General features: G+C 42.0%; 1 protein-coding gene across 7 annotated transcripts; it reads left to right on the forward strand.

Annotated features, from left to right (window-relative positions):
• Positions 1-14256: 14256 nt before the first annotated feature.
• Positions 14257-108324, forward strand: hao2 (hydroxyacid oxidase 2 (long chain)). 7 transcript variants are annotated; one of them, XM_073045401.1, is made up of 9 exons: positions 81371-81415; positions 88973-89056; positions 90986-91138; positions 95894-96045; positions 102265-102548; positions 103296-103514; positions 105204-105362; positions 106765-106834; positions 107756-108324. In XM_073045401.1, exons 3-9 carry the CDS (start codon positions 91008-91010, stop codon positions 107809-107811), a joined length of 1071 nt encoding a protein of 356 aa, XP_072901502.1. In that variant the 5' UTR covers positions 81371-81415; positions 88973-89056; positions 90986-91007; the 3' UTR covers positions 107812-108324. The 7 variants fall into 7 exon arrangements, 6 of the variants coding, with proteins under 6 accessions (XP_072901503.1, XP_072901506.1, XP_072901507.1 ...); XM_073045402.1 differs by lacking the exons at positions 81371-81415; positions 88973-89056 and adding an exon at positions 14257-14349; XR_012098903.1 differs by lacking the exons at positions 81371-81415; positions 88973-89056; positions 107756-108324 and adding exons at positions 14279-14349; positions 36565-36774 and having other exon boundaries at positions 105208-105362.
• The last annotated feature ends 11230 nt before the right edge of the window (positions 108325-119554 follow it).

Raw genomic sequence — 119554 nt, forward strand, 5'->3', positions numbered from 1 at the left:
CTGATGTTTTGGGCCGAGTCCCTTCATCAGGACTGGGGAGGACGGAGAAAGATGCTAGAATAAAAGGATGGGAAAGGGGAAGCTAGAAGATGATAGGCAAAGCCAGGTGGGTGGGACAGGGGGAGATAAACTACAAACTGAGAGGAGATAGGTGGAAAAGGTAAAGTGCTGGAGAAGAGAGAATCTGAGAGAAGAGGAGAGTGGACCAAGGGAGTGGAAGTAGGAGGGGAACTTGGCTTGTACTCCTTCCCATTCCCTGATGCACCATCAATAACTCACGCTGAGACTTAGGAAGCGAGATATCGGCTTTTATTGACTGGAAGAATAAACAGCACTACATCCTGGGGAAAATGAGGGAGAGCAGCAGCCCACAGTCGCCTTTATACAGGGGTCTGTGGGAGGAGCCACAGGAGCAGTCAGCAGGGTCTGTGGGAGGAGCCACAGGAGCAGTCAGACAGGTATATCTAGTTCACCACATTCCCCTAGCTTCTTCCCCCTTCCTTTCCAGTCCTCATGAAGCAAAAATGTCAACTGTTTCTTCATTTCCATAGATGCAGCCTGACCTGCTGAGTTCCTCCAGCATTTAGTGTGTGTGTTGCTCTGGATCACATTGTCAGATTTACCTCACAGGATGGTGGAGATGACAACAGACATAGAGGAATGCTTCAGGCTCTCACACCAGTTATTTAGACGGTAATGAAGATGTCCTACTGCTGATTAAATCACAGCAGAAGTGGAAATCAGTGGCAGTGAGCATCTGTGGCAGATTTCTTATAGCTTGTACTTGTTAACTAACTAGCTTTTGTAGCCCCTCTGTCTATAAGGGGCATGATCTCTTAGAATCTGCAGAACTACTCTGTGCAGGTTGTCCCTATCCTGCTCCTTGTTGCCTTCATCTCAGTGGAGGTGTTGAAATACACTGAGTAACCTTAACGCTTTCTGCCTTTACAGGCTCAACCTCATCAAGGTGTGGCTGGTGGGAGGGGTATGTGGTACATGCTAATGATACATGTGGAGAGAGTATGGCGTAACGACGTGTGCATCAGAGTGTCACTGTAAGAGAGCAGTATTCACACTGGTGCGCATCTCACCTTAACGTATTGTGGTGAACTAGATATACCTGTCTGACTGCTCCTGTGGCTCCGACCCCGACCGTATGCGCCCCCTGTTAGAACTCCCTCTTCCCACCACTCTCAAGGCCCTCCGGCGGTGCCTGGGTTTTTTTTCCTATTACGCCCAATGGGTCCCCCATTACGCAGACAAGGCCCGCCCCCTGGTCAGGTCTACCACTTTTCCCCTCTCTGCCGAGGCCCGCGTGGCCTTCAGCTGCATTAAAGGGGACATTGCCAAAGCAACGATGCATGCGGTAGACGAGACCATTCCCTTCCAAGTAGAGAGTGACGCCTCTGACGTCGCGCTGGCTGCTACCCTCAATCAGGAAGGCAGACCAGTGGCGTTTTTTTCTCGTACCCTTCAAGGCTCTGAACTTTGGCACTCCGCGGTGGAGAAAGAAGCCCAGGCCATAGTGGAAGCTATTAGGCACTGGAGGCACTATCTCGCCGGCAAAAGGTTCACCTTGCTGACCGACCAGTGCTCGGTTGCGTTCATGTTCAGCAACCAACAGCGGGGCAAAATCAAAAAGGATAAAATTTTGCGATGGAGAATAGAACTCTCCACCTACAACTATGATATCCTGTACCGGCCTGGAAGGCTCAATGAGCCCTCTGATGCCCTATCCCGGGGAACGTGTGCTAGTGCACAGCTCGACCAGCTGTATGCCCTTCATGCCCATCTTTGCCATCCGGGGGTCACCCGATTTTACCATTTCATTAAAGCCTGGAACCTGCCGTACTCCCTGGAGGACATCAGGACGATGACCAGGGACTGCCAGATCTGCGCTGAGTGCAAACCGCACTTCTACCGTCCTGACACTGCGCAGCTTGTCAAGGCCACCCGCCCTTTTGAGCGACTGAGTGTTGACTTTAAGGGCCCCCTTCCCTCCACCGACCGCAATGTCTATTTTCTCAGTATTATTGACGAGTACTCGCGATTCCCCTTTGCCATTCCCTGCCCCGACACTACTACCACGTCCGTCATAAAAGCCCTGCGCCAGCTCTTCACTCTGTTCGGATATCCCTGCTATGTCCACAGTGATAGAGGGTCCTCCTTTATGAGTGACGAGTTGCGCCGGTTCCTGCTAGCTAGGGGCATTGCTACTAGTCGAACCACGAGTTATAATCCCCGGGGGAATGGCCAGGTGGAGAGGGAGAATGCCACAGTGTGGAAGGCCACGCTTTTAGCCCTTAAGTCAAAAGGGTTGCCGGTCTCCCGACGGCAGGAGGTCCTCCCTGAGGCACTCCACTCTATCCGCTCCCTGTTGTGTACGTCCACTAATGCCACCCCTCACGAACGCCTATTCTCTTTTCCCAGGAAGTCTGTCACTGGGACCACCCTACCAGTTTGGCTGACGTCCCCGGGGCCAGTGCTGCTACGTAAACATGAGAGGAGTAATAAGTACTCCCCGCTGGTCGAGAGGGTTCACCTCCTGCATGCTAATCCCCAGTATGCCTACGTGGTCTTGCCTGATGGGCGGGAGGACACGGTCTCTGTCCGCAACCTGGCGCCCGCCGGAGCAGCAGACCACTACCCCGAACATTCCACGGTAACTATGAACCCTGTACCCGAGGTGACACCGCACGCACCGTGCCACACCCAGACTCCTCACGACGCTCATGTACCGGGCATCTTGTACGCGTCTATTCCGGGGACCTCGCACACATGCGAGGGATCCCTGACACCTCCAGTTGGGACAGAACCAACCCACTCTCCGCCTCCGGTGCAAACACCACCTCCGGCACCTGTGCAATTGCAGCCGGAGCTACGTAGATTGCAGCGAACGATTCGACCACCCGATAGACTTAACCTGTAAATATACTTGAGGACTTTTTTTTAAACAAACGGTGGGGTGAATGTGGTGAACTAGATATACCTTTCTGACTGCTCCTGTGGCTCCTCCCACAGACCCTGCTGACTGCTCCTGTGGCTCCTCCCACAGGCCCCTGTATAAAGGCGACTGTGGGCTGCTGCTCTCCCTCATTTTCCCCAGGATGTAGTGTTGTTTATTCTTCCAGTCAATAAAAGCCGATATCTCGCTTCCTAAGTCTCAGCGTGAGTTATTGATGGTGCATCACGTATACTCTTGGATTGTGAAGTAGGATTGCTCCATGCTGTAAGGGTCCTCACTCCTGGAGGAGATCACTCTAGCCACTTCATGATAGGTTCTCCTGTGCCCCGGCAACTCTTCTGACCCACACTCTGCATGCAAGACCTCCTTCCTGGGACATATTTCACATTAGGACCTCTACATCTCTTCCACCCAGTTAGGGGGTTCTCCTGTTCTTTCCGGCACCATTTTCCCCCTCAATGACGATCATAAATGTACTGTTGCTGTCTGGTAAACGTGGGCAATGTGCCTTTAAGGGCAGCCGCCACTCTGTGAGTACTGTGCAGTGAAGTTTCTGCAGCTGCATTCAATTGTGCATAGCTTTTTTGGGAACTGCACAGGTTCAGTACTTTCTGGATGCTTAGCATATACCTCTTATGAACTTTTCAATTTTTTTAAAAAACAGAAAACCCCAAAGTGGCCTTAATGGTAAATGCAATGATGTTTTAGGGCACTAAAAATGGATCAAATCCAAACCCAAGGCAAAAGTCGATTCACATACTGCACACCAAATCCTATTTAATGATAATTCTTTCTTCTCTCATTCCATTGAAGCAATTGGTTCCAGGAACAGATTCATAATAAATGACTCCCGCTGTTAGTTTCTGAGCACACATTCAGGAACTTGCTTAATCTATGCTCTGAATAATGACTTTTTCATATCTGTGGTAATTATATCAGCAATGCTGGAGTTTCAACATGAAAACAGAACTGTGACATGTTTCATTTTCTTTGGATCTGAGCTTTATCCGGTTGTAGGAGGGACAGCTGATGATGATGCCTGTCAGATGAAAGGTTGGCGGCCTCAGAAATTCATTGCTGGATGAAACTAGTTATCATAATGAGTAAGTTAAACATGTGTTTAGTCTGAATTCACAAATATGATCAACACATCTGCAGGAGGTTAAGATTTAATTAAGCAGTAATGGGCATGTGTCTAACTAAATTGAAGACAGGCTCTTCTCAATAAAGGACAGAATATACTCATTTTTGTTTACTACAGTGACACCTGAGAGAAAATTAAATTTCTCCTGAGTTTAGATCAGATTTCTTCAATGACTCTCAGTAATGTGAGGTCATAGTTAATTTGCCCATAGACTTACATGGATTATGGTTATTACCTATTTCTCAATAGAACTTCTGATCAGATGGCATTTTGACATCTCAAACTGACAGGTATCAATTTAAATACAAGGTTATTCACAGCTGCAGAGTATATGGAAGCCAATTTGCACAAAGGATGATCCCACACACAGCAATGAGAATATGTCAAGCTAATTGAAGAATAAGTATTGGGCAAGACAGCAGGAATTTTTTTTTAACGTTACAGAGCGTTATCTTTTACCTACAGTTCAAGGAGAAGACAGAACCTGAGTAAACTCTGCTCCTTTTACAGTGTAGAATTCCCACAGCAGAGCCCTAGGTTGTCAGTCAGCAGTTCAGTACACAAGTCTCTAATAAGTAAATTAACCAACTGTCTAACTCAGAAGAAAGAACTGAGAAATGGCTGACAAAGATAACATTTTAATAATCAAACTCTACATTTACTGATTGAGGTTTTTAAAATACCCTAACAGGTGGTTTTCAAAGTTACTGGAATTTTCTAACCAAAAGTTTTTGTCTTGTGCTAACTGCTGGATTTTTATTTGTTATTAAGGCACAGACTGAATGTTTCTCAGTCTGGTGCTCTCTTCACTGCCAATGCCATTTCTCAAGATATCATGCAGTTTCTGGATTTTTTTCCCCTTTATATATTAGGTGACATAACAAGGTGCAGCTGCAGACAGCTCACAAATTTGGCCTCAGTGGTTGGTGGGAGCAGTAAAAGGTCTGATAAAATTGCACTGAGATATCAAGCAGCAAGTTGGACTAAACAATTACATGTGCTAAATAGCAAGGAGCATGCACTGAAATTTGAAATCTTCCTGCCTGTGCAGTTGCAAGTACTTAAAACGCTTCCTTCACTGTGCATATGATGCCACCTCCAGTTACCTAAATGCCACTGTGAGGACTTAAATACTGTACATAAAAGCTTCAAAGAGTTGGCACCTGTCCTTGCCTTTCTCCACACACCATACTGAATGCTCAGAACTCTTGCCATCTTTTCCATACACCATGGCTATACATACAGTTCTTCAGATCTTGTATTATGTGTTGTAAGTTACTAAATATATATTAAAAAGTATCAAAGCTCTAAAATACATATACTTTGTAAGAACAGTTCAATTTGATTTCCAGCAGGTACAATTAGTATTTACATAACTTAAAAGATATGGTCAGAACAGAAGTATACTCAAAAGATATGGTCACAACAGAGGTATAATCTGGACTGACTTAACATAAGTATTCTGACGTTCACAGTCAGTCTTAAGAAAAATCAAAAATCTCTACATCTGAAATTATTAAAATTCAAAAAAAACCCACAGAAGCTGGAAATCTGAAAATTATTGTGCTTCCATTTCACTGGGATAAATAATTCACAGGATCATTGCATTTATTTGCATTGATTGAGTTTATAGTGAACAAAATAATTAAATAACTGAATTAAATGTCCATTTTTGACTTCAAATACAGATGTTGTTACTTATCCACAAATTATCAGAAAATTCAAAACAAAAATTTCTATAAGTTTCATTCCAGTTATCCATAATATTATCACACATTTTAAGATAAAGCAGCATAAGATTAAATATAAACAGGGGTTCACAATTATGAATTACTCCTCCTTTTCTACTGCCCTACTGCAAATGGTGGGGGCATTTTGAAATCAATAACCTGGTAGCATAAATATCATTTTCTAGTTTACTTACTGGTGGATGGGATTCCTGCCACCAGTGCTTGTCAGACAATTAACACACTTCATGAATAATTCCATTCCATACCATACCTTGATATTCCAATGATAAACAGATGGGCAAATTTCCTCACTAATTATACTCAAATCTAATTTCAACTTTAAAATACAACCACAGAAACTACTGACTAAACAACTTCCCCAGTAGCAGGGCAGACTGTGAAATTATTCAGAATTTTTTTTTCCAATTAGTTAACTGTTATGTGATGTTCAACTGTGCACCCCCCAGCAACACCCTAAACCCTGTCATAACATCTGATGCTATTTTTTATGATAATACATCATCCCCTTCATCCTGGAACATTATGGCCCTTCCTCATATATTTGCAGCCTTCAATCACGCTCAAAATTCCTTATTTTTTCCATTGCACCTCCAAAATCTTTGTTCCTTATGGAAATCCTCCATTTCATTCACTCTGTTTTTTCTGCTCTTGATCTTATACGATTTGCCTGTCTGCTTTCAATTTTCCTGCCATTATTACTTAACCTCCACTTTCCCTGTTCTTTTTGCTGTCTCTAAATTTCTATTCCATCCACTATACTGTGCTCCACTTAAGCATTTAAACAGTGGAACAGTTAGCATTCCACATAGACTGTACAATTTGAAATTGTTAATATTCGGTTGAAAGGACGGAACATTAAAGCTGTATTACAATTAAATTATTTTAGAATACTTAGTAGAATATATAAAATCAAAACTAGAATACAGACAAATATGCAAGAGCGTCATGACTGCACTCATTTGTTCATCTTGACTATTTCATTCCATTGTACTTACTGTCTTGCTAACTTTTATATTGTCAATACCACCTGTCTGAGTGCAGTGTTTTAATATCAAATAATACCATAATTTATTTTGATTATTTTAGGAATTTATTTTGAGTCAATACATCTAATTGAATTTTATTACCATTATCTTACTTCCATGTATTCATTTGCTTTGTTAACTGTGGAGCTGTGTGCCTATCTGCATCCCTATGTGACGACGTGCATCTGGCTGAATTTGCTATGTCTATCCATAGAAAATTCATACCAATAGGACCCATGACAAATCATATTATTGCATTGTACAGATGGCATTAATTCTTACAAAATTCAAAAAATGTAGACAACCATTTTGTGTTTTATAGCTTAGCTTTTCTGCATTTCAATTCAGTAGTGGTACCATATAAAGGCAAAGTTCTTTTGTTTTATTTTACATAATGCAAGGAGACTGGAAATTTTAAAAGAACGTTCCACATTTACAAGAAAGCGTGTCCTATTACATAGAAGCAGGAAAAGATTTGTCAATCACATCAACAGAATAAATCCAAATGTCAAAATGCCAATCGCTTATTGCAACCAAATGCTGAATATGAAATTGGAACAATGGCAGAAATTAAAGTGATTGGCACCTCTACCAATGTAAAGCGAAAGAGAAGAGAAATGTTACTAAGTGGGAATGCCTGAAATGTGGATTTTACGGTGATCTACTCCAACAGGTACCAAAGTGAAGCCACCATCATTGTTCAGTAACGACTCAATGAAGATGTTAGACTCATTGCCCTGATAGCAAATTGGTCAAATCCCATTGCAGCATGACTGTTAACTCCAAGTACAACCATAAGGCACCAATTTCATTTTTGGACTGGCAGAAATTTTTAAAAGGTGAAGTCAAGGCTCCTTTAATGAAACCCTCTGTTTTGATGCTTCACAACTGTGTCACAACTAAGGTGCTTCTGGGGATTGTGGTACAAGATTCAAGTTTAGCATTGCTGCACAGGGGCACTGATATGCTGAATTAAAGCAACATTTGCCAGTCAAGTCATACAATACATTTTACGTACTTTGTAAATCTAGTGTTTTTATACTCTCAATTTAATTTTCTTAAGAGATTGCCACAGCAAACTGTTGTCAGAATGCAGATAAAGATGTGTTTTATATATATTCATAATTAATAAATGGTGCAACAGACATGGATTACATCAGCAACAGAACAATAAAAGAGATCAAATAACAAAATTCATTGTGTAATGTCAGGGAGCACTCAATGTGTCAGAACAACAAGTAAACTGCTCTTAAATACTATTTCAGTATAACCATTCCAAGTTCATTTATTTGACCTTTGGCAGATATTTCTCTGCTGCAGAGACATAAAATGACAAGAAACATAAAGTGGTTACATAAACTGAAATTGCCTTCTGAAAGAATATAAATAAATTATAGTCCATGAACCAAATGTATGGTTGGAACAATGGTTTAAAACAGGGTAAGGAATTTAAACTAGGTATTACTAAAATTATTTGTGTACAGAACATTGCACCTGGGGTGGGTTAAGCAGTGAGTCAGAGAGGTCTGAACTTTGTGAAGCGTGCAGCACAAAAACAGGGGCACGACAGGAGACAGATTGCCGCAGGGCATACTTGACCCTGGGTTTTGCAGAAGAGGACAGAAATCCTGATTTCAGGGGCCCAATCTTCAAAAGAAAGCACATTACAAACTTTGGACGCTAACATCTGCTCCACCCTAGAAAGGGGCAACAGTACATAAGTAAGGGCACCATTCCAAATACAGCAGCCTCTCAGCATTACTCAGAGGCAGAAATTTCCATATGCTTCATTTCTAAATAGTAGTGCAACACATTCACCCGGCAGGGTGAGCTGCCTCAATGACTATCGGCCAGAGGCACTCATATCGACTGTGGTGAAGTGCTTTGAGAGGTTGGTCATAGTAGAATCAACTCCTGCCAAAGCAAGGTCCTGGACTCACTGCATTTGCCTATTGCCGCAATAGGTCTACAGTGGATGCAATCTCACTGGCTCTCTACCTGACCTTGGCTCACCTGGACAAAAGCAATCAGGGTGCTGATTATTGACTATATCTCAGCGTTTAAATCCATCAAACCCTCAGTTCTAATCAACAAGCTCCAAGATCTGTGCCTCTGTAGCTCCCCCTGCAGCAGGATCCTTGACATCCTTGCTGGGAAATCACAATCTGTGTGGGTCAGAAATAACATTTCCTCCTCACTGACAACACTGACACACCTCAAAGGTGCACGCTTAGCTGACTGTTCTCCTCCCTCTACACCTACAATTACATTGCTAGCCACAGCTGAAAACATCACCTAGAAATTTGCCAATGACACAACTGTTGTTGCCAGAATTTCAGGTGGTGATGAGGAGCCGTACAGGAGTGAGACAGATCAGCTGGTTGAGTGCAACAACCTTGCACTCATAGTCAGTAAGACCAAGGAATTGATTGTGGACTTCAGGAGGGGGAAGTCAATATAACACACACCAGTCCTCATTGAGGAATCAGAAGTGGCAACAGTGAACAGCTTCAAGATCCTGTATGACAACGTCTCTGAGGATCTATCCTGGGCCCAACATATCAATACAGTTACAAAGAGGGCACGACAGTGGCTTTATTTCATTTGGAGTCTGAATGCAATCGGTATGTTACCAAAGGCACCCACAAGTTTCTACAGCTGCATCGTGGAGAGCATTCTAACTGGTTGCATCACTGTCTGGTATGGAGGGTGTGCTGCCTTTATGGCAGTTATTTAGTTTATAATATTTTCGCTTAGTAATTTGTTAGCATTTTTTTAGTTAAAGTTCGGATTGTTTAAATCAATTTATTTGTCTGTAATACATCGCGGCTGCGATGACGTCACATCCGGGTTCGTCGCGTCTTGTGGGAAATTACCGGTTTGAGATATACGCAAGGGTAGGGGTCACTCACATGTGTCACCATAACGCCGGCTAGGGTTTCTCTATGCACCAAAGACACAGTGAAAGCAACGCTGTAAGTCATTAGATAATTGATATGTTGAGTTAAAATGTTAACGCCGATTCTGTTAAAAGTAACGACGGTCGGTAAGGTTTATGTTTTCGTCAGTTAAAGAGTCGGGATAGTTTGTATTGAAGTGTATCTAAAGCAGTCAATGGAGCAGCTAGATTCTGACTGTATGCTGCACTTTAATGTAATGTAGTTATTGTAGTTTTACCTTTGCAAGTATTCACAATGTAAATGTGATATTTAGAAGGAAACAAACACTGTACCAATCTTGTATTGTTTTATCAACAGTTTTCACCATACGTTAATGTGAAGAGTGAACAGTAAATGGTTAATCTTACTGCGGCCTTGTTTGCATTGATTCTGGTTTATCTTGACGTTTACCTTGGCGTTACGTCACACCCGAGCGAGAACGTTACAGAGGGGCTACCACACAGGATTGGATAAAGATGCAGCAGGTTGTAAACTCAGACAGCTCCATCATCCTCCCCAGCATCCAGGACACCTTCAAAAGGTGATGCCTCAAAAAGGTGGCATCCATCATTAATGACCCCCATCACTCAGGACATCCCCTCTTGTCCTTGTTACCATCGCGGAAGAGGACAGGAGCCTGAAGACACACACTCAATGCATCTGGATCAGCTTCTTTCCCCCTGCCAACAGATTTCTGAATGGACAATGAACCCACGAACACCACCTCAGTATTTTTCCTCTCCTCTTGCACTACTTAATTAATATAATTTTGTATATACAATTCTTATTGTAATGTATAGCTTTTATTATTATATATTGCAAAGCACTGCTGGCGCAAAACAACACATTTCATGACATGTCGGTAATATTAAACCCGATTCCAATTCTGATCCACCTAACGGAGGTTCAGGTGCATCAACCCTCCCCAAAGGGGCAGACTGAAACCTTCGCACAATGCAAACTCCTCAATCAGCTCACGTCTTTTATGCACACTGTGAAAGGGAAAGTAACATTTGGAGGGTGATGTCTCGAAATCCTTCAAGAGGGTAAACCCTGGTAAGGCATCAGGGCTTGGTGGTGTTTAGGCAGGGTATAAAATTAACTGACGTACTGGCTGGAGTTTTAAAGGCCATCTTCACCCTCTCACTGCTGCAGTCAGGTGCTTACACCTGCTCAAAATGGCAACAATATGACCAGTGTCCAAGAAGAGCAGGGTGAACTGCCTCGCCAACTATCTCCCCATAGAAGTCAAGTCTGCTGTGATGAAATGTTTGGAGAGGTTGGTCATGGCTACAATTAATTCCTGCCTGAGCAAGAGCATGGACTCGCTGCAATTTGTCTGCTGCTACAAGAGATTACAGAAAACACAATCTCTCTGGCTCTCCACTCATCTTTGGATCACCTAGGCAACAGCCATACAAACACCAGGCTGCTGGTTGTTGACTCCAGCTCAGCAGCCAATGCCATCAGAACTAATCTAAGACATCAAAACCTGGGACTCTATCTCCCTTTGCAATCGGATCCTCATCTTCCTTATTAGGAGACCCCAGTGAGCTCAGGTCAGAAATAACATCTCCTCCTGGCTGGCAATCAACACAGACACACCTCAAGAATGTGTGCTTAACCCACTGCTGTGACCTCTCTGCACCTGTGGCTGGGTGGCTAAGCTCAAATCCCATCTTTAAGTTCACTGATGCCATTGGCAGAATTTCAGATGGCGAGGAGGTGGTGTACAGGAGTGAGATAGATCCGCTGATTAAATGCTGTTGCTAATTCTCACTCTCAACGTCAATAAGACCAAGGAATTGATTGTGGACTTCAGGGAGAGGAAGCCAGAAGAATGTGTACCAGACCTTATTGAAAAGCCAGGAGCGGAAAGAGTGTGCATCTTCAAGTTCCTGGGCATCAACATCTTCGATCAAGAAAGTCAGTAAAAGCATAAGCATTCCCGTACTGAAGATAAAGTACCTACATTTAGTGAACATGTTGCAGTAACTATTTCAGTATTTAATGTGTATTTGTACAATCAGTCTTGGAACAGGTTGACTTTTGTTTTGTAGTTGCAGTAATTCAGTGTTGCTGACTTTCGCCCAGTGCGGAATACTCCCAGAACTTTCCGGGTTTCCACAGCGGGTACTGTGTGGGGGCAGGGGAGGTCCTGCAGTCGATTCCCGATCTCCCACCCAGTTGCTGCTGCCTCTCTTTCAGAGCTTTGACCTATCGCCAGCCTCCCGCTTTCAGCCGATAAAGAACCGGTAACACACTGTAAATGGGGCTAGCTCGGTTAGACAACTTGTCAGCATGCAGGTGTTGGGCCGAAGACCCTGTTTCCATCCTGTATAGCTTTATGATTCTGGTTTGCGGCTGGGCCGAAGCTGTAGGATGAACAGGACAGGGTTTTCTATGAATCCAAACCAAATGAAGCTTGAATGGCAGAAGGGTGAGTCACAAGAGCAGCACTGCTGTACGGAGGGTGCTGAAGCTCAGCAAGTCTGACCATCTCCATAAGGGACTTATCACCTTTCAGTGTAGTTGATGTAGCATGACAGATAAATAGTTAACGAACGGCAACAGTGTAGGTAATACATCAGAGGTTTTGAAAAAGCAGGAGAATACATAATAAATGGAGAATAATGAGATCTGGGAAAAGCAGTGCAACCTTTGAGTGTATTTCTACAGACCCTGAAAAACAGTAGAGTAGGTGAATATGATGCTGGGAAAGGCCATTGCCATTATTACCAAAGCTATTAAAAAGGAAGAACAGTGAGAATTGTATACAATGCTTGTTAGGCCACAACTTCAGTATTGTGCACCGTATTAAAATGGTTTCTATGATTCTTAGTGTTCATAGATGGTGCCTATTTCCATATGTTTGTTTACAGGGTCAACAGAAGATAACCGCACTTTTTAAAATTCTCGTGCCTGCCTCGTAGTTGCCTGCTCCGGAACCTCCGAGGTGTCCCAGTTGAAGAGTATCCTTCTCGGTCTTCATGTTCCGAGATCAGTGAAAATAGATCATGTCTTTGTACTGCAGGTTTGTGTTCCTGTAAACGAGTTGAGAGTTTATGTCCTATCTGGTCCATGTAGTTCTTGTTGCAGTCTCCACAGGTGATCCAGTACACCACAATGCTTTTGCCAGTTGTCTTTAATGGTACTGTGGTTCTTGAAACAAGCTTCCTTAAAGTCATTGTTGGCTTCTGAGTGGTTGTTGAATATTCTGGAGCAACACAGAAAGAGGGGGAGCTCAGCAAGTCTATGGAGGGAAATGGACAATCAACAGAGCAAAGTAGTCTGAATAGACTAGTGTTGTTTTTATATGGAACAACAGCGCCTGAAAGGAAACTCTGAGGTTTATAAAATGATAAGTGGCCCAGAAAGAGGAAATAAGAAGTAACGTTTTCCCTTAGCTGAGTGCTAAAATCTGGGCACAGAAACTTAAGGTTAATGGCAGAAGTAATGGGGTAAGATGAGAATTTCTTACCACAAAGGTGATCTGAAATTCACTGCCTGAAAAGGTAGCAGAAGCAGAAACCCTTGGTAAGTTAATGTCTGGTTTTGTATTGGAGCACTGAGCGACCGACACAATGAAAGAAGCCCTGAACCCCACCAGAGACGGAGGACCTTCATTGCTGCCCTAAACGCCAGCAGCATAGCGGGCAGTGAGAAAATAAGTTTATTTATTTATTGAATACAGCGTGGAATAGGCTCTTCCAGCCCTTCGAGCTGCTCAACCAACAATCCCAATTTAACCCCAGTCTAATCACAGGAAAATTTACAATAACCAATTAACCTACCACCCAGTAGGCCTTTGGACTGTGAGAGGAAACCAGAGCACTTGGAGGAAAGTAATGCCGTCACGGGGAGACCATTAAGACTCCTTGCAAAGGCAGGAATTGAACTCAGCTGGCTGGTACTGTAAAACGGTGTGCTAGCCACTGTGGTACGGTGTCACACTGACTACATCTCGACCCGCAGACTCACTCTCAAAGACTCTGCAAATCACCTTCTTGGGAATGTTTTTTTTTTATTTGCACAATGTCATTTTTTGCACATTGGTTTTGTTTTGTCAGAATTTGCCTATGTAGTTTTCATAAAATCAGTATTATTTATTTTGCTGTAAGTTCCCGCAAGAAAATGAATCTCAAGGTGGTATATGATACCACCTATCATACGAACTTTGATAATATTTTTACTCTGATTTTGCCGATTTTACTGAGGTGCTCCGCCCTTTCCTACAACTTTTCTATTTCTAACACACAGCAACCGTTTTACCCTTGTTCAAATAAAAAGAATTTCCATTTTTCTCAAGCAACGCCGTAGTGTGTAAAAACCGTCGATCTGAGCTTCCAGCGCAACATTTACTGGCGTTTCGGGCATTTTTGCCCCATTTTCCTGGCGAAACGCAGGCCGTCTCCTGGTGACACCCACCCAACACAGCTCAGCCCTCAGCGACGGGGAGGGCCAGACCGGACACCACGTGTGATTCCACCTGAAGGTTATAAGGAAGCGGACGGGGTACACTAAGGTCGGTAAAAGCATTGTTGTACTGAAGAAAAATACCTACATTTAGTGAGCACCCTGCAGTATTTATTTGAGTATTTAGTGTGTATCTGTACGAACGCTTGCACATTATGTACAATCAGACTCGGAACAGGTTGACTTTGGTTTCGTAGTTGCAGTGATTGAGTGTGGCCCAGTGCGGGACACTCCCGGGTTACTGCCGCGGGGGACATCCCGCAGCCGATTTCCGATCTCCTGCCCGGATGGTGCTGTCTATCTTCCAGTGCTTTGCTGGTCTTCCGATTTCTACCGATCGAGAGTTGATACCGCATTGTAAATGAGACTCAACTTGTCGGCATGCAAGTGTTGGGTCCTGTGTAGATTTATGACTCTGGTTTGTGGCTGGACCGAAACTGTGGGATAATATGACGAGATAATAGTTAATGGTCGGCAGACTGTAGGAAAAGGGAAAACACAAGAAAAAAATCGTGGATATATTGATCATAAAAAACTTACAGTGAGAACAAACAAAATGCCATATATAGCCTCTGTCACAACCACAGAGTGAGTGTGGTGTGGGGTGTGGAAAAGAGACACCCATATATTACATGGAGTGTGCAGGTTATGGATAGCCCTTTTAGACCTTGTCCTGAGGGATCTGATAGTGTGAAGGGGTGATGTTTGAGGTTAGGTCCATGTCATTATCTGTTTTTTATTCCCCCCCCCCCACACTGTATTCCAGTGTCAGGAAAGATGTTTCCAATTTCAAATCAATGCAAATAATACTGAGGTACTCAGCAGGTGAGGTGGTGTCAGTCCAGTGACACCACCAGTGGTAACATGGGTGATCCCAGGAGAGTCCAGGAATTAGAACAATTCGGGCCAATATAAACGTGAGCACCCCGTAGAAACAACACTCATTTGCTCACTGATGATGTCACTTGGACTAGAGATGAAATGTTTGTGAGCTACCCTCCAGGCTCTGCGAACAGCCATACAGACAAGCAGCCAGCCCGAGCTACCAATCTTCCATTTCATTTCAGTCCAGGATAGTGTTAGAGTTGGCAACCTTTAATTACAGTGTAGTACCACAAAACATGGTTATGAAAGGAAAGTCTGGTGTTTTATTATCTGAGATCTGCAACGTTATTGATTGCAGTGTGTTGCTTTTCTCATCTATGCTAGATTTCCTTTGGCTCTGTGACCCTCCCCATGCTGTTCAACTGGAGTTGTTCACATCTTCACATCCTTAAGTGCATCAGTTATATTTCTCTTTGTAATTACCTTTGGATCCCTGCCATTAATTCATAGATTTTTGTTTTTCTGTGATTCATTTCTAGTTTGTGGAAACAGCCAGCTAAATGTTAATTCCTTCATTACTATTTGTTGCTTTGTGGCCCGAGAACAAATTATGATACCTTGAGATTGACTGTGGGTGCATTTTATTTTACTTTTTCCATTTATTCTTTAAAACCAACTAAAACATTTTATCAAAAAAATATAAAACATTTTATTTTAAACAAAGGGGCTTCCCTTCTTCCACCATCAACTCTGCTCTCAAACACATCTCTCCCATTTCCCGCACATCTGCCCTCACCCCATCCGCCCGCCACCCCACTCGGGATAGGGTTCCCCTTGTCCTCACCTACCACCCCACCAGCCTCCAGGTCCAACGTATAATTCTCCGTAACTTCCGCCACCTCCAACAGCAGGGTAGCCTCCAACCTGATGGCATGAACATTGACTTCTCTAACTTCTGTTAATGCCCCTCCTCCCCTTCTTACCCCATCCCTGACATAGTTAGTTGTTAGGTTTTTTTTTCTCTCTCTCTCTGCCCATCACTCTGCCTGTTCTCCATCTCCCTCTGGTGCTCCCCCCCTCTCCTTTTCTTTCTCCCATGGCCTCCCGTCCCATGATCCTTTCCCTTCTCCAGCTCTGTATCACCTTCGCCAATCACCTTTCCAGCTCTTAGCTTCATCCCACCCCCTCTGGTCTACTCCTATCATTTCACATTTCCCCCTCCCCCCACTACTTTCAAATCTCTTAGTAACTTTCCTTTCGGTTAGTCCTGACGAAGGGTCTCAGCCTGAAACGTCAACAGTGCTTCTCCTTATAGATGCTGCCTGGCCTGCTGTGTTCCACCAGCATTTTGTGTGTGTTGTTAAAACATTTTATCAGCAAGTCTCTGGACCATAAGACTACCGATCATAAGATATAGGAGCAGAAGTTGGCCTATCAGGGCTGGTTTGCCATTTCATCATGGCTGATCCAATTTTCCTTCTCAGCTCCAATCTCCTGCCTATCCCCCTGCCCCCCCTGTACCCCTGTATCCCTTCATACCCTGACCAGTCAAGAATCTTTCAACTTCTGCCTTAAATATACTTAGACTTGACCTCCACAGCTGTCTATGGTGAGGAAATGCACAGAATCACCATCCTCTGGCTAAAGAAACTCTTCCTCATCTCCATTCTAAAGGGACACCCTTCTATTCTGAGGCTGTGTCCTCTGGTCTTAGACTCTCCCACTATAGGAAACATCCTGTCCACATCTGTTCTATCAAGGTCTTTCACCATTTGCTAGGTTTTAATGAGTTCACCCATCTTTCTTCTGAATTCCAGTGAATACAAGCCCAGCCATGAAACACTCTTCATTTTGACAAGCTGTTTAATCCTGGAATCATTTTTGTGAAACTCTTTTGAACCTCCTCCAGTTTCAAACCATCCTTTCTAAAATAAAAGGCCCAAAACTGATCATAATACTCCAATTGAGGCCTCACCAGGTCTTTATAAAGTCTAAACATTACATCCTTGATTTTAAATTCTAGTCCTCTTGAAATGAATACTAACATTTCATTTGCCTTCCTCACCACAGACTCAGCCTGCAAATTAACCTTTAGGGAATCCTGCACAAGGACTCTCAGGTCCTTTGTGCCTCAGTTTTTTAATATTTTCTCTCCATTTAGAAAATAGTCAATCCTTTCATTCCTTCTACCAAATTGCATGACCATACACTTCCCGACACTATATTCCATCTGCCGTTTCTTTGCCCATTCTCCTAATCTGTCTCAGTCTTTCCTCAAAACTATCTGCCCTTCAATCCATATTCATATCATCTACAAACTTTGCAACAAAGCCATTTATTCCATCATCCAAATCATTGACATATAACATTTGTCATTGAATGTAAGGAAAGACAAGCCAATGATTGGGTACAACTGCAGACAGAGCATAGGGTTATGTTGTACCACAGAGGCAAAATTCACAAAGGCAAAGAATGCAGGACTGAAGATGCATGTAGCATCTGGAATAAGGTGGAAAAGCTCGTGGCACAATTAAACACTCATCAATCGAATGTTGTGGGCATCACTTGAATCGTGGCTGAAAGAAACACGTAGTTGGGAGTTTAACGTCAAAGGACAAATGTATCGAAAGTACAGGCAGAAAGGCTCTATTGGTAAGAAATGGAATTACATCTTTAGGTAGAGGTGACATTGGGTTGGAGAATGTCAAATCTTTGTGGGTGGAGTTAAAAAACTGCAAGGTTAAAAAAACCTATTATGGAAATCATCTACAGGCCTCCAAATAGTAGCCAAGATATGGGGTTGAGTTTGCAAAGCGAGCTGGAAATGGCATGTAATAAGAATAATGACACAATTCTAATGGGGGACTTCAACATGCAAGGGGATTGGGAAAAATCAGGTTGGTGTCGGATTGCAAGAGAGGGAATTTGTTGAATGCCAATGAGATGGCTTTTTAGAGCAGCTTGTGCTTGAGCCTACTTGGGGAAAGCCTATCTTCGATTGGGTCTTGTGTACTAACCTCAATTTTATTAGTCAGCTTAATGTAAAGGAACCCTTAGGAGGCAGTGATCATAATATGATTGAATTCGTACTGTAGTTTGAGAGGGAGAAGCATAAGTTGCATATATCAGTATTGCAATGGAATGGAGGGAATTACAGAGGCATGAGAGAGCTTGCCCGGGTGGATTGGAGGAGGATACTGGCAGAGATGACGACAGAACAGAGGTGGCTGAAGTTTCTGGGAATAGTTCACAAGCCACAGAATAGGTATATCCCACAGAGGAAGAAGTTCTCAAATGGCAGGGTAGGCATCCATGGTTGATGAGGGAAGTTAAGGACTGCACAAAAACCAAAGAAAGGGTATAAATGATAGCAGAAGTGACTGGGAAGTTGGATGATTGGGAATCTTTTGAAATCCAAAGAAAGGCTACTAGAAAAGCCAGAAAGAAGGGAAAAGATGAAATTATGAGGGCAGACTAGCCAATAATATAAAGCAGGATACCATTTTCTTCAGTTATTTAAAGAATAAAAGGGAGGTGAGAGTTGATATTGAACCACTGAAAAATACGCCAGTGAGGTAGTAATGGGGGACAAAGAAGTGGAAAATGAACTTAATGTGAATTTTGCTTCAGACTTTACTGGAAGACACTAGCTGTATGCCGGAGGTCTGTGAATATCAGAGAGACATTGTTATTACAAAGGAAAAAGTGCTAGGCAAACTCAAAAGGTCTTAAGGTGGATAAGTCACCTGGACCAGATGGACTACATCCCAGATTCCTGAAAGAGGTTGCTGAAGTGTTAATGGATGCATTGGTCATGATCTTTCAAGAATCTCTTGACTCTGACATGGTCCCAGAGAACTGGAAAATTGCAAATGTCACTCCACTCTTTAAGAAGGGAGGAAGACAAAAGGGAGGAAATTATAGGCCAGTTAGCTGAAACTCAGTGGTTGGTGAAGAGTTGGAATCCATTATTAAGGATGAAGTTTCAGGGTATATGGAGAAACATGGTAAAATAAAGTCAGCATGGTTTCTGTAAAGGGAAATCTTGCCTGACAAAACTGTAGGAACTCTTCGAGGAAATAAGAAGCAGAGTGGACAAAGGAGAGGCAGTGGATGTCATTTACTTAATTTTCAGAAGACATTTGATAAGGTGTCTCATATAAGGCTGTTTAATAGGATAAAATCCTATGGTTTTACAAGAAATATACTGGCATGGATAGAGGGCTGACAGGCATGAGGCAGTGAGTGGGAATAAAGGGGGCCTTTTCTGGTTGACTGCCAGTGATTAGTGGTGATCCTCAGGGGTCAGTATTGGGACTGCTAATTTTCACATTGTCAATGATTTAGATACTGGAATTGATAGCTTTGTGGCAAAGTTTGTGGATGATACAAAGATAGATGGAGGGGTAGGTAGTGCTGAGGAAGCAATGTGATTGTAGCAGGACTTAGACCAATTGGAAGAATGGGCAAAAATATGGCAGATGGAATATAGTGCTGGACAATGTATGATGATGCATTTTGGTAATAGGAACAATAGTACAGACTATTATCTAAATGGGGAAAAAATTGAAACATAAGATGTGCAAGACTCCCAGAAAGTTAATTCACAAGTTGAATCTGTGGTAAAGAATGCAAATGCAATGTTGGCGTTTATTTCAGATGGATTAAAATATAAAAGCAAGGAGATAATACTGAGACTTTATAAGACACTAGTCAGGCCGCACTTGGAGTATTGTCAATGGTTTTGGGCCCCTTATCTCAGAAAGGATGTGTTGTCATTGGAGAGAGTCCGGAGCAGGTTCACGAGAATGATTCCGGGAATGAAGGAGTTAACGTATGAGGAGCATTTGGCAGCTTTGGGCCTGTACTCACTGGAATTTAGAAGAATGAGTGGGGATCTCATTGAAACCTACCAAATGTTGAAAGGACTAGATTTGGTGGACATGGAGAGGATATTCCCTCTGGTGGGGGTATCCAGAACTAGAGGGCACAGCCTCAGAATTGAGGGGCGACCTTTTAGAACAGAAGTAAGCAGGAATTTTTTTAGCCAACGAGTAGTGAATCTGTGGAATGGTCTGCCACAGACTGTGGTGGAGGCCCAAGTCCATGAGTATATTTAAAGAGAAGTTGATAGATTCATAATTGGTCGGGGCATCAAGAGATATGGTGAGAGGGCAGGTGTATGGGGTTGAATGGGATCCAGGATCAGCTGAATGGCCTAATTCTGCTCCTATACTTTATGGTATTATACTGTAAAAAGAATCAGTCCCAACACAGACCCCTGTGGAACACCACTAGTCACTGGCAGTCAACCAGACTTTTCCCACTCTTTGCCTCCTGTCAATCAGTCACTGCTTTATCCATTCTAGTGTAATGCCTGGTTAAGATTTTTACTGCTGTGCTATAGGTATTTCATTTTAGCAGTTCTGTAAAAGCAGTGTGTTCTCCTTTTAGAATGTTTTGGTTTTGGCTAAAAGATAAGGGGCTATGATATTCAACTTAGGAACGTTCTGTCAGCCAATCAGGATAACGGAATCGGGAGAAATTTCGAGAGAGCAGGGCAGAGAGGGATTTGTGATGGACAGTGTGGTTCATGGGATTTTATCTTTGGCGGGAGCTATGGAGAGGACGGGTGAAGATTGCTGAGAATGCTGTGGGAAAGAGTATCCCTGATGCTTGAAGTGCTTTGTGCAGATGAATGGCTTCACGGAGCAGGGCCAGTGCTCCCGAGAGAGAGCCCATTGGTTCAAGATGAATTTCAAATGAAGTTTAGAATGTGGTGTGTGCTTTCACGCGGATCATGGGTCCAGCGTGTGAGTAAAAAGGACAACCTCAAGTTGACCTTCAACTTTATGTGCACATTTGTACTGGGTTAACTGTAATGGGCCCTTTTATTTTTTATTTCCTTTCTTTTTCCTGCATAAAGCTGAAATTTGTAAAATACATTCTTTAACATTTTATTCAGTGTACGATCTGTTATATCATGCCCACTGACAATTGTGTGAGTAGTATTTACACAGCATTAACTCAAATCGAGCCATCTTGACTTTCCTGTCTGGTTGAACCCAAATCATACTGACCCTTGACATATATTGTTTATGAGAGGTGGCCTTCTCATCGTTGAGTCACTTGGCTGTTAGCAGAGCTGGCTAATGAGCCAAGTTTGCATAAGAGCTCAGTGAGGGGAGGGGAGGTGCACTAGAATCTTTCCTGTAACACCATGGGCTCACAGCTTGAAAAGCAACCTCATGTGTAGCACCTTGTCAAAGGTCTTCTGAAAGTGCATGCCATCAACTGATTCTCCTTTGTCTATTCCGCTTGTTAGTTCTTCAAATAATTCCAACAGATTTGTCAGGCAAGATTTTCCCTTGGCGAAACCATGCTTACTATGGCCTATTTTATCATGTGCCTCCAAGTACCCTGTGACCTCATCCTTAATAATCGACCAACATCTTCCCAGCCACTGTCAGACTAACTGGCCTATAGTTTCCTTTCTTCTGCCTCTCTCCCATCTTGAAGAGTGGAGTAACATTTGCAGTTTTCCAGTCATCCAGAACTATTCCAGAGTCTAGTGATTCTTGAAAGATCATTACTAATGCCTCCACGATCTGTTCAGCCACCTCTTTCAGAACCTTGGGGTGTACATCATCTGATCCGGATACTTATCTACTTTCAGGTCTTTCAGTTTCCCAAGAAGCTTCACTCTAGTTATGGTAACTGCACACACTTCATGACCTCTGACACCTGGAATTTCCACCATTTTATTTGTGTCTTCCACAATGAAGACTGATGCAAAATACATATTCAGTCCATCTGTCATTTCCTTGTCCCCCATCACTACATCCACCATTACTACCTCTCGAGCCAATGGTCCAATATTCACTCTCGTCTCTCTTTTGCACTTTATGTATCTGAACAAACTTTTATAATCCTCTTTAATATTATTGTTAGCTTACTTTTGTATCCCATCTTTATCTTAATGACTTTTTTAACTGTCTTCTGTTGATTCTTAAAAGTTTTCCAATCCTCTAACTTCACACTAATTTTTACTCTATGCTCTCTCTTTGGCTTTTATGTTGATTTTGACTTGTTAACCACAGCTGTGTCATCTTTACTTTAGAATACTTATTCCTCTTTGGGATGTATATTTCCTTGGGCCATCAGTTAATCAGGGCAGCCACTTACTTGGGACAATTGAGAAAATAGCCAGGATTCCTTTCGTTTTTGGGACATGATGATGGTTAATTGGGACAGGGCACTGTTGCCGGACAGGTTCTAATTAGCATCAGTCGCATGTGTTTGTGTGGCTGTTAGATACTACACCATGCTTCAAGTAAAACAGTTTCTAAACAGTGTCAGTTGTGTGTGTTTGTGTTCAAAAAGCAGCAATTTTTGTCACTGATAATTGGAGAGAAATAAGCAGTTAAACAATTTAAAACTGTTTAGCTCACTACATTTTCAAGCATTCAGGCGTGGTGATACCCAGAAATGGCTAAAAGTGAAATTGAAACATTTTCATTACTTCAACAAGTTAAAAACTACAAAAACATTGATGGTATCAACAATCATCTTGAATGTTACAATGTAAGTGTGAGGTTTGCTCCTCTCTGTACTGAACTTCTACGACCCTCAACATAGGTGCCTCTCAGGGCTGTGTCCTAAGCCCCCTCCTTTACTCTCCGTATACCCATGACTGTGTCACCACCCACAGCTCCAATCTGCTAATTTCTGACAACACTACACTGATTGGCCTAATCTCAAATAATAATGAGGCAGCCTACAGAGAAGAAGTCATCACATTACACAGTGGTGTCAAGAAAATAACTTCTCCATCAATGTCACAAAAACAAAGGAACTGTTTGTGGACTACAGGAGGAAAGGAGACAGGCTAACCTCTATTGACATCAATGGATCTGGGGTTGGGGGGGTGAACAGCTTTAAGTTCCTCGGCATCCACAATCACTGAGGATCTCACGTGGTCTGTACACACCGGCTGTGTGGTGAAAAAGGCACAACAGTGCCTCTTTCACCTCAGACAGTTGAAGAAGTTTGGTATGGCCCCCCAAATCCCAAGAACTTTCTACAGGGGCACAATTGATTACATCCTGACTGGCTGCATCACTGCCTGGTATGGGAACTGTACTGCCCTTAATCGCAGGACTCAGAGATTTGAACTTACCACTGTTCAGGACATTTACAAGGACAGGTATGTAAAAAGGGCCCGAAGGATCATTGGAGACCCGAGTCACCCCAACCACAAACTGTTCCAGCTGCTACCATCCAGGAAACGGTACTGCAGCATAAAAGCCAGGACCAGCAGGCTCCCGGACAGCTTCTTCCACCAGGCCATCAGACTGATTAATTCATGCTGATACAATTGTATTTCTATGATATATTGACTGACTGTCCTGTTGTACATACTATTTATTATAAATTACTATAAGTTGCATTTTGCACATTTGGACGGAGACATAATGTAAAGATTTTTACTCCTCACGTATATGAAGGATGTCTTACGAATGATGAACAACTCTGATGGGCAGAAGGGTACAAAATCGCCAATGCCCCCCCCCCCCCCCTTTTAGAGAATCGCAAATCGCTACTATTTCGACGCTGTTATCAAGGAAGTAAGAGAGACAAAAGGGACTCTGCCAGGGCAGTTGTTATTGATATCAGCTCATGAAAGTTAATGAGAGAGAGAGAGACAGCTCAGAGATACACAAAGTGGAATGTCTCCTACCAACAAAAGAGAGCGGAACCACTGATTACTGCTGTTGTCTTTTGGAGAAGGATTGTGTACTTGGTACTGTTCTATTCATTGAAACCCCTCAGGGGGCAACCAGAGTGGGCTGGTTTGATGGGTTACATCACCTTAACCTGATTGACACCTGAGACCCCGTGAGTGGGGATAAAAGTGAGGTCTGAGGTAACACCCCTCAGACGCACCAGGAGAAACGCTAGTGAGCATCAGAACCCCCACGAGACAGGGTGGGAGACCGGAGACCGAATGAAGGGTTGGTAAATTTTAACTGACAGTGTTTTGTAGTGAGACCGGTGGGGGGCTTGTGTGTGTGTCTACCCTTGCCTGGGTGATGAGTCCACCACAGAAGAATGGTCTAGCTAAAGGACGGAGGGGTCATAAGTGAATGGCCACAACAACAATGCATCGATGGATCAAAATCGTAAAGGAAAGTTGGCAAGTCAATAGCTGTTACTGTTCTCTCTCTCTCTCTCTCTCTCTCTCTCTCTCTCTCTCCCTCTCCCTCTCCCTCTCCCTCTCCCTCTCCCTCTCCCTCTCCCTCTCCCTCTCCCTCTCCCTCTCCCTCTCCCTCTCCCTCTCCCTCTCCCTCTCCCTCTCCCTCTCTCTCTCTCTCCCTCACAATTGCAACACAGCGACCAACAACTACTGCAGCCTGCATGAACTGAACTGAACTTTATATTTCCATCTGACAATTCATTATCCCCTAGACAATGATAGAGCTTATTTCTTATTGATTATTATTATACCCACACTTTTAGGTTTAGTATTGATGACGTCTATTATCTGTATCTTTGCATTGATATTATTTTTGTGTATTTTTACTAATAAAACAGTTGAAAACAGTATCACCAGACTCCAACGGATACTTCTATCTTTGCTGGTAAGACACCCAGTTACGGGGTTCGTAACAGATGTAAGTAATAAAAAGTCAATTCAATTCAATTCAGCTCACTGCTTCACAAGGTTTACTCATCTCTGTGAGGTTGTCACTTGCAACCAATCAGGAATCACTTCCTGAACGTCAGTTCTGAATGCTATCTGCTTACTTTTATTGTTTGCACAATTCTTTTTCACTGCATATTAAGTGTTCACCAGTCTTCTTTTGTTTTAATAGGTTGGATTGAGATTCTTTGTTTTGTGGCTGACTGTAAGGAGATGAATCTCAAGTTTGTATAAAGTGTAACACACTGTAAGGTTTCACTGCTAATGTAATGGCTTCTCTGTAATGTTCCACTGCTGAGGTAATGGTTTCTCTGTAGCAGCAATGTTTGGGTTATGACTAGAGATAACGGGGCATGTTAGCCACTGAGCAGGATGTTGTTCTTTCTTGTGTGACTGGGAGCCGGGAATTTGCGGTCATTTGCCGGTTGAGAATGAGATGAGGAGAGAAGACGCGAATGGAGAGTTAGTAGACCTCGGATGGAGTGGACTTGGAGCGAGGGTCCGGAGGGAAGGTCAGCGATGATTGGAGGAGGTCGGTGGTGGACGAACAGCCTTATCAGTGAGCTCCAACATTGCACAATAGACTGTTTCATGAGAATGAGCCCTTGTACTTTTTTTTGTTTTCTTTACGTTTTCTTTGTTTTCTTTATAATTAAGAATTATAAAGCTCAATCGTTTAATCACGTATTGTGTACTGTTTGTTATTTTGTGGTACTGATTTGTAACAGAGGACACATCTTGCAGCATGCACCCAAATGAGATTTCTTAAGTTTGGCCATGCCAGGGGCTGTGGGGGGGGGGGGGGGGCTAACATCCCCTAGATTAAGTCGTTAGCTGAAACGAGAGTTACAATTTCATGGCTATGTTTGGGATTGATTCCGTTGGATGCTGTGTGATTACCCTGAGTGGGGTAGATATTCATACTCCGGATGAATTGTTAATTCACCTGTTAAGTACTGTTAAAGTTGAGATTGTGGTCGGAAGTTTGATAAAATGGCTAGCGCAGCTCTCGTTCTAATGCAGACCAGCGCTGACGTAGCAGCAGCTGAGGGAGGTGATTTCAAAGACAGGGTTTTATTATTTCTAGAAGTGAGGGGAAGGAGTGGTCGAATTTGGACTGTCTAGTCCACGTTCCCCCAGGGGAGAGTGAGAATTCTGAGTTAGTATCCGCCCTTGCTGGCGAATAAATGGAAAAATCATGCTCAATGTTCCAGCTATGGTAGGCTCCACCAATTCTTTGGAATTACGCCCACCCCCAAAGGGGAAAAAGGAGTACAAGGCTTGGGCGGAATGGACCTCTCAGTTGTTAGATGAGTGGCAGTGCTCTGTTGATTGGTTGAAAGTTTGAATGGGCGGGCCACTGACATTGTGAAAACCATCAGATTAAATCGTCCCGTAGCAACAGCTGTCAATTACGTGCAAGCACTGGACAATGCTTTTGGCCCGACAGGATGCCCAATGGAGCTCATGGTGGGGTTTCAGAACGTGTGTCAGGAGAGCGGGGAGAAGTTTTCTGGTTCTATTATTCGGCTAGAGAGGCAGCTACATTGCATGTAGCTCAGAGGATTCATTCAGGCGGCCGAGGTGGGTCAGTTGAGAATGGACCAGATAGCCAGGGGCGCCCAGTCCCAGGACCAGATTGTGTGGGGTCTCCAAGAGTCTCATAAGATGCGCCCCTCTCCGTCTTTTGTTGACCTGATCAAAGAGGTACAGGAAGAGGAGAATGCATTGGAGGCATGGGTAGTGGTCCCTGCAGTGAAGTGACCATGGATAGCCTACCCCGGGGAGCGGTAGAGGAGATTGTGGCAGAGCTGAGAACAGAGATATGTTGGCTGTTATCAGTGGGTGTGACCCCCCCCCCCCCAAGATGGAGCTGATGGGGGGGGGCGTGGATTCCCCGAGGGGACAAACAATGCGGGGGGCTGCTGGCAGCGGGTGTCATGCCAGAAGGAGAGTGAGCCCCTGGGTACCTCAGCAGGGAGAGTCGTTGGGAAAACCTAGAGGAGACCCAGTGAAGGAACGGCCTGGTGTCTCTGGGGGAGCACGTTCCCAGCAGTGTTCCAAGGAACCCCCGAAAGCGAAAGGCCCAATTCCTGAAGGCTTAGTGGGACCACGCTCTAGTGTGTCACTACGGATAGAGGGTATTTATGCTAAAGCCGTACTCGACACCAGGTGGCAGGACACGCTACTGTACCGTTCGTTTTACAACCGGTATCTGAAGCATTTACTCTTGACCCCATTCAGAGCACTGGAGATCTGGGGGCTTTGTGCTAGTGATTATCCACAGGACAGTTATTTGTCAGTGAAGTTGGAGTTCTCAGGTGCTGACGTGGGAACGTCTGAGGTTCTTGAATCATTGGTGCTAGTTGGTCCAGACCCTGTTGAGATGGGCAGCTTTTCAATTCTGGTGGGGACCAATACCCCTCTTGTGAAGAGACTCATGGGGGCTGGCGAGAGCTTTCTGGGAACATTGTCCATGCATCTGGTGGTTTGAGCTGCTTTTGAGGAAGTGTGTGGCTGCATTAGGCCAGATACCGAATTTAGACTGGGTGAGGTTCACCCAATCGAAACCAATGGTGGTACGACCCGGGGAAGTAGCGAGAGTGATGGGGAACCCCAAATTTCCCAGAGTGCCTGAGGGCAAGGCCCTCTTAGTGGATGCTTCAGAAGACCACGAGGGGGAGTTGGGATTTCCTGCTGGGGTACTGGTGAGGCCCAAATTGCCGAAGCCCTCAGTTGTACAGGTGAGCAGGATGGCAGTGATTGTCAGTAACACTACAAAGAGGGAGGTCACTTTCAAGCAGGGGATGCCCCTGGAGCATTTGTTCCCGGTGATGATAATGTCTAGTGCCCTCGTGAGGCACGCCGGGGAGAAACTATTGGAAAAAGGGGGAAAGTTGACCGCTGAGTCTTTCAGCTTCAGGGACTCCCCAGTTCCTGTGGGTTGGAAGAGGAGATTGGTAGCGAAGATGTTGAAGCTGGAAGGTGTCTTTTCCACTGATGAGTTTGATGTGGTTGTTCCAAGAGCACTCATCACACTATCCAGGTGACGGAGGATACCCTGTTCAGAGAAAGGTCACGGCGACTGGCCTCTGCAGAGGTGGAGGATGTTCGGCAGCATTTGTGTAAGTTGAAGGAAGCTGGGATCATCACCGAGTCCCGAAGCCCCTATGCGTCCCCAATAGTAGTGGCCCAGAAGAAGAATGGGAAGGTACAGATATGTGTGCACTGTAGGACTCTAAGCAGGCACACCATCCCTGACCAGTATACTGTCCCGAGGACTGAAGACACATAGACCTTCCTGAGTGGTGTGAAGTGGTTTAGTGTGCTGGATTTGAGAAGTGGGTATTACCAGATCCCCATGAGTCAGGCTGACAAAGAGAAGACTGCATTTATATGCCCCCTGGAATTCTTCGAGTTCGAAAGGATGCTCCAGGGCATATCGGGAGCCCCTCCACCCTTCCAACGAGTCATGGAGAAGACAGTGGGGTAAATTAACTTGCTTGAGGTATTGGTGTATCTGTATGACCTCATAGTATTTGGATCCACCTTGGAAGAACATGAAGCGAGGCTGCTGAAGGTGCTGGGCTGCCTGAAAGCTAAAGGGTTAAAACTTTCCCTGGACAAGTGCCAGTTCTGCAAGACGTCTGTCAGCTATGTTGGGCACATAGTCTCACGGGATGGGGGTAGCTACAAATCCGGCTAAAGTAGAGGCGGTCACCACTTGGTCAAGGCCCCAGACTGTGAGCGCTCGCTCTGCGCTTGCTCCTCGGGTTCTGTGGTTACCATTGGAGGTTCGTAAAAGGCTACACGAATATGAGTCACCCATTGAATCAGCTTCTGTGTTGTTACCCTCCCTGGGGGAAGAAAGGGAGGGGGGGGAGAAAAGACAGGAAGGTGGAGAGTATCTGAGCCCGTCGGAGCCCTTTGGACTGAGGTGGGATGCAAAATGTGAAGAGGCCTTTCAGTCGCTGAAGGAACTACTGACCCAGGCACCGGTGCTGGCTTTTGCAGACCCCCAATTGCCGTACGTACTGCACATGAATACCAGTCAAGAGGGTTTAGGGGGCATCCTGTATCAGGATCAGAGCACCAGGTTCAGACCCATTGCGTTTGTCAGCCGGAGTCTGCTGCCCTTTGAGGAAAAACTATCCCACGCACATATTGGAATTTCTGGCATTGAAGTGGGCAGTGGTGGATAAGCTGAGTGACAATCACTACGGGGCCAAGTTTGAAGTGAGGACGGACAACAACCCACTTACTTATATCCAGACCTCGGCGAAACTGGATGCCACAGACCATCGGTGGTTGGCAGCGTTGTCTGCCTATGATTTCAACTTGAAGTACCGGCCGGGAAGCCGGAACATTGACGTGGATACTTTGTCCTGACGGGCGCATGAGGGACTGGATGGGAACAAGGAGTGGGAGAGCGTTCCTGCCCCTGGGGTGAAGGTCATGTGTCAGTTCACCATCATCGTGAAGGCAGAGGGAAAGGAGGGGCTGGATCGAGCAGTGGATCAACTGGGGGCTTCTGATGACGCCATTCCCCATTAACCTGACTGCTCTGAAGACAAATCAGCTGCCGGAATTGAGTTCTGGGGAAGTGGCAGCTGCTCAGCGAGATGATCCAGGCATCGGTACCATTTGGGCAGCGGTCAAAAAGGAAGACATGGCTCAGACGGAGAAGACGAAACATGTGTCGGTGCCTCCATTACTGCGAGAATGGCCTCAGTTGGAGTTGACGAACCAGATCCTATACCGGGTCACTTCATCCCTGGACCGACCCCGGCATTGCCAGCTGGTTCTGCCCGAGAAGTATCGGAGGATGGCGTTGAAGTCATTTCATAATGATTCTGGACATTTGGGGGTGGAAGAGGCCTATGGATTGCTCAGAGACCAGTTTTACTGGCCCCGGATGAAATCAGAGGTCGAAGGATACTGCAAGTCGTGCATTTGATGCAAATGGTAGAAGACACTGCTGACGTGGGCAGCTCCCTTGTCCCACTTGGACCTGGTGCGTACGGATTTCCTGTCAATAGAACCCGATGCCAGCAACACGGCGAATGTCTTAGTCATCACGGACCACTGCACCAGGTATGCTCAGGCTCTTCCTACCAAGGACCAGAGGGCAACTATGGTGGCAAAAGTATTATGGGAGAAGTATTTTGTTTATTATGGCCTTCCCAGGCGGATACATAGTGATCAGGGACGGGATTTCGAGAGCAGACTCATCTTTTTTTAAAATATATTTTTTATTAAATTTTTAAGAGAATTACATAAGATGAATAGAATAATAGAGTAATGAAAATTAATATCAGCCCTCCCCCCTCCCCTTAACCCTTCCCCCCTTAACATCCCTATCTAAAAAAAAGAAAGAAAAAAGAAAAAAAAAGAGAAAGAAAGAAAGAAAGAAGGAAAGATTGCCTGGATATCAGAAGATCCCCACATGCTCCATGGAGTTCAAAATAGCTTTAGTATATATCTATCTTTATTTTTTCCCCCAAATAGCTAATAATTTTATCTTCGAAGGACCTATATGTTTAATCCTATCTTTTGTAAATAAAGGTGCCAAATTTTCAAAAATATATCATATTCTTTTCTTAAATTATAAGTAATTTTTTCAAGTGGAATGCAGCTAAATATTTCATTATTCCAACAGTCCATAGTTAAGTATGAATCTGATTTCCAAGTAACTGCAATAGCTTTTTTGGCTACTGCCAATGCAATTTTTATAAATTTTTTCTGATATTTATTCAACTTAGGTTTCGGTATTATCCTTTCAATATTGCCTAATAAAAATAATATTGGGTTATGTGGAAGTTGTAGTCCAATAATTTGTTCCAGTAAAAGTCTTAAATTTATCCAAAAAGGTTGAATTTTTAAAACAAGACCAAGTAGAGTGTAAAAAAGTACCAATTTCTTGATTACATTGAAAACATTGGTCAGATAAATTTGGGTTTAATCTATTTATTTTTTGTGGTGTAATATATAATTGATGTAAAAAATTGTATTGTACTAATCTAAGTCAGACATTTATTGTATTTGTCATACTGTCAAGGCATAGTCTTGACCAACTTGTTTCATCAATTTTAATATTCAAATCAGTTTCCCATTTTTGTCTTGACTAATGAATTCCTTGTTTAATTGTCTGTTTTTGAATCAAATTATACATACAAGAAGTAAATTTTTTAATTTTTCCTTTTTGAATTAAAATTTCTATTTCATTAGGCTTTGGCATTAACATTGTTAGACCCAGTTTATCTCTTAAATAAGCCCTTAATTGAAAGTAACAGGTGTTACGAAAACCCCGTAACCAGGTAACTTACCAGCAAAGATGGATGGATCAGCTGAGTCGGATGCTACTATTTTCAAACGTTTTATTCAAAAAGGGGCACAAACGTATGGTTAATACAAAACATTCAGATCATATACATCGTCAAAACTCAATCTAAAACACAGGTGTAATAATAATCATTCAAAACACAAGCTCGATCGTCGTCTAGGGGTAATGTAGATTTTATATCGTTCGCTGGATATCTAAAAGTCTTTTAGATCACGGCAGTTTCACTTAGTTGCTGGCGGAAGTGTCGCGTTGGTGCACTTTTGTTAGAAAGACAGAGAACATGAAGCATTTACCCGACAGGTTTTCCAACCTGTAGGAGGTAGTCGGAAGTCTCGTTGGGGGAATGGACTCTCATCTGTGGCTTCCCCTGTAGCTAGGCCGTCTTCCGTGGTGAAGTCGCCAATCCCAGGCAAGGGAAGGACGCACACGAACCCCACCACCGGCTGTAGCTATTAAAACGCTGTCGCAGGATTTCTAGCGTTTCTCCTTCGTGTGTTTCCTTGGTGCATCTGGGTGCGTCTGAGGGTCCTCCCCTCAGACATTCCTTTATACTTCTTCACGGGATCGCAGGTGTCAATCAAGTTGCAGGTAATGCGATCTCTCTCTCAACCAGCCCACTTTGCCCGAGGGCTTTTCAGGTGGTCTCCATGAGACAATAGTCAAAGTCACCTTTATTCTGCTTCTTGAGAGAACGTGGTCTTCCGCACGTCTCTCTCTCTTGGGTCAGTTGACCCCCCTTAACTAGAGTTCTTGCGATTTTCATAAAGGAGGGGGCCAACGGCATAACACAGGAAAGAGTGTTTTTGATATTTTATATTTATTCTTTAGTTGATCAAACGACATCAATATACCTCCTTCAAAACAGTCACCTATATATCTAATCCCTTTTTGAAACCAGTTATATAAAAGTTGGTTATCCATTGTAAAAGGAATGAGTCTATTTTGAATTAGGGTTCTCTTTGCTAATAAAGATTTCTTTAACTCATCATCAACATTTATCTTATTCCATAAATCAATCAAATGTTTTAATATAAGAGATTCTTTCTTTTCCCGTATCCATTTTGATTCCCATTTATATATAAAATCTTCTGGTATATTTTCTCCTATCTTATCTAACTCTATTCTAATCCATGCCGGTTTATCTTCATCAAAAAAAGATGCAATAAATCTAAGTTGGTTTGCTTTATAATAATTCTTAAAATTTGGGAGTTGTAACCCTCCTAGGTCAAATTTACATGTCAATTTTTCCAACGATATTCTTGACATCTTACCTTTCCAAAGAAACTTCCTCACACATTTATTCAACTCTTGAAAAAACTTCTGCGGCAGTTGTATTGGTAATGTTTGGAATAAATATTGTAATCTGGGAAATATATTCATTTTTACAGCATTAACTCTACCTATTAATGTTATTGGTAACATCATCCATTTATCAAGATCCTCTTGAATTTTTTTCAATAATGGCAAATAATTTAATTTATATAAATTCTTTATATCATTATCGACTCTTATACCTAAATATTTTATACCATTTATCAGTCATCTTAATTGAGTTACTAATCGACATTGACTATAATCTCCTTTAGTAAGGGGTAAAATTTCACTTTTATCCCAGTTTACTTTATACCCTGATATTTTCCCATATTCTTACAATTTAAAAGATAGTTTATGCAACAAATGCAATGGGTTTGTTAGATAAATCAGAACATCATCAGCAAATAAATTAATCTTATATTCCTCCTGGTTAACTCTGAAGCCCATAATATCTGAATCGGTTCTAATTAATTCAGCTAATGGTTCTATCGCCAATACAGTTAGGGCAGGTAATAATGGACAGCCTTGTCTAGTTGACCTTGTTAATTGGAATGATGTTGAAATTTGACCATTTGTCACTACTTCAGCTTTGGGACTAGTATTTAAGGTTTTAATCCAGTTTATAAAAGATTTTCCTAACCCATATTTTTCCAGTACCTTAAATAAAAAGTCCCATTCCAATCTATCAAATGCTTTTTCTGCATCCAAAGCAACTGCCACACTCATTTCCTCCTTCTTTTGTGCCAAATGAATTATGCTAAGTGACCGAGTTACATTATCCGCCGATTGTCTATTTTTAATAAAGCCTGTTTGATCCATATGTATTAATTTTGGTAAATATTTAGATAATCTATTAGATAAAATTTTTGCTATTATTTTATAATCCGTATTCAACAAAGAGATAGGCCTATATGATGTTGGTTTTAAAGTATCTCAATCTTTTTTTGGCAATACTATTAAGATCACTGCCGAAAAAGATTGTGGAAGTTTATGTGTTCTTTCTGCTTGATATATTAACTCCATAAAGGGAGGGATTAATAAATCTTTAATTTTTTTATAAAATTCAGGCGGAAAGCCGTCTTCTCCTGGAGATTTATTACTCTGGAGTGATCCTAAAGCTTCTTCAACCTCTTTTAATGTAAAGGGCATATCTAATCCTTTCTGTTCTTCCGAATTCAATTTTGGAAGAGTTATTTGTGATAAAAAAATTTCTATCTCAGCAACCTCATTTTGTGATTCCAATTGATATAATTCAGAATAAAAATTTTTAAAGGTTTCATTAATTTCTAAAGGTTTATAAGTAATTTTATTTGCATTTGTTCTAATTGCATTTATTGTTTTGGAAGCCTGTTCTGTTTTCAACTGCCAAGCAAGAATCTTGTGTGATCTTTCAGCTAATTCATAATATCTCTGTTTAGTTCTCATAATTGCTTTTTCTGTTCGGTATGTCTGGAGCATATTATATTGTAACTTCTTATTGACAAGTTGTCTTTGTTTTTCTTCAGTCATATATCTTTGAGATTCTTTTTCTAATTTTGTAATCTCTTTTTCTAATTGATCTATTTCTACCATATATTCCTTCTTAATTTTAGAAGTAAAACATTATCTGCCCCCTCAAATATGCCTTCATCGCTTCCCATAATATAAATTTATCTTCAACTGAATGTGAGTTTGTATCCAAAAAAAAATTGGATCTGTTTTTCCATAAAATCACAAAAGTCTTGACGTTTTAATAAAATTGAATTAAATCTCCATCTGTAAATCAATTCCTCCTTATCCATCATTATCATTATCAAGGGGGAATGATCTGACAGTATTCTCGTTTTATATTCTACACTTTTCACTCTATCCTGAGTATTCATTGATAATAGGAAAAAATCAATCCTTGAATAAGTTTTATGTCTATTTGAATAAAATGAATAATCTCTTTCTCTTGGATTAATTCTTCTCCATATATCAATCAAATTTAAGTCTTTCATCAATGATAAACTTAGCTTTATTACTTTTGATTTTGTAACAGCCTTAGTTGACCTATCTAAAACTGGGTTTAAACAAAAGTTAAAATCTCCACCTATTAATATTTTATCATGTGCGTCAGCCAAATTCAAAAAAGCTTCTTGTATGAATTTTGCATCATTTTCATTTGGTGCATAAATATTCATGTCCATAATTCCGAAAAGATTTGACAATGTATAATCACATATCTCTCCGCAGAATCAATTAGTACATTTTATATTTTAATTGGTAAGGTTTTATTAACCAAAATTGCAACTCCCCTCGCCTTTGAATTAAATGAAGCTGCAATAACACTTCCAACCCAATCTCTCTTTAATTTCTGATGTTCTATCTCTGTTAAATGTGTTTCCTGCAAAAAAAGCTATATCTACTTTCATTTTCTTAATATATGTTAAAACTCTTTTTCTGTTCACCAGTCCATTAAGCCCATTAACATTAAAACTTAAAAAATTGAATAAATTAGTCATTTCATAATACCTTGGGGAATCTCTTTAAAATTCTCCATGTTGCTATGTGTCTCTCCCCCCCCCCTCCCCATCATCCAGGCAAAAAAAGAAAAACAGAAGAACGATAGATAGTAAAGAAAAAGATAACAAAATACCCCCTACTAATGTTGTGATCAGAAGCTCCTCCAGCTCCCCTGTAACAAACAAAAATATATAAGTGAAGAAAAAAAATAATATTTCTACTTCCAGTTAATATTCTTCAATTTTTTAAATCTTTCTCCCCTTCTATCATATACTTAAAGTATATTTGTATATTCTTCTACTCTTAAATATACATCAAATCTGATCCCTATCTCAGTCTTCATCTTTAATCCATTTCACTTCCATAATTCTTTACCACGTCTCGCAAATATTAGGAAATTATTGTACAAACTCCTCCGCTTTCTGATGATCAGTAAAAAATCTTCTTTCTTCATCATCCAAAAAGATTATCAGTGTTGCTGGGTAGCCCAGTATAAATTTATAACCCTTTTCCCATAAGATTTTTTTCATTGGGTTAAGTTCCTTCCTGCTCTTCAAAAGGTTGTAACTTATATCAGGATAGAAAAGAACACTTTTCTCTTCTATCAGCCATGGCCCATTTCTCTTTCTGGCACCTTGAGCAGCTGCCTTCAAGATCTTTTCTTTATCTTGATATCTTAAGCATTTTATCAAGATTGATCGTGGATTTTGATTTTGTTGGGGCTTTGGTCTTAAAGCTCTATGAGTCCTTTCGATTTCAATTAACTGACTTTCCTCTTCCATTTCCAAGATTTCCAGGATCCATTTTTGAAAGAATTTTATTGGATCTTCTCCCTCTATACCTTCTTTAAGACCAACAATCTTAATATTGTTTCGTCTGCTAAAATTTTCAAGCACATCTACTTTTTCCAACAACCGTTTTCTTTCTGATGTCTAGGCAAGGATATTATCTTCCATCTTGTCCACTCTTTCAGTGGTGTCTCCGGTTTTTTCTTCCAACTTTTTAACTTAATTATCCATTTTCTTTTGTTTTTCCACCACCTTATCAAGCGTAATCTTCATATTTTTAATGTCTGTTTTTATTACTTTTAATACTTTTAATTCATGCATTATTTGTATCAGGGCTTTTCTTATGTCTCCTGAAAATCTTCCACCTTTAATTTCTTCCTGTTCTTCTTCTCCTTCATCTATTTCCTCATCTGTGTTTTCCAGAGAGTCTGATTCTACTTCTGGTTCACTTTCACTTTCAGTTGCAGCTGGAACTTGTAGTTTTGTTTGCACCTGTTTGCACATACCCGTTTCTTCACGCATGTGCAGTTCCTGCTGTTTCTTCGTAGAGACCGTTGATGCTGCCGCAGTTTCCTGTTCTGCATCGTCGGAGGCGACATGTACTTCGCTGGGAAGAGATCCAACTTGAGTACGAGGTTCCATCATAATGGTCGGGCCTCTTCCTTTGCCAACTTGCGCTGTCTTCAACGTAGTAGTTCTCTTCTGTTTCTGTTTAGGAGACATATCTAAAGATAGTCCTGAGTTGTTTATAAGTAGTTTTTAGAAAGTATTTATTAACTCTTCTTCACTCAAACTTTATTTTACTAGTTTTTACGGGAGAGCTGGATTTCCACGTCACGATCCTACGTCATCACGTGATGTCCCCGAGAGCAGACTCATCTATGAGTTACTGGGCATGCTTGGAGATGAGAAGTCAAGGACCACGCCCTATCACTCGCAGGACGATCCCCAGCCTGAGAGGTTTAATTGGACCTTGCTAGACATGCTTGGGACACTGGAGATCAGCAAGAAGAGCAGGTGGAGTCAACATATTGGGCATCTGGTTCACAGTTACAACTCTACATGAAATGAAGCTACTGGGTACTCGCCATATTATTTGATGTTTGTGCATGAGGCGAAGTTGCCCATTGACCTTTGTTTTGGGACTGACGAGGGTGACTTACCCCTGAAGACTTATCTGATGTTTGTGTCTGATATGAGAAGGGAGCTGAAAAGTGCTCATGAATTAGCTTGGGTCGCGGCTGTCAGGCAGAATCAAGGAAATAAGAGGAGGTAAAATCAAAAAGTGGGGTTCTCCCAACTCCTGCTAGGAGACCAAGTCCTGATAAGGAATTTGGGGCTACCTGGAAAGCATAAGTTGGCTGACCGCTGGGCGGCCACACCCTATGTAGTGGAGAGTCAGATTTGAAAACTACCAGTTTTCCGGGTGAAACCAGAGGATGGGAATGGGCCTGTCAAGATTCTCCATCTGAACCACCTGCTGCCCCCGGGACAAGAGGTGCAGGTAGCCCCAGAGCCCAACTTGGAGCCTACACCTAGTAAGAGGACTCTGCGGAAATGTGGGGCAACTGCAGGGCCTTCAGCCAGAGAGGTTATGCCGACCCCCACCCCTGAGAGGGGTACTGATTCGTAGGATGAGGACCTGGATGTGTGCTATATGCTGCCTTTCGCTAACTCCCTATTGATTGAGGAAGAGACTCCTGGCCCTTCTCCCGCTGAGTCAGGTGAAATTGGGGGGGTGGGGGGGGAGGCTATCTGTGGATAGTCTGGGTTGCAACAGGACCCTGCTGGGGATGAAGTGGGGCTTGGCCATGGGTGAGATGGGTCCGAGGTGCAGGTGGGCATGAATGATAGGTCAGGGAGGCCTCACCAGGTAGACCAGAAGTATCCCCAGTAGCGTCTGAGCCCGAAGAGTTAGGTGAGGAGGTACGGAGGTCTCAAAGAATTAGGAGACCACCAGATAGTTGGCCTATGTAGTGTCTGGGGAACAGGGTGTGATCTCTACTGCTCTGGGGAGCTATGCCACTGCCTTTTGCATCTGGATTAGTCTTTGTGTTTTGCAGGAAGGGTTGGCAAATTACCTCAACGTCATGAGGACATGACTAAATTTGGTGGGGGGAGAGTGCAACACGCTGTAAGGTTTCACTGCTAATGTAATGGCTTATCTGTAATGTTCCACTGCTGAGGTAATGGTTTCCCTGTAGCAGTGATGTTTGGGTTATGACTAGAGATAACGGGACATGTTAGCCAATGAGCGGGATGTTGTTCTTTCTTGTGTGTCTGTGAGCCGGGAATTCATGGCCTTTTGCCAGGGAGAGATGAGGAGAGAAGACGCAAATGGAGAGAATTGGTAGACCACCAAAAGGAGTGGACTTGGAGCGAGGGTCCCAAGGTCAGCAACGATCGGAGGAGGCTGCTGGTGGACGAATGGCCTTATCAGTGAGCTCCAACATTGCGCATTACACCGTTTCATGAGAATGGGCCCTTGGTCTTATTTTTGTTTACTAACCCTATAGTCAAATTAAGAATTATAAAACTCAATCATTTAATTGCATATTGTGTACTGTTTGTTATTTCATGGTACTGATTTGTAACAGGGGAACACATCATGCAGCATCCACCCAGACAAGATTTCTCAAGTTTGGCCGGGCCAGGGGGCTATCATCCCCTATATTAAGATGCTAGCTGAAGCGAGAGTTACAATAGTATATATATTTTGATAATAAATGTACTTTGAATTTTGAAAAGAAGATTTGGAGGATATAATCATCGACAGCATCATAAGTGTATGTTGGTTTTGTTCACTTATAGTTAAAAAAATGCCACATTAATGAATTCCTCCATTGATAAATATTAGGAATGAATACACAGTTCATTGTACTGTAGAAGTATTGGTAGTGTTCTAATCTGTTCTGTCTTTTATTTAAGTACTGTACATCATTTGTTACTCCGGTTGTCTTTTTTTGTACCTTTTTAACTATTTCCATGAAATGTTGGCTAATTGGAGCAGCTGCTTAATTGGGCCAAAACCAACTGGCTCTGATATGGCCCAATTCACTGAAATCTGTTGAAATCTGTTAAAATACGAGATTTTATTTTGACTTAAGTTTATCTTTCCTCAGTTCTCCACGATCCTTTCGAATTAGAGATTGTATATAAGTGAAATGGTATAAATCTCTTATCTCACAGGCAGTCCAGGTAGTCCAGCTCAGTATGACTGCTCCTCATTGTGCTGTGTGTAATGTACTATTGCAGTCACAATCTTACCTCAGAACTATGATGCCTTAAAATAGAAGACTGCATATTTTAGCTAGATTAGTTCAGGATTAGTTTACTCACATTATCAATATGGTTTGATCAATATTCATTAAAAAGATCATTTCTTCAATAAGTTCAGCGGCCAGATTGTCAATGTCCTGTGCTGCATTGTTGTAATAAATATTTAGCAATTATTACCAATTGAGAGCCATCAGAGACTGTATTTATCCAATTAAGCTCATTGAAATTATTATGCTACTAACTGATTTGTGCAGTGTCAAGATGTGATTTCCTTAAAGCATTTTCCAAAGCAATATTTGGAACAGCAATCCCTTGAAAAAAAGACTTTATAAGATCAGTAATGTCTTAATGATTCAGTTTAGATTTATGTATCACACAAAGGTGAAATATTGTCTCAAAGCAGTTAATGAAGATAAAAAGATACAAAACTCAGATCTGGGAAAAATTTTAAAAAGCTACTAAGCAGCTCAAATGATTGAGTACTGGATCTTAATGAATAGTTAGATGTCCTCAGGCTGAAAGAAAAGTATACTAAAGTAAGGTATTGGAATTTTTAAAATGTCACAGCAAGTTACTCAGTCATTAAGAAGCTGAGTCAAAATTACAAAAGGCAGAATTCTACCCTGCTCACCCACAGATCATGCAAATCCCACGCTATTAAATATTCTGGCTTGGCCAGTTTCTTTGGTTCTTTACTGGAGTTGCCCATCAGTAATGTGACCAGATTTTAATGTTTGTCTCTTCAAAGGCTTTGAGAAGGTTATGATGAGGCAGTTATTTGATCCATTGGAGTCATGTGGTAAACGTACCTCCCAATTGTTTTGGTATTTTGACCCTGTCTGATGAAGAAATTTCAATGAAGGAGACCTGGAGTGGGTAGTGTTGAGGTTTACATGTACTATTTGCACTTGCTCTTCTTCCTGATTGAAGTTGCAGGTTTATTGATGCTTCAAGTTGTTGCAGTGTTACTTATTGAAAGCATACACTGCTGCCGAGGTACCGAAGAATATTTATCTTGGATAATGTTGAGCTTCCTGAGTATTGTCGGAATTGCATTCATTCAAGCAAGCAGAGCGTGTCGTGCTTAAAGTACGTGCTTTGAAAGTGGTGGAAGGACTTTGTAAATCAGAAAGTTAAATACTCAGCATTGCCCTGAGTCATCTCTGAAGTAGTTATATTTGCACGTTTGGTCACTTGAAGTTTCTGCTCAATGGTGTTCCTTAGAATAAAGATATAGACAGAATTTAGGAATAAAAATGCCGGTGATTATCTAAGTGCATTTTTTCTGCCACTGCAACACTCTGTTGTGATATATAGGCCAGACTAGACGAAGGTGGCATAATTTCCTTCTCTAAAGGGAACTAATGTGCCAGATTTTCACAACAATTCAGTTCTGTGATTACCATTACATTATCACATCGTGATCACGTTAACTTTTCACTCCAGATTTTAATTAATTGAATTCAATTTCACCACCTAATCTGGTGATACTTGCCACACTTCTGCCGGTAATTACCCTAGGCCTTTAGATTGCCAGGACAGCAGCATCACTATTATGCTACTTTATCCCGTGCAACGGCATAAAGAGCCATTGAAGAAGTCAACAGCTTAGACTGCTTTTATTCTGCAATAGAGTTATATTACATCACGTGGAAAAACTAAATGCAGGAAATTATTTATGTGGAACATTTTCGTTTAAAAGAAAACAGTTTTGTAACCAAATAAATGTCCTGCTGCTAATTTCAGAAAATGTTTATGACTAACAGCATTGGAAAAGCAAGACGTTTTTAATCTTTAAGTGGGAATTCAATCTGACTCCAATAATTTTACGAACAACCTGCCAATAAATTTTCTGTGCACCACATCACATCTCAGATCCATGCTCCTGATTGCACGTGACAGCTTGTTAAACCTTAAATGCCAATTACACACTTTCCTTGCTGAGTGTGGATTTTTCTCCAAATAATGATGAATCGAGGAATTAGTAATCGCTTGCCTCGAGTCCCGTTCCTTACTGAATTATAAACAGGCAGGTAAACTGGATGTCCATCCCTGATAACTGCATTAGCCGTCAAAAAGATTCTGCTTAACCTAATAAATCTGTCAACACATCTTTATACCTGGTAGCATAGCTACTCTGATCAGTTAGCCAAGAGCATGTGCTACTCCTCTACAAAGGGAACTGTTTCTCAACAACAAAAAAGTAATATTTTTGCAAGTTGTAAAAAGTATTCATTTTTCCTCATTTGTCCAAAATAAGATCATGTAGATTTTTAATGTATATGCATACATTTTTCATAAATTGTGGGGAAAAAAGATGTCATTTAATCATGGACACTTAATGTTCTTTCTGCCAGGCTAAACTCCTTTGAACTGGGTAATCAAAACTGCCTGTATAATATAAAACATCTTTTGAACATAGAAACTGTGTAAATTCTGGCTTAAACAGATACAAACAGTTCACTTTCACTAATCATCACTTGTTTGCAGCTAAACACAAATGTTGGGCTGCCTTCATGCAGAGTAGATAACACCGCAGACAGAGAAAGGGACTACTTTTTTGCCACTAGTGCTTTGATGCCTTTTTAAAAATACTTTCATCATTGAATATGAGTGATGCTAATCCCTTCAGGAGAATGGGTTAAACTGCCTTCTTGAACCATGTGGTAAAGTTACTTCCACAGTGTGTTAGGGAGGAAGTTCCGGGATTATGTAACAATTCATCCATTATCTCCACTGTATGATCTTTAAGGATTTTGGAGATTGTGTTCTTGTTTTGCCTGCTGCCGAAGTCTTGTAACTAGTTCCGCTGCTCTGATGCAAATGGGTTGCTGAGCAGCAGCAGTTGGATGTTTTAGGGTTTTAGGTAGTATATCCTGAAACCACTGTGTATGGAGTGGGGGTTGGGGAGGGGATGCGGAGGGGGTGCTGGATACATAATGGCTGCTTTGTTCTACACCATGTTGAGCTTCTCGAGGATCACTTGAGCTACAGTCATCCAGGCTCTTGGGAGTGTATTTCATTACGTTCTCAACTTGTGCAGTGCAGATGGGAGAAATGATTTAGGGAACCAATGAAGGTGAGGGCTAGACCCTAATAGATGAGTTCCAACACATGTAGAGAAGCCAATACTGAAGTAAGATATTGAAATTGTTCAAATTGTCACAGCAAGGTGGGGCGGAGCTACGATGGCACTTAACGGCGACTCCTTTGAGCTCATCTGTGGAAACAGCTTAATTTCTGCCTTCGATATCTCCTTTTTCCCTTTTCTGGGTGGACGGGGTTCTGTCGGAGACCCTGAAGTCTTTGGTTCTTCGCAGTGGTGGGACCCACTCCCAGGCGCTCATGACCGAAATCCGAAAGACGCGGCCTAGAAGACTTATGGGGTTCTGAGGCTTTGCAGCCCTGTGGATGAGCTGACTCTATGCTGCTGACTGAAGCATTGCGGGAGAAAATGGAACATCGGGGATAGCGGATCAGCTGTCAGGGGCTCTGTGCTCGGTGAATCAATCAATCAATCTCCCTCTCCCTCTCCCTCTCCCCCTCTCTCTCATTGGTGAGGGAGAGATTGTTGCTGATTCTCAAGTCAGAGAATTCTTGGGGGGGGGGGCGGGAAGCGGCGTAGCAGTCTTTATCTTCGCAAGTCAGCAAATTGTTTTGATAATGTCTCCCCTCTCCCTGAGTGACACCTCTCTCCCCCTTTATTAGGGAGAGAGAGAGAGAGCCTATGGTATGTCAAATTTGTTGGGTGAATAATTATTTTTTGTTGTACTGCAGATCATTGTCATTCTTGGGGGCTTTGCTCTTGCTTGTTTGGTGGGTGGAGGGTGCTGAATCTATTGGCTGAATTAAGTGTGGTGGGGAGGGTTGTTGCTATGCTGCTGCTTGTGCATAGGGAGGGGGGAGTGGAGGGGCTTTGGGGTTCTAACGTTTTTACTGTCACTCATTCTTTGAGGCACTCTTCTGTTATCGTGGATGTCTGCGAAGAGCAAGAATTTTAGGATTTATATTGTATACATTTCTCTGATATTAAATAGAACTATTGAAACTATTGAACAAAGTATCAAAAATATAAAATCTATTGAGCTCATTGGCAGATCATGCGAAATCCACTCCATTGTACCATACCTCAAACATTCTGATTTAATCGTTTAGTTTCATTCTTTGCAGGAGTTAAACAACACTGACTTGCACTGGATTTAACACCGAGCCCCCAAGGGCCTAATGAAGGTGTAGTGAGATGCCATTTTGAACTATTAGAGATATGTGGTGGTAAGCAATGTTGTTCGGTGGGAAATTTCATGATTTTGACCTAATGATAAAGGCAACGTTGAATTCCCAACCTCTTCGAAAGTTCTTATGGATATAAGAACATGGTGTATGAAATACAAAAGCCCATTTGATTATTGGGGAGGAACTTCTGTCAATCTTCCTATTTCTGGCCTTGTGAATGATTCATTAAAGGTTAACTTGAGTCAGTGGTAAGAAAGGCAAATGCATTGGTAGCGTTCATTTTGAGAGGATTAGAATATAAGAGCAATGACGTAAGCTGAGGCTTTATGAGGCATTGGTCAGACTGGATTTGGAGTATTGGGAGCCGCTTTGGGTGGCTTATCTGAAAGAATGTGCTGGCATTGGAGAAGGTCCAGAGGAGCTTCACAAGAATGATCCTGGGAATGAAAGGTTTAATGTGTTAGGAAGAATTGCTGGCTCTGGGCCTGTACTCAATGGAGTTTAGAAGAGTGTGGGGGATCTCATTGAAACCTATCAAATATTGAAAGGCCTAGGAGAGGCAGTCTCCTCTCAGTGGAGAGCATGGAACGAGAGGGCATAGCCTCAGAATACAATGACATCCCATCAGAACAGAGATGGGGAGGAATTTGTTCAGCCAGAGGGTGGTGAATCTGTGGAATTCATTGCCACAAATGGTTAGGGAGGCCCAGTTATTGGATTCTGGTTAATTGGGGCAGATCAGGACCAGTACATTTTGACCTCATTTTGAACACAAACACATGGAACTGAATCTATTTAAAAACAGTTTGCTTAAATCATGGTGGTCTGTCTAACAAGAGTGCATGACTGATGCTAGTTAGAAACTGTTTGGCAACTATGTCCTGCCACAATTAAGCATCACAATGTACAAAATAAGCAAAGGGAATCCAGGCGATTTTCTTGATTAGGTTTTTGTTCTTTAAGGGTTGCCCCAAATATGTGGCTGCATATTTGACAATGGCCCAATTAACTGGAATCAACTGTATTTAAAGCAAAGCTTTATATGTTCTTGATTAGTAAGAGCATCAAATGTTATGGGGAGAAGGCAGGAGAATGGGGTTGAGAGTGATAGTAAATGTCGTGATGGAATGGCAGAGCAGACTTGATGGGCTGAGTGGTCCATTTCTGCTCCTGTCTCTTATGGTCTTATGTTCTGCCTTGACAGTCAGTTTCTCGAACTTGCGGTAATAAGTCCCCTCCATTCCTTCCCTTCTTTTCTAATCCCACTGGCCACTATCACTCTGTCTCTTTCACCTCCTCCATCACCGTCTGCCAATCAACTACATTTTGCTCCTACCAGTTCCCATCCACAACTCCTTCCCTGTATTCCACGTCCACCATCCTCTCCAATCAAATTTCATCTCTTTTAGCCCTTTTGTCATTTCAACCTATCACCTCCCAGCTTCTTAAATCATCCCCACTTCACCTGGATTCACCCACCAGTTCTTGTTCTGCCCCTCCCCCCTACCCTTTCGTACTGGCTGTCTCCCTTGTTCCTTCCAGTCTTGATGAAGCTTCTTGACTAATTGTCATCCCTTCATTTCCTTCTGTCAGTGTGTTGCTGTGTTTTGAATTAGCTTAGTCTCCACAGCCCACCCCTGGAGTGGAGAATTCTAAAGTCTTATCACCCTCTGCATTAAAATATTTCTCCATTACCTGCTGGCCTACACCTTATTTCTGAGATTGGGACCTGTGATTTCTGACTCCTCAGTCAGGGCAAACATCCTCTCTCTCATCCAGCCTTTCAGCCCCTGAACAAATTTTGAAAGTCTCAAAGTGACTCTGTCATTCTGATATCTAGAGATTACTCTTTCAGTCTGCTCAATTTTTAACATCTTTAGAACAAGTTTAGTGAATCTTTGCTATATTCCCTCCATGACAAGAACGTGTTTTAGATAAGGAGTCCAGAGCTATGCACAGCATTCTAGAGGAAGTCTCGTCAAGGCCTTGTACAAAGGCAGGAAGACTCCTTTACTCAAAATTATAGGAATTTACACCGAATTATAGGAAAGATGTCAACAAAATAGAGAGAGTACAGAGAAGATTTACTAGAATGTTACCTGGGTTTCAGCACCTAAGTTACAGAGAAAGGTTGAACAAGTTAGGTCTTTATTCTTTGGAGTGTAGAAGGTTGAGGGGGGACTTGATAGAGGTATTTAAAATTATGAGGGGGGATAGATAGAGTTGACGTGGATAGGCTTTTTCCATTGAGAGTAGGGGAGATTCAAACAAGAGGACATGAGTTGAGAGTTAGGGGACAAAAGTTCAGGGGTAACACGAGGGAGAATTTCTTTGCTCAGAGAGTGGTAGCTGTGTGGAATGAGCTTCCAGTAGAAGTGGCAAAGGCAGGCTCGATATTGTCATTTAAAGTAAAATTGGATAGGTATATGGACAGGAAAGGAATGGAGGGTTATGGGCTGAGTGCAGGTCGGTGGGACTAGGTGAGAGTAAGCATTCAGCATGGACTAGAAGGGCCGAGATGGCCTGTTTCCGTGCTGTAATTGTTATATTGTTATATGGTTAGAATATTTAATTATAAAGACCAATTTACCAGTTGCCTTCCTAAACACTTGGTACATTTACATTGCCAGTTTCAGTGACCTGAATACAGCTCAGAATGGACATCAAAATTTCTTCACACTTCTCGTTATGTTCTGTTTCTCACTCACCCAATTTAGTCACATCCTCTCAAAACCTCTTCGCGCTCTCTTTCTCACCTACAATCCCACCTACCTTTATGTTATCAGCAAGTTTAAGAATATGGTATTTTGTGTTCTTAGTTATGGATGGAGGTGATACAGTTCCTCATCATCAAGGCCCATTTTCTAGATCTGAAAAGCCACCTCACAGATTTCAGTGAAGAAATTCCAACACCAACTCTAATGCATCAGCTCAGCTTTTGACGGCTAGTTGACCCATCTATAGCCACTTCAGCATGAGTCAAAATTCCTTCATGCCCAGGCCAAATTCTCCAGCACTGGGGCCCCAGTTACATGCAGTAGCTACATTTGACAGCATCTGCTGTTTGCATTATGGAAATTAAACTCCCTGAAGCTGATAAATCAAAATGTAAAAAATTCCACTGGCAAATTACTTTCTTTAAGGATAAGTGGTAAATTTAATGAATGATGAATACAATACCTTTTTTTTTGCTAGACTGATGTTTTAAAAGCAGCAAAAAATATGGAAATTAATATAATTTACACTTCAACATGATTTTTGAATTGATCTCAAAGCCCTGATTCATAATATTTAATTAATGGAGAGATTATGAGGTTGAGAATATTTGATGATAATTACTGCTCTTTCAAAAAGTCAATATTGGTTTAGGTGCCCATTCTATAATGTTTCCTCAACACATGATTAATGAAGCTGGTTTTATATTATTGTCATATATGGTTATTATAATCATAATTATAAAAACTTCACTTTAGCAATGTCTACATCACATCAGTCATGAATGTAGTTTGATATCATAATATACCTCATTCAAATATTCCTGGTAGATATTAGTGATTGAAGTCACTGGAGAGACACTGAAGCTGGTGATAAAGAAATCTTTATTCATCACAGAAAGCAGGCATTCTCGTGGAGACACTCTCCATAAAGGCTCACAAATTCAAAAGTACATCACATGTTTATACCCTTAAGATCAAAGGTATCAGCTGGTGATCCAATACTTCAATAGTTACAATGACATCATTCACTTAAATATTTTGGGTTGAAAATGCTTCTTTTGAATTACATATCTACAGAGGGAGACACCTCTGAATGTTCATACACCTTTGTCACAAATAAATTCACACAAATACTCTTAAAAGCTTCTGAGGGCAGAGAGCCCGATGCCCAAAATTAATGTTGTCAGGGCTGTCTCTGAGTATACTTTTATCCAAAGTACACAAAATACTAATCATTGCCTATACCTGTGACCATATTTGATATGCTAAGTGACAGGCTGTATCACTGTCTGGTATGGGTGGGGAGGGGTGGAGGCTACAGAAAGTTGTTAAATTAGTCAGCTTCATCTTGGGTACTAGCCTCCTTAGTATCCAATACACCTTCAAGGAGCGGTGCCTCAGAAAGGCGGTGTCCGTTAGTAAGGACCCCCATCACCCAGGCCATGCTCTCTATTCATTGTTACCATTGGGAAGGAGGTACAGAAGCCTGCGATTCAGGAACAGCTTCTTCCCCTCTGCCATCGGATTCCTAAACAGACATTGAAACCATGAACACCACCTCATTATTTTGTATTATTTCTGCTTTAGCACTATTTTTAATATAACTATTGAATGTACATATATATACTTACTGTAATTGACATACTTTTTTCTATATTTATCTTGTATTGCATTGTACTGCTGTCACTAAGTTAACTAATTTCATGACACACGCCGGTGATAATAAACCTGATGATTCTGATTCTGACATGAGTCTGGTCTGCCAGTTTGAACTCAAGTCCCAATAGTGCGAAGAACTTAGTCCATGTTGCCTGGTTTGATGTAGGCCAACTAACACAACCCAATTGTCTTAGTGTTTGCCATGCATATGCATGTATCTCATGGTCACCATTTTGCAAACCATATCTCTTAGTTTGTGGGCTAGCCTGCTTATTTGCAAACGTGTGCTTTGAACTTCAATTTACTACTTGTAATTTACAATAAGAACTGAACTCTGGCTCTTGCTTGAAATTCATATTTGCTAGATTCACATAACTCTAGAATACTCCCTAACAGTTAGCACTGAAAATTGCTTAAGTTTATTCATGTGTCAGTTGCTTTGTTTGAACTCATTAACCCCCTGGAATCATTCAAATGGAGGGCATCACTGAGCCAAATTTGGCACCCAGGATAATGAATGACTGGTGTGAAGCCAAGAGATATGAATATGGCTCAACTAGTTTGCCAGACTAATTTCAAGGTTGATTTTCTTTATTAGTAGAAAGCTCTGTACTACTTAGGTCAATCTCCATTAATATTCATATGTACTAATTTATGTTGATAAACAAGAGTTCATATGAGATGTGGAATGAAGACTGGGGAAGTAAAACAATTCCTCAAATAGACAGCAACACCAGAACTTCATCGCCATTTGACATTGGTTAAAATGGTGTTCAGTTACAGCCAGGGAAACAGGATATCTAGAATGCAAGTAGATGGTAGCTAATGAGCTATCACCTGAAACGATCAGATTTTAAGTTTATGAAATAATAGGTTCTACAAACTTGATGAGGAAAAATGCAAAATAATAATTGATGAGAATTCTTGTGGGATAAATTTAAGTTACATTAAAAAGAGGAAATAAAGAGAGGGGAACGATGAGTAGGTTGTGTGTGTGGAGAAAAAAAGCGGTATATAAAGTTAAAAATTTTTAAATCTACCTCAAGTATTCAACATCAGAAGGAATGGAATACTGTAAATACTATACTTGTCATTATTGTTCATTTTCAGAAAGATTATTGTGTTGTGTGCTGTTATATTCCCATTCTAAACATGTACAGTGGGCTTTGTAGATAACGTATACAGAAATGTAACACTTTTAAGATTTTCAATGCATTGTTACAGCAGGTAATTAGAAGTTAACGAAGGGGCAGCTCAACTCAAGCTGCAGATTTTACCTATTGCCTATTAACTTCACAATTGCTTCTGGTTTCTTGTGGTAACATTGATGCAAAATTTCTATTAATTGCTTTCTGAAAGGAACTCGATTCTCTTTAGGAATACATATACAGGTGTCCCCTCTGTTACAAAGGCAGAGCATTCCTATTAAACCTTAAGCCGAAATGGTGTAAAGTGAAGAACCATTAATTTATATGGGAAAAATTTTCGTAAAAGCAAAAATCCTCTTTGTAATGCGAAAGCAGGTTACTAATGTAGGTCTTTTGTAAAAGCGGATTGGCGTAAAGTGAACATTCGTAAAGCGGGGGGCACCTGTATTGTACAATAGTTATTTTATATTAATTATGTATGTAGGTCTCTTTTGAGCAGTAATTGAATCAGAATCAGGTTTACTATCACTGGCATATGTTGTGAAATTTGTTATTTTGTGTCAGCAGTGCATTGCAATACAAAATGCAGAAAAGTCAATGTGTCCATGTGAGAAAATATCTTATTCTCCAACCAAAATTATCCCACTGCAACAATATAATTCTGTTTTATATTGTTATAAACCAATTAATATTTCCTTATTTCCTTAACCAATTAATTTTTCCTTATGATCTTTTGTGTACTATGTTGTTCATTTAATGTCAACTATGTTATATTAATTGCGATTTGATGCTATACATCAGTAACTCCCTAGGAACTTGTTTAAGGATGTCTAATTGTATCTACCTATCAACCCTTACAGCTGAAGAAAGAGGGTTCACATCCCATCCGCCCACACAGGACACAAACCCTGGATCTGAAAAGAGTGTGTGTTAGTCTTATTGCCAGCCAGTTCTTCACAGTTCCAATAACAGTACAGATGCTTCCAAACACATTGTACATAATTGTAAAGGAAGTGCAAGGGGGTAAAATTGGAGATGTGATGCAGACTGAACTTCAGTGAGTGTTTGTGAACTACCTATAACTTAATTACAGTTTGAATTATTGAAAAGATATAGAGAGGCCACCTGTTGTTTGCCAAGCATGAGGAGTTTTCAGAAAGAGACAAAATCATAGTTAATGCAAATCAAAAGAAAAGGCCATATACTGTATGCTTTTAACTAGCAGACTTTCAGGAGGCAGTTTCCCAACATATTCCTAGTAGAGAATAATGATATATTTATGTAACACTCTCTACGTAAAGCTTTCTGTATTTTAGAACATGTGTGAGAACGAACTACCTAGAATTATTAGGACTTTGTGTCTTCAATTAAAATTTGATTTTTTGAGATTTCTTTTGGGTGTTTTAAATGGTTTGTCAATTTGACTTTAATTTTATATATTTAGTTCAATTGGAGGCAGCTTTTTTTTCTTTTAATTCTGAAAGAATTTTTAAGGCTAATTAAACCCAGCAGCATGAGGTACAGATCTGGGGCCGCACCTCATAGTCCTAGTATAAACTTCTCATTACTGACATGAATTAGACTGAAAACTAACTTCAGGCAACACTGGCAGAACTGAAGCCTAATGAATTGAGGATATTAGGTGATATTTCACAGGTGCAACCTGTTCTGCTGATTATATGTGTCCCAAAAGAAAAACAGTATCTACAAGGATAACATTATAGAATATTTTAAGTTCTGAAAAATTCAATTTCAGGAACACCTGGAGGAATTCAATAGAATGATGAGATCTCCCATCTGCTAAACAATTATTTCCCAAAATGTATTGAATCCTCCATATATAAGGAATAAATAAACTTCTGTACCTTTTGGGGATTTTTATTATCTCTAGTCCATGAACCTAGGAGATGTTTTTGTTAAGTTGGGACATAAAAGTGTTGTGAAAACCATCTCTGCACACTCTTGTATTTTAGATTTTATGGCTTTGTAGTAATAGATTTTTTTTGAAATCCCAAGGGAACTATATAAATGAATTAAGAACAGATCAGGTTATTGTTTCCATCTGGCAGCATGATCCAAGTAAGCAAGGAGTGTTTAGCAGTGTGTATTTGGTGATGTAGAGCTTTGCCTGAGTATCAACATCTCAAATAGAAACAGAAAGTTTTGAGAGTACTTAGCAGATCAGGTAACATCTAAGAAACATGAACTTTTGTTAGAGGAGTTTTATGTTGCAGAATATGGTGGTGACAAGAATAGAAGGGAAAGGCTGTGATGACCAGGTGAAGTTCAAGTGTGTTGCCACCACCAGATCTCTATGGACCACTTTCAGCATCTCAGTGCTGTGGTCCGTACTTGTATGTCTTCCATTATTAACAATATCTACTCACCTTCTCACATCACATACCCATGCAAATGCAAGAGATACCATACTTTTCCTTTGATCTTCTCCTTTTTCTTGTCCAGGTGAAGCAATGATTCACTTCTATTTCCATCCATTTAGTTCATTGCATATGATGCTCATGATATAGTCTTCCCCACAGGGGAGTAAACCAAACAGAGAACTTACTTAGTGATTTTTATACATGACCTGGATGAAGAAGTCAAAGCGTGGGTTAGTATGTTTGCTGATGACACAAAGGTTGGGTGTGTTGTGGATAGTGTGGAGGGCTGTCAGAGGTTACAGTGGAACATTGATAAGATGCAGAACTGGGCTGAGAAGTGGCAGATGGAGTTCAACCCAAATAAATGTGAAGTGGTTCATTTTCGTAGGTCAAATTTGAGGACAGAATACAATATTAATGGTAAGACTCGTGGCAGTGTGGAGGATCTGACAGATCTTGGGGTCTGTGTCCACAGGACACTCAAAGCTACTGTGAAGGTTGACAGTGTTGTTAAGAAGGCATATGGTGTGTTGGCATTCATCAACAGTGGGACTGAGTTCAAGAGCCACGAGGTAATGTTACAGCTATATAAGAACTTGATCAGACCTCATTTGGAGTATGGGGTTCAGTTCTGGTTACCTCACTGCAGGAAGGATGTGGATACTATAGAGAGAGTGCAGAGGAGATTTACAAGGGTGTTGCCTGGTTTGGAGGGTGTAACTTATGAGGATAGGTTGAGTGATCTTTGCCTTTTCTCCTTGGAGTGACGGAGGATGAGAGGTGCCCTGATAGAGGTGTATAAGATGATGAGAGGCATTGATCGTGTGGATAGCCAGAGGCTTTTTCCCAGGGCTGAACTGACTAACACGAGGGGGCAAATTTTTAAGGTGCTTGGAAATAGGTCCCAAGGAGATGTCTGGGGTAAGTTTTTCACACGGAGAGTGGTGGGTACGTGGAATGCACTGCCAGCGGTGGTGGTGGAAGCGGATACAATAGGGTCTTTTAAGTGCCTCTTAGATAGGTATATGGAGCTTAGAGAAATAGAGGGCTATGCGCCAGGGAAATTCTAGACAGTTTCTAGAGTAAGTTACATGGTCAGCAGGACATTGTGGGCCAAAGGGCCTGTACTGTGCTGTAGAGTTTTATGTTCTATAGAGGACTCAGTAGTCAGAGGAACAGACAGGAGATTCTGTGGATGTGGGCACCCAGATGGTATGTTGCCTCCCAGATGCCAGGGTCAGGGACATCTCAGATCACATCCACAACATTTTAGAGAGGGAGAGAGAGCAGCCAGATGCCTTGGTATATATCCGTACCGATGACATAGGAAGGAAAAGAAATTAGGTCCTCAAGAGAGTATTTAGAGAGCTTGGCAGAAAGCTGAGAAGCAAGGTCACCAGGATTGTAATTTCTATATTGCTACCTGTACCACATGCTAGTGAGGGCAGAAACAGGATGATTTGGCAGATTAATGCGTGGCTGAGAAGCTGGCTTCAGGTTCTCAAATCATTAGGATCTCTTCTGGGGGAGGTATGACCTGTTCAAAAGTAACGGGTTGCACATGAACCCGGGGGGACCCGAACTAATTTGGCAGGGGGATGGGAACTGGAGTGAAGGGACACAGGATAGGGCAGATGGTAGAAAAAAGCATAGATAACGTGCAGTCAGACTGTCAGGAAAGGCAGGCATGTGATAGAATGTAATTGCAGCCTGCAGGTGAGTATCAGTGCATTGGAGATGCAAATCAAAAAGGGTGCAAATGCAGCAAAGTGTTGCATCTCAATGCGCAGAGTATAAGAAATAAGGTGGATGATCTTGTTGCACTATTACAGGTGGTCAGGTATGATGTTGTGGCCATCACTGCATCGTGGCTGAAGGATGGTTGTAGTAGGGAGCTGAACATCCAAGATTACATATCCTATCAGAGGGATAGGAAGGTAAGCAGAGAGGGTGGCGTGGCTCTGCTGGTAAAGAATGGCACCAAATCAGTAGAAAGATGTGACATAGGACTGGAAGATATTGAATACTTGTGGCGGAGTTACTAAACTGCTAGGGTAAAAGGACTCTACTGGCAGTTATATATAGGCCTCCCCACAGTAGCTGGGATGTGGACCACAGATTACAACGGGAATTAGAAAAGATGTGCTAAAAAGGCATACTGGGTGATCAACTATACTGGCTTGGGTGTTATGCAATGATCCGGAGGTAATTAGGGAGCTGAAGGTAAAAGAACACTTGGAAGGCAGTGATCACGATATGACTGGGTTCAACTTGAAATGTGATAGGGAGAAAGTAAAGTCTGACATAGCAGTATTTCGGTGGAGTAAAGGAAATTACAGTGGTATGAGAGACAAGTTGGCCAAAGTAAATTGGAAGGAGGTGCTGGCAGGGTTGACAACAGAGGAGCAAAGGTGTGAGTTTCTGAGAAAAATGAGGAAGGTGCAGGATAGATGTATTTAAAAAAACAAAGAAATTCTCAATCGGGAAAATAGTACAACCATGGCTGACAAGGGAAGTCAAAGCTAATGTAAAAGCAAAACAGAAAGCATACAACAAAACAAAAATTTGCAGGAAGATAGAGGATTGGGAAGTTTTTAAAAACCTACAGAGAGCAATTAGAAGAATCATTAGATGGGAAAAGATGAAATATGAAAGCAAGCTAGCAAATAACATCAAAGTGGACAATAAAAGGTTTTTCAAGTATGTAAAAAATAAAAGAGCGATGAGAGTGGATATATGACCATTAAAAAATGAGGCCAAAAATGTAATAACATGGGACAAGGAGATGGCAGATGAACAAAATAACTATTTTACTTCAGTCTTCACTGTGGAATACTCTAGCCGTGTGCCAGATGTTGAAGGGTGTGAGGGAAGAGAAGTGAGTGCAGTTGCTATTACAAGGAAAAGGTACTCAATAACCTGAAAGACCTAGAGGTACATGGGTCACCCAGACCAGATGAACTGCTTCCTAGGGTTCTGAAAGTGGTGGCAGTAGAGATTGTGGAGGCATTAGGAACGATCTTCCAGAAATCATTGGACTCTGGCATGGTGCCAGTTAGCCTGACCTCAGTGGTTGGGAAGATGCTGGAGCCAAATGTTAAAGGTGAGCTTACAGGGTACTTGGTGACACAGGGCAAGATATGACAAAGTCAGCATAGTTTCCTTAAGGGAAAATCTTGCCTGATGAACCTATTGTAATTCTTTGAGGAGATTACAAGTAGGATAGATAAAGGGGATGCAGTGGATGTTGTATATTTGGACTTTCAGAAATCCTTTGACAAGGTGCCACAAATGAGGCTGTTTACCAAATTAAGAGCCCAGGGTATTACAGGTAAGTTACTGGCATAGTTAGTGCTTTGACTGATTGGTAGGAAGCATTGAGTGAGAATAAAATGATCCTGTTCTAATTGGCTGCCGGTGACTAGTGTGGTATTTGGGACTGCTTCTTTTTATACTGTGTATCAATGATTTAGATGATGGATTAGATGGCTTTATTGCCAGGTTTGCAGATGATATGAAGATGGGTGGAGGGGAGGTAGCGTTGAGGAAACAGGTAGGATGCAGAAGGACTTCAGACAGATTAGGAGAATGGGCAAGAAAGTGGCAAATGAAATAGAATGTTGGAAAATGCATGGTCATGTACTTTGGTAGTAGAAATAAATGTGCAGACTATTTTCCGAATGGGGAGAAAATCAAAACATCTGAGATGCAATAGTTCTTGGGAGTCCTTGTGCAGAACACAGTAAAGGTTAACTTGCAGGTTGAGTCAGTGGTGAGGAAGGTAAATGCAATGTTAGCATTCATTTTAAGAGGTCTAGAATATAAGAGAAGGGATGTAATGCTGAGTCTTTATAAAGCACTGGTGAGGCTTCATCTTGAATATTGTGAACAGTTTTGGGCTCCTCATCTAAGAAAAGATGTGCTGGCATTGGAGAGGGTTCAGAGGAGGTTCACAAGGATGATTCCAGGAATGAGAAGGTTATCATGTGAGGAACTTGATGGCTCTGGGTCTGTATTCACTAGAATTTAGAATGATGAGAGGAGATCTCACTGAAACCTTTTGAATGTTGAAAGGCCTGGAAAGAGTGTTCCCCGTGGTAGTGGGGGGTGGTTTCTAGGACAAGAGGGCACAGCCTCAGGATAGAGGTATACCGTTTCAAAACAGAAATGCATAGAAATTTCTTTAGCCAGATGGTGATGAATTTATGGAATTTGTTACCAAGATGGCTGTGGAGGCCAAGTTGTTGGGTGTATTTAAGGCAAAGATTGATAGGTTCTTGATTGGACACAGCATCAAAGGCTATGGGGAGAAGGCCAGGGAGTGGGGCTGAGGAAGGGTAAATAAAGGATCAGCCATGTTCGAATGGCGGAGCAGACTCGATGGGCCAAATGACTTAATTCTGTTCCTATGTCTTATGTTTCCCACTTTGGTGCAATCAACTCCAATGCACCCTAAAGTTTATGTTTTTATAAAGCTGAATCTTGCTGAAATAATAACTTGCCTCCAAAAAAGGCTAGGTGTAAAAATTAAGAGTACATCTTTAAAATGAATTCAGATAATTGTTATCATAGAGTGAAATTACAGTGTTGATTCTACAACCCCAGTGTGAACCTCCTAGCCAGAGGTGGTTTCTCCAATGGATCTCAAAAGCATTATTTCAGTTACTAATAATATAGGAGTTATCCACTAACCAATAGGAAGCCTCTGGCCATGATCTTATTTGTAAAAGAGTGACTAAGTTTTGGGCTATAAAAATAATTAGTTTTATTTGGCACCTGTTCATTAAAACATGGAAACATAGAGTGAAGTGCGTCATTGGCATCCAATCAAATCAGCCAGGATTGTGGCAAGCTTCTGGAGCCAACATAGCATGCCCACAACTTGTTATCGCTGAATGGATGTCTTTTTCTTTTTGTTGGACTATGAGTGGAAACCAGAGCACCCGGAGAAAACCCATGTGTTCATGGGAAGAGCATACAAATTCCTTGCAGGCAGTGGCAGGAGTTGAACGCTGACTGGTGATCACTGATACTGTAAAGGGATGTGCTAGTTGCTACATTGCTTGTTAAAAAATGCCATGGCTGGGGAGTGGATGCCTTCTCTGTGAAACCTGGTGGGAAGGAGAACATTCTGGCTCCCTAAGACTCTAGGAACAGAAAATCTGAGGTCTCCATGCCAGTTTCCATATTTCTAGCTAGCCGATGGTATAGTGGCATCAGCACCAAACTACAAAGGCGAGTGGTACTGGGTTCGAATCCAGATACTCCTATCTTTGCTAGGTTAAGCGTCGAGCTAGCAACTCAGCCTCATAAAAAAACAGACAAAAAATGCTAACAAAATGCAAGGTAGCCACCCGATGCACCACAAGAGGTGGAGAGGAATAACAAACCATAGTTCTGCTGTATCATAGCAATGCAGACTACTCTCTGTTGTGAAGTTAATAGTATGGTATAATGCCAATCATATCACTTAAGATTAAATAGCCAGTCAGTGACATTCAAACAAGTTTGCCGTGAGCCTAAGCTGTAAAAATCACTACTGTAGTGATTTAGGGCTGGGTTGAGTGAGTCCTGTATTTTAGCAATCCTTCTGAGATTTTATTTAATAAGAACAATTTGGATAAAATGGAGGAGTATTTATCTGGAAATTCCTTGGAAATGCTACCATTCTGGTGTTGTTTCTTCCCAAAAGGTGTGAAGTGCCAGTAAGGCACAGAATTTCCCAACAACAACATTTAGAGTATTTATCCAATCACAAGCACAAGAAAGTCTGCAGATGCTGGAAATCCAAGCAACACACATAAAATGCTGGAGGAACTCAGCAGGCCAGGCAGCATCTATGGAAAAAAGTACAGTCGATATTCGGGCTGAAACCCTTTGGCAGAGTAATTTTCTTTTTCCACATCTGACAAAAAAAATGATACTTAGAGATTGTCCTCTCAACAGAATTTATCCAATCTAGCCCTATATACAGACAAAAACGATTTTGTATTTAGGTCAGGAATGCTCCATTCCACTGGTAACATTAAACAGTAGAGGGAGTAATGAGAATATGCTATCAATTAGCCGATTCAGTTGGATTCCTGCAAAGTAAGAACAGCAAGAGGCTGATTCCCAAATAATTTCACTTGATCTCAATAGTCTTTGTATTCATTCATGAGATGTGAGTGCCACTGACATCTACTGCCCGCTCCTGTTGTCTTTAACACTGACGGGCCACTCTGGGGCTTGGAGTATGAATCGGGTCAGCTTTTATTACAACCTGGTGGTTTTTTAGTTGCTGTTACTGACACCAGATTTTTTCCATGTTAATCATTTGAATTTGAATCTATCCAGCTGTCTGGAAAGGGTTTGGATGCAGCTCTAGTGCCAACTTTGTCACGATCTGAAGCTGTCGGTCTGAAATCAATAACACGTTTCGCTGAGGGAAAGGCTGCTACTCCTGCTAATTGAAAAATGTTACCTGAAATACAGAGCTACAATCATTATGTAATTCCCAAACCCAAGATTTATGGCTGTACACCCCCGGGCGCTTGGAACTGGCTACTAATTTTGGAGAATATCAAATCTGTTTTTGGGAGTATTATGTGGTTTTATGTGAATGTGATGTTCCGAGAACATCTTGTCACGTTATGCAACATGCATTAGAATCTGTGATCTTTGTGAATCCCTGCAGTTATCGTAATTATTTTAAAAACTTACTCTTATTTATATAAACTTATTAAGAGCATGTGATTCACCGCAAGTTTCATTATTGGAATCCAGTATTGGACGATTTTCACAGCACACACACATACACAGGAAATTAAATCAAAATTTGTTCTCCACATTCCATACATTCTCAATTCCCTGAGCAACACCCGAAGCTCCCCTGTACTAAAAGTTAACTATTTAAAGCAGAACTGGGCTTTATTTAAATGCCACAATATAAAATAACTTGCCAAAAATCAGTGAGATGGCAGAAATACAGAAATGTGATGATAAGCAGATTAAAATACTCATTCTAATATAACAGTTGGCTCCTATTCCTGATTCAATTAATAGCGATGTTAGTTCCTTCCCACCATCTGCCCCCTCTTCCACCCTACATCACCCCCCTACAGTTGCACTCAACCCACTGTGTTCCTCCAGTAATTTGTTTTTTTTTTTTCATTCCAGATTCCAGCATCTGCAGTCTCTTTTGTCTCCAGTTGGTCCTTAACTGATTCCAGAATATTTTCCCTTCACTGATTGATCTGGCAGTTATTGTACAGGCTGCAAACTGATTTTTGGAGCCTTCTTACCTGATAAAAATTGTACTAGGGCAGCCGGGAAAGATTATCTAGTTGGCTACCAGCACATCTAACTGGCAGTGCTGACCAATTTGACTAAGGTTCTGGGATAGACTGTTGGAGTGTAAGACCGAAGCAGGAAGCCACTGTAAATTAGAAGTACATGTGTCTTGATTCTAATTGGTTTTGCACAATGTTTGTGTGGTTCTAATTTTATTTTCTCTAATTTAGACCATCACTAAGCAACTGCCAACTCTTAAAATGTGTATAAATGAGACATTGTGAGTAATTCGTAGTACCACTACAGTCTGGGTTTCTCTGTCCCATTTACACCACGCTAATTACATCATCACTTGTAGGGGCCTGCACACTGTTAGCGTCTAATGAAAAACTCAACAGTACCAGCCAATGGGGAGCTAATGGTCTCCTCTATCTCTTGGGTATACAGAGCCAAAACACTGGTGCCATCATGCAGAATTCTCTTATTAATTTTAGTATTTCTTCACCAATAGATTGTTTATAACTTTCTATGCTCCTGTTGGCCACCTGTGGAGTGAATTAGAATAGGAAGAACTGAATCCATTCACTTTGAACAATGACACTTCAAGGGAGAATGTCTAGATTGCTTGTGACCACCCACTGGGGAATTACAGATCCTGGTAATTAACAACTTTGAGCTCGACAAGCTACCGCAGAGGATGAGGGTTCCCCGTGCAGGAAATAGTGTTGACTGTTAATGGTGTTGAGCCTGCGACTCACAGTGGGCCACAATTCAGTTCAGATTCAGATTCAGATTATTGTCATTTAGAAACCACAAATGCAATGCAGTTAAAAAATGAGACAACGTTCCCCCAGAATGATATCACAAAAGCATATGACAAAACAGACTACACCAGAAAATACACATAACGTTTGGACAATCCCCAATCCAGAGTCCGGAGAGGCTGCTGCATATTAATATCGCGCTACCGTCTTAGCGTCCCCAGAAAGGAGCTCCAAATCCACCAGACAAAACAAGACCAAAAACTAAAGCTACAAGACCTGCACAAAACCACATAGTTACAACAGTGCAAACAATAGCATAATTGATTAAAAAAAACAGACCATGGGCACAGTAAAAATAGTCCAAAGATGTTAAAGGACTATAAGTTCAAAAGAAATCACCACACAGTTTCCACAAGTCCCCAGGGACCCGACAGACTTGCCATCCCACGCCGGTGGCAGAAGGGAATACCCCCGCTATGGACTTCCACGGCACCGCCCAACTCGGCCTCGCAGACGCAGCACACACCGAAAGCGACCTGACTGCAGCGGACTCCGAGCCGACGACCATCCCCTTCTCCGATGGTCTCCGAGAAGACAGCTTCTCCGAGCACCATTCTCTGCCGAGCGTATTAAGACGGCCCCACCATCGGCAACGCGACCCCGAGGACTGGGGGCCTGTTCTTCCCAGCAGAGTCCCGGACCTCACACAGCAGCAGCAGCAACGAAGAAGGTCTTCCTGGAGATTTCCCGATGTTCCTCCGTGCTCCCACAACCATTTTCAATCGATTATGATTGCGCACGGCACCCCACTTCACAGATAATCAGTTCCGGAGTGGCCGCTGCAAGCTGCGTCGCGCTGCCATCTTGGACTGGGCTGCAGATATTGTTACAAGTTCTATGGAAAGTTGAAGAATGAGTTTGAGAAAAAAAAATCACATCTTAATGGTCTTGTTGGTCATCTAGTCTTATTGAATAAAGGAGGAGAGGCTCTGAAGAAGACTATGTCCATTGACCAGCAGAAGCTAATGGAGAAAGAACAGATAGCTGGAAACACAAGGGAGACTGAAAATACTGGATATCCAGAGCAACACACAAAATGCTGGAGGGACTTGGCGCCGATGGAGGGAAATGAACAATTGACGTTTCGAGTTGAGACCTCAAATCTGGAAACAAGATTTTCAAATTAAGTAGTGTCTGGCACTATCACCTACTGTAGACACATCCAGCCAGAAGGTGACTGGAAAGAGAGAGGAGAAGGATTTAATAAGAACATGAGAGGCAACTTTCTCCACACAGGATGGTATGTACAGTATATGGGATGAGCTGCCAGAGGAAGTTGTTGAGGAGGGTGCAATAACATTTAAAAGGCATTTGGAAAATTACGCATTTAGAGGGATATGGACCAAATGTGGGAAAATGGGACTAGCTTAGGTGGCAACTTGATTGACTTGGATGAGTAAGGTTGGAAGGTCTGCTTGCATGCTATCTAACTCTATCATGACTCCAGTACTCTGCTGTAGATCTGATGAGACTAACTGCTCTGCCTGTGGCAGTGAAGATCAAAGTGAACCAAAGTGGGAAGTTTGACATGCCACATTATCAGAGTTTCTGCCATAATTCAGTCTTTATTGAAGCTTCCAAAAAGAAGCTTTCATCCTTTCAGCTTTGAGCAGAGAGCAGCAGACAGCGAGAGACACTGAGCCCAGAAACTCACATTTTAGCTGGACAAACTTCAAGTTAGAATCTCTATCTGTTGATAAACTGTGTATGACTAACTTTTTTCTCTATTGCAATTCAGTGTTCCTGATATATTTCATCTGTCATCCTGAACCAACTAAATCCTGGCTCTATGACAATACTGCAAACACTGTCAATTTACAGAAAGAAACTCAAAGCTATGGGCAATTTTGTGAACATGACTAATGGTTTCCTGAAATTGTGTATCAGAAACATGGATCATTATGTGATCTCCATCCAGTCTACTCCAGAAAGGACCTCCTGCTTTATTGTATCCCCCCTGATACATAATTATATAAACATTAAACTAATTTCCTACCCAGTCAAGAAACATAATCACAAACACAGGAACTCCTGTAGATGCTGGAAATCCAAAGCAACAGACACTCAAGATGCTAGAGGAACTTAGCAGATCAGGCAGCATCTATGGAAACGAATATTCAGTGGACATTTCAGACCGCGACCTTTCTTCAGGACTGAGAAGGAAGGGACGAAGGTGCCAGAATAAAAAGTTGGGGGGAGGGGAAAGAGGTTAGCTGGAAAGTGATAGGTGAAATCAAGTGGGTGGGAAAAGTCAATGGCTGGAGAAGAAGGAATTTGATTGGAGAGGAGAGTGGACAATGTGAGAAAGGGAACGGGAAGGAAACCCAGGAGGAATTAATAAACAGTAAAAGGTCCGAGTGGGGAACTAGGGGAGGTGGGTGAAATTTATTTACCAGAAGGAGAAATCGATATTCATGCCACACCGAGGGTGGCCTCATCTTGGCACAAGAGGAGGCCATGGACCAACACGTTGGAATGGGAATTAAAAGGCTTGGCCATCAGGGAGTCCTGCTTTTGGCAAATGGTGTGGAGGTGCTCAGTGAACTGGTCCCCATATTTACAACGGGTCTCACCAATGTTGAGAATGGGGCATCAGAAGCACCGGACACAATAGACAACCCCAGCAAATTTGCAGGTGAAGTGTTGCCTCATGTGAAAAGACTGTTTGAAACACAATGATAGGGTAGTAGAAGAAAGTCCAAGTGTTCAAGATTAACTCTTGTGAAAAGACCTAGAAGTTCTTTCTCGGTAAAACTGGATAGATTTCATAGCATTGTGAAGTCCAGTACCAATTGCAGTTATATATGATGAAATAAATTACAAGACATGATACTAAGTCATACACAGTATAATGTGCCACCTGATGCATTTGAGCAAATCCAAGTATCTGTAGGCATGACACGTTGATAAAATTCCTTCACTTGGTACACAAAAACTTTGTTCTGAGAGAAAGAATTTCTAGGTCACAGACCTTTAAGTGAACCAGATTGCATTACTGGAGTGGAATGCCAAGCTAGAGAAATGTTCAGTCCTTTGAACATTTTGATTTCCTTTTCAGGAGCTCATATATTCCTCTACCCCAAGTGAAGCTTTCAGTAGAGGCATATGTGTGTGGATTAAATCTGTCAGTTCTGAATTGCACTCATGGTTAATTACCCCTGACTAATACCTGTAGCTTAATGACAACATTACTGAATATAACATTTCTAGGCTCATTACAGAAGGTCAGACCAACAATACAAATGGGAGAGAAAAGAAAGAAAAATAGGTGAAATAAATGAATGTGAAAAGGAAATGTTAATTTTCACTGACCTGTCATAATTTTGAAGTGGCTCTTAGATAGTTCCACATCTAAAATGGGCTAATTCTTTTAGCGTTATGCATACAGTACGTTATCAAAGTATAAGTGATTTTTCTGAAATTGCTTCCACTGCTGTTAAAACAGAATTCCCATTTGTACAGTGAACGTCTGATCAAATAAAACTGCTGTGAAGTTAAGCACAAGTCTGTAGTTTGGTTTTAAGAATATTGTGTCACCTTAGGAGGCCCAATTGAAATAACAGAGTTTAAATTCTCCGTACAATCTACAATATTTTTCTTTCTTTGTTTTAATATATTCATCTGAAATGCAGAAGAGGTGGGAGTAAAAATACTTGAGGGTGAACTCACACACTCACATTGTCAAAAGCTCAATATACTGAATGATGTAAGCAATCTTCTCCAGGCAGTTTTGCAATTGGTCTGCTGTGGATGTTAATATCAGAAAAAGAAAGTGAGAACATCAGCTTTTTTAAAAAAAAATCCCTTTCTGAAGCGTGCACACAGGAAACTGAACATGGTAATATAGTCTGAATTTTCATCAGTCTTTCCCATGCTGTGCTGTACTTAAGTTTCAAATACACATAGTTTACAGCTCCCTTGTTCTTAGAAAAACTACATAAACATCCTCTGCTCCTTAGAAGATCTTTTTGGCATTTTTCCAAAAGAAATTATAGATAAGATCTGCTGTATTATTTTTGGATATCACTCATACTTGTTACTGCTGATTCCAAAAACAAACAGTAGAAAGGAGTTGTGATTCAGTCCTGGTATTTGTTTTTTTAAGCAGGTTTTTACTTTGTTTTTTTTTCCTTCCCCTCATGTTCAAATACTGATCATTTCATCAGGGAATCAATTTGAAGGAAGTATTAAGCTCAACTGTAAAATGGAATAGAAATTCGAGATGAATGGCAAGTAGAGCAGGAACCAATCTCTACTCATGTTAGCAATGGAAATGTCAGACAATGTTTCTATCTTCACAAATCTCACTTTTAAATGTAAAAGAGCAATGTCCCTGTGTGCACACACTCAGCAAATGTTAGAAGAATTAAGAGGTCAAAGGGTATATGCTTTAAAGTAAATTGTTTTTTGTCTTTTTAAACCAATGGATTAACCATTTCAGCATATTCTTTACACTGTTGTGCATCCAGCCCCTCCTGGGTTTTCATCGTCTTTGTGACCTGGTTCATTGATTCTGAGGGTGGAGACCAAACCCAGCAAATTCTCCCCCAGTTGCAGATCGGTCACTTTCTCACATTAAGTTGTCATTGTGCACAATCTAAGCCACTAATGTACCTAATGTGACCTGGTTCTTCATCTTCGCAACCAGCCTCCCTCTCCTCTCTGGGTTTCAGAAGATCTACCACTTTATGTGGTCTCCTACTGTATTCTAGGTTGAGGGACGTCAGCAAAATTTCAACATCATCTGTTCTCTCCTTACTCTCCTGCAACAGAATGGTATTAAGTGTAGCACTGCTCTCTCACTTGTAGAACTATTTAAAGGGTTTTTGCTAATGAATTATTTTGTTTAATAGAACTACTGGTTTTATTTCCTTTTTGGAAATAGCCAATTTACACAGAGCATCTGTTTATTATTGATTCAAAAAAAACTGCTTGCTGTAACTGGAATGAAGTTGAGTAATTCCTGTTTGTCAGAAATTTCTAACAATGGAATTAATGTAATGCACTCAAAATGCTGGTCAGGCAGCATCCGAGGAGAGGAATTAACTTTTGACATTTCTGGCTGAGACCCTTCATCAGAACTGGAAAGGAGTCTTATCAAATATTTTTTCTTCTTTAGCACTTTACCTTTTCCACCTATCACCTCCCAGATTCTCACTTCATCCCCCCCCCCCCACTTCACCCACCTACCTTTCTCCACTTCTGGCTTCACCTATCACCTGCAGGCTTGTACTCCTTCTCCTCAACCCACCTTTTTATTCTGGCTTCTTCCCCCTTCCTTTCCAATCCTGATGAAGGGTTTCGGCTCGAAGCTTTGGCTGTTAATTCTTCTCCTTAGATGCTGCCTGACCTGCTGAGTTCCTCTATTCTTCTGCATTACTCTGAATTTCAAATTTTGAAGTTCAAAGGACAATTATTACCAGTGTATGCATACATTCAAAAAAATGAAAAATAGAGGGCTATGGGTAACCCTAGGTAATTTCTAAAGTAGGCACATGTTTGGTATGGCATTGTGGGCCGAAGGGCCTGAATTGTGCTGTAGTTTTTCTATGCTTCTGTGTTTAAATTATATAGCCTTGAGATTCATCTCCTTACAGCCAGACACAAAACAAAGAAACCCAAAAGTACCCATTTAAGAAAAGGCCGTCAAACACCCAATGAGCAGAGAGGGGGAAAAAAACAAATCCTACAGACAATAAAAGTAACCAAATAACATTGAAACAAAGGGGAGTCCATAGACACAAAGCCTAGAGCAGGCCACCGCTTCAGCCTTGGTTCAGTGCAGAGCAAAATAAATGTCGCGGAGCCCTCAGACACGGAGCCTGGAGCAAACCACAGACTCAGCCTCGGTTCAGCTCAGAGCCAAGTAAGCATCGTGGAGCCCGGAGCAGCTGGAGCAGACCACCGCCTCATCCTCAGTTTGGTGTGGAGCCGAGTCAACGTCACGGTGCAGCAAGCAGAACCGGCCTGACCCTCACCTCTTGTCCCAGCACCCTGCCTTTTCAATCCATCTGGCCCATTGTTTAAATTGTCAAGATGTCGGGTCGTTCCTCACATTAAGACTGGGGCCTTGTCGCATTGATATGATCTGGGCCTGGACTGTGCAGCTATATTTTGGTCCATAGCTGGCTTTTCCAAATTGGCCTGGTGCTTAAATTGATCAAATCTCACTCCTGGCTTAGGTGGACAGGCCTCTGATCTGCCTCTCCTCTGCTCCAAGTTTGCTCCGCTCTGCTCACCCTGACTTAGCCTCAAATATGCCTTGACCTCACCCCGATTATGCCCTGAACATGCCTTGACCTCTCCTCGCTCCTTCCCTCCACTCTCCATTGTTTGCAGTGATTGTTTACCATAAATTTTACAAAAAAAGTTATTGATAAAGTATTTAGTTGTATTATTTGTTTTGTTTGCTACCAGTAAGTAGTCAATGGCCTTCACTCCATTCACCAGCACCATCTTAAACCAGAAAGCATCAGTAGAATCGTGTGCGTGTGTAATGGAATGAATGTGAGTAGACCAATGGTCATGGTGACTGTGATTTACTACCTTGAAAACTCTCTCTTCTGGTTTACATCGGTCTCCCAAATTCATCTATTGCTAAATTGCTAAGCCTCCTGATAGTATAATGAACTGTTGAGGATACCCTGGCCCCAATGTAACAACTAAGATTTGAACACTCTCCCCAATAACGTTCACTGCTACATATAATCACTCTCAGCTCCTTCATCCCAACTGCAGCTTCACCAGACATTACGATTAAAATTTGATAATTCGGCCTGACTGCTTCTGAATCACTGAAGCAGCCACCTCCACAACTTTATGATGGTGAATAGTGCCGTCTTTGGAAGGCTGGCAGTCAGCATTAGCGTTCAGTGCCAATGGGTGATGGATAATTAGCGCCACAACATAATCCAGATTTTACGGTGGGGCCATGGTGGAGTGTAGGAGGAGTGAGGAGCGGGATGAAGCTGATTGTTTCTAGACCAGTTGTCCAATTCTGTGAGCCAGATGAGGAACTGGGAATCAACCTGCAGTCTTTGTCCGACTGCTCACCTTCAAATCTCATTTCTGAACACACTGTGTAAGTGTCTCAGGTACATATCTATAGCCTGGGTGCTGAAGATTTTAGCACAGTCCTTTAATTTGTCAACCTGGAGCGGAGAGTGAGTTTGTAACTCTGGCGGGAGCAATAGATGTTGGGAATGGAAAGGGAGGGCACTGTGGGAGGGGTGTGGGGACAGGTGGCAAAGAAGGAGTGCCAAGGGTGGGATGTGGTGTGGGTGCAGACACACCCAGCCCTGAGACACCAGGCAAGGTCATTTGATTCCAAACAATTTGTTTATTGATCATTATAGATTGTCTCTCCTGCTCCCTCCACTGTCCCTTCCCCCTTTCCCAACCATGATTCCCCTCACCCTGCCCCCATTCCCACTCTCAGTCCACAACAGACATCCATATCAGAATCAGATTTATCATCACTCACCTGTCATGAAATTTGTGGGGTATTTTTGGAGCAATACAGTGTAATACATAAAATTACTACAATGCTGTGCTAAAGTCTTAGACAGCCTGGCTATATAAACATGTAACACCCTGGTTAAGATTTTATTGCTCATGCTGTAGGATATTTCATTTAATAGTTTTCTGTAGAAGCAGTGTGTTCTGCTGGTAGTGTTTGGGTTGCTGTCAAAGATAAGGGGTTGTGCTGTTCAGCTTAGGAATGTCGGATCAGCCATTAGGATGGTGGAATTGGGATGAGGTTCTAGAGGAAGCTGGGCAGAGAGGTTTTGTGATGGACACTAAAATGGTTGAGGCCCTTTCGGTGGGAAATTGAGAGAGATGAAGATCGGTGGTGGGATTCAATCCAACCGGGATGCATGATTTGATGGAGCCCAAGGTGGAAAGTTCTATTGGTGAATAGGAGTTGGCACCATGAGTATGTGGAACCCTCCGGATTTTGGAAGATCTGAGTTCCAACTTTGTGCACTTTTGACTGTTTTGATTATAATGTGCTCTTTCTTTTCTTTTTTCTTTAACAACTCTTTGATTAAGTTGACATTCATAAATACACCTTTCTTATAATTACACGATCTGTTATTTCTTGTTGATGGGTGGTTGCAGTGGCAGGCATCTACACAGTATTTGCTCAGATCAGGGTGCGGGTGATTGAAACATCCCAACTCTCCTGCCGAAGGATCTCGGCCCGAATCGTCGACTGTACTCTTTTCTATTGATGCCCCCTGGCCTGCTGAGTTCCTCCAGCACTTTCTGTGTGTTTCCCAGCTCTCCTGGCCTGGTCTGACCCCAGTCATATTGACCCTAGGTGTACAGAGTTCGAAAAAGGAGGGTTTTCTCACTGCTGTGTCCATTGGCTTGTTAGCAAGGGGCAAACCAGCCATATTTCTAGAAACACCCAGTAAAAACGGGTTTCATACGGTAATGTACACTTAAAGGTTCTGTAAGGCTTATTGCAATCGCACCAGTTCCAGCTAAGTCCTGTTCGTTCTAGGACCACTAACTAGCAAACACTGTTCCTCTGTTTCCAGTTGCAACTTCTTTCTGTTATATTCTCTTCATGGTAAATATAATAGCGTTTGGGCAGATCATTGATTTTTAAAAAATTAAAGTAAAGCATGCCTTTAACAATGAGAGTTCATTCCACACAAAGACCTCTCTGGGTAATCTGCCCATTAAGGGAATTCGGAACCAATTATCCTGAATGGACCAGGTTTAAAAAGATGGAAGTCTCATAAGTACTTTTTTGTTCAAAATAATTTGTCTTTTCAACTAGGAAAAATAATAAACTTATAAAACATGTTATTCTTTCAAAACTTAGAAGTTGCAGAGATAGGATTTTATTTCTTTGTTGATTTGAGATGTGTCTTCCAACAAACCTGAAAACCACCCTGGTTTCCATGCAAATTTCATTGGTGGCTAAGACTTCAGGCTTGATTTAGTCTCTTTTTATCTGTTGAAATTGTGGAAAAGAATAATAAACTTGGCACCATTAAATGTAACTTCCAGGTTTAGATTATATCACAGATTAGTGGATTTCCTCAAAGATGCAAAGTTATTTTGTACTGCATCAAGCACCTACAGAGATTTCTAAACCTTTTAAATTTGGTTTCAAGATATAAAACAATTTAGCTTTTATCTAGTGTTCTCACTGTATACATTGGTATTACATCACAAATACTTAGGATCATTGAACCGTACTACATGCAAATAAGACTTTTCACCCACCAAAGCCATGACAACCAACAAGAACCTATTTACACTAAGCCTGAATTACGGTAGTCCTCTTTTATTCTCACATTCACTGAGCTGCATACTTACGATTTACGATGACCAGTCAACCAGCCAGCCTCTGTGTATTTGGTAAGCGAGAGGAAGTTTATGCAGCCTGTGGTCACTAACACCATTTCAGGGGGAACATGAGAAACTCCCACTCAGCACTGGAACCTGGATTTGAACTCTGATTGCTGAAGTTGAAAGGCAGCAGTTCAATTAGCTGTGTTATCATGTCACCCATAATCTGTAACAGTTCATCATTTAACAATATCTTTCAGGTGTTTAGTTCATCAGAAATATCCAAATGCTAAATTAAGTAAGTGTAATTTACATTATTTAATTTAATAAATTATGTAATTTTGCATAAGTAATTATGTAAATTAAGTGTTCTCTATTTTAACGGTGATAGTATGAATAGGTTAATTCCATTGAAAATAAAATCTAGAGAGGAGAATCAGACCACAATTCTTAATTATACAACAGTTTCCCACAGTTTAATTTGAAATGGTTTCAGATATACCTTGAGATAAGGCAACTTTAGAAAACAAATTTGAGGAGTAGTTACCTGCATCTGGCAAGTGGCCAGAGTCAAAACATAATTATGCAGTATTCCATGGAGCGACACAGTAGCGTACTTTAGAGTACAGGGATCTCGGGTTCATTTCCCACCACTGCTTGTAAGGAGTTTGTACGCTCTCCCCATGACCGCGTCGGTTTCCTCCGGACACTCTGGGTTCCTCCCACAGTCCAAAGACATACCAGTTGGTAGGTTAATTGGTCATTGTATGTTGGCCCATGATTAAGCTAGGATTAAATCAGGGGATTTCTGGACGGTATGGCTCGAAGGGTATCTCAGTCAAAAAATATATTACCAGTGGAAAGGGATTGGAGGAAGGGGATAAAATTAGGGTGAAGCTCTTTACGTTGGGAGGTTTACAAGGGGAGGTCCCATGTCAGAGAAATTGCCTTGACTCTCAATTTACTAAATTTTTCTAAAAACAGAGATATGTGCCCACTGTTCCAGCAATGCCCAAATCTGGGGGAAAAAAAGTTTTTGTTTCATCATTCCTGTCTACCAACATTGCTCTTTTTGCTTTATTTTCACTATATATATACCATATAATCTCCTTCTGCTTGAAGTGTAGAATGCAAGCTTAATAGAACCTTCATAAAGTTAGCTTCCCTGTTCTGAGATCTTTGTAAGTGAGTAAAACCTTGATCATGTTCCATGTATCTTTCTGCTTATGAATGAGTATGCACCGGGTAAAATTCAAATGACTTTCAAGATATGAATGAAGCTATTTGTAATCCTTTCCTAGTCTGCTTCTCATTTGTCAAATTTTAAAAAGTTAACATCACATGTACATGACACACAGCTCTGTATGGACAATGGCTAGTTTGTTTGGTACTCTGCCAAAGATTGTTTTAGTGACTATTTGGAGTGAGGCATGACAAGAGAGGCAATTGCCTAGAAACATTTGCCCTTGTATTACATGCACTCACACACTTTTTTGACATCTAAGTTTGGCGATTTGCTGTGCAAGTGAGCGGGAGGGGGTGGACAGATGGGTTGGGGTGGAAGTAAATCTTATCACCAATTCATGCTCAAATTTGGAACTGAAGTGACTCTTTACAACTTTAAAATATCCACAAACAGGATTATCTTGGCCTCTTGATTAAGGCAGAGGATGCAAAACTTGTAGAGAGTTCATTGCATGAGGGACATTAAAATGTCTTCTTTTAAAATAATTTGTGAGAAAAGAACACAAAAAAGAAATACTGTGACAGTTAAAAGTGCTAATCATTTCACAGACCACATGACAGGACAGCAAAGATTCACAATAGTCAGTAATCACATTGGTATGTTTGTAACGTCAAAAGGATGGGATTACTTCCCTTGATGGGACAGGCTCAGCATAATTCTGGCAGTCAATGTCTCTGCAACACAAAGGTGAACACTGTGGGGTTTGAACAGAGAGTTAATCCCTGATAGTTATTTTTTGTACTTTTTGTATTACATGAACCTTAAACAGTTTAGTTAGGGGACAGCGTGTGTGTTTGGATCCATTTACATTTTGGGTGTCTCACACAGTCGAAAAGAACAATGCTGACGATTTATGCTATTCTTAACCATGAAATAAAAGAAAACAGAACAGGTTCAAAGTAGCAGAAAACTTGCTGTTCCTGGGGATTAAAGGTAGGAACAATTTACATCCATCTGATATGGATATGGGTGCTTCCATAGCTGACTACGAAAAAGATTATGGATAACTTGCTAGGTGAGGCTTGGCTCTCTGTTTTACTTTCACACAAGCTTCATGTCTCGGTTTCAATGGGTTGTATGTTGAAGGCCTAGGTTGGATAACAATTCTGCAACTAGTTGCTCCTGACAGAAATAGATACCATGTAATGTTTTGCTTTGTTTTGCTTATTCCTTGTTGTTTATTTTTGGTGTGTGTTCAAATTTCACTATTAGAGGTGTCTAAAGTCAAGCATTTTTTCAGTCTCTGCAAGTAAAATAACTATATGGAATAAAATTAAAAGTGTGTTTATCGTTGTTTAAGAAAACACTGGTCAAAATATATTTTTGTTGAAATGAAGTTGTTTGAATATAATGGAACTTAAAATAACAAAAAATTGAATACCTTTTGTTAATTAAAATGAAGCAATTTATAAAGAAATATTGGTTTTAATCCTTGGTTTAAAAAACATTTTAAAAATCCCTAAAGGCCCACTTGCAATTTTTCTTTGGCATTTAGAACTCTGCTGACAATAAATATAAACCATGCAGAATATTTACTTTAAGAGTAAATATTTACTTTAAGCAAAAACACAAAATGCTGGCAGAACTCAGTAGGCCAGACAGCATCTATGGGAGGAGGTAGTGACGACGTTTCGGGCCAAAACCCTTCATCAGTAGACCCCCATAGATGCTGTCTGGCCTGCTGAGTTCTGCCAGCATTTTGTGTTTTTATTTATTTCCAGCATCTGCAGATTCACGCGTATTTACTTTAAGCACATGGATTTCACATGGATGAGAGGTGAGGTGTATAAGATGATGAGAGGCATTGTTTGTGGGGATAGTCAGAGGCTTTTTCCCAGGGCTGAAATGGCTAACACGAGAGGGCACAGTTTTAAGGTGCTTGGAAGTAGGTACAGAGGAGATGTCAGGGGTGTTTTTTACACAGAGAGTGGTGAGTGTGTGGAATGGGCTGCCGGTGACGGTGGTGGAGGCGGATACGATAGGATCTTTTAAGATACTCCTGGATAGGTACATGAGCTTAGAAAAATAGAGGGCTATGAGTAACATTAGGTAATTTCGAAGTAAGTACATGTTCAGCGCAGCATTGTGGGCCGAAGGGCCTGTATTGTGCTGTATGTTTTCTATGTTTCTCTGTTTCTAATTTGAAATAGTAGGCTACTGACCAACCCGATTTGTTTATGGTGCACTAGTCAGTGAAGTTCTGGTGGCGACAAGATAAAAAGGGGTAAATTTAAACAAGGTAATGTTGCCTGAAAATTGGCTTTCCATCATCCTTATCACAGTGAGCAGTATGCATAGATTTGTTGGAACATTTTGTTTTGCAAGTTTGTCCATAGAGAGATGGTGATGTATTCACAGAATTGTGCACCAAAGTGGGCCGCGTGCACGTTCCATCAGGCGGTGCATGAAAAGGTGTCTACTGCCGTGTCATTGCCGTTCTGACCTCTGGGAGGACCCTCGGACATTAAGCTATTCCCACCATGGCATCTGGAAAGCAACCGCATGAAAAGAAGTTCTTTTTTTTGTGTGTATGGGAAAACACGAGGTGGGGGACACAGCAATCTGTTTATTAGTGTTTGGATTGTTGGCACATGGCATCACAATGAAAAGGTTTTCTTGCCTGTTATCCAGTCAGGTCGTTAGTACATCAAGGTAGCAGGGAACGTAGATGGAGTCAGCGGAGGGGAGGCTGGGTTGCGTGATGGGCCCAGCTCTATTCACAACTCTCTGCAATTTCTTGTGGCCTTGAGCAGAGCCTGATGCATCCAGCCAGGATGCCTTCGATGGTGCACCTGTAAAATAGTACAAGCCACTGGGAACAAGCTTTCTGAGGAAGTAGTGGCGTTGCTGTTTTTTATTTGGCTGTTAAAATAACCAGGATAAGTTATTGGTTAGTTTACACCTAAGAGCTTGAAGTTTTCAACCATCTTCACCTTAGCACCATTGTAGCGTGTACTGTGTCCTGCTTTCTGAAGTCAATGACCACCTCCTTCTGACATTGAGGGACAGGTTGTTGTTTTGACCCTATGCCATTAAGCAGTTTATTTCCTTCCTGTACACCACCTTGTCATTGTTGAGATCTGGCACACATGACTGTGTCATCTGAAAACTTGTAATACAGGTAGAGCAGAATCTGGTCACACGGTCGTGAGTGTTTGGGGAGTATTGTAAGGAGCTTTGTGGGGCACTGGTGTTGAGGATAATCATGGAGGAGGCATTGTTGCCCATCCTTAATGATTGTGGTCTGTTAGCGAGAAGTATATGTGTTTGGCCCAAGTGCTGAGAGAGAGAGAGATGCTGAAGCCCAACAACAGTTCACTGACTTTTAATAGGAATTGTGCAGAAATAAAGGAAAAGCAATAAATGCTAGGCCAACAGGGCTGTTAAGTGGGACTTTCAAACTAAAAGCTAACGCTGGTGCAGTGGCTCGGCAGTAGTAGCTTAATTACCCCTCCTTAGCCGAGTCAGTCTCAATGGTGGCTTTCTCTCCTGGAACCAGGACTACAGTAATCAGGGAATGCTGATGTTGTTCTGCTTTTGGTCAAGTTTCTATGAGACTGAAAGGAGAGAAAGGGAATTAAGGATCACCACAATGACACACTAATTGGCTGGAACATGCAAACTCACGAGAGTGATTGCCGACACCCTTCTGCAGCCTCCCCGCGAGGTCACACAGAGGCCGTGGCAGCATACATGGTTACGACAGGGCGCCCCTCTGTAGGCGCAACTCCTGAGGTGCCAGAGGCCTGTGCTTGCCAGATGTCCCGAATGAGGGAGTTATCCAGGATGTCATAGACTAGAACCCAAGAACGTTCCTCAGGGCCGAACCCTTCCCAACGTGTGAGACACTGAACCCTGCCCCACACTCAGTGAGATACCAGGAGGTGCCACACAGAATCGACCAGGGACCTATCCACCAAGCGGGGGGTGGGGGGGGAGGGGGGGAGGTGGTCACCATCTTGAGCTGGGAAACATGGAAAACTAGGTGAATCTTCATTGATATTGATGGGCGCAATCTATCTGAGTCCAACTTGATTGCCTGCAACAGTCCTATGTGGAGCCAACTTGTGGCTCTCGACTTTTAAGGGAAGATCCCCAGACTCCAGACAGACTTTCTCCTTTGGCTTGAGAGGTCTCATTTGTTGGCAGAGCATGTTTCTGAGTGTGCAGCGGAGAAACTCTGATCCATCTCCATGTGCGCTTGTAGAGTTGGACCAACTGTTCAGCAGCAGGAACTCCCATGTCAATGGCTTGGTCAGGGAAGAGTGGTGGCTGGAATTACTTTTGGCTTTCAAAAGGGGACATGCCAGTGGAGGACAACTGGAGGTTATTGTGGGCAATCTCTGCCTAAACCAACGTCCAGGACGTGGGGCTGGAAGAGACAAGGCAGCGCAGGGTTGTCTTCAGCTCCTAATTGACTCTCTCAGTTTGGCCATTAGGTTGGAGGTAGAAACCAGGCTGTCTGTGGCTCCTGCAAGAGAACAGAAGGTTTTCCAGAAATGGGACATGATTTGTGGTCCTCGGTCAGACACAATATCCTGAGGGAAGCAGTGCAGCTTGAACATGTGCTGACCCATGAGGGTGGCCGTCTCATGAGCCTGTGGGAGCTTGAGGAAAGCAATGAAGTGGGCAGCCTTGGGGAATCAGTCCAAAACCACCAGAGGAATGGTAGTGTTTCCATCAGACTAGGGCAAATCAATGATGAAATCCACCAGCACCTACACCCTCTCTGAGTTCACCAGTGTCTTTAAGAAAGGAAATCTATATCCCTTTCCGGGTCTGTAATACATGGCACACACTGAGCTGCCTTGTGGTTCAAGGGAGCCACTCAGCACAACCATCTCAGGACAATAAAGAACAGCCAATAAATGCAGGCCATGAAAACAGCCTGTCAGTGAAAATACTAAAGGCTACATTATTCAATTCTTCATCCAGAATCTCCACAATAATGGATCCACGGTTCCAATCTGTTGATACAGCCAATCAACATTTCACTAACACGTATGTGGAGGAATTTAAGGTGGGGGGTTATATGGGAGGCAGGGGTTAAGTGTCGGCACAACATTGTGGGCCGAAGGGCCTGTACTGTGCTGTACTATTCTATGTTCTATGTTCTGACTTGGGTACGATTGACAGTCCCGATGGCTTCCACTGACAGTGCTGAACTGGTTACAGTGGTATTCTAGGCTTTGTCTGCAGGCAGTTCTAAGATGGTGTCCATTGGGAATATAGACTTAGGTGGGCACAGACAGTTGGAACTGGGTCCCATTGACAATCCCAATTTTAGAATCCATAAATCCCAGGAGGACATTCAGCATTCCAGGTCCATGTAGATTCTGTGCTAAGTATTCAGCCAGTCCCATAACTCCATTCTTTGCCCTTAGCCATGGAAGTTCTTTCCTTATATGCCTATTGAATTCCTTACTGAATGCCTTCACTCTTTATTTCCTGAATCTTTACATGAAGTGAGTTCTATTCATAAAGTTCTGCATAAAATTGTTTTTCATTACATATCCATCGTATTTTATGCCCATTACTTTAAAGTTGTGCCTAAAATTATCAATTGATCAGAACAACTGCTCTCTGAAATCTCTCTGTAATCTCTGTGTAATCATTTCTACTAAATCTTTTGGGTAACAATTTTCAGTTTATCATATCTTTCCTGAAGTGTGGTGAACCAGAGTCAGGTTTAATATCACCAGCATATGTTGTGAAATTTGTTGGCTTTGTTGCAGCAGTACAGTGCAATACATAATAGCAGAGAAAGAAACTGTGAATTACAGTGTGTGTGTGTGTATGTATGCGTGTATATATACAGAATATATACTATATATAACATCATAAATAGTTAAGTAGTATAGAAATAGACATTCTAAAAATAGTGAGGTAGTGTTCATGGATTCAATTTCCATTCAGAAATTGGATAGCAGAAGGGAAGAAGCTGTTCCTGAATCGTTGAGTGTGTGCCTTCAGGTTTCTGTACCTCCTTCTTGATGGTAACAGTGATGAGGACAAGGCATGACCTAGGTGATGGGGTCCTTAATGACAGATTTACACTACCTTTCTGAGTGCTCATAGTGCAGCTGACTAAGTTTACAACTCTCTGCAGCTTATTTTGATCCTGTGCAGTTGCACCCCCCACCCATTCCAGATGGTGATGTAGCCGTCAGAATGGTCTCCACAGTCTAGAAATTGTTGAGTGTTTTTGGAGACATAACAAATATCCCCGAATTCTTAATGAAATATAACCGCTGTTGTGCCTTCTTTTCAGCTGCATCATGATGATGGGTCCAGGTTGGACCCTCAGATATCGACAGTCAGGAATTTGAAATTGCTCACTCTTTCCACCTGTGATCCCTCTGTGAGGACTGGTGTGTGTTCCCTCGTCTTACCCTTTCAGAAGTCCACAATCAGTTCTTGGTCTTGCTGACATTGAGTGCAAAGTTGTTGCTACAACATCACACAACTAGCTGATATATCTCACTCTTGTACACGGTCATGGGTGTAGAAATAGTGGAACAATGAGTTCAGCTCACATCCCTGAGGTGCACCAGTGTTAGTTGCCGGTGAGGTGGAGATGTTGTTTCCGATCCGTACAGATTGGGGTCTACCGGTTAGGGAGTCGAGGATCCAGTTACAGAGAGAGGTACAGAGGCCTAGGTACTGGAGCTTTTCGATCGGAACTGTAAGACTGAGTGTGTTAAATGCTAAGCTATAATCAATAAACATCATCTGATTTAGGTATTTGTATTGTCCAGCTGATCGAAGGCCGCAGGAGGAGCCAATGAGATTGTGTTTGCTGAGGTGATAGGCAAATTGCAGTGGGTCCAGGTACTTGCTGAGGCAGGAGTTGATTCTAGCCATAACCCTACCTCTCAAAGCACTTCGTCATTGTAAATGTGAGTGCTCCTGGACAATTGTCATTAAGACAGCTCACCCTGCTCTTCTTGGGTACTGATATAATTGTTGTCCTTTTGAAGCAGTTAGGATCTTCTGACTGTAGCAAGAAGAGATTGAAGATATCTTTGAACGTCCCTGCCCATTGGTTGGCACAGGTTTTCAGAGCCCTTCCAGGTACTCCATCAGGGCCTGTCGCTGTGCAAGAGTTTATCCTCTTGAAAGACAGCCTGATGTCAGCCTCTGAGACAGATATCACAGGGTCACCAGGTGCCGCAGGGATCAGCATAGCTGTGGTTTTATTCTCCCTTTCAAAGCGAGCATAAAAGGTGTTGAGCATCTCAGCCACCTGTGGTGTTAGGTTGCACTTTGTTGGAAGTAATGGCCTGCAAACCCTGCCAGACTTAACATGCATCCAGTTTCGCCTTCAACTTCATTCAGAATTATTCTTTAGCTCTTGAAATAGTCCTCCACAAATCATACCTAGCTTTCTTGTACAGACCTGGGTCTCCTGACTTGAACATCACAGACCTAGCCCTCAGCAGACTACAAACCTCCTGGTTCATCCACAACTTTTGGTTTGGGTATGTACAATATGTTCTCATACACACACTCTCATCCACACTGGTTTTAATGAAGACAGTGACAGCTCTGGTACTCATTCAGACTCAAGGATGAATTCCTGAATACAGTCCAGTCCTTCGATTCAAAGCAGTCCTGTAGGCGCTCCCGCGCCTCCCTTGTCCATATCTTAAGACCATAAGACATAGGAGCAGAATTAGGCCGTAATTGGGCTGTTTCATGCTTGTTGATTACATTGCTGTTTGTCTAGAGCCTGTTTGACACTGGCCTGAGGTGGGATGTACACCACAACCAAGATGATGACTGAAATCTCCTGCAGCAGATAAAATAGATGACACTTGATCGCGAGGTGCTCCAGGTCAAGTGAACAAGACTGGGACAGAACCACCACGTTTGTACACCACAAGGAGTTTATCATGAAGCACACTTCCAGCTTTGAAAAATTCAGCTGTGCTATTTTGATGGTGTATTATGAACCCATCAATCTGAATCACTGCACCTGGAATGGAAGAGGTTAACCAAGATTTAATGGAACAAAAAAAGCAACAGGTCTTAATATCCCTCTGGTACAGCAATCAGAATTAGAATCAGGTTTATTATCACCAGCATGTGACATGAAATTTGTTAACTTAGCAGCAGCAGTTCAATGCAATACATAATCTAGCAGAGAGAAAAAAATAATAAATAATAATAAAAAAATTTAAAATTATAAATAAGTAAATCAATTACGGTGTAAGTATATTGAACAGATTTTAAAAATGTGCAAAAACAGAAATAATGTATATTTTTTAAAAGTGAGGTAGTGTCCAAAGCTTCAATGTCCATTTAGGAATTGGATGGCAGAGGGGAAGAAGCTGTTCCTGAATCGCTGAGTGTGTGCCCTCAGGCTTCTGTACCTCCTGCCTGATGGTAACAGTGAGAAAAGGGCATGCCCTGGGTGCTGGAGGTCATTAATAATGGACGCTGCCTTTCTGAGACACCGCTCCTTGAAGATGTCCTGGGTACTTTGTAGGCTAGTACTCAAGATGGAGCTGACTAGCTTTACAACCTTCTGCAGCTTCGTTTGGTCCTGTGCAGTAGCCCCTCCGTACCAGACAGTGATGCAGCCCATCAGAATGCTCTCCACGGTACATCTATAGAAGTTTTTGAGTGTATTTGTTGACATGCCAAATTTTTTCAAACTCCTAATGAAGTATAGTCACTGTCTTGCCTTCTTTATAACTACATCAATATGTTGAGACCAGGTTAGATTCTCAGAGATCTTGACACCTAGGAACTTGAAACCACTCACTCTCTCCACTTCTGATCCCTCTATGAGGATTTGTATATGTTCCTTCATCTTACCCTCCCTGAAGTCCACAATCAGCTCTTTTGTTTTACTGACATTGAGTGCCAGGTTGTTGCTGTGGCACCACTCCACTAGTTGGCATATCTCACTCCTGTATGCCTTCTCATCACCATCTGTGATTCTACCATCAATGGTTGTATCATCGGCAAATTTATAAATGGTATTTGAGCTACGCCTAGACACACAGTCACGTGTATACAGAGAGCAGAGCAGTGGGCTAAGCACACACCCCTGAGGTGTGCCAGTGTTGACTGTCAGCGAGGAGGATATGTTATCACCAAACCGCACAGACTGTGGTCTTCCGGTAGAAAGTTGAGGACCCAATTGCAGAGGGAGGTACAGAGGCCCAGGTTCTGCAACTTCTCAATCAGGATTGTGGGAATGATGGTATTAAATGCTGAGCTATAGTCGATGAACAGCATCCTGACGTAGGTGTTTGTGTTGTCTAGATGGTCTAAAGCCGTGCGGGGAGCCATTGAGATTGCATCTGCCGTTGACCTAATGTGGTGATGGGCAAATTGCAATGGGTCCAGGTCCTTGCTGAGGCAAGAGTTCAGTCTAGACATGACCAACCTCTCAAAGCATTTCATCAGTTTCGATGTGAGTGATAGTCATTAGGGCAGCCCACATTATTCTTCTTGGGCACTGGTATAATTGTTGCCTTTTTGAAGGAAGTGGGAACGTTTGCTCATAGCAGTGAGAGGTTTTCAGAGCCTTACCAGGTAGGTACTCCATCGGGGCCTTCCACCTTGCGAGGGTTCACTCTCTTTAAAGACAGCTTTATATCGGCCTCTGAGACGGAGATCATGGGGTCATTAGGTGCAGCAGGGATCTTTACAGCTGTAGTTGTGTTCTCCCTTTCAAAGTGGGCATAGAAGGCATTGAGTGAAGCATCACTGCCATACATGCTATTGGGTTTCGCTTTGTAGGAAGTAATCTAGCTTTAAGATTTTCAGTTTTGTTTACCAGAGACTACGTTTGCCAGCAAGATTGTTGGTATTGGGAGTCTCAGATGAACCTTTAAGCCAGGTCGGCACCCCCTCTTCGGCTGGCTTAAATGGGAACTGCCGGAACCAGGGTCCGTTCGAGTTCTGTTGACTTTAAGTAACAAATTTTTAATCTCATTAAAACCATATTACTAACTGTACAGATCTTGAATGTAGTTGTGTTTCTCAGCTGTAGCAGACTGAAACGGGAATATTTAACGGTTTCCATCGTAGCTGCTCACATGTTGCCTTGTTTATAGTGCCTTTAGTTGGGATTGAATCAATGTTTTATAAAGGTTCAACAAAAATTTTTCCCAACAAAAACAAAAACTTTCTGTTTTTGTACATCAATCCTCTATTTATAAATTGTAGAATTCTTTGCTTTACTAAATGTGTTTCAAATATGTTCAGCCATTCTCATAAATTGGTGTGTGTGTATACACCAGGAACTTTTCTTATCACACATATTCTCTCAATTTCTTTCACTTTGTTCTCTCAGTCAGAAAGTAGTTCTGGGTAGCCTCCAAACTGATGGCATGAACGTTGATTTCTCAAACTTCTGGTAATGCTTCCAACCCCCTTCACCATTCCCTATCCCCTTTTCCCACTCTCACCTCATCTCCTTGCCTGCCCATTGCATCCCTCTGGTGCTTCTCCCCCCTTTTCTTTCTTCCATGGTTTTCTGTCCTCTCCAATTAGATACCCCGTTCTCCAGCCCTGTTTCACCAATCAACCTCCCAGCTCTTTACTTCATCCCTTCCCTTCTCAGTTTCACCTTTCACCTTGTGTTTCTTCCTCCCCTCCCCCCACCTTTTAAATCTACTCACCTGTTTTTCTCCAGTTCTGCCGAAGGGTCTCAGCCCGAAATGTCAACTGTACTATTTTCCATAGATGCTGCCTGGCCTGCTGAGTTCCTCCAGCATTCTGTGTGTGTGTGTGTGTCACTTGGATTTCTGACGTTGATTTCTCGGGCTATTGTAATTTGAATTTGACTATTGTCACAAGCACAATTCTACCAACCCAAGTACACTTTGAGTAGCTGTGCCATTTCGTCGTTCAGATGCCACTGTATGTGTATTTGCTGGTGTATTCCACAAACACATCTCTTGTTCTACCTCTGCACTATTTCATATTCTTTCTAGAGAAAAGTGTGGAGATGGAAATGAGAAATGTGTTTGCAGAATGCATGGCTAACTATACATGCAGTGGCATCTCAAATGAAGTTTGTGCAGTTTTCAGCTGGATTTCTCTCCTTATCTAACATTTGTATCATTTATCTTAATCATTCCCTCCCAGTTCTAGCAAATATGCATTCCCTTTCACAAGAGTGAAATAAAACTGGAATTGCTGGAAACACTCAGCAGATCAGACAGCATTAGTGGAAGGAGAAAACCTTTCATCTGATTTGTTTATTAGTTCCAATGCAGGATTTGAGCTGAAATGTAAACTGCTTCTCTTTTATTTCAGATTTCCAGCATTTTCCAGTTTTTATTTAATTTTGATTTTGAGTATAATGCACCCAATATGCCTTGTAGTTGAGAATTCCATGTTTCAGCGGTCCTGAGTAAAGGTCATTTTTGTCTTATAATTAACCAGTAACTTTTGAAGTCAGCATTGCATAAGCTTAGTTTTGTATGGCATTGAATTTAGAAGGTTGAGAGTCAGTCTATTGAAAGTCCAATGTTGAGCCAACGTTTCCAAGAATTTTTTTTTATAGCTGCCCGGACCATCAATTGTTCTGAACAGGAAATTTTTATCTGGCTTGAAAACTGGTTGGGTAAGTCAGAAAATATTGCTTTAGAACAATGTGGTTTTATTAAAGGAAAGCTATTTAAGGGTGAAATCAGGTGCATTCTTTGGAATACAGCAGTTGAAACAGAAATGTACCTCTTCAAATATTGGTATTAATAGATGTTTGTCAGCTAAGGGTTCAAGGGAGCCAGAGCAATGGAGTTGCAATATAAATAAGCTATGACTTTCAAGAGTGGCAAGTAAAGGTCACAGAATTGTATATGCCTGGACCAACGTTTCCAAGAATTTTTTTTACAGCTGCCCGGCCCATCAATTGCTCTGAATAGGAAATTTTTATCTGGCTTGAAAACTGTGCAGTCTTTAAATGTTCTTCTGTACTATGCATACTATGAATATTTAGAATGAAAATTGAAAAATTTCATACTTCCGATTTTATTTATTTATTAAAGGGTAAAATGAGATATAGGGAAACAAAGGACTGAAAGAAGCTGCAGAGGGTTGTGAATTTAATCAGCTCCATCCTAGAGAACTAGTCCACAAAGTACCCAGGACATCTTCAAGGAGTGGTGTCTCAGAGAGGCAGTGGTCATTATTAAGGATCCCCAGCACCCAGGGCATGCTCTTTTCTCACTGTTACCATCAGGTAGGAGATACAGAAGCCTAAAGACACACACTCAGCGATTCAGGAACAGCTTCTTCCCCTCTACCATTCGATTCCTAAATAGACATTGAAGCTTTGAACTCTACTCCACTTTATTAATATACATTATTTCAGTTTTTGCATGATATTAATCTATTCAATATACATAATACTGTAAATTGATTTACTTATTATTATTATTATTTTCTTCATTCTTATGTATTGCATTGAATTCCTGCTACTAAGGTAACAAATTTCATGTCACATGCCGGTGTTAATAAACCTGATTCCGATTCTGATTCTGAAAGTTCATAAACTATTTTGAGTTGTGTGCAATTCCAGCTACACGGCAACAAAGACCATATGTGCAGGAGCATTTCGGTTACTGCGTGGCTGCGCACTGGAACAGTTAGAGGGAACAGTGGCCTCTTCTTACATTTATCTTACTACTTGGCCCTGCATTTGTCGGGGCCGACCATGGACGTTGTGTCCTAGCTGTCGAAGTCCATACACAAGCCAGTACGCAAGACAGGGCAGTACGATATGAAGAGCAAGCTATTGCCCATACAGCGAGTTCCCCCTTTCCAGACAGCTGATGAGTCCAAAAGAATGGCAGAGACTGAAACAGTCTGGAACCACTGTTATCACAGGTGTTGAACTCAACATAGGACTCCAGCTCCAGACTTCTCTGCCGGGTTTACTCATTCCCCATGAGTGGGTATAACCACAAGGTAGTGGAGGTTTGAAATCGGAGTTTTACTTCTCCAAGATAAGTTACCAACCATGGCTGATGAGCCGCATCTGCCCAGAGTGACTGGTTTTAAATCCCTGGTAGCCCATCTTTGCCCTTTCTCCTGTCAGTAGAAACGGTTACGCTGGGCTTAGCAGCTCAGCCACACGTGAAGGCCAGGAGCTGGACTTGGCTGTCAGAGGCCACTTGAGACGCATGCCATTGCGAGAATTTAGTAGGTAATGGGAGCTTATTCCCACTACCCCCAACACCCCCTCCCTGGCTATTACAGCCTTAAAGAACCATTTACAGTATCTTAATGTTCTGCCTTTCAGTGCAGCCAGATGGCCAAGTAAAGGCTAATTACATAGATATTCACTGGCAAGTACAGAGGCACAGTGGACTGTGGTTCAGAATCAGGTTTTTTATCACTGATGGACAGTATGTTGTGAAATTTTTTGCTTGGCAGCAACAGCACAGTCCAAGACATAATTACCATGTTACAGAAGTAAATAAGTAAGTGCAAAAGAGTAATAATGAGGTAGTATTCGTGGGTGCCTGGGCCATTCAGAAATTGGAAATACATGGAGGTTTGTACATCAAGCGATGTCCACCACTGAATGAACCTTTTACATTTGAGGTGAACGGTAGTTCAGTTAGTGGAGCTGCTGTGTCACAACTCCAGCAACCCACTCTCAACCCTCACCTCTGGAGACTGCACGTTCTCTCTGTGGCGATTTGCTTTTCCCCAACATGCTGCATTTTTGTCCCACGTCCCAAATCCATGCAGGTTGGTAACTGTCCTCTGTGAAATGCCCCTCGTGTATTGCATTGTAGAATTTGGGGGAGCTGAGGGAAAATGTACTGCTTTCACATTCCCACCACTCCATCCAGTTTCCCTCTCCCTTTGTTCTTCTGTTCTTCCATTTCCTTCCCTTCCCCAATTACCTGGATTCATCACCCATCCTCATCTGGTTCCATCTGCTATTACCCACGTGCCTACACTCAGTGGCCACTCTCTCAGGTACCTGCTGTAGCCCAACTACTTCAAGGATCCATGTGATATGTATTGAAAGAATGGATCTGACAGGGTCAGACTGAACATGATGATACGCTGATCATGAAACAAGCAAAGATCCCGACAAACTGGAGAGTGAAAATAATTGTTTCATTCACAAAATAATTAAAAATATGATATCAAACCATCCCGCTGCCCATTATATTTACAAATATATTTCAAACAGCGGGCAGCTGTTTGAAATCGATGGCAGATATGAAGCCAGTCGCAGCATTGGAACTGGTTAATAGGTGCAGTCGGGGGCGGTCATTCAACTCCGACAGTAAGTGGGGGGGGTCTCAGTTCCAATATGTCAGACTGTACACCAATCTGTGAGCTTCACACCAGCTGTATATGTAACATAAATGGATTTTGAGTTTAGACCTGGATTCTATTCCCATGGTATCTCATTACATAGATGTAAAAATTACAAAATTCAAAGTCCGGAACACTTCTGGCCCCAAGAATTTGGGATAAGGGATGCCCAAGCTGTACTACCATCCTTCATGTCTGACTATATACTCTCTCCAAAAATATTTGGAGCAAACCAATACAATTAATATGGTAAGAATGAACAATGGAGTAGTAGGGCACTATACCAAACAGAAATGAATTGCTGTATAGCCTTTGGGAGGAAACAGGTAGAACATTGGTGGTTCTGTAAAATGGTTACATCACAGAGTCATGGAGAAGTACAGAACAGAAACAGGCCCTTTAGCCCATCCAGTCCATGCCAAAACCATTTAAACTGCCCAGTCCCATTGACCTGCACCAGGACCATAGAACTCCACACCCCTACCATCCACGTACCTATCCAAACTTCTTTTAAATATTGAAATCAAGCTCGCATGCACCACTTAAGCTGCCAGCTTATTTCACACTCTCACCACCCTCTGAGTAAAGAAATTTCCCCTCAGGTTCCCCTTAAACTTCTCACCTTCCACACTTAAACCCATAACCTCTGGTCGTAGCCCCACCCAGACTCAGTGGGGAAAGTCTGCTTGTATTTATCCTATCTATATCCCTCATAATTTTCTATGCCTTAATGAAATCTCCTCTCCATCTTCTACATTCTAAAGAAAACAGTCCTAAACTATTCAGATTTAGGTCCTCCTGACCCAGCAACATCCTTGTAAACTTTCTCTATACTCTTTCAACCTTGGTTTACATCTTTCCTGTATGTAGTTGACCAAAACAGCATACAATACTCCAAATTAGTCCTCATCGACATATTATACAATTTCAATATAACATCCTATCTTCTGTATTCAGTACTGATTTATGGCCAATATGAAGAAGGCTGTCTTCACAACCCTATCTACCTATGATTCCACTTTCAACAAATTATGGACCTGTATTCCCAGATCCCTTTATTCTACCACACTCCTCAGTCTCCTCCCATTTACCCTGGTTGGTCTTGTCAAAATGCAACATCTCGCTCTTGTCTGCATTAAATTCCATCTGCCATTTTTCAGCCCATTTTTCCAGCTGATGCAGATCCCTCTGCAAGCCATGATATCCTTCCAGACTGTCCACTACATCTCCAATCTTGATTTTATCCACAAACTTGCTGATCCAATTAACCAGATTATCATCCAGATTATTGATATAGGTGACAAACTACAAAGGAACCCAGCACTGATCCATGTGGCACATCACTAGTATGAGAGGCAACCCTCTACTACCACTCTCTAGCTTCTCCCACAGAACCAATGTCCAATCCAATTTACTACCCCATCTCCAATGCCGAGCAACTGAACGTTATTGACCAGCCTCCCATGTGGGACCCTGTCAAATGCCTTGCTAAAGATGATGTAAGTAACATCCATTACCTTGCCTTCATCCACTTTCCTGGTAACTTCCTCAAAGACTCTGTAAGATTGGTTATACGTGACCTACCATGCACAAGCCCATGCAGACTACCCTTAATCAGTCCATCAGTACTGTATATACTTATACAGTATATCCAGTCCCTTAGAGTACTTTCCAACAACTTTCCCACAACAGATGGCAGTCTCACTGGCTAATGAATTCCTGGTTAAAGTTTAGCGCCCTTTTTAAACAGTGGAACAACATTGGCTATCCTCCAATCCTCTGGTACCTCCCCTGTCACTAAGGATGATTTAAATATTTCTGTTAGGGCCCAGTCATTTTTGCAATTGCCCACCCTGGAGTCTGAAGGAATACCTTGTCAGGCCCTGATTTGCCACAGGGTAGCAAACACCTCCTCCTCTGTAGTCAGTACAAGGTCCATGAAGTTGATGCCCATCTGCCTCACTGCTATAGACTGTATCCATATCCTGAGTAAATACAGATATGAAGAATTCATTTAAGGTATCTCCAATCTGTTTTGACTCCATACATGAATTTCCATTCTGGTCTTCCAGAGGACCAATTTTGTCTCTTGCAATCATTTCGCTCTTAACATATCTGTTAGAGGAACTTCATGCCTTCTTTTAGCCTTTCTGACTTCTTTCTTTACATGTTCGCTTGCAATTCTTGTACTCCATAGTCAGCTCCTTTGATCCCACCCAACTATACTAGCTGTGCATCTCCTTTTTTCTCTTACCAGGACCTCAATATATAACCATATAACAATTACAGCACAGAAACAGGCCATCTCGGCCCTTCTAGTCCGTGCCGAACGCTTACTCTCACCTAGACCCACCGACCTGCACTCAGCCCATAACACTCCATTCCTTTCCTGTCCATATACCTATCCAATTTTACTTTAAATGACAATACCGAACCTGCCTCTACCATTTCTACTGGAAGCTCGTTCCACACAGCTACCACTCTCTGAGTAAAGAAATTCCCCCTCATGTTACCCTTAAACTTTTGCCCCCTAACTCTCAACTCATGTCCTCTTGTTTGAATCTCCCCTACTCTCAATGGAAAAAGCCTATCCATGTTAACTCTATCTATCCCCCTCATAATTTTAAATACCTCTATCGTCCCCCCTCAACCTTCTATGCTCCAAAGAATAAAGATCTAACTTGTTAAACCTTTCCCTGTAGCTTAGGTGCTGAAACCCAGGTAACATTCTAGTAAATCTTCTCTGTACTCTCTCCATTTTGTTGATATCTTTCCTATAATTCGGTGACCAGACCTGTACACAATACTCCAAATTCGGCCTTACCAATGCCTTGTACAATTTTAACATTACATCCCAACTCCTGTACTCAATGCTCTGATTTATAAAGGCCAGCATACCAAAGGTTTCTTCACCACCCTATCCACATGAGATTCCATCTTCAGGGAACTTTGCACCATTATTCTCTTAATATATCTCTTAAAATCCAAGGTTCCCTATACTTGTTATCTTTATTTTTTTTTTCTGACAGGCACATACAAGCTTTGTACTCTCAAAATTTCATTTTTGAAGGCCTCCCACTTACCAAGAACACCTTTGCCAGAAAACATCCTGTCCTGTTCACAAAGAAAACTTTCTTTGTGACCCTACCTAACTGAGATGCCACTTTCAAGGAATTACGGATCTGTATTCCCAGATCCCTCTACTCTACCACACTCCTCAGTGTCCTACTGCTCACCGCGTAAGATGTGCCCTGGTTTGTCCTCCCAAAGCGCAACATCTCACACTTGTCTGTATTAAATTCCATCTGCCCTTTTCCAGCCCTATTTTCCAGCTGTTTCAGATGCCACTACAAGTTTTGATAGTCTTCCTCGTTATCCACTACACCTTTAATTTTGGTGTCATCCATAAACTTCCCAATCCAGTTTACCATGTTATCATCCAGATCATTGATATAGATGAGAAACAACAATGGACCCATCACCGATCCCTGCGGCACACCACCTGTCACAGCCTCCAGTTAGAGGGGTGACCATCTACGACCATTCCCTGGCTTCTTCTGCCAAGCCAATGTCTAATCCAATTTACCACCTCATCTTGAATGCCAAGTGACTGAACCTTCTTGACCAGCCTCCCATGTGGGACCTTGCTAAAGTCCAGGTAGACAGTATTCACTGCCTTGTCTTCAATAACTTTCCCGGTAACTTCCTCGAAAAACTCTGTAGGATTGGCTAGGCACAGCATACACCACACACAAAGTCAAGCTGACCATCCCTAATCAGTCCCTTTCTGTCCAAATACATATATATCTAGTCCCTTAGAATACCTTCCAATAACTTCCCCACAACTGATGTCAGACACTGGCCTATAATTTCCTGATGTTCTTAGGGCCTTTCTTAAACAACAGAACAACATTTCCTATCTTCCAAACCTCAGGCACCTCATCTGTGGCTAAGAATGTTTTAAATATCTCTGCTAGAGCCTCTGCAATTTATGCACTAGCCTTCCACAGGGTCCAAGGGAACACCTCATAAGGCCCTGGGGATTTATTTCCTTAATTTTCCTCAAGACAGCAAATACCTCCTCCTCTGTAATCTGTATAGGGTCCATAACCCTGCTGTTGTTTTACCTCACGTCTATAGACTCTGTGACCAACCCTCGAGTAAATGCAGATGCAAAATATCCAGTTAAGGTCTCCCAATCTCTTTTGATTCCATTTATAGATTACCACTCTGATCTTCCAGAGGACCGATTTTTGTCCCTTGCTATTCTTTGTTCTTCATTTATCTGTAGAAGCCCTTAGGATTTTCCTTCACCTTGTCTGCGAGAGCAACCTTGTGCCTTCTTTTAGCCCTCTTGATTTCCTTTGTAAGTATTCCCTTGCATTTCTTATACTCAAGTACCTCATTTGTTCCTGTCTGCCTATACCTGCTGTGCATCTCCTTTTCCTTAACAGGGCCTCAATAGCTGTTGAAAACCAAGGTTCCCTAAACCTGTTATCCTTGTCTTTTAACCTGCTCTCTGAAACACAAACTCAATAGCATTAAGTCAGCCAGATAGACAACACACCATGGCAGGACTCAGCATGTTCCTCACATTCCAGGCAGTATCAGAGGGAAGCAACACAGATCTCAACACTTCATTTTATTACAGTTAATTTTAGTTGGAAATCATTAATTGAGAAAATGTTCAGTGTCTAGTTGTATTCAGGAGTGTTTATTTCTTCAGTTTTACTCTTTGTTGTTCTAAAGCCACTACAGTGAAGTTACAGAGGGCGCGGTTTCTGTTACTAGACAGGCTTTAGGACCTCAGGGACTCCTGTTTCCATTTCCTGATTTACAGGAAGAGTTTCAGATGACAAGCAGATTCATGCTCAGTGAACCTGTGATGACTACCCTGTTAAGTCCTGCAACGGAGATCTAACAGGTGAGCAGAGATGGAGTTTGCTACCTTTGAACCTGATCTGGGCTAAGGTGCTGGTGTGAGACAAATTTAATTTTCAGCAAATATCAGAATCAGACTCAGAATCAGAATCAGACTTTAATCACCAAGTACCTATGCACATACAAGGAATTTACTTCCGGCAGATGTTGTCTCTCTGCTCATAACAATAATAATAATAGATATAAATGAAAATATAAATTATACATACAGGTAGTGCAATCCAAGTAATAGTTTTTTATTGAATTAAGCATGGATACTTCTGTATCAGTAGTAAGCTATGAATCTAGTTGTAAGAGCACAATAAATGCTTTATTACTTGCAGTTTAATATGTAACATAAAAGTAATGAACAGTCCTGGAATCTGGAGTTGCATAGTTTTCTCCTGGATGTTGTTACTGTAGGAGGATTTCAATGTCATCTACGGAATTCTGATCGTTAAAATCCTGCTCAGCTTAACATAGATAAAAATAGAATTGGAACGTTTAGAAAATGTATGAGATGTTAACGACCTACCTTTCTCATGCAATGCTGAGTCCCTCTCAAGTTAGCACTAACGTTCTAGTGAGCCGAGTAACTAATGAACATAGAGGGCTGTGGTTGAGTTAGAAGGTAAGGAAGCAAGCGATGGAGTTAGGCAGCACCAAACTGTGTCAGGAAGAGCATACCAACAAAAGTGACCACAGATAGGGATAAGAGAAAAAGTAACAAGACAAATAGGCGAGGGTGTCTGAAAATGCTACCAAGACAAATATAAACATAAAAGTGTTAAGTATTTTTAAATAAATTAGATGAATACACAGCGCAAATAAATGTAAACAAATATAATCGCCGTTATAGTGGCTGCAGAGTAACTGTTGTTAATAGCAAAAGAAGAAAAACAGGCAATATCGATTAAGAAAATTAAGTCCAGATTGTGCAAGAAGCACCAATGGATAGAAAGTAAGGTGGGAGTTATCTCCAGCCCCTCTCCCCACCAGACAGTAATGGTGATATAGGAAAGCAGAAATGCATATCACAAGACTTCTTTCATATTCATAAATGACCTTAATCTATATGTACATGAGTGAAACCAAATTAACAGTGATTTTGTGGAGGATTAATTTTGGAGAGTATTTGTGAGGCTTGTTTTAGTTCAGTACACTGAGGTGCCAACTAGGCAACAGGTGATCTTAAGGTTGTTACTGCATAATAAGAAAAGGTTAATTAATCTTGTGGAATGAGGTCCTTCGGGAAAGATCTACACTTATTTTCCAGCTGCCATTCAAAATGGTGGAAATACCCAGTAGACATTATCTGCCAAGAAAGAAACAGAAACAAAAGCTTTATTTCAGATTTCTGGCATTAGTAAAAAAAAATTCTGCAGGTAATATTTACTCATTACATTGTTTTTCTTTTTAAACTTCATCTAACATTCTTGCCAACTTGTGGACAGTTCCTAAATGCTGTTCATTGTAAAGCTGCACTTTTTTGCCATTCTTTTCATAGGCCTTAATAACGCTGGTTACCGCTGTGCATTTGAAAATGTGCTGAAGTGTCTCTGCACAGGACAGAAAATGACACTGTTTGAAGTAAGGGCAACACACACAAAATGCTGGAGAAACTCAGCAGGCCAGGCAGCATCTACGGAAAAAAGTACAGTTGGTATTTCAGGCCAAGACCCTTCATCAGGATCCAAAAAGTCTCAGTTGAGTTCCTCTAGCATTTTGTGAGTTACTTTGTTTCCAACATCTGTAGATTTTCTCTTGTTTGGAGTAAGGGTTTTGACCAAGAAGTAAAAACTTATTTCATGGGTAACTCTTTCTGCCTGTGAGTTGAGGTGACATACTTTCTCATTAATCGTTAATGTCTTCTGTAATAGTAGTAGAATTTGAGGTTTGTGTTAAAATATTTCTGCAACCACTATTGTTTCAGGACCTCTGTGTGTGACCCAGAGATGCCTTTGGTATGTCTGTCTGACTTTGAGATGTATGCAAAAGAACATTTACCCAAAGCCATCTGGGAGTTCTATGCTGCTGGAGCAGACGAGTGCTGCACCAGAGATGACAATCTGATGGCTTTTAAAAGGTTTGTATTTTTTCAAAAGCTTACAAGAGCCAAATGCCTGAATTGTGGAATAAGGCAGTATTGAACAATTATAGCAAAAGTAATTTACATCTGCTTTTCCACTTGGTTATGTGATAGCATGGAATTAGTGAATGACTATTTCTGAGCTTTCATCCACCAAAGAAATAATTAACTGTAGAATTTTAGGACTTGCTGTAGTTCAAGTTAACACTGCATTCTTTAGATCGGAAACATTGTGTGTTGGAGAAGATTCCACAATGTCAGTTTTGTTGGATCCAGTGGATGCTAGTATCCAGACAGAAGCCATTTCCAATGGAATTGCACACAACAGCAAAAATCCATTTGAGAGGGAGGGCTTCTCCTCATACTGCCACTGTCTCAGCTCAATATCTGAAGAATTCCTAGGTTACTTCACAAGCACCTTCCCTTCCATTCACATTCAACTAACTTAAAAGTGGCCAAGAATTCTAATCAAGGTCCAACATTTTAAAATGCAACAGGCTTAATTGAGCCCATGGATCTCTGAAAATCATTTCTGCTGCAATTCTCTCCAATAATTTTCATATTGATTTTAACAGGAGGATTGCATGAGAAATAGGCTTTTGATCTTCCATCAGAGACATGACATTTGCTACTCAAAATCTTGAAGATTTCTGTTTAAGCAAAGACTTAATTTTGATCTATGTACCTTTTTTATGATACAATTCTATCATTTCTATGGCTTTAATATAAGTTGATACCATATGTGGAGTTATTACTCCTTATTTGGTGTAAAAATGTTACAGAAACTCAACGAACAAAATATAATTGTTTTCATATTCACCGGAATCTTGTTACCCTTTTCCAAAGGCCACTTTTACTGTATTAGCAATGTTAAATCCATGTAAGGATACCATGGTGGACCATTTAAAAGACAGAAACAGCCCCATGTTGTTGTTAAATATTATTAGTGAAATTGCAAGTGAAAGTAATCTTTTCATCCTGACATGACATTGATCCTGCCAATGCCTGCTCACTCTTATTTCATTATTCCATTCATGACTTCTTTTCCTCATTGTGCACATTCATTCATTTGAAACACTCTTCTGTTAATCTGCCTATATTCTCCTAATATTTCCCAAGTTCTTCCTTAATAGCCCAATTCCTAACAAAAACCTGTCTTTGCTCTATTAAAATATGGGGCTTTACACGCTGTAACTGTGAAAGAATTGAGTAATATGTAAAGCATTCCAAGAGCAGCAGTATAAATCTCTCCCAGCCCACGATTCAACCATGATATGTTGGTAATTCATGAAAAGCCAGGTGAGCTGTTGTGGTCATTTGGTCCTGGAATACAGGCAGTCCCTGGGTTACATATGAGTTCCATTCCTGAGTCCGTCTTTAAGTCGGATTTGTACGTAAGTCGGAACAAATACATCCAGTATTATTTAGCGTCAGTTAGTCAAACGTTTGTCTTAGTATATAGTATATATTTTACCTTTTGATGCAAATAAAACACTTAAGAAACGTATGTATTCCAATAATTAAACCACTGTGTTGCTTAGTAATAATTGTAGCTTTCATCAGGGCAGGGCCTTTCACATGCTCCATTATTCTCACTTTATCTGTTATCCTTTAAAATTGTTCCAGTCGTTGACTGACTGTAGCCTAACGCTTTTCCAATGACCAATGGCGTTTCACCTCTTCCCAATTGCTTTATTATTTCCACTTTACTTTCAATCACAATCGCTTCCCGTCAACGGAACAGAAACACTGCGGGTGGCGGGTCCCGAGCTGTGCTGGCCCCCAAGGTCCGCTGGGTCCTAAGGACCACCGTACTGAGACAGGCTAAATGGGACAAGTGGGGGCTGTGCTGGGTTTGGGTATTTGATCCTCCACAATATTCTGTGTGGGAATTTAAACTGGAGGTGACAGTGTTTTTTTTTACAAGCTCGAGTTGCGAGCTCGACATCAACCCGGCACGGATGGTACAGGAGTCACTGGTTCAACATCAACCTGGCACGGGAGCGGTCTGTCACTAAATCGAACTCGGGAACCTCGTTCTCCAGCCCAGTGCTGATCTCACTGCGCCACCAGCCGACTGGAACGGTGGGGGGGGTGGGGGGGGGGCAGGGTCAGGGTGAACCTTACTAAGAAAAATTTAAGCAAAATACAAAGTTAAACACTCAACACAGTGTCAACGGCAATGACTTAAAATGGCGGATGGCATTGTGATCTGACTTAAAATGGCGGACAGTGTTCACCTTCCTCGGTTCGTAAGTACAAGTTGTCTGTAAGTCGGACGTTCGTAACTCGGGGACCAACTGTACTTCTCTTTCCTCCAAAACCGTGCATCACAGACAGCATCTGCTACAGATAATGGCTTACTCTCGATGATAAACATTCTTACCATCATATTAGTAATGGCAGAAAGTCAGGAAGGTCTGTAATGTACCACATCAACATAATTTCTTTTCTTAAGTAATTCTTACTCCACTTCAACTGACCAGCACTACAATGACATAAGCCGATCAGTTTATTTCACTGATCTAATGTTCCACCAGAGTCTGCCCCACCCATCAAAGATTCGAAGTATATTTATTAACAAAGTATGTATAAACTATACAGCCTTGAGATTTGTCTACTTACAGACAAAGTAAAATACCCAAAATAAACCAACTGAAAAATAAAGACCAACACCCAATGCGCAAAGAGAAAAAACACAAATCATGCAAGTAATAGATGCAAGCAACAGCATTCTGAACCTAATTGAGTCCGTAGACCCCGAATCCCTGAGTAGGCCCAAAGCCTCAATTCATCATGTAGTGGGGCAAATCGCCGCACATAAGAGAACACATAAAGAAATGTACAAAGACCAGCATAAACATAATGCAACAAATTGCAGTCTCCACTTGGAACCCTGCTGGTCACATGCTCAGAGAGGGATCCAAATGGGCCAGGAATCAAAACCTCATCTCCTTCCTCACCATGGGTTACCATTAATGCTATTGGTTTGTTAAGTACAATAAAACATAAGCTCTACACGGTTATTAGAATGGATTGTGTTTAATTGTTTTTTTTCCTCTGCACAGGAGGCATAATGCAATATTAGGTAGGGACACCCCTGATTTTGATTTAATTTACTTATATAGAAAAAATTATAGTATGCCAAGTAACAAGATTAGTTCTGCCACATTTCTTTTTCTCTTCTTCTTGGGCAATACTCTGAACCCAACTAGAGGAGTTTATCTCAGAGCAATTGAGACAGTTTAGCTTATGACACACACTCAATGGCCACTTTGTTAGGTACACTGGTATACCCGCATGTTAGTACAAATATCTAATCAGCCCATCATGTGGCAGCAACTCAATTCATAAAAGCATGCAGATATGGTCAAGAGATGCTGTTTTTATTCAGACCAAACATGTAGAGTGGGGAAGAACAGTGATTCAAGATTGTTTGCCATTTCCATTACAGAAGTGAAAAGGAAAACAAAGTAATCGATCTCCAGATCTGATGCAGCATAAAAAAACAGTAAGATAAAGAACACAGTAATTAAAAAAACACAATTGATATAAATACATAAGATAGCTTATATACATAGATTGACTGTATATCATAAACTGATGCTTGTAGGTGGAGGAATGTCTGTAATTAAGGTGATTCTGACAAGAAATGATGAAATAGTTGTGGGCAGTGTGGAGGTGTTAATCAGCCTTACTGCTTGGGGAAAATAACTGCTTTTGTGCCTCTGCACTGATGGGAATAAGTCCATAAGAAGGGTGGGTGGGATCCTTCATGACGTTACTGGCCCAGCCCTTACTGGCACTGTATACATGTCTTTGATAGCACATAGGCTGATCTAAGTGACTTTGACTATGGAATGATTGTGCCGGAAACTGCTAATTTTCTGGAATTTCCATGCACACAGTCTAGATTCATAGATAATGGTGTGAATAACAAAAAGACATCCAGCGAGGGAAAATGTAAACAAGGTGGAATGAGAAAATTTACAAGGGTGTTGCCAGGGTTGGAGGCCCTGGGTTATAAGGAAAGATTAATGGGTTAGCACTAGATTCCTTAGAATGTAGAAGATTGAGAGGAGATTTGATAGAGATATACAAAACTATGAGGGGTATAGACAGGGTAAATGCAAGCAGGCTTTTCCACTGAGGTTGGATGGGACTACAACCAGAGGTCATGGGTTAAGGGTGAAAGGTGAAAAGTTTAAGGGGAACATGAATGGAAACTTCTTCACTCAGAGGGTGGTGAGAGTGTGGAACGAGCTGCTGGCATAAGTGGTGCATGCAAGCTCACTTTCAGCATTTAGGAGAAGTTTGGTTAGGTACGTGGATGGTCGGGCTGTGGTCCCAGTGCAGATCGATGGGAGTAGGCAGTTTAAATGGTTTTTGGCATGGACTAGATGGGCCAAAGGGCCTGTTTTTTTTGCTGTACTTCTCTATGACTCTGTGAGCAACAGTTCTGTGGGCAAAAATGCCTTGATCATAAGAGGTCATTGGAGAACGGCCTGACTGATTCAAGCTGACAGGAAGGTGGCTGTGACTCAAATAACCATCCGTTACAACAGTGGTGTGCAGAAGAGCATCTCAGAATGCAAAACACGTTGAACCTTGAAGTGGATGGGATACAGCAGCAGAAGATTACAAACATACACTTTATTAGTTATCTCCTATACCTAAAAAAGTGGCCACTAAGTGTATAATTAAATGGATCAAAGAGTTTAAACTAATTTCGCACGTTTGGTAACTTTGCAGGATCCGTCTGCGTCCCCGAATGCTGAGAGATGTTTCTGTAACAGACACGAGGACAACCATCCAGGGCACAGAGATCAGCTTTCCCATAGGAATTGCGCCCACTGCTTTCCACTGCATGGCGTGGCATGATGGCGAAATGAGTACAGCTCGTGGTACTTCATCACCAACATCTTCTTTCAAAAAAGATAACTACTTACTTACTTGATAGTGATGTGTGAACAAAGGCGTACTTGCACAGGCATATAACACAATCTTAATGTACCTTTTGGGTGTCATATTTATTTCCATTAGTTACCAGGATAAATGAGTCATCAAAATCAAGTGACTAGAAAGTTTAAACCCAAGAGACCCTGCAGGTGCTAGAGAGATCTTGAGCAAAGCACATGAACTGCTGGAGGAATTCAGCAAGTTAAGCGGGGAATAAGCAGTGGACGTTTCAGGGTGAGAACCTTCATCAGAACTGGAAAGGAAGGTGTGGTTCCCACAATCTGAGTTAGGCCTCATCATGGCGGTAGACGAGGCCACAGGCAGACATTCCAGAATGGGAATGGAAAGTCGAGTTGAAGTGGGTGGCCACCGGGAGATCCTGATTTTATGCGGCAGACGGAGCAAAAGTGCCCGACAAAGCAGTCTCGCCGATGTAGAGGACCGCACCGGGAGCACCGGATACAGCAGCTGACCTCAAGAGACTCACAGGTGAAGTGTCAGCTCACCTGGAAGGACTGTTTGGAGCCATGAGTGGTAGTGAGGGAGGAGGTGTAGTGGCAGGTGTAGCACTTGTCCGCTTGCGGAGGTGTGTGCCTGGAGGGTGATCAGTGGGGAGGGATGAGTCTTCCCCCTCAATCTCTAGTCCTGATGAATAGCCACAGTCCAAAAGTCTGTTCATGTCATCCTACAGATGCCACTTGACTTGTTGAGTTCCTCCAGCATTGTGTGTGAGTGTGTCACTAAAATGTGCGTGGTATTTTCATGCCCCAAACAGAAAGTGATGATGTGGTGGAACTTGGCCACCATAATGAATGTGTCCAATAGCTCCGGTGCAGGAAATACACATTCATGTTGATTTTGATGTAAGTGTGGTGACAATAAAGTTTTAGTTCTCCTGGAAAGGAATAGGGTGGCGCAACCCGGTGTCCCACCTGCTATGACATGGTGTCAGAAGCTGTGTAAGTCACTCATACCACCGTGTCCTGGAAATCAGCACAATAGAGCACAGGGCATCCTAGTGCAAATATGTGGCAAATTACTGCAAGGTGCTTTCCAGGAATACAGCAATGTGAATAAAATGTGTGAACTAGTTTCTGATTTTAAAAGATGCCTTAAATATTCATGAAGCAGGATAAAAACAGTAGTTTTTCTTGAGCTGAAATGAATGTAATTGGAATTGGTTTGTTATTGTTATATGTACTGTGATACAGTGAAAAGCTTCCTTGTCTTTCATGCTGTTCCTACAGATCAAATCATTATTGATTTGACATCAGTGACGTCAGCAGTGAGCGCGGGCTTTAAAAAGCGACCCACTTGCAGGAGCGGGCAGCGTCGGTGCGGGCAGCGGAGTGCGCAGGAGCAGAGTGCTGGGCTTTGGCTCAGCGGGCTTCGGCGCAAGAGGACTTCGGCAGGGAGCCTGCTTTTCATTTATTCTGACTAATCTGGGATCAGGTAATGGGGGAGACAGTTAGAGCAGTGGTGTGCTCCGTATGCAGTATGTGGGAGGTCAGGGTCAACACAGCTGTTCCTGATGACCACACCTGCAATAGGTGCATCCAGCTGCAGCTCCTATCAGACCGAGTTAGGGAACTGGAGCAGGAGCTGGATGAACTACGGATCATTCGGGAGGCAGAGGCAGAGATAGATAAGAGTTATTGGGAGGCAGTCACACCGAAAAGCCAGGAGGTAGGCAAATGGGTGACAGTCAAGAGAGGCAGGGGGAGCAGACAGAGAGAGAAGAGCACCCCTGTGGCCGTTCCCATCAAAAATAAGTATACCGTTTTGGATACTGTTGGTGGGGATGACCTACCAGGAACAAGCTGCAGTGGTCCTGTCTCTGGCACTGAGGTTGGACCCGCGACTAGGAAGGGGAGGAGGGAAGAGAAGAGAGCGGTAGTGATAGGGGATTCTATAGTCAGGGGGACGGATAGGAGATTTTGTGGGGAAGATCAGGAGTCTCGGATGGTATGTTGCTTCCCTGGTGCCAGGGTCCGAGACATCTCAGATCGGGTGCAGGTTATTCTCGAGAGGGAGGGCAAGAATCCAGATGTTGTGGTCCATGTAGGGACCAATGACGTGGGTAGGATGAGTGAGGGGGTCCTGCGTAGGGAGTTCAGGGAGTTAGGTGCGAAGCTGAAGAGCAGGACCTCCAGGGTAACAATCTCAGGATTGCTACCTGTGCCACGTGCGAGTGAGGCAAGGAACAGGAGGATTATAAAGATTAATACGTGGCTGAGAGGATGGTGCAGGAGGGAGGGCTTCAGGTTTGTAGATAATTGGGCCTTGTTCCAGGGAAGGTGGGATCTGTTCCGAAGGGACGGTTTACACCTGAACTGGAGCGGTACTAACATTCTTGCAGGGAAGTTTGCTAGAGCTTCTTGGGGGGGTTTAAACTAAATTTGCAGGGGGCGGGGATCCAGAATGTGAGAGAGGATAGCGAGAGGAAGAATAAAGGACAGGTGGGGACTACACGGTTCCGGAATATTAAGTGTGTAGTAGAGGAAGGTGGGGCGGAACAGGTGATAAGGAGGACTCGTGTACAGAGGGATGGTCTGACGGAACATGGAGTTAAATGTGTTGAAAGAATAAATAAATGTAGGAAGGACAACAAAATTCTAGGGGCGTATAGCCCGATGGGAGTTCGGGGAGCTGGGTTAAGCACAATAGGCAGCAATTCAAACAGAGAGAGGAGAAATGGGTTAAAAATTCTATATCTGAATGCACAAAGTGTCAGGAATAAGGCAGATGAGCTTGAAGCTCAGGTGTGAATGGGTAACTATGATGTTGTTGGGATAACGGAGACATGGCTGCAGGGAGATCAGACCTGGGAAATGAATGTACAAGGGTATACGTGCTATCGTAGGGACAGAAATGTGGGCGGAGGGGGTGGGGTGGCCCTATTGGTGAGGAATGAGATTCACTCCTTTGCAAGGGGGAACATAGGGTCAGGAGAAGTAGAGTCTGTGTGGATAGAACTGAGGAACAGTAAGGGCAAAAGGACCCAAATGGGTGTTTACAGGCCACCAAACAGTAGCATGGATATTGGGTGCAAGTTGAATAGGGAGTTAACATTGGCACGTGGCAAAGGTAATGTCGCAGTAGTTATGGGGGATTTCAACATGCAGGTGAACTGGGAGAATCAGGTTGGTGCTGGACCACAGGATAGGGAGTTTGTAGAGTGCCTACGGAATGCATTCTTGGAACAGCTTGTACGAGAGCCGACCAGGGACAAGACTATTCTGGATTTAGTGTTATGTAATGAACAGGATTTGATTAGGAGGTAATGAGCACAATATGATAAGCTTTTATCTGCAATTTGAGAAGGATAAGGGCAGCTCGGAGGTGTCAGTGTTGCAGATGAACAGGGGAAACTATGGAGCCATGAGGGAGGAGCTGGCCAAAGTTGACTGGACGGATAGCCTAGCAGAAAAGACAGTGGAACAGCAATGGCAGGTATTCTTGGGAATAATGCACAAGGTGCAAAATCAGTTCATCCCCCAGAGGAGGAAGGATTCAAAGGGGGGAAAGGGGCCTCAGTGGTTGACAAAGGAAGTCAGAGACTGCATAGCATTAAAAAAAAGGAGATATGACAGAGCTAAGGTGAGTGGGAGGACAGATGATTGGGAAGTTTTTAAGGAACAACAGAACTTAACTAAAAAGACAATACGGGGAGAAAAAATGAGGTACGAACGCAAGCTAGCCAGGAATATAAAGGAAGATAGCAAAAGCTTTTTTAGGTATGTGAAGAGAAAGAAGATAGTTAAGAACAATGTTGGGCCCTTGAAGAATGAATTGGGTGAAATTGTTATGGGAAACAGAGAAATGGCAGAAGAATTTAATGAGTACTTTAGATCTGTTTTCACTAAGGAAGACACAAGCAATCTCCCAGATGTATGGATGGGCCAAGGACATAGGGTAACAGAGGAAATGAAACAGATTGACATTCGGAAGGAAACGGTGATGAGAAGACTAATGGGACTGAAGGCTGACAAATCCCCAGGTCCAGATGGTCTGCATCCTAGGGTACTAAAGGAGGTGGCCCTGGAAATTGCGGATGCATTGGTAATCATTTTCCAATGTTCCTTAGATTCAGGATCAGTTCCTGAGGATTGGAGAATGGCTAATGTTATCCCACTTTTTAAGAAAGGAGGGAGGGAGAAAACAGAGAACTATCGACCTGTCATCCTGACATCGGTGGTGGGAAAGATGCTAGAGTCCATTATTAAGGATGAAATAGTGGCATATCTAGATAGCAGTGATAGGATTGGGCCGAGCCAGCATGGATTTACCAAGGGTAAATCATGCTTGACTAATCTGTTGGAGTTTTTCGAGGATGTAACCAGGAAGTTAGACGGGGGAGATCCAGTGGATGTAGTGTACCTCGATTTTCAGAAGGCATTTGATAAGGTCCCACATAGAAGATTGGTGGGTAAAATCAAAGCTCAGGGCATCGGGGGGAAGGTATTGACATGGATAGAAAACTGGTTGGCAGATAGAAAGCAAAGGGTAGCAGTGAATGGGTGTTTCTCGGAATGGCAGGTGGTGACTAGTGGGGTGCCACAGGGCTCGGTATTGGGACCACAGCTGTTTACCATTTACGTTAACGATTTGGATGAAGGCATAGAAAATAACATCAGCAAATTTGCTGATGATACTAAGCTGGGTGGCAGTGTGACGTGATGAGGATGTTAGGAGAATTCACGGTGACTTGGATAGACTGGGTGAGTGGGCAGATACTTGGCAGATGGCGTTTAATGTGAATAAGTGTGAGGTTATCCACTTTGGGAGTAAGAACAGGAAGGCAGATTATTATCTGAACGGTATAGAGTTGGGTAAGGGAGTAATACAAAGAGATCTAGGAGTCCTTGTTCATCAGTCACTGAAGGTGAATGAGCAAGTGCAGCAGGCAGTGAAGAAGGCTAATGGAATGTTGGCCTTTATTACAAAGGGAATTGAGTACAAGAGCAAGGAAATCCTCTTGCATTTGTACAGAGCCCTGGTGAGACCACACCTGGAGTATTGTATACAGTTTTGGTCTCCAGGGTTAAGGAAGGACATCCTGGCTGTAGAGGAAGTGCAGCGTAGATTCACGAGGTTAATTCCTGGGATGTCTGGACTGTCTTACGCAGAGAGGTTAGAGAGACTGGGCTTGTACACGCTGGAATTAAGGAGATTGAGAGGGGATCTGATTGAAACATATAAGATTATTAAGGGATTGGACAAGATAGAGGCAGGAAATATGTTCCAGATGCTGGGAGAGTCCAGTACCAGAGGGCATGGTTTGAGAATAAGGGGTAGGTCATTTAGGACAGAATTAAGGAAAAACTTCTTCTCCCAGAGAGTTGTGGGGGTCTGGAATGCACTGCCTCGGAAGGTAGTGGAGGCCAATTCTCTGGATGCTTTCAAGAAGGAACTAGATAGGTATCTTATGGATAGGGGAATCAAGGGATATGGGGACAAGGCAGGAACCGGGTATTGATAGGAATTGATCAGCCATGATCTCAAAATGGTGGTGCAGGCTCAAAGGGCCGAATGGTCTACTTCTGCACCTATTGTCTATTGTCTACAGTGCACTGAGGGAGAAGGTAAAGCGATAACAATACAGCAGAAAGTGTAATAGCCACAGAGAAAATGTAGTGCAGGTAAATGATAATATACAAGGTCATAATGAGGTCGACTGTAAAGTCAAGAGTCCCATTTAGAGAACTAGGGAATTATTTAATTGTCTTATAACAGCGAGGCAGAGGCTGTTCTTCAGACTCATGGTCCTGTACATATTCTCAGGCTTTTGTATCTTCTCCCTAGTGGAAGAGGGGAGAAGAGAGAGTGTCCTGGATGGACGAGATCTTTGAATATGCTGCTGCTGTTTTATTGAGACAGTGAGAAATACAGACAGATTCCAAGGAGGGAAGGCTGGTTTCTGTGGCGTGCAGAGCTTTGCAGTTTCTTGCGGTCACTTGCCGAACAGTTGTAATACTGAACCATTGTGCATCCCAATGGGACGCTTCCGTGGTGCATCGATTACAGTTCGTAAGGTTCGATGGGGACATGACAAATTTGTATAATGTTTGTAAGATACCAATTGATGGAGGACTCTAACACAATCTTTTCAAAATCAAGGTTGTACAGTCCACTTAGAACAAGTTAAAATGTTTTTCTTTTAGCTGCTGAAGCCATGAATACTTGCTACATTGCCAGCACATATGCTACCTGCTCAGTGGAGGAGATATCAGCAGCAGCTCCAAATGGATTTCATTGGTTTCAACTTTACGTCTACCCGAACCATAAACTGTCAGAGCAATTAATACATCGGGCGGAAGCATGTGGATACAAGGCCATTGTCTTAACCGTGGATGTCCCTTATGCTGGAAAGCGGAGAAATGACATCAGGAACAACTTTAAGCTACCACCTCATCTCAAAATGAAAAACTTTGATGGCCTTTCTGAGGTATAAATGGTTCAAGGTATTTAGGGTGATACATTAGCAAAGCAGTTAGTGCAGTGCTTTACAGCAGGGATCAAGATTGAGGTTCAATTCCTGCCACTGTCTGTAAGGAGTTTGTATGTTCTTCCCATTACTGTGTGGGTTTCCTCCAGGTGCTCTGGTTTCCTCCCACTTGGGTTAGGGTTGGTAAGTTGTGGGCATGCTATGTTAGTACCATAAGCATGGTGATACTTGCCCCCAATACAATTCTTGATCTGTGTTGGTCATTATCCTCGGTGACACATTGTTTGGAGGGGAAAGTTAAAGTCTTCCCATCCGTAATTGACAGAAATCCTCCGAAATGTCTAAATGCAGATGAAGCTAGGAGACAATTGAGATGACGACTGCTGATTAATCAGCTTGTACGTAGGCAAGATTTAACGCTCATGAACAAAAAGTAGGCAGAATAGTGAGCGCTTTGAAGAGAGATGGAAGAGGGATGTAATCTACCCCACTGCTCTATCTGCACCATTTCCTCCTCGTTCTGGCAACGAGCTAGTGATGTAAAGCTAAGGGTTCCATTGTGCAATGCCCAATCTTTAGGCAAGAGTTTGGTGCAGAAGAGACAGACTCAGGCGAAGCACCTATTTCAGACCCTTTTGCAATATTGGATCACTGTATCCGATCCTCCTGTTAAATTTACAGTACAAATAGTCTCTTTCTACTGCATGTACTATGCTAATATCATGTGATTGTTTATTAACCCAACAGGAAACTAACGACGATGGGCTGTATGAAATAACTGCTCGTTTTTTAGATCCATCAATTTCTTGGAAAGATATTTCCTGGCTTCGGTCATTAACTCGACTGCCTATAATTATCAAGGGTATTCTGACCAAGGAAGATGCAGAGCTGGCAGTGAGACATGGTGTTCAAGGTATCATTGTGTCAAACCATGGAGGGAGACAACTTGATGGAGGGCCAGCTACGGTCAGTTTATCTAACTCTTTTTTTTTCTCACACTGCTTCGGCATTTCCGTCTTGTGAGTTTCAACCATGAACAACAGCTTGCCTGGAAATGCCACATTTTTTCCCCCTCACAGAGTTATAGAACTTTGCTGGCAAGGTGAACAAGTATTGCTTGCGCCTCAGGGCCCTTAAGAAGGAGACACCCAGCTGTCTGCCTCAGCTACAGTCCTGTGGTTAGTTATATACCTTTGTTGGGTTGTGAGTTCCAGGATTCATAGCTAAATTCCTCAATGCAAGTTTGGGAGATACTATTTTTTAAAAAAATCATGGTGAATTCCTATTTTGCTCTCGGAAAGAGTAAATACTTCTAATCAAGCTTTGTCATGAATGGTTTCAGGTTCCTTGATAGTTGCTGTGCCAGTGGATGGTATTCTATTAAGCCGACAACTTGTGCCTTGTAGATAATGAAAAGAATCTGGGAAGTCAGTAGATGAGGCCCTCACTGCAAACTGCCCCATCTCTGACCCACTCTTGTGTCCACATTATTTCTCAGACTAGCTGATGCACCATCAATAACTCACTCTGAGACGTAAGAAGCGAGGTATTGGCTTTTATTGACTGGAAGAATGAACAACACTACATCCTGGAGAATGAGGCCGGGCTCAGGCCTCAATCGCCTTTATACAGGGGTCCGTGGGAGGAGCCACAGGAGCAGTCAGCAGGGGTCTGTGGGAGGAGCCACAGGAGCAGTCCAGACAGGTATATGTAGTTCACCACACTAGCCCTGTGAGGTTTTGGTCAAAGGTAACTCTACATCTTGAATTTGATAGCAGGGAGTTTCAATAATGATAGTAATGCCATTGCATGTCAGGAAAAAGGTTATTCACACACTATCTTGTAGAAATTTGTGTGGTATTTGCTGCTTACACTCCCCAATCTAATTTTGTCCATGCTTCACTTTCTAAAGAAATGTAAATGAAATTCCAGCCATCCATCGATTTTCACTGAACAAGCTCACATAACCAACAAAGGAAATAACGTTGCTTTTGGTAGTGGCAGGATGTTGTAGCTTTGACAGCTGGGAAATTCTCTTACTGAAAATGTACCAGTATATTATATAACCATTTTAGATATTGCCTGTTGTTTTAACCTTTTATCCAGTTGTTATCAAGTAAAGACATGTCCAACATGGCCTCCGATCAACCCTGATAATGTGCTGAAATCCTGCAGAGAGGTTTACCCATAACCTCTCAACATGCCAGCAGGAACAGTGCCTACTGAGCTAAGCACAGCTTAAGAACTTAAACTTGTAACATCACATCAGCAATTTGCTTTACTGAAATAGCTTCTAAAGTGTGAAGTTAGCTTATGTTGCTTAGCACGGACTGGCGTGGTATGTGTGGTTTCAGCACTGTTAGTAACAGGCAACACAGTTAATTGTGTTACAGGAAAACCACCACTGTGATTTCACTGCAGGGATCTGCTTTGGGTAAAATTGACGGGTCAAAATGTTTGGTTCCTTATTGTCCAAGCAAAGGAGATTAGTAATCCTTTTCTTTCTAGAAAGCCTAAGATGTTATAGCACTTAACTTTGATGAAAGTTTGTCATTTTTTATTTAATTATAAACAAATCTAGAAATGATGCCAATGCAATAAGTGCCAGACAGAAAGCTGGAGCGAAAAAGGTAATGCTTGTTTGAATGTTTGCAGATAGATGCCTTATCGGAGATTGTGGAGGCAGTACAAGGAAGAATTGAGGTTTACTTGGATGGAGGAATCCGTACAGGAAGTGATGTTCTGAAGGCTCTAGCTCTCGGAGCTAGGTGTGTCTTCATTGGCCGGCCTGTAGTTTGGGGGCTTGCCTACAAGGTAATTGATGATTTTTTGCAGCCAGCCTTCAACTTCTCCTCGTTTCCATTGCACCTTGTCAGAGGAGAATTTGGGCATCCTTAAGTCTGATGGAGCCCAAGCAGATTTGAGAACAGGTAAACAATTTTCCTTAAATGATGGGAGACATAAAACTGCCTGCTTCACAAACACCTAATCAGGGTAATGTTTCAAATTAAAGGATTTACAACATGGAATTCCCACAGCATAATTTTTTTTCTCAATCTATACTTGCTTTCCTCTGTGTATAAGGGAGTGCTGATTTTAAAGAACTTGTCAAAAGTTTTTTTTTACAGGAGAGTGTACAGTTAAAAGACAAGTAAGGGGATGTAAGACAAAAACCTTTTTGAGCTTAGGTTTTACATTGCCCTCCTCTGTCCACTGTTACTACTTCATTCGTTTTCCAGATACTCCTAAACTCTCCTCCTCTTCGTCCAGTGCTCATGTACTCTTCATTCCTCTGTTCACCACCCCTCTGCTCTTTGCTTATTTGCCACGTAACATGTTGCAATTCCTACTTATCTCCCAAAATTTCCAGTTACTCGCCGTTCTCCTGCTCTCAAATTCTGCGTTTCACTGATCACTTCCTCTGTCTTTTACTGTTTAGACTGGTGGAGTAAGACTGATGTGGTTTATTAAAACTACCTCAAGATATGCATCTAGTCCTCAAGCTCTGTGTAATTCTGCAATATAACCGCTGTATGAATTCCTTTATTACTACAAAATGTCTCTTTTATTAATATGGGCAGTATTTGCAAATAAGGATTATACACTCAAAGGTCACTTTATTAGGTACACCAATGCAAATATCTAATCAGCAATCGAATGCATAAAAGCATGTAAACATGGCCAAAAGGTTCAGTTGCTGTTGTTCAGACCAAACCAGAATTGGAAACAAATGTGATCTAAGTGACTTTGACTGCGATTGTTGGTGCCAGACAGGGTGGTTTGGGTATCTCAGAAATTGTTGATCTCTTGGGAGTTTCATACATAGCAGCCTCTAGAGTTTACTTCCAATGAGCAGCAGTTCCGCGGGTAAAATAAAATCCTTATTAATGAGAGAAGTCAGAAGAGAACGGCCAGACTGGTTCAAGATGGTGGGAAGGCAACAGTAACTGAAACATGTTACAAGAGTGGTGTGCAGAGGGGCATCTCTCAATGTACAACACAGTTAACCTTGAAGTGGATGGGCTACGGCCACACCAGAATCCACACCTCTACCTAATAAAGTGGCCACATATTCCTATCTGAGAAACAGAGACAACTATTACAGTTTTTACCTACAAAACTGAAAAGTGTGTGTTTATACATGTGGCGGGTCTGGAATTAGGAAATAAAAAGGCTTTACAGAAAAAATGAAATAATAAATGCATTTTCCCTCTAGGGTGAAGAGGGTGTCAAAGAGATTTTGCAGATACTGAATGCTGAATTTCGTTTATCAATGGCTTTGTCTGGTAAGATCCTGCAAAAAGATTGCAGCCTTTACTGACTAAGTACCTGAATGGATCAAAAGAGACCACAAGGGAGCTTAACTTGAAATGGGGCGCGTTAACTGTGTGTGTACAAGGTTACATGTCTAAAGTTTACATCAGTGGCTCAGCAGCATCATTCCCATCATCTGCAGAGTTGTTCATTTGGCAAGTTTCCATCTCAATCACTTTGCAGTCAAAAGTTTTTTCTAGCTCCAATCTCTAAAGCACATAATCTATGCTGGCACTTAAGGGAGTGCTGTCTGCCTTGGAGTCAGTGCACTGGTAAAGGAGAGTTGCACTGTTAAGACTGCAGTTAATGCACCATTGAGAGATTCTGCACTTGCTGGAAATCTTGAGCAACACACACAAAATGCTGGAGGAACTCAGCAAGTCAGGCAACATCTATGGAGGGGAATAAACAGCTAATGTTTTAGGTCAGGACCTTTCATCAGAACTTGATTGGTATTATCTCATGCTTATTTCTCTCACAACCGGGAGATAGTGGTTTTATTTTTCCCCAAACTAATAAAATGAATGTCCTTGATAACTCAATTTACTAATTTTGGAAATATATTGTAATACATCTTGTGCCAAATGTAACAGGTGGTAAAAGCTTTCACAAGGTTATCACTGATTTCTAAAAAAAATACAAAATTTGAAATGATTTTCAGAACAGCTGCATAGGGGCAGACAACCTCCTTTTCTGAAAGGACAGCAGTTGTAAGCCTCATGGTAAACTTTGTATCTTAGGCAACTCTGATCCGACATCAGACAGAACCAGGTGATGGAGTGTGGCTCCTATAAGAAATATGCAGTATTTTCCTCTAATTCCAAGATGTTGACTTGAGTATTAACTGCAGATGGGTTTTATCTCACTTCTCCAATGTATTGTCTCCAATGCAGGTTGCAGAAATATCTCTGAGATCAACAGGAACCTCATTCAGCTCTCCAAGCTTTAGAGTGATTCCTGAAATAGTATCAAATGGCACACCTGGATTGGGACTAGGCTGGGGAATCAGCCTAGCTAGAAGGAAGAGATCATTTTGGACAAATGCGAACCAAATTGGAAACACTCTAGCGAAGAAAATAAACAAATCAGAATATATTGATTGTTTAATTTGCAATGCCGTAACTGTTGAAACATACCTTTATGAGAAATAATTTTTATCTTTTTCACATGTATAGATGTTCTTTATCTGGAACTTCAGAATTACACTCACATTAATGTCATTTCTCTCTGCAAGCCCCTCTACCGCCTTTCCTTTTCTTTTCAAGTTCTTCACACTATCCATCATTTCGCCATTATTTTTCTGTATCTTCCAGTCTTTACGTCAATATTCATTTCTTCCCCCATCTCTGTTAAAGTTTTTGGAAGATTTGAAGGTGCTGTATAATTGTGATTTATTGATTTTTCTGGTGCATTTCTGTATTGAACATAGCTGCACGCATTAAATTCTAATCAAAACCACAAATCATAATGGTGGAACCAGAAAGTTTATTTTGCAAATGGAACTTGATTATGCTTACTTTTCTGTTCTATGCCCTGAGTTTGATTGTAGTAATGCCAGAGGAGCGGCATAGTGTCTAACGTAGGAAACTGAATGTAAATGTTCATAATTTCACCGCTGGAATCTGTTTTTCAGCTTTCATGTCATTCTCTCAAGACAGGTGAGTATGAGCGAGATACAGTGGGGCACATTTGATGCCTGGATACCTGTGCCCACTGCTGCCTTACAAAACCTAATATACCCAGCTTAGTCTTCCCACTTGTGGGATAAGCCAGGGAGATTCTTCAAGGCAAGGCTGCATTTAGTAAAAGGGCTTCCTACACTGCAACGTGGTCGGGTTAAGGGGGAATGAATGAGGGCGTTGCAGAGTCCCGAAATGTTTCCAACATTCCAAAACTATTAAAGTTATTCACTTTGAAGTAGTATTATCAAATGAAGAAACTGGATATTCAGTGGTTACAAAAATATTAGGGCCCATACAAGATTTTCTCTAATTTGTAATGACCGATGTGTGCGAGAATCTTGTGCTGTGCATTTTTTTGCCCAGTGATAACAACATGTGCGCACAGAATAATTTCTTCAAGAAAAACGGTATAAATAAGCCATTCTAAGATATGCAGCCAACTCACGCAAACTCAACGTTGTCAACACTGCCCGCATCAGAAACCGGAAAAGGAAATGTGATTGTGTACACACACACACACACACACACACACACACACACACACACACACACACACACACACACACACACACACACACACACACACACACACACACACACACACACACACACACACACACACACACACACACACACACACACACACACACACCTTAGAGGGAACATTGGGCCTGCAGCAAATTGGCTGCTTGGGTTCAGAACTGTCTTACGCATAGAAGACAGAGGGTAGTGGTTGAAGGGACTTATTCGAGCTGGAGATCTCTAATTAGTGGAGTTCCAGAGGGATCTGTGTTGGGACCGCTGCTGTGTGTAATGCATATAATTGACCTGGGTGAAAATGTAGATGGATGGGTTAGTAAATTTGTGGATGACATCAAGATTGGTGGAGGTGCAGATAGTGTAGGAGACTGGCAAAAAATACAACACGATATAGATCCGTTGCAGATATGGGCTGAGAAATGGCAGCTGGAGTTCAACCCAGATAAAAGTGGGGTATTGCACCTCGGTAAGGCAAATGCAAGGAGACAGTACACTATTAAGGGAAAGATCTTTAATAGCATTGCTGAGCAAAGAGATCTTGGGATCCAAGTTCATTTCTCCTTTAAAGTGGCTACACAGGTTGATAGTGGTTAAGAAGGCTTTTGGAATGCTTGTTTTTCTTAGTCAAGGCATTGAGTTCAAAAGTTAGGAGGTTATGTTGCAACTTTATAAAGCTCTGGCTAGGCCGCATCTGGAGTATTGTGGACAGTTTTGGTTGCCCCACTATAGGAAGGATGTTGAAGCTTTGGAGAGGGAGCAGAAGAGGTTTACCAGGATGCTGCCTGGTTTAGAAGGCATATGCTATAACGAGAGAACGGATAAACATGGGTTGTTTTCTGTGGAGCGTCAGTGACTGAGGGCAGAACTGATAGAGGTATATAAGATTATGAGGGACTTCGACAGAGTGGACAGATTGTATCAGTTCCCAAGGTTGAAATCTCTAATACCAGAGGGCATGCATTGAGGTGAAAGGGAAGCTTCAAGGAGGATGTAAGGGGCAAGATTTTTACTCAGAGAGTTGTGGATGCCTGGAATGCGCTGCCTGGTATGGTAGTAGAGGCAAATACATTAGAGGCTTTTAAGAGACGTTTAGGTAGGCACGTGGATGTGAGGGATTAGTGTTTGGGTGTTTCTGATTTCCTTTTTAGTTGGTTCAGCATAGCATTGTGGGCCAAATTGTCTGTTCCTGTGCTGTGCTGTTTATGTTCTATGTGATCAAAAACTTAAGTCAGAGGGCAGGTGAGTTTCTTTGAGGAGGTTAGAGAGGGAACTCCAAAGTTCAGACCCATGGTATCCAAGAACATGGTAGTCACTGGAAAAGTGAAAGGCCAAAACTTGTAGATGGCACAGAAAAGTAGGAGTTCAAAATCAGGGTTGAGGCATTGAATAAATGGAAGTCAGTGAACACACACACACACATACAGTGTAGGTGGGAAGGGTGATAATTTCACATGGTCACCATATCCAATTGTAGTTTCAATCGCTTGGATGTTTACAATCTGAGATACGATTTCAGCTCATTGATACACATCAAAACAGGGTTCCATTAGGATTTTTGTTTGAAACAGAACTCCTCAAACAGCAGTCTGGACAGGTGGTCAAGTTCATTGTCATGTGCACAGTACAAAGAAAAACTTGCAGCAGCATCCCAGGCACAGAGATTCAGACGATACATAAATTATATAATAACCAATGAGAAAAAGCCTGTGCAAGACAATAGTGAGAAAGAAACCAGTTATTGTTGTTTATACGATTAAAGTACTTCCTTCACTTACTATGTACCAGCACCAGTGAAATAACAAAACCTGGAAACAGACAGGCCCAACCAGTTTTTGAACATCAACATTAAATATAGCTTGGATTTAATATATTTCAGAATAACGATTTCACTCTGCAAACTTGAATAGGTTTCTGCTAGTTGTTTTAAGAGAAATTATATATCAGGATTTGCTGAGAATTTAAGTTGCATTGATGCCACACACCTCTGCAGCTGGCCAGCTATGTTCATCTGAGAGGTGACCTTGGGCATTTCATTTAAAATTTGCTCTTCATGAAATTATAAAATCACTGATGTGAAGTGATTGAGTGAAAGGAAGGAGGAGGGACATCTGCTGGTGGTGGGAAATTGAGAAGGGATTTGAAACCTGGGGTAAAGAGTCCAGATCGGCTGGTTTAGGGAAGCAATTCCAGACTGATGGAATATTACAGTTCAGACTGAGGAACACAGTGATAGTGAGTCAGAGTTATAAGGGAGGGAAGGTTAGGGGCTGGAGTGACATAGATGCAGGATAGACAAGGTACATTAAAGAGATGGAGGAATTTGAACATAATCCTCCATAGTATCCAAGACATCTTCAAGGAGCAGTGCCTTAGGAAAGTGGCGCCCATCATTAAAGACCCCCATCACCCTGGAGATGCCCTTTTCTCACTGTTAACATTGGGGAGGAGGTACAGAAGCCTGAAGGCACACACTCAGTGACTCAGGGACAGTTTCTTCCCCTCTGTCATACGATTTCTAAATGGACATTGAACCCATGAACACTACCTCACCACTTTTTTATTAATGTTATTTTGCACTACTTATTTTAACTTAACTATTTAATAGACATATATATTTATATATACTTAATGTAACTCATTTTTTCTCTATCACATATTTCATTATACAAGTGCTATAACAAATCTCATGACATATGCTGGTGATATTAAATCTGATCTGATTCTGATAATCTCAGGATTTTAAAGCTCGTTTGTCTAGGGGAGATAAGCTGGTGAATTGAAGGCAGAGGTAATAATTGGAGGTTTTTGCGCTGTGCAGCGCTTGATCTGTCATTTTCAAAACATTTTCACATAAAGAATTGCTCTGCTGTTTGAAACAATATTACAGTGAGTTTATTTCTATCATTTCTACATACCATTGAAATTATTTAATGCTATCTCCAAATGATGATGACTACAACTATAGATGTTGGTCGCCGGAAATGATGCATTGGGAATGAATCTCCCTTTTTGCTGTATTTCCCCTCACGTTTAAGTATCTTATTATTGCCCAAAGAAAGACCAGTTGAATGGCATTTTTGAGAGGTAGTTTTCTGCAGAATGTGTATCTTTTTAAAAAGGCAGCAGTGCCACATGCTGGTCAGAACCAGTACTGCACGGTCAAATGTGTAGCATTGGATTATTGAATGGACTATAATGTTCTGATTTATTTACTGTTTTGATATTCAGACAATAGATTCATGAAATTTATAACCCAGTGTGAACAATGGCACATTAAGACACTCCACTCTGGCAGGTTAAATGTTTACTTCATCTTATATTGGGAAATATAACATGCCATAAATGCAAAAGAATGGCAATGTCAAAGAAGGAGGGTCAACATTGGCGGTTTTGATTTGTTCTGGATATTTTTAGGAGTGGTGGACCAGGATTTTGTTGTCTGCTGTTTGGAAAAATGGTTGACCACACTGACAGCTATCTCTCTATAATTTGTGATACAAAGTTCAAAGCAAATCTGTAATCAGTGTATGCATTGTCACCGTATCCTCCAAGGTGACCAGAACCTTGTCGTGGTTTGGAGGCTTGTGTGTCTCAATGACCTGGAGAACTATGTTGAGTACAGTCAAGGCCTTATGCTTTGGTTCTAGGTAGGGTCACCCATGCCAAACAAGTCAAAGGGTAGAGGCCCAACTAAGAGTGGTCCACTGGTTCAGCTCAGGGCTAACAACCCCGACTGGTGAAACAAAACTGTTGTGGAAATACAATGAAGAATACTTCTACGTTTGAGTGAGATGGTATTCCTGAGCCTTCACCCAGGACTTGCATGGCTGACAGTAGTGAAAACCAAGAGGAAGCTACTGACATGATGATGGAAGCTCTGAACATCTCCGGAGATGGAGGGCCTTCATTTCTGCTTTAAACACCAGCGGCATAATGGGCAGTAATATATGTCACTATATATTACCCTGAGATTCAGTTTCTTACACACATTCCCAATAGAATAAATGATGTCACGATGGATTATAAACATGGACTAAAGAATTTTTTTCAATCTTTTTTTTATATTCTGTGTTTATCACCCAATCTTTTTTTGTGTGTGAGTGCAGGAGAGGGGGGATTTGGGAGTTGATGTGTCTGTTCCATTTTTGTTGTTCTTTTTTCTGCAGGGAGGAGGGATTTGGGAGTTGATGCTCGTGTTTCTTTCCTTTCTTTCTTGGTTTTGTGGTTACCTGGAGAAAAAGAATTTCAGAGTTGTATACTTTGATAATAGATAGATAGGTAGTTTATTGATCCCAAAGGAAATTCCAGTGTCACAGTAGCATTACAAGTGCACAGATATAAATATTACAAAAGAAGTAAAAATAATAAAAATAAGTTACCACGAACAGTCTAACAGGAGGGGGTCATCACTTCCTCAGCTATAGGTTGACACATAGAGCCAAATGGCTGAGTGTAAAAATGACCTCATATAACGCTCTTTGGAGCAGCAGAGTTGACTTAGTCTATTACTAAAGGTGTTCCTCTGTTCAGCCAAGGTGGCATGCTGAGGGTAGAGAAACATTGTCCAGAATTGCCAGGATTTTCCATATGGTCCTTTGTTCTAACACAGGCTCCAGTTTAACTTCTATAACAGAACCAGCCTTTCTAATCAGTTTATTGAGTCTTTGAACCTTTGATAAATGTCTCACAAAGACTAACAAACAACCAATGTGCAAGAAATGACAAATTGTGCAAATACAAAAAAAAAACACATAATAATAAATCATCGAGTCTTGAAAGTGAGTCCATAGGTTGTAGAATTGGTTCAGGGTGAAATTATCCACACTGGGTTCAGGAGTCTGATGATTGAAGGGTAATACTTCATTGAAACAAACAAGTTTTAAGAGATCTTTTCCTCCATGACATCCTATACGGGATGTGTCTTTGTGTAGGTAGCTCTTTGTCAATGAAATTGAAGAATCCTCATGTAGGTGTGCATGGAAGAAGCTGCTAGTAAACACCACCTAAAACTTTGCATTATCCTTCAGTGGAACTGAATATTTGCAGCCACTGCAATATCGACCAATTAACTCTGATTACTGATTTCAAATTCCAACAAGGTCTAAATAAAGTACAAATTTAAATATTTGTGAATCACATACAGAAATCAAAATAAAAACAGGACACAAAGACATGTAAAAACTGTTAGGATGAAGCAAGAAGCTTAGCTTTTTTAATCTCCAGGATTCTATTCTGAATGAATGAGACTCAACATATGCAAAATGTTAGGGCATAGAACTTATTTGGAAGCCATCATGACATGAAAATTTTATTTCCATCTGACTCCCTTACCTAAGTTTTACAACTATATTTAGTGAGGAGGTTGTGTTTGTACTCTCATGGCCCCATATATATCAACACCGTCTATCAGTAGGGTATCGATCTAGTATGGTTAATGGAGGAGTAGATTTCATTTAGTGAACAGGACATGTGCCGACATGGGGAATTGCTGCTGAATACGGTCCCGATGAAAAGTTTTGACACAAAACGTCAACAATCCCTTTCCTCCCACAGATACCATGTGATCAACTGAGTTGGTTGCTTCTGAATTTTATTTGTCTCATCCATATTTTAAGACGTATCAAGGCCACTAAATTTAATTCTACCATTTGCATTACATTTATAAATCCATAACTTTTGACTTGGTAGTTAAACATACATAGCAAAACAGTGTGGTAGAGTCCGTTGTACACCTCTGCATAATTTCTGGGAAGCTGTCACCTTCCCCATCCATCTCCACTACATCAAAACTTACTGAAAGTCTAAGATCTCGGTGGCACAGTAATGTCCCCAAATGGTGAAAGGAGCATTTGAAACAGTACTACAAAATAACACATTCTTCATGCCCCCTGATTCTATACACAATGGAAAAGACATTTCTTGGAAGCCCAGTTATCAGAGAGTAATAACACAGACAAAATGCCAGGGGAACTCAGCAACTCAACCAGCATCATTGGAAAGGAGTGAACAGTTGACATTTTGGGCCGAGACCCTTCATCAGAACTGGAAAGGAAGGGGGATGAAATGCTTCCTCCTTTTCCAGTCCTGATGAAGGGCCTCAACCTGAAACCTTGACTGGTTATTCCTTTCCAATGATGCTGCTTGACCTGCTGAGTTCCTCCAGCATTTTGTGTGTGTTACATGTATTCTAAAATCCTCACTTTGTAAATCAAATTCCTTGATAATCTCATCCATCCTTGCTTCCACGGCCTATTCCTGCACTATAGCCCTGAGAGCAACCTTATTCCACCATTTCTTGTCTCTTCATCATCTCTGATTATAATTGGCCCAACAACTCCCAATTTAACCCTAACCTAATCATGGAAAAATTTACAATGACCAATTAACCTGCTTGCTAGTGCATCTTTGGACTGTGGGAGGAAACCAGAGTGCCCGGAGAAAACCCACACATTCCACGGGGAGGATGTACAAACTTCTCACAGACGACAGAGGGACTGAACTCAAAACTCCAACAACCTGAGCTGTAATAGCATCACACTAACTGATTCGCTAATGTGCTGCTGTGGATTTTTTCTTGTGTGTATATATATATCTGAAGGCAAAAGTTTAGTTAATATTTTGGGTTGAGGCCCTTTGTTTGACTGAGAATATAGCGAGCAGTTAGCCAGAATAAAAAGATGCACTGGCCATCTCCACTCTATGCTCTCAGTTCTGACAGGGCCTCAAATATGAAATATTAAAACTCCCAAGATTCACAGGCTTCACTGGGAAAAAAAATAGTGCAGCAGTCATGTAGGTTTTCGCAAGGGAAATGATGTGAAGCATTTTATGTTTACAAAAAGCAATAAAAACTCATTTATTGTGCTCCAAGGCCACGGTAAGACTAACTTCACATAATTACATCATCACATCAGACCAGCCTCTTAATGTGAACCCTAACTCAATGTTGGTGGTGGTGAATTATCTACATTTCCACCAATTATGTTACTCTACACAGGCCGCCCCCCCCCCCCCCCCAGAATTCACTAAAGCCGACATTTTTAATCTGTCCATATCTCAGATGAACTGCCTGGATCAGGTCCTGTGTTCCATAGGTGGAGGAACAGCAGATGCGCCTGGCTCAGGTCCTGTGTTCCATAGGAGGAGAAACAGCAGATGCGCCTGGCTCAGGTCCTGTGTTCCATAGGAGGAGAAACAGCAGATGCGCCTGGATCAGGTCCTGTGTTCCATAGGTGGAGGAACAGCAGATGCGCCTGGCTCACCCGAGGTGCATTGACACACTCACTGTCATGTTGTAGCGGTGGGGCACGGTAGCGGAATCCTCCAAGTCTCGGTGGGACGGTTTAAGGCAATCTACCAAAATACGTTCAGGTTTACCCCACTTAACTACGATAAAAGTCTTTTCTCCCCGTTCCAAAACGCAGAACGGGCCATTGTAAGGGGGACGAAGGGGATGTTGGTGTGCATCATGGCGGACGAAAACGAACGAGGTGGAATGTAGTTCAACAGGAACCTCAAGTGTGCTGTATGCCAGGATGGGAGGGAGGAATAGGTGCAGAGGAATTGAAGGGTGGAACACTGTTCTGAGGCTGATCAGGAGTAAAATCACCTGATACTCATACCAGCCGTCCGTATACTAACTCAGCTGGAGGTGACTGCAGGAGCCCCAGCGGGATCCGTGGTTGCGATCATGCCAACACACGTCAGTCAGGGAGGCCCTCAGAGTGAAACTGCTTGCTTGGCCCATTGGACTGTGGGTGATACGTCGTGGTGTGATGTCGCCGAGGCTCTGGGCCGCCGCAGCCCAGAGGTCTGATATGCGGTCAGAGGAAGTATCGGGGGGGGGGGGGTGTCAAACCAAGCAACCCAGGTGCTGTCGAGCATCTGAGCCACATCTCCGGCTTTTACCGATGCTACAGGGATGATCTCTGGCCAGCCGGTGGTACGATCCACCAAGTGTGTGAAACCTCGTGGGGGAAAGAGGCCCAATAAGGTCCACATTGACAAGGTCAAACCGTTGCTCAGGAGTCTCAAAGGTGCTGAACGCGACGGTTAATTTTTGCCTGCTGGCTCTCCGCACAGGCTGCAGTAGAGTAACTCACATCCTTTCAAAGCTGTGCCACACAAGCTTTAGTGCAACAATTTACTGTGAGACCTTCAGACCCGAATGCAAGAGGCAATATATGGAGTCAAAAACACCCCATCTCCAGTTTGCGGGCACTATGGGGTGAGGGTGACCGGTTGAGACATCACACAGGCGACAGCCCCAACTTCCCCGAACTTAATGTCAGCCAATCACAAGCCCATGACTGCTGTTCCGTAAGCCTGGACCTCTGGCTATGTGGTAGGCCTCAGTGGCTGGCATTGAGAGGCAATCAGTAACAGCATTATTTTCCCCTGGATATGGTGTATATCAGTTGTGAACTCGGATGTGTAGGCCAGGTGGTGTTGCTGCCGTGCAGGCCAAGGGTCTGATGTTTTGGCCATCGCGTGCACGAGGAGTTTGTGTTAAACGAACCTACAAAATGGCGACCCTCTAAAAGAAAATGAAAATGGCGGACAGCCAGATAGAGAGCGAGAAGCTCACAGTCACTTCCTTTCGGGGGGGATGGAGCTGGCAGCTGAAGAAGGCGAGCAGCTGCCACACGCCTCCGACCAACTGTCCTTACACAGCACCCACAGCATAGGCTGAAGCATCTGTAGTAATGGCTATGGGTGCATTGGGGAGCGGGTGCACCAGCAGGGTTGCATTGGAAAGAGTTCGTTTGATGTCATCAAATGCCCTGGTTATGTTCACTGACCAGTGAAGAATATGACTAGGGGTATTGCCTTTAAGCTCACTATTCGGGGGAAGCATAAGTTCAACAGTTCACAGAATGAAGTGGTGATAGAAATTCACCATGCTTAAAAACTCGTGTAGTTTTTTAGTAGTGCGGGGCAGTGGGAAATCCATAATAGCAACTACTTTTAATGGCAGGGGTATCGCACCTTCTGTGGAGATGCAATTGCTGAGAAAGTCAATGATTGATAACCCAAACTGGCATTTAACAGGGTTAATAATCAACCCATGTTGGCTTATGTGCTCTGAAGGTGTGTGGAGATGAGATACCTGTTCAGGTTTGGATATATTAGTGACAAATACGTCATTCAGGTAAACAAAGAGAAAGACTAAGTCTTTTAATACAGCTGTTGGAAAGTCAGTGCTGCATGTTTCAGCCCAAATGGCATGTGCAGAAACTCAAAGAGGCCAAACAGGGTTATCACTGCTGTTCTGGGAATGTCCTCCGAGCACACAGGCTCCTGACGGTAGCCCCGAACTAAGTCAACATTGGAAAAAATTAACTTTCTGGCTAAACTTGCTGAAAAGTCGTGGATGTTTGGGTTCGGGTAGTGATTGGGGGTGGTGACCTCATTAAGGCATCGGTGATCACCACACAGGTGGCAACCACCATTGGACTATATGGGAGGCAAAGCCTAGGGGCTATTCGTCCAGTGTACAATGACAAGTCTTTCCATGTTGGCAACCTCAGCCTTCATGGTTGCCATCGCGTGGGCATGGACTGATAGGCCAGTTGTAGGAATGTTTGGTGACTGTCATGGAGAATGTGGGCTTGGTGATGTTTGGGAACTCGGCTAGCAGTCGAGTAAACTCACATGCGGTGGTGCAAGTGCTTGACAGAGTCATTGTGGGGAACTTACTGGGGGAGCAGAGTAATGACCCAAAGTCCTTGACATCCACAAGCTGGCAGTTGACTAACAGTCCATGGGCACACAGGAAATTTGCACCGAGCAGAGGTCTATCCACTTCAGCCAGGACAAAAGTCCCATGTGTAGCATCACACACTGAAGCAGAGTGTCACCTGCCATGTCCGGTAAGTCTGGATCCTACTGCAGTTAGTGGCCTCCAGCGAGGTTTTGTCACTTTGCCTTCTCGTGAATGCCGGCAGCACACGCTCTTGAGCACCCATCTCACACAAGAAGCGATGAACAGTCGATGCCCCTGGCAGCTGGAACCCACGGACCTCTGATGTTCTGAAGCACTGGCAATGTTGAAGCTGCATGGTGATCAGCACTTCTCACCGTTCGTACCAAAGCGAGTGAGGTAAACGCACAGACCCGGCCCTGTCTGTTTGGAGGCCTCGTTGATCAGGCTTATTGAGGCAGGGAAAGGAGGAGGAATGATGCACCACTGCCTGGCCAAGTGTAGACTGTCAGCCATTTTAGCAAGCTCCCTATAGTCCTTCACCACTACACTAGTGAGGGCTATGCGAACTTGATCAGGCATTTGCTGCATGAAGGGTTCATTAAAAATAAAGCGAGGGTGTTGATATTCCAGGAGGGATAGCATGTGGTCCATTAGCTCCAATGGCTTAGCATCACCAAGGCTGGCCAAGGAGAGCAGCAGTTTGGCGCGCTCAGACACCAATAGTCCAAAAGTCTGTACTAGGTGAGTTTTCAGCGGTCAATACT

This window comes from Hemitrygon akajei, chromosome 5 (genome assembly GCF_048418815.1).
Source record: "Hemitrygon akajei chromosome 5, sHemAka1.3, whole genome shotgun sequence".
Lineage (NCBI taxonomy): Eukaryota > Metazoa > Chordata > Chondrichthyes > Myliobatiformes > Dasyatidae > Hemitrygon > Hemitrygon akajei.

Bases quoted from the DNA above. Each gene is read 5' to 3' on its own strand.
- hao2 (XM_073045402.1), top strand. From the start codon at position 91,008: ATGCCTTTGGTATGTCTGTCTGACTTTGAGATGTATGCAAAAGAACAT. The intron at 96,046-102,264 runs GTACTTCATCAC...TTTTTCTTTTAG, and splicing joins CGAAATGAGTACAGCTCGTG to CTGCTGAAGCCATGAATACT. The intron at 106,835-107,755 runs GTAAGATCCTGC...TCTCCAATGCAG, and splicing joins TTTATCAATGGCTTTGTCTG to GTTGCAGAAATATCTCTGAG.